Below are 142784 nucleotides of genomic sequence, written 5' to 3'. Positions count from 1 at the left end.
AACATGAAACCTGGGCTTCTGTTGTTCTTTGCTGTCTGGAAGCAATAAATATTTTTCCTGTAACTTGTTGCATATGAGTGTGGTCTGCCTCGCTGGACTCAGACAAGTTAGTAACCTCTGGACAGTGAGCCTGCTTCACAAACCCCTGTTGGTGGAGGGAGGGGATCCTTCAACTTCCCTGGGCATAACCCAGTGCAGAACACTTCTCTGGGTCCTCACCTTGGTCTGGTACAGGGCCTCAGCCTCAGCCTCAGCCTCAACCTTGCACCTTCAAATAATCTCCTCTCACTGCACCTTGACCTCAGAGAGGATGCGGCCAGGTCCAGGTGCTTGTTGCTGTCCATGGAGGGCCCCACGCTAGTGTCACTGATGGTCTGCTGCACCTGGGCCAGTTCCTATGCAGCAGGGCAAGGGTTACTCCTCAGGAAACAGTCTCCCACCTTTTGGGGCTCTCAGAGCCACATCAAGCCTTCTCCTTCTTCAGTTCTCCAAGCATCCCAGGCCCCAGGGAGCTTGGACCCCAGACTTACGGCAGCATAGAAGGCTTGGAAGAATTAAACCTCCTGCTGCAGACATCCGCCTTAGCACTGGGGTCAACCTGGACCAAGCAGGTGCTGTCGACATCCTGAAAGAAAGGAGGCAATGGGCCCCTTCAGGTTGATCTGGGAGACTTCTACCTGCACTGTCAGGATGCCAGAAGGAGAGTAGCATGGACAGGGCAAGCACAGAGGGAAGGTCAGTTCCCCGTCTCAAAACCAGCAGAGTGGGTTTGCAGCCTGAACAGTGATAGCCTTAAGAAAACAGGACTTTAAGCCAGAATAAAAGGAGAGGCCTTCATTCTCATTGTTTCTCACAGGCTTGCACTTAGCCGCTGCTGACTCGGAGGTTAACTGGGCTCAGGGATTATTTACAGCTGAGGAAACCAAGCCCAGTGCAGAGCAGAGTGAATTAAGATGCTAGGATTAAGACCAGGAGTGTGGTAAATCCAGCTGCCTCTCAGCACCACAAAGTCATTTTCAGCATCTGTCCAGTTGTTGATTTCTGCTTCATATCTGGTGGGATTTAGTAGACAAGAAAACTGTTGGCTGGGCACGGTGTCTCATGCCTGTAATCCCAACACTTTGGGAGGCCAAGGTGGCAGATCACCTGAGGTCAGGAGATCGAGACCAACTTGGCCAACATGACGAAACCCTGTCTGTACTAAAAATACAAAAATTAGCCGGGCATAGTGGTGGGTGCCTGTAATCCCAGCTACTCAGGAGGCTGAGGCAGGAGAATCGCTTGAATTGGGGAGGCAGGGGTTGCAGTGAGCCAAAATCATGCCACTGCATTCTAGCCTGGGGGATATAGCGAGACTCTGTCTCAAAAAAAAAAGAAGATTGTTATGTCTGCAGATAGTCCCTTTTCCCTGTATTTCTTACACCCCTGAATGCACATCCACAAGAAATCGATTCACAAAAAGAAAACAAACAGAAAGAGATCCCAAGGATTCCTGGCTGGAGAGGCTAATTCTCTGCCATTGCACTTCTTTCAGACCAAGATCTGGGACCGAATACCAGCTGTCCTACCAACCCCAGGCTCACTCACTTCCTCTTGTATTTCTCCATCGAGTCCTGAGTGTTCTTGAGCTCTGCTTCCTGCCTGGTTTTCTCTGCCATGACCTGGGCCACCTGCTTCCTGAGGTTGCTGATGTAGCCCTCGAAGATGAGCTCCGGGCTAGTGGTGCAGCAGTAGCTGCCATCTAGCTGCCATCCAGCTGCCACAGCAGCTCCCAGTTGGTTTGCACCACCTGGTTCTGCTGCTCCAGGAACTGTACCTGGAAATAGGAACTTGAAAGGCTCAGCCCCAGAGGACAGCCATAGAGGACTTCAGAAGTCCCTGCTGGCCTGGCAAGAGTGACAAGTGATTCCAGTGTGGCATTAATTCCCACAGGCTGTGACAGAAGTAGTTTAACCCTATTATTTGCTGAGGCTCAGACACAGTCTCCTGGGGGAGGCTTGGAGAACATGAAAAACAAAGCGTGCGCCTTTCACCAGGGCCAGTTTCTAGAGGTAGGGACTAAAGTTGTTGGCCTCAGATAATCTGGACCTGCACTGTCCAACACCATAGCCACAGGCTACATTTCCATCACGGCAAACAGGCCTTTTCCGAACGTCCCTCAAGTTATCCAGCTCCGGCTTTCTGACCTCCAAGCACGGGCACTCACTTTGTCAATGAAGGAGGAAAACTTGTTGAGTTTCTTGATCTGCTCCTGCTCCTACTACTTTACCTCCTAGACCTCAGCGTCAATCATCACATCCAGAGACTCCAACAAGCTTTGGTTTATCACAACTTCCTGGATGCCTCCAGGGCAGACCAGAGAACCTACAGACCCATGCTCCCCAAAACCACTGTCAAGACCAAAGCCCTCCCTGCTAGGCTTCCCACCCCAAACTGTCCACCTCCATAGCTCCTTTGTCTGCCTCCATGGTGCCGGCCTCCAGCCATTATGGTGGACATGCTCTTTCTCTCCCCAGGGCTAACGAGACTCCAGCTGCTATAACCGCCTGGCTCAGCATAGCCTTGGCTTCATGCCCCTCTGTGCTAGTCCACAAGAGTGGCAGCCTCTGCCAAGGCTGTGCTGCTCCTCTCTGGCACCCTCCCAACAGCATGGCCCAGCCGCTACCAAAGCCTGTGCTCTGGCACCTCAAGCATACACCTGCCTGCTCACAGTGACTCCAAGGCAGTGAGTGACACAGAGAGGTGGGAAGAAGGTGTCTCCATGTTTCCCTGCCAGAATGCTGAGGTGTCACCTTATACCTCTCCTGGAGCTGGCAGTGGGCCAAAGACAAATTCATGGGTTTGGCTCCCCTGACACTAAAAGTGACAAAAAAAATAAATACAGCCTTCTACTTGGGAACAGTCAATCTAGTAACTATTGCTTAGTTAGCAGGGTTTTCTTATTATGGTCTACCTGTCAACTATCTGCTGACCTAGGCAATATGAGGTGTGTATGATTACGCCCAAAAAGCTCTCAGATCGGGTATTTTCTGAGATTGTTGCTATTTCAGCACTTTCAGTTTCTACCAGAGTGATATTAAAACCAGAGATACATCTTCCTAAAGCTTTAGGACAGAGACACTGATGAATTAGAAACTGATATCTGTAAAGGAAAGTGATTTAGAGACACATACTCAATGGAATTTTCTACAGTTGGTGAGAGTTACTTCCACCTCCCTACCAAAAATATACACAGTATCCTGTATATATTTTCCCAAAACAAGTGTCCAAAAAAGGGATTAGGAGTTAACTGTGTCCACCAATGAAATATTACGTAACTAATACAAATTACTGGGCTTATGCAAACCAAAAAATTCTGTTTTAATGTTAAGTGGGAAAAGGAAAAATCAAAATTGAATAATCAGTATGACCACTAAATCCTAGGCACAGAAAAGAAGGCCTAGGATAAGACTGGAGGTATAGTATGAGCAGAGAAATATTTTTTAACTGACTGAAGCTAAATACTTTAGAAAAGCATGTTCAAAAAGAAAATACATCAAAGTGTTAACAGTAGTTGTTTTGTGTAGTGGTGAATTTTTAAAATTTTCTATATGTCTATTTTTCCAAGATTAAAATAATAAGCAGGTATAATTTTTACAACAGAAGCAATCAAGCCCCATAAGGCTTCAAACTCCTCTATGGGGAGGTGAAGCAGGTCTTCTTTTAGAAACTGTGATATATATATATATGATGGAATACTACTCAGCCACAAAAAGGAATGAATTAACAACATTTGCAGGATGGGACTGGAGACTACTATTCTAAGTGAAGTAACTCAGGAATGGAAAACCAAACATTGTATGTTTTCACTCAGAAGTGGGAGCTAAGCTGTGAGGATGCAAAGGCATAAGAATGACACACAGAATTTGGGGACCCAGGGGGAAAGGGTGTGAAGGGGGTGAGGGATAAAGGACTACAAATCAGGTTCAGTGTATACTGCTTGGGTGATGGGTGCACCAGTGTCTCACAAATAACCACTAAAGAACTTATTTGTGTAAGCAAATACCACCTGTTCCTCAAAAACCTATGGAAATAAAAAAAAATTTTTTTTTAACATTCAAGCAGGCCAAGAACATTGGGTCCTTCTTTCGGTCACTCCATAACTATTTGGCCAACTGCCTGAGAGAATATTCTGGGCTCAGGATTCTCTTTGTATACGTTTTATCCAGGCCAGAGAAGTGCAGACTTACTCTTGTCTTGGGCCTCTACTTCTCTTCTTTCCCCTGAGTCCGCATACCCGTAAAGTCACCTGTGAGATGACACGCGTGCCTGGCAGGGCCCAACAGCCCCTCTCAGCTAGTCTCCTTCTCTGGATCCAGGTGAGAAGCAGAGGTGTCTTCCCCATGCTATGATCCTGTACCCTCCCTGCTTAGCCAGGCCCTACCCTGCGGTCCCACCCACTGTCTGAGTGCCCCTAACCCGGCCACTGGCGAGAGAGTCAGGCAAAGGAAGAACACATGGTAGGGTATGTGGTGGAAATGATGTGAAATGCAAGAGCCATAGCCGTGGTTTCCAAGCCAGCTCTACCACTTCCTAGTTTTGTGACTGTGGACTTTTCAGCCTTAGCTTTGCTATCTGTCAAATGGGGTGATAATGACACCTGTCCTTGCTACATAACCAAGGTGTTATACAAACTGTTCCGGGTTGGCGGGGGTTGGGGGGCAGTGGAAATAAATGTTAGTTTTTACCACTAAAATTTTACAAAGATAAATGTTTAAGTCCACATCTTTTCCCAGCAGCAGCAACAGCAACAGCAACAGCACGGGTATCATGTATTGCCCGATTATTGTGTTTCACAACTGTAAGTGCTTTACAAAGATAATCTCCTTTAATCCCCACAACAGCACTATGAGGCAGCCACTGTTATTATCTTCATTTTTTTAGTAGTGAAAACTGAGGTTTAAAAGATGAAGCACTTTGCCCAAATGATGCAACTAGTTAAGAATTAGAAACAGGATTTGAACCAAGGCCAACTGATTCAAGAGCTCAATACAGAAATATTGAGTTGGGTCCATAAATGCTGAGGAGACATGAATTGGGACCCCTGCTTGGAGGTAGTGCACTTTGAGCAGGTTTCAGGGGAAGAGAGGAAGCAGGGAGAGGGCAGTCTTAACAGAGATGAGGTGGGAGCCTCACTAGCCCCACTAAAGAGAGTTGAGAAAGAGGTCTTAGCAGGGGTCACAGAAAACCAGAAGGGGGAGAGTGAGACCAGGGTGACAGGACAGGCCAAGGCTAACGAGATTAACTATGACAAAAGTGACAGGAGGAGGGTGGGTGCCCAGGCCGAGACAGAATATAATTGTACAATCACCACTATTTCTTTTCTCCTCCTTTTCAGGCAATTCTGGGATTCTAGTGAAAGTCATCACCTTCTTAAAAATTTCTGATAATTTTTCTTGAGTACTCTGCATATTTGACCCCAGATAAACTTCTGTCAAGGTCATGAACTTGAGAAAGTGTTCTTCTATCTCTTAGGAAATTTGCAGTCTAAATAGGCAAAGCAAAAGTCTGCTATAAGGAGTCCCCAAGCCCTCTCTCTGCTCCCAGCCTCCCTGTGCGTCCTGGAACCCTCTCCTGTGCACACTCCGGCCCCAGCTGTTTCAGCAGGCTGCTGGCTTCATTTTCCTTAAGACCCTGAACAGAAACCTGCGGTTGCTTCTAATGCTCTGCCACGATGGCTACTTGAAAAAAATAAATCTTTTTAGTTTTTATAAAAGAAATACATGCTTTGTACAAAAACTCAAACAATAGAATACAGTATAAGAGCACAGTGTAAAAGTTCATTCTCTTCACACCTTGTCACTCTGTCTTGTCTCAGGGCTACTGCTAGCCTATAGAGTGCATTCGTGACTATTAGACAAAGATGTTCCTTCCTCCAGACAGATACAAAAATATTTAATGAAATGGCAAGTTGAATCCAGCAATGTATAAAAAGGTTAATATTTGGGAGGCCGAGGCAGACAGATCACGAGATCAAGAGATCGAGACCATCCTGGCCAATATGATGAAACCTCTTCTCTAATAAAAATACAAAAATTAGCTGGGCATGGTGGCACATGCCTGTAGTCCCAGCTACTCAAGAAGCTGAAGCAAGAGAATCACTTGAACCTGGGAGGCGGAGGCTGCAGTGAGCCTAGATTGTGCCACTGTACTCCAGCCTGACGACAGAGCAAGACTTCATCTCAAAAAATAAAAATAAAATAAAATAATAATAATAATAATAATATAGCATGACCAAATGGAGTTTATTCCAGGAATACAAGATTAATTTAACATTTGAAAATTAATCAATGAAATTCACTATATTAACAGAATGAGGGAGAAAAGTTATATGATCATCTGAATGTTGAAAAGTATTTGAAAAAAATCAATGTTCACTCAAGATAAAAACACCCAGTACACTGGGAGTATAAGGAAACTTCCTGAACTTGTCCATCTAACCAAACAAACAAATTTTAAAAATGCTTACATTTAATATTATAGACAATGGTGAAGAAAAATAAATGTTTCCCTCCAAGATTAGGGAAAAGGGAAGGATGGCAACTCTTGCTGCCCCCATTCAACATTGCTCTGAAGATCCTAGCCAGACCAATGAGGGGAAATAAACAATAGCGAACAGTTTGGAGAGAAGTCAAAATCGTCTTTATTCATAGACAACATAATTAGGTACATACAGAATCCTAAGGAATCTACAAAATAACTAGTAGAAGTGACAAATGAATTTAGCATGCTCACAAGAAACAAGGCCAGTTTTTAAAACGGTGCTTCTATACATGAGCAAGAAGCAAATAACAAATTAAAATTTTTAAATACCACTTATAATAGCATGAAAACATGAAATACTTAGAGATAAATTTAACAAAACATATACAAGACCTGTACGCTGAAAACTGTAACACACTGATGAGAAAAATTAAAGAAGACCTAAAGCAATGGAGAGAGGTACTATGTTCATAGACTGAAAGACTCAAGATACTTAAAATGTCAGTTCTCCCCAAACTGACCTATTGATTCAACATCATTTCAATTAAAACCCAGCAGTATTTCCTGATAGAAACTTACAAGCTGATACTAAAGTTTATACTCAAATTCAAAAATTCAATCCCAAATAATTTTTTAAAAGAAGAAGAAAATCAGAGGTATTATACTAGCTTATTTTAAGACTGATTCAAGCCACCATATCAATACTGTATGTTAGAAGTGTTTCACAGATACGTTAATCAACAGAATAAAGAATCCAAAAACAGACCCACACATGTGTCTCCATTGATATTTGACAAAGTTGCCAAGGTAGTTCAACAAGTAAACAATAGACTTTTGAACAACTGGTGCCCAAACAACTGGATATTTACTTGGGGGGAATAAAATGAACTTGGACCCTTACCTTAGACCATACCCCAATGGCCACTTAAAATGGGGTATAGACAATGTAAACACTAGAATTATAAAACTTCTAAGATAAAAGTTTGTATTGTAGGAGAAAATGTTTGTGACCATTAGGTAAGCAAAGATTGCTTAAGACACCAAAAGTCCAAACTATAAAGAAAATTTGATAAATTAGAATTAATCAATATTAGAAAATTCTGCTGCTTGTAAGATGCCATTAAGAAAATGACAAGAAAATCCACACACTGAGTGAAAATATTGACAACACGTATACCTGACAAATGACTGTTATCCAGAGTATATAAAGAACTCCTGCAACTATGTATGTCAAACTGCCCGATAAAAACTTTCACAAGATTTGGACAGACCTTTCCTAAAACATGTACAAACGCCCAATAAGAACCAAAAAAAGACGCTGCACATCACAAGTCATCAGGAAAATGCCATTAAAACTACAGTGAGACAACATGCACACCCTGTAGAATGAAAAAGACTGGCAATGCCCAGTGTTGGAGAGGAGGTACATCAACCCTAAGAAATCCTAGAATAGGCAAAACCAGTCAGTGGTATCGACAAGGAGATCAAAAGTTGGCTGGGGGCATAGGGTAACTCATTGGAGTAGTGGAAATCTTCTATATAAGTATTGTGGTAGAGGTTATAAGGATGTATACATTTGTTTAAAAATATTGAGGTATATGCTTAAAATGTAATACAATGCATTTTCTTATTCATAAGTGAATCCTTATTAAAGTTGACTTTAAAATAAACAGCATGCACATTCGAATGTGATCTGTAGTAAATTTGAATTTACTGGAGTTCAACAATGCATTAAATTAACTCAGCGTTCTGCACTTTGAACTACAGCTTCCCCTGCCATCTATCTTTCAGCGGAAAGTAATCAGAAATTTCAAGTCTAATTAGTTACAAATATTATTACCATTTACACCCATCTATCTGTATAAATCAAGATTTTTTCAATACAGAAATATGTTGACTAATAAGATACCTTTGGATTTTCTACATATGCAATCACGTCATATATTAATAAATCAATTTTATTTCTTTCTTCCTATCTGTAGGATTTTATTTATTTTTCTTGCATTATTGCACTATTTAGGAATCCCAGTACGACGCTGAATAGGAGTAGTGACAGCAAATACCCTTGCTTGTTCCCAAGAAATGCTTGTGGGAAAAGCGTTGACTTTCATACTTAATGAAGTATGTTAGCCATGGGTTTTTACAGATGCCCTTTATCAGGCTAACGAGGTTCCCTTCTACTCCTAGTTTGCTAAGAATCTGTTGTTGATGTTGTTTGTTTGTTTGTTTTTACCATGGAGGGTGTTGAATTTTGTCAAATGTTTTGTATCTATTGATACAGTCATATGTTTTTTTCTTCTATATCAATATGGTGAATACATTAATTCTTTGAATGTTGAGCAAGCTTTTTATTTCTGGGATACATTTTAAACATATACCTCTCTATTTTTAAACACATGGTCATGATGTATTATCCTTTTTATATCTTTCTAGATTGAATTTGCTCATATCTTGCTGATAATTTTTGAATATATATATATATCCATGAGGGATTTTGGTCTTTAGTTTCTTCCATTAATGCTGGCCTTATAAAACAAGATGGAAGGTGTTTCTTCTTCCATCTTCTGAAAGAGTTCGTGCAGAATTGTTATTACTCTTTAATTAATCCCACCTATCTGCCAGTGTCTGGATATAAAGTTATCTCATCCGTGAGGTCTTCCCCGGTCCCAAAATACTGCCTGTAACTTACAATAATAATAATAATGTAACCTACAGTACTGCATGCTTGTGATGGCACAGGTCCTACAGAATAAACATTTATCATTGATTTCAGTGTGTAACCCTCCAGCAATCCTATGAGGAAGCTGTTGTTGCTACCTGTTTACAAATGAGTAAAGAAAGGCTCAGAGTTGTTAAATAACTTGCCCAGGGTCACACATTCTTTTATCTGATCATCAACTTTTCATTTAGTGCCTACTAAATTCCAAGGTGCCAGCAACTGAGCCCACCCCAGAGCCCACTCCCTTAGCATGTCCATCAGTGCTTTCCAAACCATGGCCCTTGTGTCACCAGCATCAGAATCACCTAGGAGGTTGTTTAAAATGCAGATTTCTAGACTCCTCTGTAGTGGAAACTCAGGGAGAAGGAGGGGATGCTGGAACAAAGAATATGTGTTTTTAGTAAGGGCCGCTTAATGAAATTAATGCACACTACTACATTCTGCCTTATGTTAATAGCTGTTTGCAAATTTCTCATTCTTCCCCTACTAGACCATAAATCCCTGACAGGACGCACTGTCTTATAAGTCTTGATACGCCCACGTAGCCACATGCACAACCTTGCCCACAGTCATTGTCCAACAGGCATTTACTGAACTAGAATGAAAACCACTTTGAGCTTCACATGCTCACACCTATTCACAAAGGGTCTCTTTGGATATCCTGACAGTGTCCCAAATCCCCTGTTAGGCTGAAAGGCTTTAGGAGTAAGCACTGGCTGACCCAGTAGCATAGACAGGGTTCTTTTCATCAGAGCTGGAAGGATCTGTAGAAACAATCTTGGCCACTGAAAGTCCTTAAAGTGAGGCAGAAATTGAGCCGAGAGAGGAGAAAGGACTTGCTCAGTGTCACACAACAGTTCCCACAAAGATGAGGATCAGCATTGAAGTCTCCTCACTCCCAGGGCACTCCTTCCCCACTTCACAGCAAGAAAAGGAGGCAGGAGTGTTCCATTTAGGTGGGCTTCCTGGAGGAGGTGAGCTGTCCTGAAGGAGGTGGAATGTCCAAAGGAATTTCCTTTGGAATGACAGGAAAGAAAGAATTTGGTGAGGGAGAGAAAAAGGGTTTATTTGAATTCATACTAAAACTCACAGGCAGAGAAAGGGAGGGAACCACAAGAGGGAGGAAGTCCCAAATATTCTGCAACATCATCAGAACGGAAATGTTTAACCCAGTTTCCTATGGAAATCGAGCTCGTAAAACCCTTCTGCCTGTGCCTGTCTCCTTTTTGAAGCCCAGGACCTGACAAGTCAATTACCAAATTTGGTGGAGGAGCAGCAGAGGGCCCTGGTGGGAGGGTGTGGCCCAGATTCTGGGCTACTCTACACTTCGGAGGGAAAGGAGGGTCCCTCTCCAGAGGTAGCCCCTCTCTCCAATACCTGCTTAGAGCTTGATTTCTGTCATGCCTCAGGCCTGGGTCCCTCTGAGTTAATGTACAAGGCTAATTTTACTACTGGAGTCCAGCAAGAAAGTAGCATATATATGATCTGGAAACCAGAAGGGCTGTGTCTCAGGTGGGGAAGGGATGGGGAACTGGAAACGATAGGAGGAGCTAGAGGTTCAGACCACTGAAAGTCTCAAGAATTAAGGGCGGGTGCAGTGGCTCACGCCTGTGATCCCAGCACTTTGGGAGGCTGAGGCAGGCAGATCACTTGAGGTCAGGAATTCGAGACCAGCCTGGGCAACATGGTGAAACCCCGTCTCTACCAAAAATACAAAAATTAGATAGGCATGGTGGTGCATGTCTGTAATCCCAGCTACTCGGGAGGCTGAGGCATGAGAATCACTTGAGCTGGGAGGCGGAGGTTGCAGTGAGCTGAGATCATGCCACTGCACTCCAGCCTGGGCAACAGAGTGAGACTCCGTCTCAAAAAAAAAAAAAAAATAGAATTAAGGCTCCCCTGGGAATAAAAGCTGCCACCTTACCTGCCTCACCTCTTTTCCCCTCAGAAAGTTATTAGAATGGATTGCTGTTCCCAAAGCCTTTTAAAAAATGAATGAATTGGGAGTGGGAGACCTGGTCTCTGTGTCCACCCTGGGCCTTACCTTTTTCCTCACCTAAGTGAAAAGTTCAAATACACTGATTGCCAAAGCTCCTGTCCAGCCTCAAATGTCTGGGACCAAGTCCCTGTTAAAGGTTGTGTTCATGTCTACACTATGTACATATCCGAAAACAGCCAGCTCCTCACACCACTTCTTCCCAACCTGCACCCTCTCCCCACAGACCTCTCCCCGCAACTGAGGCCTGGGTGGTTCTCAAGGACCTTCTCTGATCAGTGGATCACTTTAGAATGCTCAGCCTGGAGTCTTGCCACCTTGCCACCTGCAGCCTTCAGAGCTCTTCCTGCAGCGCCCTCATACCTGGGTCCTGGCTGGTCTGGAGGCAAGTGAATGCATCTGTTCTCTATTAGAGCCGTCCCTGCAACCTCTGGGAACAGGAAGATGGTCACAGACTCAACTAAGGACTCTCCAAGGTTTTAAAGCTGGGGTGGAGTGGGAGAAAAAAGGACCCTCCAGGAGTGGTTCTGAGTGGCTTTAAGCCACAGCTACTATAACCAAACGCCACATACAGAAAGCTAAGCTGACCTAGCCTGAGCCACCAATTCCCATTTGGGCAACTCTGGCCTGTCTAACACCAACCCCAAGCATGCCCAATCCCACCTGCCCAACCATTCCTGAACTCCCTGGAAGCCCTGCTCAGCTGACATGGCCTTCCTGAGGAAGGGGCTGAAGGCATCTTCACACCCACAGGAGAAGGCCACCCTGATGGCAACATCCATGCGACAGGCCCCGGGGGCTGCGGTGAGGGAGGAGAGAAGGGCTTGTTTGCTGAGTGTGGTGGGACTCCTCTGACAGGAGGGGTGTCCTGTGAAAATAGAAGTGGCTGTTTCGGAGGCCACTTTAGAGTCCTCCAGACTCTTCCCAGGTATCCTCCTCCAGGCTTGCTCAGAGCCCCCGCAGAGACAGAGGCCAGGACCTACGTCAGGCTGAGGAAGGTCTGCCTTGGAAGCTCGGAGCTTGGAAACTCACCACGACGGTGCCAGGGGCTCGGCGGTTTTGCCCTGAGGAGAAGTGATCCCGGGCCAAAGCCTTTGTGGAAAAGGGAGAGGGCAGTCTGTGGGAAATGCTCAGGAAGAATGGGTTTTTCTAGAAAAGAGACTCTTCCACAAATCTACCTGTCCACCTCCCGGCAATACCATGGCCCTCAAGTCTGGTAAATACTTTCTGAGAACCACACACCCATCCCCGGGCTCCCATTCATCCAGAGGCTGGCGCCTGGGCTTCCCTCAGGGAGGCACGCTCCTCACCCAGGAGCTCCTCCTTAATGCCCAAACCTCCCTTGTCCGTGGCTGCCCACTTCCACCAAGGTTTGACATCACGCAGACAGCACATGATATGAATTGCAAATGAAGTTTATTATGAAGACCCCCAGACCACAGCACTTCCAAAAGCAGAGTGGACAAGAGGAGCTATATACACAGAAACACATTTCCCCCCGGCACTGCCAGGCTTAGAGATGAAATCCCTGGATGGGCCTGGGTCCTCGACAGAATACACATCTGGAAAATGGGCAATGCAAAGAGGCATCGTGGGGGCGGGAATGGGCATGGCTAGAAGCACAAACCTAGACAGCACAGATTCCGCCCCAGAACACAGAGGCGTCACTGGCTCTAACTGGTTTGGAGAGAAGATCTTTCAAAAACTGTATGTGGACATTCTTTTCCCTCAAAATGCCATCAGAGATAAATGACAAAAATTTAACTTGCTGCCAGTTAGAGGTACAGGGACAGGCTTCTACGTTCTGGAGTGGGAGAGTCTGGGGTGGGAGAGTCGGTGATGGTGGGGGCTCATCTTTATCTAAAAGAGAAGGTCACGCTGGAACCAAAAGCTTCACCTGAGCTACCCTTTACAGAGCTAGAACCCCCACCTCCAGAGCCATATCCTCCTCCAGAGCTGGAGCCTCCTCTAGAGCCACCTCCAGAGCTGTGTTTTCCACCTCCAGAGCCATATCCTCCTCCAGAGATGGACCCTCCCTTAGAGCCACCACCAGATCCGTATCTTCCTCCAGAACCACCGCCAGAGCCATATCCTCCTCCAGAGATAGAACCTCCTCCTCCACCACCGCCTCTGGAGCCAGACTGTCGGCCTCCAGAGCCATAACTGCTGCTTCCAGAGCTGTATCCTCCTCCGGAACTGGACCCTCTACCTCCAGAACCTCCAAAGCCAGCCTTGGATGTCACATTTGATGAAATGGTGCTGCTTGTCACAGCTGCAGAGAGAGGTGGTGTTACCACAGAGATTATGACTGCCTCTCCCTGCCTCCACCTGACACAACACCCCATGGAACAGGACCACACCCCATTACTTACACACAGTCACATTGCTGCTGAGGTCTCCAGACATCCTGTAAGAGAGAGAGAAAAAACAAGTTGTGGTGGAACACTTAGGTTCTGTATGCATGTTGTTTTACCACTTCCACCTGCAAATGTGCAGTTTAGCCTCTCTAAGCAGCCACCAGGGCTTACACACCCCACTTTCTTCTATGCTGCCAGGTCACACAATGACGACAGACCCCCTTCCATTTATGCACAACCTTGCATGTCAATCCCTCTCAATTTTTGCTCTGATAAAAAATGAACAGTTGCGTGGTTGATCCAAGGTCACTGAAAAGCAAATTCACTTCCTACTTTGCAAGCCATTTGTGTATTTAAATCCATCTTGGAGAGTCTGTTACTCAGAATCCATGCCACATCAGAAATTATACAATGAGGCTGCCTGTGAACATTCAGTTCAGAAAGAACTGTGACTCTGTAGAGCCTCCCCATTCCTCTCTTCTTCCCACCCTCTTCAGCTTCAACTGAAAACTTTCCCACTTCCTCTTACAAGCTGGGCATAGGAGGCATTGCCTCTAGACAGGGACAGAGCAACCTCCTGAAGAAAGCCACTCCCTCTTTGTCATGCTGGCTTGCTGATGGCCTGGGGTAGCTTTTCCCCTTCCAATTGCTTCAGCCAGATTAAGTCACCCAAGATGCTGATAATACGGACAAAGGTCTCAGACTACAGAGGAAGCAAAGGGTGCCTCTTTGAAGGTTAGCAAATGGTTCCATTTGTCACTCCAGAAACCTGCAAAGAACTGGGGCTGGCACCTGCTCTGGTCAGCACGTCCCCACCAGTCAGCACATTCCGAGACATCATCTCCCCCATTCTGGGTCACCCGGTGGAGGGCACAGAAGCCACTCACCCTATGGACCTAGAGACCAAAGTTTCAGACTGTCTAGGACTAACCTGTTTTCCCATGATTTTGTTTTCACTTTCAGAAAAGACCAGGATGTTTAACTTACTGCTTAGTTTAATTTAATGTGCCTTATGCATCATTTCATGCTGATAAATGTATAACTCTCCAATCGTGCTTTATGTCCTGAGTTTCTGCTTGGGGAACACAGAGAATGTCAGTTCTCAGTTGTCAGGAGGGCCTGCCCCATTCTCTGCTTTCCCTGTCTTTCCCTCCAGCCCTGGCTCTGGGAGAGATGAGAGGACGGGCCAGGGTCCCCTTCTCCCTTCCCAGTGCCCTCACCTGCACTCCTCGCCCTCCAGCAGTTTGCGGTAGGTGGCGATCTCCACATCTAGGGCCAGCTTCACGTTCATCAGCTCCTGGTAGTCACGCAGCAGCCGCGCCAAGTCCTCCTTGGCCTGCTGCAGGGCCTCCTCCAGGTCATTCAACTTGTTCCTGGCATCCTTGAGGGCATGCTCCCCACGCTGCTCGGCATCTGCGATGGCATCTTGCACATTCTTACACTATGACAGAAGGACAGAGAGTGGATTCTGCCTGACGGAGGGGGACAGAGAGCAGAGGTGTTCGAAGTGCAGGAAGCCAGAACCCTGGCCCCGGGAGTATTAGGTCCCCTCTGGAGTTTATGCAAGTCGCAAACAACTGTGCTAAGACTTGCCGCTGTCTCTGGCACATCTTCTTCCCATGTCACTGTTGATGACACCCTTTGGCTTTCCCCATAGTGCCCTTTGATCCTCACATCACAGGGCCTGAATCATGATCCCATTTTACAGATGGAAATGAAAACATTTGAAATGGTCTGCTTGGCAAAGCTTCTGCTGCTGATGGAATCCACTCTCTGCCTCTACCTTTTCTATTCCAAAGCTAACGTCCAGCCCCAGGCCAGTTGCCCTCAATACTCACTGCCCCTCTATGAAGCCAGTCGGCTGGTGCTCAGGGCCTGTGCTGAGCACAAACGGGAAGCTCCATCGGCAATCCGCAGCAAATCAATCAAACTAACGTTTGCTCTATTTGTTATGACTCCCTTTTCCTCATATAAACAAGTGAGCACAATTCTTTCCCTTCGCTAATCCTTACTTTGGAATGTCTCTTAGAGCACTCTAAGAATTGTTATAATAAGCCTTAAATTATGTTAAGCTGGGGAATTTGGGATCGATACATGCTAGAGTGCAATATCTCAGTGTCTCTCATCTCTCACATGCACACTCACACACAACCACACTCTCACGCACACCCAGAGACAACCTCCCGCCCCTCGCTGGACAGGGCTGGGCCTCACCTGCTTCTTCACATGTGCGATCTCCCCCTGCAGCCTCTGGATCACACGGTTCAGCTCACTGATCTCTATCTTGATCTCTTTCAGGCTGTCTCCATGTCTCCCGACAGTCACCTGGAGCTCCTCATACTGATATGGGGAGAAGAGGACAGTTTGCAAGGAAGTTCCAGCCTGGCTCACATTCCAGAGTGACTGGAGTGAAGGAGAGCTGGTTACTGGTCCAGGGAGGGTCAACCCAGCTAAATGTCATGGCTGCATTCATGAGAGGTAGGGACTGTCTCACATGCCCAAAAGGACTTGGTGCCATTCTGAACATCCTTTCTTGGGAATGGTGCCCAACTACCATTAAACAAAAAACCAATAACCTTACTGTACACTTTCCAGCTGGGGGTGCAACCCAGCTCATGGCAGGGAGCTGTGGCTCTTCCTACATTCCCTCTACTTGCCTTGCTGTGGTACAGGGCCTCCGCTTCTTCCTTGCTCCTCTGGGCGATCTCCTCATACTGGGCCTTGACCTCAGCGATGATGCTATCCAGGTCCAGGTTGCGGCTGTTGTCCATGGAGAGGATGACGTTGGTGTCAGTGACACTCTGATGTATCTGGGATATCTCCTACAACACACAGGAAGGTCTGGTCATGACATCCTGCCATAGCTACAGGCAGACAGGAGGCCTCTGTCTCCCAGCATAAGGGAAACGCAGACCCTCAGACTAAGCATACACTAGGTGGGATGAAAATCATGTAACCGTCTACTCCTGGGCCTCTCCCAAGGTTGTCCTGAGAACTGTAGTGAGAGGCACCTGTATTTCTGAGCCTCCTAGTTAACATTCAGCACTTAAGCCAGTTATGGTAAGTGCCCCCAGACAGAAGCTTGTCCATGGCAAATACCTTAAATGGACTTCCTGTTTCAGAAATCATCCATGCACCCTTGGGTTGGGGAGGGGGATAGGAGACAAATGCATTTTGACCTCTGAAGTACAGTAGGCACAGGAATGGGCACAGGGCTTGTCTCTTCCCCAGGGGAAATGGACATTTGGGGACTGGAGGGAGGGGAAGCTGTCCTGGTGTTTCCTGAACCTTATTCCCATAACATCGGAGGAGAAAATTCCTCACCCACAAGACCTATGCTATGAAAGCCCCCCCAGTGGCCTGGAATGATGGCAGATTGAAGTCAGCTGGTCCATAAACCCCATTTCTGCCACTTTTTCACCAAGCAGAAAGGACTTTCATTTGGTGAGAAGGGTGGGAAGTAAGGGTCTGTCCCGGAGCAGCCTCCTTACCGCATCATAGAGAACTTTCAGAAACTCAATTTCCTGGTTCAGCAGGTCCACCTTGGACTGCAACTCCACCTTTATCATGTAGGCATTGTCCACGTCCTGCAAGAAAGGTTGAGGCCTCTGGTGTATGGTTCCCTGTACAGGCCTCTTCCTCTCTCTGCCACTCCCATCTACTCAGTCCCTGCTGGCTCCTCTCTAAAATCCCAGGCTCCCCAACCTGATCCCTGTCCCCATGGGACTTCTTTTGTCGTGCAGTTTACCATACACCTCTGCCAGGGACTTCATGCCCACGTCCATGGCTCACAGCCCTCAGGACCATCAGAGCCTTGAGGTGACCAAGCTTTGCCAACCAGCCCCTCTCTCCTGCTTGAGACACAGTGTGTTTCTACAACAGGATACGATGTTCTTTGTGGGTTTCCACAGTCCTCAGCTCTCTCATCCCGTCTGTCCATCTCACCTGTCCGAAATTTCCCCAGAATATACACCAAAGGCCCTGCAGGACCCAGGAGGAGAACCCTTGCTTTTGGCCTACAACCTCAAACCTTTGTCAGCACAACCAACAGCAACTTTAAGCAGGCATTCTAAGGGAAGTCCCATTCCTTCCTCAGCTCTTTAGAAGGAGAATACAAAGAGATTTTTGTGTTTGCATTTATCATGATTCAATAGAGGTTTTAAGTGGGTTACTACTGGGAAGCGCTCTACCAAAAATGCAGAACAGCTTTGAAAACTGTATCCAGAAGCTTGACCTACAGAGACACTTTTGTTTGCAAGAGAATGGGCCATGGGTCTCACTCCTTTCTCTGGCTGCTGCTTTTGCACTCACAGTTGATTTCCAAACTGGCTGCTTAGACACAATGGGGCTGTGAAGCACTCCTATCCCCACCCCCAGCCAAGACATTCTCTCGCTCACCTTTTTAAGCGTCACAAAATCATTCTCAGCAGCTGTGCGCTTATTGATTTCATCCTCATACCTATTGGGACCCAGATGTTACAGCAGTTAGATTAGTTCCCCTTTATTTTTTTCTTTTCCTTTTATACTGGATTCACCCCAAATGCCCCATTCTCTGGGAATATTACACACTTTTTAAATATCTAAATTGAAACTAAGATTTCCAAACTAAAGATATATTTTTATAAACTAACTCTCAAACATACAAAAGACAAAAATGATCTCTAAAGTCTCACTGTCTTCCTCACAAATAATCAACAAAGATACATATGCCTCTCCCCATTACCACCACAAATGCATCTGGGAGATGAATGGCTTTCCGGGGAATGATCAAGTGGCTCAGTGCAATGTTTATCTCCACTCAGCGTTTCACTCTGCCACCTACTTCTTCTTATAATCCTCCACAAGATCCTGCATGTTGTTCAGCTCTGAATTCTGTGATGTTCTTTCTGCAGTGAGCCCATCCAGATATCTCTTGAGGTTGTCGATATACCCCTGGAAGATGGGCTCCAGGTTGATGGGGCGGGTGCCAACATTCATTTGTTGTAGCAGCTCCCATTTGGTCTGTAACACCTGGTTCTGCTGCTCCAAGAACCGCACCTGCCATGACCAGAAGGAGAGCACATGAGTTCTAGATCATCCTTCACACCAGCAAGACACGCTGGCCAGGGGCAGCTCTGGTGCTGCTTCAGGACCTCGAGAAGTGTCTGAGGCTGGATGCCGAGTCATGACTGGCAGAGCTTCTGAGCTCCCTGCTTTCGCCCCTGGAAAGTCCCACAGACTCCTAATGCTACATCCGGCTCTCTCCACGCAGAGGAGACTCTTTGCTGCTTCACTGCTCACTGGTTTGTTTGCAGCTGCTCCCAATACTCTAGACCATTTCCCTCCCCGCATCCTGGTTGAATTTCCAGCCAAGATCCCATAAATTCTGGGGAAAACCGAAAGCAGCCATCTGCTGGCACTGCTCGCAAGGGTGCTGAGTATGAGAGTCCCAGAGGGCAGGGCTCCTCAGCCTGATTTTTAAGAGCCTTGTAAATCCCTGCCTATTTCAAGGCAGATAAAGCAAGACAGGTTCATCTGCCTTGAAATAGGAGAAAAGCCAGTAACACTCCGAAGTGACACCAATAAAGACTTTATGGATCACAAAACTGAGAACGCTTCTCTTGAAGGCAGGAATTTCCTGCATTCCCAAGCAGATATTTCAGGTTCAGCTTCCCAGAGTTTAATAATCACTGCTAAGGAAGGAAACACTGTCGCAGAAGACGATGGCTTCCAAAACCTGTTGCTCCAGTGGCCTGTCCCAAGGATCAGTTCAATACTTGCCTATATCCATTTTTTATGGTTTTCAGAATTTTCCATAAATATTATTTATATGGACTGTAACAATAAGGTCAAAGGGACAAATGCTTCCTAAGTGCAGGCTGTTATGGGAAATGTAACCCACAAATCTGGCGTCTTTCCCATCTGGAAACCGCGAATGACCCAGGCTACTGCGGTACACCACTGGCTCCTAAGAAATACAAATCTGTGCCATTTTCTTTTTGGTTGGCTCTGGAAGTGAAGTGGCCTGAGCATCAGTGGGAGCCGTCTTCTCCGGACTCACCTTGTCAATGAAGGAGGCAAATTTGTTGTTGAGAGTTTTGATCTGCTCACGCTCTTGGGCCTTCACATTCTGGATCTCTGGGTCAACTTTCACGTTGAGAGGCTGCAGGAGGCTCTGGTTGACAGAGACTTCGTGGATGCCACCAGGGTATCCTCCAGGCCCAAAGCCACCAGGACCCCCAAAACCTCCAACACCACCAGGGCCCCCAAAACCTCCAAAGCGGCCTCCACCAAAGCCGCCTCCACCGAAACCACCACCTCCGAAGCCGCTGCCACCTCCAAAGCCGCTGCCGCCTCCAAAGCCGCTGCCGCCTCCAAAACCACCTCCTCTGCCACCAAATCCACCAGCGGCGCCAAAGCCACCACCTCCTCCAGCCACACTAATGGAGATGCTCTTGGTCCCTCCAAGGCCAACAAGACTCCGACTGCCAAAGCCGCCTCCACCGAAGCCCCCGCCACCACCACCATGGCGGCTCAAGCAGGAGAAGCTGGAAGTTGATCTCCGGCTTCCACCAGACACCACAGCTGAGCCGCTGCTGAAGCCCCGGAATCCTCCTCCACCTCCTCCTCTTCCTCGAGATTTGCAAGAGATCTGACAACTCATGATGCCTTTGTCCAGGGAGGAAAGTCACAGGCTCTTGAGAAGAGTCAAGGCTGGAGACTCAACTGTGCTGCTGGGAGGCTTTCAGGGTCCCCTTATATACCTGCCAACTAGGTGTTGTGTACATGGGTGTGGATCCACTTATACGTGGGTTTGGTCTGCCTGGGAGCTATTCCTGGTGCGTGATTATCAAGCTAATAGCCATTAAAAATCTACTAATCAGCTGCATCCCAGAACTTGCTTTGATTGCAAACTTCTGTTTATCTGGGCATCTGTCATGCAATTTGATTTTTGTAAAATCATCAAAAGAGGAGATCAGGATTTGGGTTTCTCAATCTGGAAAAGGACCTTCTGCAGAATGCTGCTCCCTGTTCTGGACCTGCCCAAGGGAGGTCAGCTACCACCCATGCTTGCGCAGGCTCACCACCCCAGTTCAACAATGAAAGGGATGGTGGGTTTAGAGACTGCAAGAGCCCCTCAATGCCAGCCTTGTAGTTCTCTTTGTAGTTTCCCTCTTTCCCAGAAAGAGCCCCAACTAGTGCAGGGGAGACTGCAAAGGTCTTAAATGACCTTAAATGCTAATTGGAAATCGACCTCCTCTTACAGAAAGTAATTGGCCTTGGATACTGCAAAAGAGGTGTCGATTTTCAAAATATCTTGGCTCTTTTCTTCCCATGCCACACCAAAAATACACAATAACTAGGCACTGAATAGAGATTTTTTATAACCATCAACTGTCCCTTGTCTACATGAACACCCAGAGGATGAGAGGTATGAGAAAAGTTTCGCTGTTTCTGGACCTGTGTGATGCGGGACACCAAGTGAAAGTTTGCAAACCAAGATCCAAGTGTATATTGATTCATTCAGTCAGTAATCACGTATTGCCTGGTGATCCTGGGAAGTGATTAGGAAGTCAGACTCTTCAATGACACCCACAGATGCATGAGTATAAGAAGACCATCCAGCCTGCACAGAGCACTCACACTTAAACTCAACCACTTCCTCTGTCCATGTGGCCAACTATGTGGGAGAGGTTCTTGGAGTAATAAAACTGAATTTAGTCAGAAATTCTGGGTTTGAGTCCCAGTTTTGCTATTTATTGGCTGTGAGGCCTTGAATGAAACCCTGAGGCTCTGTGGTCCCAGCTATAAAATGGGAAATTCGTATGAAGTGTTTTGAAAACCACTGTGCACAATAAAATGTCAGTATCATTATTGTTTGGGGTGAGACAAAGATAATTCCTTTTCCTTTCCCCCTTGCCATGTTACTGTCTTCTGGCTACTACGAACATGCACTCTCCACAGGCATCATAAATTACAGAACCAGGTGGTTCAGATTCTAGTACCAAGTTATCACAAAATAATGTAAAAAACATAAGTTTGAGGTCAAATCCCAATTTTCTTGTATCTTAGTTAAATGACCTCAGATAATCCATAATCCTCTTCAAGCCTCAGTTTCCTCATCTATAAAAAGTGAACAAGAATAATAAGAATATGGCTATTGTGAAAACAGAACAATACACACATGTGCTAAACACAGTTCCTAGTTCATAGCAGAAACTCAATAAATGCTATTCACCCTTCTGCATCTTCCCCGCCAAGTTTCCAATCCTATGTCTTAACTACTATTCAAGGTATTTGATTTGCAGTAAAAGAATGCTGAAGGAAACAAACCTACATGTCTCCTCAATTATTTTTTCCAATCTGGTTTGTATAATTATAATCATGCAAACAAATCATGAAGCTAACAGCTTTGGAGACAGTCTCAATCCAAAGCAAAATGTGTCATTATCTACAGGTGTCTGAGCAATGCCCTAGTCGTCCCTTACTCCACCATGACTGTGCTCACACTATGGCAGCTTCAGGGGGGTCTTAATGCCTCTATGAAGGAAATTGAGCCAGATTTGTGCTAGGCACCCAATCTTCATGTTTTACTGCGTTTTAATTCTGCCCTCACACCCTGGTCTCCCTCCCCACTCTCTCCACTGAACATCTTCTCCCTCTAGACCCATTCACCAATTTTTGAAAGTCAAGTTGAAAGAGTCCTCCTACTCTTTTGAAATGTGGAGAGTAGAATTAATGCAATTTGAATATTATGTAACATTTTATTCCTATATTTTTAAATTTTCAACTTTTACATAATCTCAATGTGCTTTCCTAGATAATATGCTTTGCATTCTTTAAGAGAGTGAAATGGAAGTTAAGAATCTTGGTCTGGTTGTGATTTTGCCTCTACGCAAACTGGTATCCTCAACTTCTTCATCTATAAAATAGGAACATTTATCCTGAATCCCTACTGTCCCACAAGGACATCGACCTATTGCTGCAAAGAGTGTTAAGCTTCACTATCTCTGAGAAGAGAACAGGAATCCTATAGAACAAAATCGTTCTTCCTGTTCCCCACTTTTTCTTTCAACAAACTGCCAGCAAGTCCAAGATCCTAAATGCTTCTCCTCATAGTGTTTCAAAAGCTCGTCTATTGGCCAGTGGGGCAGAAAAAATGAGCCCCCAGTATTAAGCAGAGAAGGGGTTAACTGTCTAGCCAACAGGAAATAAATGCTCAACCTGGTGTGGATGCTAACACCAGAGTCTCCAGATAAGAATTCATTTCCCTCTCTTCTGTTCTCCTTTAGCGGTGGCATATCTACCTGCCTTACAGCCTCATCATCACAGTCCTCCCTGTGTGACAATGAACCATGTCCCAGGACTTCTGTAGGGTAGAGGCAAGGTCATATTTATCTTTAACCCAAACCTTTATCCCCTCAGCACAGAGAATCACTTGAAGAATAAGCCTGTATTCCAAAAAAATCATTTCTCTGGTTTTTGGTTTGGAATTGCAGGTGTTTCCAGATGTGTGCATGTGATGCTGGCAATGCTTGAAGTCTTCGAAGCCTTTCATGGACCTGTTGCCTAAAGGTCCCACTTGGAGTTGTCTCAGGTTTCTGTCTCAGCCCTGATCAGGTTTCTCTCCTCCAGCCAGTGAGCTTAGTCTCTCCTTCCCAAAGACTCAGTGCATCAGCTGGAGACGGCTGCTGAGCCCTCGGGGCATCTGGCTCCTACCACCTTGGAATGGAAACCAAGAGTTTGGGTTTAAGAAAACCAAACCAAAAAAAAAAAAAAACCTCCTCTTCCAGCCCCTGCTGCTGGGCTCAGGCTGCTCAAGAGGACCAAAATCCTTAGAGAGTCCAATAACGTCATGAAAGAAGTTAGGAAGACAGAGAGGCGAGTCAGCAGGAGGCTGGAACAAGCTGAGCAGCAGGTCAGCTGGAAGCAGAAGCCTCCATGGGCAGCGGCTGCCTGGCCTCTGCATGGGCTGCTGGCTCCGGGTGCCTTCCATCAGAGCGCCCAGGTGCTGCTCCAAGGAGCTCTGCAGCTCCCATGGCTCCCAGAAAAGAAGGGACAGGAGGCTGACAGACACCCAGCAGGAGAGACTTGCTCAACACCTCTCTCCAGGGCATTCCTTCATAAATGATCATTTTAAAACTGCCTACTCAGTCTCTCTTCCCAGCCCCTGACCCAGTTCTCCATTACGGCCCAGGCTCCCCTCCTTTCTTACCTAACATCTCCTTTTCAGTTTTTTTTTTTTTCAATCGGCCCCTTTTCTTACAGCGAGACAGGTAGCTGTTTGATTTTCAGGTGCCCTGGCCAAACTGGTTATGACTGAGGAGCCAGGCTGGCAGGCAGCCACGTCCACCCTGAGCATGAAGCACCAAACATTCCCACTGTACAGAGCCCATTCTGGAACGAGGAGATTCCAGGACACACACGGCAGGCTTATCAGGAAAGCAGGATGTGTCCTCTGCTCAGAAACAATGCTGGCCCCAGAAGCAGAGGAGGAGAGAGGGCAGGGACACTGCCCAGTGCACAGCAGGGGCCCTACACATGTTGGTTGAACAAGACAGCTGTCTAGCAAGAGGATATGAGCCATCAGTGGAGGACGGCTCTGGCACAGCGCCTAGCACAGAGCGAGTCACCTCCTTTCCCATAGCCAAGGCCATGTCATGTGTAGGTCTAATTTTCCAAATGGACCCCAGAATATCTGACCCAGAAAATGGCAAGTGAACTGTGGTTCAGCTTTATTCTCAGTGGGATCAGTCTCCAGTTGAATTAGCTCTGCTGTATGCCATAGGCTACTGCAACTCCCGGGGGCCTGGGCCTTGTTTGCTAAACTGTGGTCTAGTTAGTGATACTAGTGTGACATGTGGCTGTGTGTTCCCAACTACAGCAAGTCTTCATTCACACAGAGAAAGCCTCAAAAGGGTCGCCTGTGAAAAGCTCTTGCCCTTCCCAGCTGCAGTCCTCACTCCAGCCGAACTGTTTCCCTGGACCACGTTCTCCTTCTGCTCTTGCACTGATATTCGTATTTTGTCCATGATCTGTGTAGCCACGCAAATGTGGAAGGACAAGACAGCTGTCAAATACTCCATCCCATCCTGGTCATGATTTCAGAAAAATGGAGTCGCCGTAATCATACCACTCACGCCACCCTCACAGTGCAGACTTCTCCAGGTTTCACCAGATTTAATGCTGCCCCCTTCTTACCCAACTTCTCCATCTAGAGGAGCCTTCCAACTAATGCTATATTGTGCTGCTGCCACTGACAGCTGGAATTCACTTTGGATGCCTCCACCTGGGCATTCGCCAGTTCTTCAGCAGCAGCCTGTGCCATGCACCACAGGAAGCTCTAAGAGACATCCCAGCCCTCACCTGCTCTCCCACACCAGCCCCACCTCTCTGCCCCATCACTGAGAGCTGCCGCCACCCCCTTGTGAGCTCTTTCAAGGCTTCCTGCATTTGTTCGGATAGAGATCATTGCAGAAGAAGGCAGGTGGGAAAACATCCCCCCACCAAAAAATCAGAGAGAGAGTAAGCATGAAAATTAATTGAATTTTATAAGACCAAATTTAAGAGACTCCTGCTCCTCTTTCTAGCAACAAAGGTTTTAGACACACTGTCAGACCTGTGGGTGCTGGGATGCCTCATGTTGGAAGCAAAGGCCAAAGGCTTGATTCTGAATGACCTGATTGCTCCAGGGATTTTTATGAAGCAAAGAAAAAAAGGAAGATAAAACTGCTCAAAATTCTCTGGACGGCTTTTTTTTTCCACCACGGACTCTTCTTTAAAAGCCTTTCAATTCTAAAAAAGCAGGTGGAATCATTGCTAATTAAGCAATTAATGTTTAACAGAGCTAGTATAGTCATTCATGTGAGATTATTAAATTTACGACCTGAATTATATTTTTATGAGCCATAGGCACAATTCATAGTCCATTGGGTATTCAAAGAAGTATATTAGTCTCTATTTAGAAGTACATTTATAAGGGAAGCCATGTGATAAACTGGAAGGAATGTGTTTAGGAGTGAAGGTTGGGTTCCTCTGCCAGAAGCCAGCCCTGTCACCTTGGCATGTCACCTCACTTGCTGGGTCCCCCTTTCCTCCCCTGTGGACTGAGGGATTTGAAAACCAACAGGAAGAGGGTGACTCCTAGATAAGGAGGTAGAGGACGTGCATTCCATTTGCAGCCCTGTGGCCAACTGCCTCCAGAACCTAAGGAACCTCAGCTTTTCTGAGTCTTGATTTTCTCATCTGTGAAGTGGAGGCGCCGGGCTACACCGATTCCTTCCATTTCAGACATCAGTTTGTGCTTTAAATGGACACAATAGCTAAAGCCCTGAGAGCAGATGCAAACTCTGGGAAAGCGTAGAGACAAAATGTGCAGACACAGACCCTGCTTTCGGTTATTTTCTCACCAAGAGATAAAGGAAGAAATGGCAGCAGTAAAGTAGACAAAGGGAAGCCAGAGAGGAGAGAGAAGGGCAAACAGGTACGCTGCAGCTGAATAGGAGGGTTTGCCATCAGGCAGGAGCTGCCATCAGTCAGGGCCCAAGAGGCACGAGTTCATTATATCTTGATTCCCCAACTGTAAGCTCCTTAGGGGCTTATATCTCTTGTTTTTCTCAAGGATACCAAGAAGTAGAGTAGATCCATAAATAGTTGTCTCTTTGAAATAACCTCTCACCATTTCCAAAAGCTAAACAAAGTCTCTCAGATCCTGGTCCATTGCTTCTGGTTTAATTCTCTCTCTTCCCTTGGGCTCAGCATACCCAGGGCAGACAGAACTTTACCTCCTCTTCTGGAGTTCCATGTCACTAGGGAAACTTTTGTGGAAAGTTTGCCTGGGTTTGGACGGGGCTCTGGGTGTGTAAAATCTCCAGGCTCTCTCCCCTCCCTTGGGTGGGCATTGCTTTGCTGCTCCTGGCTCATGCCTAGACACCCTGCCTCGTTTGGGTTTGCATGCTTCAGGCTGTGTCTCTCCCACTCAGATCAACACCAAAGATGCCAGTCTCATTGGCTCTCCAATAAGACCCTTTGGAAGTCTGTATGGTTCTGCATGGACCCGCCTTCCCCACGAGGCCTCCACGTGGGCACGCAGCTGGCACTTACACACTACAGCCTATATGCTGGGGGCTTCCCAGGATCCTTCTTTCAGGAGAGGCCCCAGACACCCGCTCCTTCTGGTCAGGAGTCCTCTGGAGGCCCATTAATATATCCATGAACTCAGCTCGCTGTCCACATATTGGAAGACCAGATGTTGCCTGCACTTCTCTCTGTACAGGGATTAACTCCATGCCATTCACACTATTAGGGAGAAATAAGGTTTTTCTGGTAAGGAAAAGAGAGATGATAGTGACAGAATTTTAGAATGGGGACAGGATGGCAGGCTTGTCTGGGCAAATCCGTGAAACCAGATTACTGCCAACATTTTCCACTGCCTGGTCCTGTGCAGACACTAATCATCAAGACACACGCAGAGGCCTTTGCAGTGTCTGATGTTCTGGGTTTCTGCTCAGGCCCAAAGGGGTAGAGACGTGAGTGGGCAAGCACAAAGGAGGGGAGGGCTGCTGTGGGGGTGGCGGTGGGCCAAGGAGGAGTTGGCAGGTGCAGCATAGTAGACTATCATACTGAATGTGAGGAAGAACTCCTCCCATGTCCCAGGGAGTTCATGTCACCCACTAGAAAGGCCAGGGAACGTGAGGATCCTTCCCCACCACTCGGAGTGTGAATACAATGGGCAGCCTCTTCGGTGTGGCATTGCCAAGACAGCAGAGAACTATCTGGGGCCTTGTTAATACCCAGTTTCAGAGGCCCTCATCCTGCTCTCTCTGGGGACAGAGGCATGGACACAGACTGCCATGTGTGGTACTGAGCCCAGATACAGCCGGAGCAGGAAGGTTGGGCAGGGGGCCCTTGCCCTGCCTACACCCAGGATCCCTGCACTCGGGCAGTGGGCAGTGAGGGGTAAATGGAGGAGGTGGGCTGAGGACTTGCCATCCGCATAGTACAGGAGTCTCCAGCCTCCCTGGGGACGAGATCTTGGCAGTGTGGGAAGGCTGGGGGACAGAGAGCTTGGTCTCCTGGGGGCTGTTTAAGGGAAGACACCTGGCGGGAGCCACCAAGAGAGTGAATCTGCCTGGAAGGAAGGAGGGGAGCCAGTAAGGAAGCACAAAATGCGAGCGCCCATCCTGCTGCCAGTCTCTAATGCTGCTGGAAGGCATGGCAGGGCGCCTGCACAGCGTTTTACAGCTCCACACCCTTGGGATTTGATCTCTTATTCACCAGCCACCTTCCTCTAGTTTCCACCTCTGCTTCTCTTCTTCCCTAGACCAGCAGCCAGGAGATCAAGCTCAGCTGGGTCCCAGGAGCCCTCCGCATCTTCCGAACGCTTGCTCTTGCAGGAGCTTTCTAGACTCCCTCATCCACCTAACAGCCTTGTTGCCTGGCATCCTGGCCCTTCTTGGGGACACCTGCTTTCCAAACAGCAAAACAAGGAGCATCATACTAGAGCAGGTTGGCTGTTTACATTATCTTGGGAAAGCAGACTTTGCCTTTGTCCTAAAACCCAAACGATCGTCTGTCATGGGGTGAGCAGGCTCTGCGTGGTTCCTCTGAGAGCTAGAGGAAAGAGCACTGCCAGGCAAGGGAGGGGCAGGACTGGGGTGAGACCTGATGATGAGGTTGGGAGACGCCAGTTTATGTTTCCTCACTGGTGTTTCAGCAGCAGCGCATGGCACTCAGCTCTTTGCCTGGCATTGATGGGGAGCAGCAGGCCCTGCCAGAGAAGACCAGGGTCCCTTCAAAGGACCAGGGGGCACAGCTCCTCATCACTCTCCCCAGGCTGATGGAGGGAAAGAGGACTGAGAAGGAAGCTTCTGAGGCCAGGTTCAAGGCAGACCTGCCCTGCTCTACCCTGGTGGAAAACCCAGGCTTTCCAACACTGGGCTGTTGGGCCCTCTGCCTGTCCCCTGAGTCTTTTCTTTGCCTTCTGTCCTCATATAAAAAGTGACTACAGTATCCCAAGAGAAAACATTGAGAGGGATCTTCTGTTTAGGAAGAAAAGCTAAGTAATGTAATTAAAAAGAATAGCCAAAACCGCAATAATTTTTGCACCAACTTAATATCACAATTAATTATCCTTGCATGGTGCCTTGTAACAAGCAAAGGCTGCCTGTGTACTGGTTAAGGACATGGATTTGTCCAACACACCTGGGTTGAATCCCAGCCCCACCACTTATTGGCCTCTTGGCCTTGGAAATGTTACCTACCCTTTTGTGGCCTCCATTTCCTCATCTGTAAAGTGGGGGTAACAGTAGAGTTGACCTTTTAACAACTGAATGGTTAGGGGGCATGACCCCTCTTGCAGTTGAAAATTCAATATAACTTTTGACTACCTAAAAACTTGACTACTATTAGCCTACTGCTCACCAGAGGCCTTATTGATAACATAAGCAGTCAACACATATTTTGTTTGTTTTATATATATATTATTGCTGTATTCTCACAATAAAGTAAGCTAGAGAAAAGAAAATGTTGTTAAGAAAATCATAAGGAGAGAAAACATGTTTACAGTACTGTACTGTATTTATCAATACCATACACTTACATCATGTGTTTGCAAGGTGAATTATCTATCGTGTCAGAAATGGCAGGCAACTGCAGCTGCAGACCTCAATCTACGGTACATATCAAGCAATTCAGCTTTTTTTTTGTAATGTCATGGTTTTTCTCTGCTTCTTGGGAGCACTTCCAGCATCACTAGTGCCACTCTGCATGGGTCCCATGGTGTTATTCAAGGTTTACTGTAAAGCACTAAACATGATGAAAAATATGCGAGAACCTCCAGAGATCACTTTTTACTGCTATAAGCAATTTACTGGGGGAGCTAATTGCTCTTGTGGAGATGACTAGCATCAGACAGTGTTTTAATGGCAATACTTGAGATCACTGAAGTAGCAACAGGAGGTGGCTACAAAATGATTACAGTAGCACATATGTATCACAGTTAATTTTAAGCAGTTATGATTTAATAATGCGCCTTTACAGTTGCTTACATTTCTCTTGACTTTGGCACTATGTAGAGTCCGTGTGTGCACACATTTTGATAAATTTTAACTTTTCATAATAGATTTGTGTATATTTTATGGGAGTAAGTGATAAAATAGACTAGTATCTACATATATTTTATGCATTTATGACATGCCTAACTTTTTTTAATTTTTTTATGTTTCTAGGATACAAGTTCATCTTCAAGTTTTTTCAAATTGTCACAAATCTCCAAAAATTTTTCCAACATATTTACTGAAAAAGAATTCACATATAAGTGGAGTGGTGCAGTTCAAATCTGTGTTGTTCACAGGTCAACTGTAGTACTTCAGAGTTGCTGTGAAATAAGTGATTTATGTGACACAGCACAATTTCTAGCACAAAGCAAATATTTCTCCTTTCGCATCATCTGTAGAAGTTATAGTAAGTGTCTAGAACTTCCAATATTACGTCAATTTTATGTTATTGCCACAATCTCCTAGCCTGCATCTTGCCACCTGATCATGCACCTCTTTCCTTAGCTTACAAGCCCACCCTAACCCTATGCCCTGGAGCTCCTGCCCTGTCTCCGGTCCTGCTCCCAACTGGTGGTCCGCTGCTCCCTGCTCAGGCACTAAGTGGCCATTCATTACAAGGCCAGCGGTCATGGATTTAGGATACAAGCCCTCCCTTCATGAATGGGTATTTCTTTTAAAAGAATGAAGCATAGGACCCCACTTTGGTCCCCAAGGAAGCAGTCCTTCCTGCGTACCCAGGCTGCACCGCTGCTCGTTGGCCCCATCCCACTCCCACCCTTGGGCGCCTTCTCAAGGAAGAGCAGCAGTGCTGATGATCGCTCCCTTCATGTATTACTTCAGGTCCCTGTTGCATGTGTCATTTCACTTTGACACTCTCCCTCTGAAGTAATTAGGGCAAATGTTATCTCATTTCACACATGACCAAACTGAGCCTCTGAGAGAGTGAAGAGACCTGCCTGAGATCACAAGACGAGTGGTGATAAGGCTTGGCCCAACGTACTCAGAAACCACATCCTTCTGGGAGCCCCACTTCTGCCCTCTCCACCCTCATTCACCTAATTCCCTGTTCCCAATGCAAAGATTGAGTGAGAGTGCTCTGCCCTCCTACAGGTTCTCCACCCTACTCTGGCATCTGTGCTAACAGCTCAAAGACATGGTAGAAACCACTGTGGCTGACATCTTCATTTCTAAGATGAAGACACTGAGTTCAGTGCTTGTCAAGGCCTCATGAATAAAGGGTAACAGAGCAGGAGCCCGGCCCTGCAGCTCCTCCACCTCGCCACACCAGCCTGACAGCACTGAATTTCAGAGCCAGAAAAGGCCTCAGGTAGACCAAAGTCAGGGGCTTAATAAATACTGCAGTCAACGCTCAATTACCCATAATAATGGAAAATAGGAAGCAAATAGGAGTTGTGTCCTTTACAACTTCTAAATCTGTCATTGCCACACTTCCCCCAGGGCTGTTAAGGCTCCTCCTATTCACATCCCTGCAGATGGCCAGGAAAGGAGCTAATAGGGTGGTTACAGGGGCAAGATGGTCCAATCCTTGTTTTATCAGACTCCTAGTAACCACAGCTTGATGACTGTCCTGCTATAGGACAGACTGCATTTGCCCAGGTCCTGCCAGCTGTGCACCCCTCCATAGTGCCACATGGCAGGTCAGAAGTGCCAATGAGGTGGCATGAGGCTCCTGCCACACCACCTTGCCTCAAAGCCTTGTGTCTTCATCATGGAAACCTTGTTTATCCATTACCAAGCCAAGAGAGAGGATTACTGAGAAGAAGGCAGCCAAAAACAGGGCACTCCCTTTGGAACCCAGCGGGATTTCTCCAATCCCAAGCACACCTTAGTAGTTAGCACAGTGTGAATGAAGACACCCAAATGTTCATCTGTGAATGCTAATAATGAATGGTTGCAACTACAGGATCAGCTTGTTCTTCCTTCAGGGACATGGAGGCAGATATCATGTTCTCCATTTGCCTAAAATGCTCTTCCAGCTCCACCAGGTGTAGAACAGAAGGAAATCAACTGTGCTGGCATTAGCAGAAACTTAAGACTGATAACAAGAGGGACTAACCAACTACTCCACTGCATACAGAGTAGGAATGTGGAGGGTAGGAATGTCTGGGTTGTTGGGTCTGGAAAGCTAAGCTAAGAACCTGCCTTGCCACACACTTTCCTACTGTCCATATAATTGAGGTTAATTAAGGACCTAGAGCTAGGGGAGGGGCAAGATGGCCTCACCTCAGACCTTATCTCATGCACACCTCTGCATGCAGACAGGTGACTACAAGCCAAGATGGAGCTTGCCTCACAGGATCTTCTTCCCAAACAAGAGTTCCCTTGCATTGGAACTGGTAACATCCCCAGGGATCCCACCTACTTCACCCAAATTACCATCAACCCACCCTCCAATACCCAACTCAACTCAGATGTTCTCTCCCCTTGACTGATGACCCTGGTGTGATGTGGCCCCCTCCTTCCTGTATTCCTCCAGTGCTTACTCTGTCCAGTTCATTGACCAACAAAAACTCACTAATCACTGCAGTAGAATACACATTCTGCTGCATCCTCAGGATGAAAAGGTAAAGAAGACACAGTCCTTGTCCTCAAGAAACTCATTATTCCATAAGCACTCATTTCTGTGGAGTAAATATACCTACCATGGTTGATCTCAAGCAATCAACACGGTGTTACTGAACACGGAGTTAGGAACAAAAGCAGGCAATTGGCTTTCATGAGCTGGTGCGGGCGGGTTCCAGGACACCGCTGGACATCATATGCCAGAAGCAAGGAAACATAAATGGAAAAGTGAGGCAGGAGTCAAGAAAGGAGGAACTATGAACTGGCTTTTAAAGGATGAATTCGAGTCTACACACAGAAAAGGGAGAAAGGAACTCCAGGAAAATGGAGAGACATTTGCAAAGACCTAACAGCATAAACATGTGTAAAAGTTTGGTGTATTTGGAGAATGACAGTACCCTCTCCCCTAAGCCTGACCCAGATGAGAAACTGGTTGACACTCAACCTCTAACAGATGCCCATGACAGGTGTCCTGTGCACGTTCTCAGCCGGGACTCTGATGGCCCTGCCACCTGCCTCCAGCCTGCCTCCATCCAGCTCACCCCAACAGGGCCCGGCCTCTGTCCCATGCAACCTCAGGAGAATCTTCTCTATGTCTGTAGGTGTCTGGGCAAAGGACAGCTGTCTTGAGGAGAAATCATACCAAACAAGGTTTTAAACTAAGGTCAGATGTCCTTATGCATGTTTAATCATCCTGTTCTGTATTTGGTGACCTTAAGGACAGGTCTTAAAGAAAAGAGATGACACCCAGTCTTCTATCCCAAAGGCCACTCATCCCAAGGGCATAGCTGGTAGCACCTGTCTATGGCTGTGGCTGAACTTCGACGGCCCTTTGCTCACCTTCCTAGTAAAAAGTAAGGCACTTGCTGAAGTCAAGAGTCCCAGGGCATCCCTAGAAAGACCTCAGAGGCGAGGCCATCCTGACTTAGCTTTCCCTGTCCAGTTCTCCTAGAACCTACTGTTGTGACATCCACTTTCGCCCCATCAGAAATTCTCCACTGGTGAAGCATGTGATAGACTATATTCCCACCCCACCCAGGGACCCCACTTAGGAGAATTGTTACCCCCTGAGGTCTTTTCTAAGAGATTGGGCCCTAAATCCTCCCAGTCCCTATCCGCTCACCTTGCTAGTTACTTGTCTCGCTAGGTAGGGATGGTCACCAAGGGCCCTCCCTGGCCCAGGATTGGTCAGACATAGCTACTCCTGATGGCCAGTTGAACTCAGCCTGCCAGAGACAGCTCCATTATAACCCCTTTACCGAAGGAAATATGGTCTAGGCAGGTGAAAAGACACCCAGTAGAGCCAATAAATGCACATTTCAGACCTTTGAATGTGCTTTTCTAGGACAAGATTCCTCACCCAAGGGGCCCAAAATGAAGGACCCCATGTGTTGTTTTGTTGCGGGATTCTTAACCTATTTTGTCGGAAATAATCAGAAATAAATAAGGCATGCCCCCCACCCACTCACCCATTTAGGACAACACAAATCATTGGAACAGACATACTTGCAGCTACCTATATTATGTTATTAATGCCAGGACACAGGCAGGCAAAATGGGATGGGAACACAAAAGAATGTTTTTTTCCCCACGGGAGAGAGAAGGAGTCACAGAAGTTCTGGCATTTAGCTGGACCTTGAAGAAAATGTTAATGATCAATATTAAAATACATGCTAATAATTATACTTACTTTCTGGTTACAGCTGCATTCATTCATCTTTACATAGGAAGAGGGTCTAGAATGGAAAGGAAAACTTAATAGTTCTTAGTTGAGGTGAATTTTCTGTTCATTTTAATTTTCTTTCATATGGTTACTATGCTGTTTGTGCAATTTTTCAGTAAGGATAAAAAATACATCCTAGTAATTTCATTTGGACTATTTCCCACCCCTCCCCTTTAAACATCCTTATGAGGTGGCTGGAAGACGTAGCTCCTTCAAAGCTGGAAAATTTCTAAAGCTATAAGGAACTGCATGGCAACTGGGCATGATGGCACATGCCTGTAGTCCCAGCTACTTGGGAGGCTGAGGTAGGTGGGCTGCATGTGCAGCCTCAGGCTGGCCTCTCCTTCATGACAGACCCCCACCTGTCAACACCCCCACAGGGTGTACACAACAGGAACTTGAGCAGGATTGAACCAAATCCACCATAAACAACCCCTGCTCAAGAATTGAACTCCAATATTTTTTAACTGAACAAACATAAATGTTCACCAAAAGACCTATAAGATCAGCTCAAACCAGAATCAAACCTTTATGCTTTTTAAAATAACTGCTCAAAATATTCTGGGAGTTGAGTCTGGGAATCTTGGGAAGGAAAAAAAAAGAGAAAGAAGAATCTGGAGGACTTGTAAGGAGAATGGGGAAAGAAGGCAGCCTTGGGATCTCCAGGTTGGAAGTGGTCCAATTTCTGAACCAGGGCTGGACTCTCTGCTCAAGTGCCCTTGCCTTGGGAAAGACCCTTCTACGTGTTTCTCCAAGGCAGCTTAACTCCTCTCACAAGACAGCTCCTGCACTGTGGGGCAACTGGGCCAGGGTGAAAGTTCTTCTTTAGAGTGACTCCTGTAACTTCCAAGCAAGAAGAGGCTGACTCTCTTCCCTACAAACTATGGTGTGATTTATCTTCATTGAAAGTGACCACTGGCCAGGTACAGTAGTTCACGCCTGTAATCCTAGCACTTTGGGAGGCCAAAGCTGGTAGATCACTTGAGCTCAGAAGTTCATGATAAGCCTGGACAACATGGAAAACCCCATCTCTAAAAAAAGAACAAAAATTGGCTAGGTGTGGTGGCGTGTGCCTGTAGTCTCAGCTACTTGGAATGCTGAGAGGTGGGAGGATCTCCTGCACCCAGGGAGGTTGAGGCTGCAGTGAGCTGAGATTGTGCCACCGCACTCCAGCCTCAGCAACAGAACAACACCCTGTCTCAAAAAAAAAAAAAAGAGGAAAGAAAGAAAAAAAGAAAGAAAGAAAGAAAGAAAGAAAGAAAGAAAGAAAGAAAGAAAGAAAAAGGAGGGAAGGGGAGGGGAGGGGAGGGAAAGGAAGGGAAGGGAAGGGAAGGGAAGGGAAGGGAAGGGAAGGGAAGGGGGGAGGAAGGAAGGAAGGAAAGAAAGAAGGAAGGAAGGAAGGAAGGAAAGAAAGAAAGAAATCATCACACCCCACCCTCAGCCGTCTTCCTTGATCTTCTTTCCAGTCCTTTCTCTGCTCTAGTTTTTGCCTCTGTGCTCACATTAGCTTTTCAATGGGTCACTTTAACTTCCAAGATGCTCAGGACTGAGCTCAACACCCAGGGAAAAGAGCTTTCTCCCACGATCAAAGATTCTCTGTATCAGGAAGGATTTAGCTGCTTCCTTATGTCTTTGCAACTTGTGAACAGAATCAAGAGAAGTCTTTTTGTTTCTATTTTTCCCAGTAAGCTTTCTGAAATATCCAAATGATGTAATCTTCATCCTCACCCTCCCTGGGAGCCGCTGCGTTGTGGTGACCATCACAGGTACCATCATTGCATGTAGAGAAGCCTTTGTACCAGCAGAGGACACTCCATACTGCCTAGAGAGAATACGCAGGGCCTATTGACAGATTGGAAATCGGGCGTGGGCCCCTGGGAGGGGTGGGGATAAACCCGCATGAACTTGGGAAGGTCGCAAGTTGACTAAGACTGCACCATATTTCTGATAATGGATTGGCAGGGAGTGTCAGGTTCCCTCCAGCAGATATGGGAGGGGCAAACATGGTGACACAGAGCATCCCAGGGCATTCTGAGGATCCAACCTTTCAACAAACAAATAAATTTGCTGGCACCGCCCAGACATCTCGTGGGCATCTTTACTCTCCCTTTCACCCAGCACAAGGCTCCAGCCCACTGCAGCTCCAAGAGGCAACTTTAGAGACCACGTTTCTGGCCTCTAACTGTAGTCAGACTATTATCCATGCCCCCTTCACCAGGGAAGGGGCCTATAGTGCCACTTCCTCCCCGCCACCTACCCAAATCTGGACCCTATTTCTAGACTCGTCTCAACTTGCAGCTCCTCCACGACTCACATTGACTTCTCCTCCTAGCTGCTGATGGAAATGGGCTGGCCTCTTGGTTTCCAAGACAACATGCTCCCTCACTTCTCTCATTCTCAATGATGGCTCCTTTGGACTCAACTGATTGCCCTTTCATTGTCTAATCTTTAGGCGTAATGGTCCCTGGGTTCTGTTATTGATGACCTCCTCTCTTTAAAAAAAAAAAGAGAGAGAATAAGTTACTTTAATGGCAAATAAAACTGAAATTAATGGAGAATTAGTTACACAATTCAGGGGTCCATATAATCTACTCTCAGGTGGAAATATATGCTTTCCACAACACTTCCCCACAACACACACACACACGCACACACACACACAAACACATATACAAACAAGTACAGTTGAAAATAGGTGCCTATTCTCCCTCGATGCTCTAAAAATGTCCCCAGCCACAAAAATGTCCTAAAGCAGCAATATTGTCTAGAAATCTTTTAGGAATCTGTGGATGCATTTTTTTTGCTTGTCACTGTGACATGGGGAGCTGTTACTGGCATGTAATTACCAGAATCCAAATTATGCTAGGCCTCCTGCCCAGCTTTCGAGTGCCCCATAATGTATAATGGTTGAACCCAGAACCCAACTGTGTATCACATACAGATGCAGAGTTTCAGCACAGTTTTCAGATACACTGAGTGGTTGAGAAATACAACTACTGTATAAATAGAGAGAAGATCATATTTCTTTTCATCAGAAGCTTATAAGAGTTTTTGTTTGTTTTTTGTTTTTTTGTTTTGTTTTGTTTTTTACCTCTTTGGGAAATTGTGTCATCATTAGCAAAACTACCAGAGTTTTTAAGTTGCCCATAGACGTCCTACATCCACTTGCATTTGTAACTGGTTTAATGCATGGTGATTTTACCTATAGGCACAAATATCTGACTGCTTCATTATGTCTTCCATTGCAGTTCCACCTAAGATCTTACAGGTTGAAATATAATATGATATTATACCTTTTTTTCCTTTTCTGTCTCCTTTATACTACAGTGGGGATTTTTTAAAATTCTGTGTTATCACAATATAACTATGCCTTTCTTTCTCTTCCTAACAGTAAAGGGTGTTACTTTAATTTTTGCTATAAGACAAGAGACAATGAGACTGATACCTTTAGAACTGCAATTTAAATAAAGAATATTCTTTTCAAAAGAAAGTTTTATCAATATCCATAAAGTCCCTGTTAAAATTTTCACGCCCGTTTTTGATAGAACTGGGCAGTTGTGTGAGACTTCCTCATGGTCCCTCCAAGGGACAAACAGAAGGTCCCCATTCCAATGAAGTCTTTCCTGGACTTCGTAAAATTCCAAGAATACTACAGGCTCCAGCTCAAGACCATCATTTGGAATTCTCTCTCCCAAAGTGCTACAGAACAGAACAGCCCCTGAGGCCAGTGAAGACTTCCCATGGGGAGGAGTTGGGATAGCAGAGTTGAGCTGAGCTAGGATTAGGATCTGAGAGGCAAGGGGTCCAGGGAGAATTGCTGGATTCCGCTGTTCTCCACAGACCTTCAGTGGTTGTCTTAGGCCTGGAGTTGTTGGAGAGAAGGCAGTTAGTGTGTGGGAATGGGAAAAGGTGGGAAGTCTGTTCTTCTCTAGAATTAGATGAATCCCCAAGCTGTGTTAGAGATGTGGCTGTGTAAGAGCCACACAGTTATTGAAAAAAGAAAAAAAAAATTGATCAGTTGTGGAAGGAAGACTGGCCACTGAATTGATGGCTGCAATGTTGTGGCCATTCCACAAAGAAGCATGGTGCAGAGGGAGCCCCATTGACCAACCAGCTGAAGGTGAGATTCTGTCCTTCTAACTGTGCTGCTATGGGGGAGGCACATGGATCTAGACCCAGGGAGAAGAGGTGCCTGCAGGTATCTTAAAGTAAGGACAAAATGCGGGAATTGGTAGGGTGTGGTGGCTCACCCCTGTAATCCTAGCACTTTGAAAGGCCAAGGTGGGTGGATCACCTGAGGTCAGGAGTTCATGACTAGCCTAGCCAACATGGTGAAACCCTGCCTCTACTAAAAATACAAAAATTAGCCGGGCATTGTGGCGGGTGCCTGTAGTCCCAGCTACTTGGAAGGCTCAGGCAGGAGAATCACTTGAACCCAGGAGGCGGAGGTTGCAGTGAGCTGAGATCGCGCCATTGCACTCCAGCCTGGGTGACAAGAGCGAGACTTCGTCTCAAAAAAAAAAAAAAAAAGAAAAATCCAGGAATTGGGTCATAGGTTGTAATGTATGGACAGAAGCCACAGTCAGATTCCAAAAGGCTTATCTGCTGAAGAATATGCAATTCAAATCCCATCTGGGTGAAGATGATCAAGTCGACTGCGGTGGGAAGGCCAGAGTAGCAAGACATCTGGAAAAGAGAATTAACATATATGTATATTTTTGCCTGAACGTTCATACATACCTTTTGAAGGACACCCAAGAAACTGAGGGAAGTGGTTGCCACAGAGAAAGGGAACTCATGGCAGGGGACAGGAGAACTTTAACCCCACGTTCGCCCTTGTAGATTGCCCTCCTGCTGAGTATTGTTACCAGGATAAGCACCAAGCATCAAACACACACTAGACCACCTAGGGATGGAAGAGTACAATCTAAGGTTCGGGGAGGTCACCAGTAGATCTGGGGATCTCGGTAGCTTTGGTGGATGGCCTCTGAGGAATTCTGACCAGCTTCATGTCTGTTAAACTTTGTCCACTTGAGCAAGTTTCTCCCATTTACTTCCGGTTTTCCTTCCAGGGAGTATCAGTAATTCTCCTTCTGCTCCTTCTTCCTGAGTTTTATTCTACCCTCCAAATGCTGATGACTCTTTGGTTTACACCTTTAGCCCCATTCATTACATGGATAAAGCAGATGCACTTGCTACGTAACTCAGCATCTTTCCCCACAAGCCCTCTTGCTAGATTCTTTGTTACTACCCAGACCAGGAATGTGGACTCTCCTCTTTGCCTCACCCCACCGCATCCTCATCCAATCTATCACCAAGTCCTAATGATATAGCAACTAACTATCTCTGTAATGCATATTCTCATTTCTGACCTTCTACTACTTCTAAGGGCTGGAATTAAAGTGCAAGTCCCTATCGTCTTTTGTCTTCACCTTTGCAATAGTCTCTAAAGTCTTCCTGCCTCCAATATGGACCTCTCCAATCTGCCCTGGCTGACTTTTCCAAAACACAAATCTGACCATGACACTCTCCTATTAAGTCCTTTTACCAGTTCCTCCTCACCTATGACAGCTGTTTCAGACATAAAATTCCTGAGGGAAAAAGACATTTCCATAAATAGATCTCCCATCAGCAGACCAGATTTCTTAGGGGATACTTGGAAACAAGACAAGCTGTGGTCCATACCCAATTCCTACTCCACTAGCAGTAAGACAACCCCTTTCCCTTCCACTGGACCAGTACATAGTAGGTCTAATAATAGATATGAAAACCCCATCTGAGAACTTGTGACCCAGAAGCCAAAGTCCAGACTCCATAGAATGCCTACAAGGCCCTTCTTGATTGGATCTGGATATCTTTTCCACATCATTTCTTGTCACTAATTCCATGCTTCTTCAGATGCTTAACTACTTCATGAAATTTCACTCTTCTATGTCCTTATCTATATGATTCCCTCTGCCTTGAAGATCCTCGTCTGCCTGAAAAACTCTGATTCATTCTTTAAAGCCCTGCCAAGCATCACTTTCAATCATCTATGTTCCTGTCTATCTATTTCTGTGTCTTGGATGTATCTCTACCATTGCTACCACCCAGGTCTCTAGGCTCTCTGAAAGCAAGAACCATGTCTCACTCATCATCATCTCCCCAACGCCCAGTTCCTCATACATAGTACTTGTGCAGAAAATGTTTTTTGAACAGAACTGAATCCAGAGTCTTCGTTTATCGTCTTTCTAATATGGATGCATTTTGGCGTTTGGTCTAACTCAATTTACTTCTTCACTGTATACTGACTTACACAGGGTTTTCATTTAATCCTTGTAACCTTACAAGCCTTGGTAAGTTTCCCTGCAAATTGTATTTTTCTCTGTTTCATGACCTTCCCATAAAAACTCGAGTCCAAAGAAGATAAACAGGAGTAGCCCCAGTACTGAAATGTAACTTAGGTTACAACTTTTTGTAACCTAAGAAAGAATCTAGAAAATGTGGGCCAGAGTATAAGAACACATCACCGTTCATTCAGTAGCATCCCTGGGAAAGAGGTGCTATAACTGTTGACCCCAGAGGTCAGCTCTTCTGTGAAGGAGAGTGAATCATCTCCCTCAAGGCCACCTAACTCTCATTGTTCTAAATCCACAGATCAAGCCAGCTCTTGTCAGTACTTTAGTTTCCCAGATCTCTTGATAACAGGATGGTATTTCAGTCACTGAAAGTATGTGTTTCCCCACAAGCTAATGCTGGACATTCTGGTTGACACATCCTTCATCTCTTGTGTGTCTGGGTCCCATAAATCAGTACTCAGGAGCAGATTCAACTTTGGGTGCACTAACAAATCAATTTCCTGTCCCTGCAGAGCTGTCACTGAGCCACAGTGACCATATCAAAGTACCTCCCTCCATGGAGGCCCTGAGCAGCCAGCTGCCTTTTACTTTTTTGTCACTCCCTTTTTAATTCTTTTAGCTACTCTGTATAACACATTCACAATTCACAAAGGTTTTCACATTATATTTCTTTTCCTCTTGATGTCTAGAGGAAAATATTCTCATTCCCATTTCTCCTACAAGACAACTTAGGCTCAGGATGGCCAAGTCACATCCAAAGATCCACACATCCTATAAGCTATAGATGCCTTTTCTTTGCCTGCCCTTTAAATAGTACAGTTCCTTGTTCTTTCTACTCTACCATAGTGCCTTTCAAATTCTGACATGAGTCTGAATGGAAATGGACATGGTGAAGGTGTTTCATCCAGCTAAACCCACTGCTGGACTCACTCTGACAGTGACAGCAGGGGAATTTCCATAGGGAAGTGCCCCAAACCATCCCAAAATGAAGCCAGGTGGGATTCCAAAAAACAAAGCACTAAACACCAGGGTGATCAGTGTGCAGTATTTAAAAGGAGGACTAAAGGTTCAGAGTGAAGTGCAGCATTCTCACGGTGGACAGGGACATGAGGGATGTTCTAGCTGGGTATGTCTGCAGTTAAGGAGTCAGGTTATGGAATTTCATAGACGAGTTTAAGGAATTTGGCTCAGGGCGAAGGCTAGTTTCTGTGTGTTTAACAAAAGGGCTATTTCCCAGTGTTTCCCAGCAACAACTAAACAGCTTTGTCAGTGCCTGAGAATGTCCGAGACCCAGCTTTGCTTCAAGCCTGCAAAGGAAAGCATGCAGCTGGCCAAGTGATGGAGTAGACAAGGCACTCTGTGTTTCCCGGTCAGGACACAGAAAGACAGCAGGGGACACTGGGGTTCCTACAGAAGGGATAACTGAGAAGGAAGAATAGAGCTCACCTGAGTTGTGTTTGCATAATACATGTGTGATCTATACTCTCCTTATTCCATTAGCCCTGTGGGACTCCGGAGCTAAGAAGGCTTTTCCTAATTGGAAACTAAGGAAATTGATCCTCAGAGAAGTTGACTGCTTTTTTCATGTTCATAGAACCATTACAAAATTTTTGGTAACTTGCTTCTTTGAGCAAGCATCTACTGAGCTGTATGGAGTCCCACAAGCAATGTTACATCATCATCATCATCATCACCATTATCATTAAAACTGGCACTTATTTAGTGCTTGCTGTGTGCTCAGCCATGTGTATTCATCTTATTCAATCCTCACACTATTCCCACAAGGAAGGCATTATCATCCCCAATTTAGACACACTAAAACTGAGGTGCAGAGATGTCTGTAACTTGCACTGTATTACAGAACTAGTAAATGGTGATGGTAAGATTCAAACCCAAGCATATCTGAGTTCAACTGTCCATGCTTCTGGCCACTATGCTATCCTGTTGTACAACTTCACAAGTATGAGCTATGTGTCAACAAGGGAACTTCTTAGATTAGGCAGAGCTTTGAGTGGTGGCACAAAAAGAGAAGGGAAATGGAATATCCAACTCTCTATTACCACTCTTAGTTCTTGAACTCCCCAGGCCAAAGTCTGTATTCTAGCTCCAGTAACTGCTGACCCTAAATTACTCATGCCCCTCCTTACTGGCTGTTCCACGTGAAGAATCACTTTTTCATGCAATACTTTCGCTTCTTCTCAATGCCACACCTCTCCCTCTCAACCTGCTTGCTCACTGCCCTTTTCAAGAAAGCCTTCTCAAATGAACAAAACCTGCCACCCGGTCTCTCCATTTCTCCATGACATCCCCACTGTCTGGGAAAGTGCTTGCTCTCTCTGTGATTCGTCTGGTGAAATGTTGCCTGGTTGGCCTCTGCATTTTTCTCATGTTTGTGTGCATGACTTTCCCATATGCCATGTGGCTCTAGTGTCTTCTTTTACCTCACAAAACACCCATCCAGGTTAGACAGTGCCGTAAACAAGGGCGATCGAGACATGGAGAATTTCAAATGCAGTTTATTGCAGCAAAACAAGGAAATGGGGAGTTTAAGACCTCTCCACAAAAGAAAAACAACTTGCTTACACCTTATGTACAAAACCAAAACAGCACAGAGATAAGATGCTAAGGAGCTGTCCACACCCTGGGTCTAACTGGTCCTACTCTGGCTGGCTTAAGGAGGTGCTTTGAAATGTCATGTGGGTGGTGGTCACTGCTGAACTGTTTCTCAGGGAAAGAACAAAGCAGGGTCATAGCCAGGGGACTGAGATTGCCACTGATCTGAAAACTTCATTGGGAAACAGCAGAAAAGAAAGAGCTGGGGGAATAGGATGAGCTAGTGTAACTAACCATAGCTCTTTTCTCCGGTAAGGCTGGGACAAATCGACCTCGGTCTTGCCAAGCATATTTGTTAGTGATGCTGGCGGAGAACTAGAGCTAATGAAACAGAGGGCATCTCTTTATCTGGTTACTCCGGAATAAGTGGTAGAAACAAACTTCACGCTGGAACTGCCACCAGAGGACTTGACACCCCCAGAGCTGGATCCCCGGCCTCCTATGGAGCCTCCAGAGCTCCCGCCGCCAGAGCCCCGGCCGCCGGAGCTGCCGCCGCCGCCGCCTCCAGAGCCACCTCTGTAGCCCCCACTGCTGCTTCCGGAGCCGTAGCTGCCATGGCCGCCGCCGCCACCTCCAGAGCCATAGCTGCCACCTCCGGAGCCGTAGCTGCTACCTCCGGAGCCATAGCTGCCACGGCCGCCGCCGCCGCCACCTCCAGAACCATAGCTACCACCTCCGGAGCCATAGCTGCTACCTCCAGAGCCGTAGCCACCGCCGCCACCTCCTCGGCCGCCACCTCCACTGATGGTGGTGTGGCTTGTGCTCACAGCTGCAAGAGGAAGCTCAGTTATTTTCAACCTCAACTCCATTTCCAACCCAAGAAAGCCTGCACATGCCCCTGAGAAATCGACTTGTACTTACACACACTCACGTTCGGGGCACATTCTCCAGACATCCTGTAGGAGAAAATAAGAAAATTCCTCAGGACACTCCAGCTTCCCAAACCGCTTCCCCATTCCCCGCTCCACCACCTTGAAGACTTTCCCTATCTGGGTCTTCTCCAATGCACTTAATCTGAAACTTAATCCAATCCCCTCTGGCCTCCCAGACCTGCCATTTTTTCTCAGCAAGAGTACAAACACGGAGAAATTCCCATATAAACGAGACAAGAGCCTTGCAGCCAATGAAGGCCCCCTCTAAAGGTGCCGACTTCAGGCCAGCTGCCATCTGAGGCAGCCCAGATAAAGAATAATTTGCTCCACCTCAAAGCTCTTTCTAGATATGTTACAGCCCTAGAAGAAAAAAATAAACAGCTTGGGACTCCAGCTCCCAAAGTAAAACTAGGTCCTTCCTCCTGCTCCGTGTACTTTTCATTTCCCCATACCCAGCACAAGCTGCAATCAGATGGCTGCATCTTCAACAACAATCAGCTTGCAAGGAAGGAAGACCATGAGAAGAGGTTCGACTCCCAGCAACCCTTCCTCACCTGCTTTCTTCTCCCTCCAGGAGGGTCCTGTAGGTGGCAATCTCCAGATCCAGGGCCAGCTTGGTGTTCATCAGCTCCTGGTAGTCACGCAGCAGGCGGGCCAGGTCTTCCTTGGCCTGCTGCAGGGCATCCTCCAGGTCATTCAGCTTGTTCTTGGCATCCTTGAGGGCATTCTCGCCACGCTGCTCTGCATCACTGATGGACTGCTGCAAGTTGGAGATCTGAAAAAGAATATGAAACCCTCTCATAATATGCACTCCGCCCTAGGCCTTCTCATCCCAATTGGTCTCCCCACTCCAGTGAGGCCAATAATGAGTCCAACAGAACCACTTGGCCTTAAGTCATGTCACACCCACCTCCAGATAACACATCACCATGTTGACTTCCCTAAAAGACCTTAGGGATAACTCAACAGCCTCTCTTGGCCCTGAGTCAAGGCTCCTACAACCCTTACAGACTTGACATTCTTCTAAACACCTACTCTAAAACCTCCTGGCTGCCCTTCCTCTCACTCCCCAACTCTTAAGTCCACTTTGGGTCATAGGCTAGATCACTCACATTGACCGTCCCATCTTTCTCTACTAGGCCATTCTCACAGATTTCCCTAAAGAGAACCCAGCATGATGGCTACATTCTGGAAACTAGCATAGTCACAAAAGGAACCAGGGATAATAATGTAGCCTTGGGATGAATTGCAAGATTCAAAACTAGGAAAGCACTCGCCCTTTACCTGAGGGTTACCCCCATTCCATACAGCTGAGTGGTAGAAGGAGGAAGCACATACCTGCTTTTTGACATTGTCAATTTCAGATCTAAGTCTCTGGATCACACGATTCAGCTCAGAAATTTCTATCTTTGAATTTCTCACACTATCCCCATGTCTGCCAGCAGTGATCTGCAGCTCTTCATACTAAAGATGGTAGATAGCATTTGTCAAATGTAGGCAGAACTCAGCATGGCACAGGCACACATACATGAGATAACAGGATAGCAAGACAAGCCATTTCAGGGAAACTGGCTAGGCTTTCAGCCCACTCACCTTGCTCTGGTACAAGGACTCGGCCTCAGCTTTGCTCTTCTGGGCTATATCCTCGTACTGGGCCTTGACCTCAGCAATGATGCTGTCCAGGTCAAGACTGCGGTTGTTGTCCATAGAGAGGATGACATTAGTTTCACTGATTTGAGTCTGCATCTGAGACAACTCCTGCAAGACATAATAGGTTAGTGACTCTTACAGCACTAAAACAAAAAACAACTTAGACAGAGAAAGCAGTCAGGAAATAAAAGATAAATATCTATTCTTCTGAATCGTTGTGGGTTCAGGCTTAAAAACTCTCCATTTAAATAAACTTGGTTGAAACTGGAAGACTTACTGCTTGGTAGAGTGCTGTAAGGAAATCAATTTCCTGCTGCAAGTTGTCAAGTTTGGCCTGAAGGTCCACCTTGGTCATATAAGCACCATCCACATCCTAGAGGAACAACGGACATCATGAAGGCACATTCTTTCCAGGGCAGGTCCCTCTCATTACCTGTGAGGGGATTCTCCAAGCAAAAAAGGAGCTTTGGGTCTACTCCACTCCTTTTTGCCCCAGGTAGATCACAGTTCCCTGACTGCCCCATCCCTGGATAGCACCATCAAGGGAGTGTGCCTGGCTTGCTGAGAACCTGCCACTCCACTTACTATGTAAGGTGCTGGGAAATATGGAGAAGCCAAGTGCCTGGATCAGTCCAGGTCCATGATGATGTGAAAATATAGCCCCACTCCATATACTCCTCAGGTCTACTACCTGGCTCTCCATATCATGGCTGCTTTCTGCTTAGTAATTGGAGACCCTCTTCCCTTATTTATTTCAAATGTGAGTTCCATCCTGCAGAATTTGCTCACCTTCTTGATGGTCACAAATTCATTCTCTGCATTTGTCCGCTTGTTGATTTCATCCTCATACCTGCAGGAAAGCAGAAACAATTAGGAGATTCAGAGGTGGTAAGACCTGAAGTCCAGCATTCTAGACTAAAGTTGGCATTGCCTATCACTGCCTTTCTATTATGAACCTAGGACATATTGGCCACTACTTTCTACTGAGCAATAAAACCACTAGACTATTTCCATCTCCTGAGAAAATGAAGATTTCTGAAAATGTCAAACTGATGTGCCTCTAACCTAAGAAAAGACATAGCTACATGCTGCTTCATGATCTTAGCTTATTATTTTCTGGAACTCTTTTAGAGCAAAAGTTAAGAACTGCCCAGACAGGGTCCCTTACTTGTTCCGGTAATCCTCCACCATGTCCTGCATGTTCTTCAGTTCCGAATCCAACCGAGATTGATCACTCTTCAGTTGGTCCACTCTCCTTCTGAGATTGTTGATGAATGACTCAAAGTAGGGCTCTAAATTATGGGTTCTAGTGGAGGTATCTACCTGCTGCAGCAGCTCCCATTTTGTTTGCAGTACCTGGTTCTGCTGCTCCAGGAACCTCACCTAAAAACACAAGACCCCATTACTCCTGATGCAGAAATGGAGTCTCATAGCCATGGAGACCTGTGCCTCATTTGGAAAAGAACCTCAATTCCTATCTTCTGACCATGACAGAGAAATAGGAAGAAGATGATCAAGTTAATATCATCTGCATAACAAAACCCAACTTGTTAATTCAGAGAGGGCTTGGAAGGGAGTAACTAAACAAATACCAATAGCAAAGCGCATACAGAATTATTGCAATTATGTTTTGAAATAGGTGTATGGTATTTAAGAAATTTGCCTTCCAAAATTTTGTTAGGTATATTACCATAAAAACTGGTTTGCATCCCCAGGGCACACACACATTTCAAAAGTATATCAGGAAAATTCAAAATTGGATTTGAAATTTGTTGTGGATAACCTTGGATTGGCACTATTAATGATTAAGCAAAAAATTTAAAAAAAATGGTTTATCTGAGTTTTTTAGAGCTGATTTTTGGAGATATTAGTATAAAAAAACTCTAGCCTCATCCAGTACCAATGTAAAATTATTAGAAGGCAGAGCTCCCTTCTGACAGCAAAAGATGTTTGGCACTGACTTACTACATGTTTTCTGCTACAATAACACTCTATACTATGTTCACACTCAACTCCCTTTCTGTGGTTAGGAAGACCTTTCCAGGGTTCTCACTTGCACCCTGGAAAGTTCGGTTAGCCCCATTTCTATTATCTTCATTCAACAGATATGAGTCCCAATTCAGCTCAAGAGCTGAATAAAAAGCACTTAAATGTTAATATCACACTGATCCACCTTTAGGTAGACCACGAACCCTTTGTCCAAGAGAGAGTCATTAGCACCATTCACAAGCATACTTCTAACATATCTCCTAGGAGACCATTCCACAAAACATCCTTTTAATCACGTAAACATGGAAACTTGAGGTTCAAACCTACGTGTGTTTTGACTGCACCAATCCCAAGTGGACCAGCAGCAGCCCTACCAGTGCAATGAGAGAGTAACTCACCTTGTCAATGAAGGAGGCAAATTGGTTGTTGAGTGACTTGATTTGCTCCCTTTCTCGAGACTTCACTTTTTGGATCTCAGGGTCAATCTCCACATTGAGGGGCTGAAGAAGGCTCTGGTTGATAGTGACTTCTTGTATGCCACCAGGAGGGCAGACAGGCCCATAACCACCCCCATATCCACCACCCCCAAAGCCACCTCCACCAAAACCACCACCACCACTGCCAAAACCACCAAAGCCACCACCCCCAATGCCACCACCACCAAAGCCACCACCACCAAAGCCACCACCACCAAAGCCACCACCACCATAACCACCACCAAAGCCACTACCACGTCCACCTCCTCTAGCCACACTTATGGAGATGCTTTTACTGCCACCAAGGTTAACAAGACTCCGACTTCCAAATCCACCACCAGCACCAAAGCTACCACCACCACCACCACAGCTTGAAAATCTCCCACCACCTCCTCCACTGCGGCGTGTGGAGCTGCTGGTGGTCCTGCGCTGGTAGTTGATGATCCCAGCAGAGCCAGAGCTGAAGCCCCCTCCACTTCGGTACCCAGACCTGGAACTAAACTGTCGACTCATGTTGACTTAGAGAAAAGTAGGAGCAAGGTAGAGTAAGGGAAGGAGCTAAACACTCCTCTACCCCAAGCATAGAGACTTCCCCTTATATACAGGGAAGAAATTGGGCTTGGTCCTCTAGAGTCAGCGGAGATGCAGTGCCTGTCAAGGGTTTGGCTTGCCTGCAGCCATACAAGATTTTTACGAGCCTCAACAATACGATAAACACTACACACCTAGCTCCCAGGATGGGCTCTCAAAATTGCTGTGCATGCAAGATTGGTTCATGTGGTAATTATTTTATCACACAAGATCTTCCTTCAAGCGTTTGTGGCTTTGGGAAAACAGGACCCCACATCTGATACCTGGTGTTTCTTGGTAGGATTTCATAACCCCCATCACAAAGGCATGAAAGTTTCTATTCTCACCTTGCCCTTGTGAGCTACCAAGCACACTCTCTTACCATGCACAGCAGGTGCAATTCCCTGTGCTTGGATCTCAGAAGGAGCTCTCTGGCCCATTTCTAAGATCTTCCTTCCAAACTCCAGAGCTCACTCAGTTACACCCTGACAAAGAGAAAGGGCTTTAATAACTAAAAAATTAAAAGGTCTTTCATAAATATAAGCTTTATAAATATACCACAGTGATTAATTAAAGGAAGAGAAGCTGTCATTGAACAAGATGGATGAGTGGGTGGTCTGGAAGAACCAGAAGGGAGAGACATTTTTTTTCTCTGTTTCTCAGTTATTCCTTTTCTTGTTTCTTTTCTTCAAAGATAGAGCAGGAGACAGACACCAGCAACAGAAAACAGGTAGCAATGGATAGCATGCAAACGCCCTTGAGTGAAAAAAGCCCACAGAGCAGTGAGACGAGTAAATAGAAGCTCTAGGACATTTTGTAAAGCACAGGGGTGGAGGTGAGGCTTGACAGGTGATTCAAGCCTCACACTGGACTGCAAAGAGAGAGAGATAAATGCAGATTTGGAAGGGAAGACAGTGAGAGGTGTCTGGAGAGCCTGATATGAGAAGTTTAAATTGTTTCTGGAGGTGATAATAATGATAATACCTAACGTATCAAAAACTGACCATGTACCAGGCACTGTTCTATGTAGCACATATGTATTAACTTGCTTAATTTTCACAACTTTGAGACAGATGCTATTTTTCTCCCCATTTGTAAAATGAGGAAGTAGAGACACAGGGTTTGAATAACGTGATCAAGTCTACACAGTTGGTAAGTGGGGTGCCTGCTATTTGAAGCAAGAATACCTAGCTATCGTGTGCAAGATCCTAAACAGCATGTTGTATGACAGCACAGCAGCCGAATTCAAGTCATTCTGCCTGCTGTGCGTAAAGCCAGACAGCACAGGAAGCACCCCACTACTGAGAGCTCTGAGGGCAGAAGGCCTATTTTATCACTCTGAGTCCTTGGCTCCTGGCACATGCAAGCCTTGGAAAATGTTTCTTCAATTCACTCTGAGAAGGGGATTTTGGTGGCACAGAATTTAGTGAGGAGATTTTACTTCCATCCAAGTGCAAGAGCACCCGGCATGCATTGCAATGGACCAGGAAACCTCAGGGGTCTTCCTGGAGAGCAGCACTTGATCAATATCAGTGGATAATAGTGGCACTGAGATCTGGACAGACTAGAAGCCCAAGCAGACTTTCATTCGAAGACTTCTTAGAAGCCTGGCATGGTCCCCGGGCCTGCACATAAACACAGAATTGAAGACTCAAAGGGGAGAAGCCAGCTCTAACTTCAGCTGGCTCCAAGCAACTCTGTAAGTGGCAAACCATAGATGTACATGGGAAGTCTCCACTATGGTGTGCAAGATCTATGGGAGAAAGGGAGTCTGTGAAGATCATCTGGTCCCATTGCTCTGTGGCTCTGAATCGGGCTGGCTGTGCCTGTCCTCTCCATTGCACTCCGCTATTGAGCCTTGTCCCTCTTCTCCTCCCAGTTTTTGCCCTATACCCTCCTCCAGAAAGTGCCCCTCACCGCTCCCCTGCTACCCCTCTCCCTCGCCATCACTGTGGCACTGCTGTCTGGGACTGTGTCCTAGCACTAAAATCCTTCGGCTGCTAAACCAACCATCTCTTTAGGGAATGAGTAATTCAGGTCTTGTTGGGAACAATGGAGACTGGGACAGTCTTGGCATGGTAATGACTGTTGCCTAATCCTTTTCTGACAGGCAATCAAAGTTGTTTTAGTTCAGCATACTCCCTCATGAGACATATTGTTCTGCACAATCGATTCCTTCTAGCATTTTGGAGGGGTGTGAGTATGTGCGTGCACACATGTTTGTGTGCACACATGTTTGTGTGCATGTGTGTGCCAGCCAAAAACAGACCTTGGCAGTGATCCACACTCCCATCTTTGAACTAAGAAAGTGACATACAGAAAAATCAAAGGTTTGAATGAATGGTCAGGGAATTGGTAGACAACTTAGCTGCAAAACATATTCCAGGTGCTCCTGTGAGAAGGGAGAAATGCAGGACTAGCAGGAATAAGCGCCATAAACCTTACCATAGCTTACATTTGCACAGCTCACCCCACCAAACACATATGCAAAGAGCATCCCACAAGAGCCCTGAGAACTGGGCAATCAAGCTGTTCTCAACCCATTTCATGAAACAGAAAACTGATTCTCAGAGAGTAAGTGGCTTCCTCTAGACACTCCGGCTAGGAAAAGACACATCTGGAAGCAGAACCTGGGTTTTCTGATTTCAATTCAAGTGACATTCCTCCCTGAACCGGGAAGAGGCTCAAAGACAGGCAAGTGGAACTGGGCCCTATAAACAAGTACACAGAGAATTACAGAATGTTCTCATCCATGGGGCCTCAAAGGTCACATCATCTAACCTGCCTCACAGAGAAGGGAGAGCACAGGCCCAAAAAAGTAAAAAAAAAAAAAAAAAAAAAAAAAGTGTCCAAGTCATAAGTCAATTCCTGAGACTCTTCCAATTGTTGAATCAAACTCCTTTTCTTTTTCCACTGCCCACTTTCGAGGCAGCCCAACAGAGCTGGAGCTGCAGTGCTGCCAGACCAGGCCCGTCATCTCCTGTGATGTCCCCAGGATCAGTGTGGGTGTGTGGGATATGAAGAACCACATGCAGGAAAGGTGTGAGCCACACACTCTCTCCTGGCTTACTTATGTACTGTGCATTTATGAAATAAAGACAAAATGAGAAAGAAAGAGACACTAACATCTACAGGCAGCAACTATGCTGTTAGGAGCCACATTGCATTTAAATACCACACAAAGTCTGCGTCGTGGGAGCTCTTAGCCCCATTTTAAAGAAAAGGCATCTTAGGTTTATAGAGGTTGAAATATGTGCCCAAAGTCATCCAGCAGGTAACTGACAAGCCACGCTTGCCTCACTCCAGAGTCCAAGCCTGCTGCATCGCATGGGCTCCTTCTGTCATTGGCCTGCTCTCACCACCAGCACCACCTACATCTTACCCTGCTCACCCACTCCCCCGGCCTCACGCCTTGACCCCTTCACTCTCGTGCTTTGCCCAGACTGTTCAACCCTCTTCTTCCCTTTCCATCCCTGTTCCTCTCTGTCTTCCAAGCCCACTTCTACTCTTCTCTTTTCTGAAAGGTCTTCTGGTTGCCTCGGCAACTTGCCACAAATCCCTACCCATAGTTAAGCCCTGGGCCACCAAAGATCTCAATTCCTGAGCATTTGGTCCTGAATCTGTTTTTGGTCCATCAGGGCTTGTGGGCAAATGCCTTCATCTCTTGCTCAAGCAGGCAGCAGACAGGTCCAGATCTCATCTCCTCCAGGGAGTTTTCCTCAGTCCACATCGGGCAAGTGCTCTATTGGTCTCTTTTTCCAAGCTCGGCTGCTGCCAGACTTAGTACATATTGATGCATTTGTTGGCTCATTTTCATGCATGTGCTTGTGTGTTTCCTGGCCCCTCAATCGCTCTGTAAGCCTTTGGAAAGCAAGACTAAGTCCCCTGTGTCTTTTGATGCCCTCCCAGCATCCCACATGGCCCCTTATACTTGAGAGTTACCCCAGCGGTGCTGGATGACAGAGCACCAAAACACCCCCACCCAAGGACTCACACACACAACCCAGAACTGATCATTGAGATGAGGCTGCCAGGGGCTCGCTGTGGGGCATGGGCAGGAGCAGGTGTGGTGATGTTTTGAGAGCATTTTGTGGGATGGGACCAAGAAAAGAGTGAAGAGAGACATGCAGTGACAAGCCACCCAGCCCTGAGGGACTCCACCAGTGACATGGGACAGGGAAATCCCAGGGGAGTGAGGAAAATTGAGGCCTGGGTGGAGTGAAGAGAAATCACAGACAATGGGGAGGCGGGGCGAGATGTTGAAAGCAGCCAGGCAGCAGAGGAGGGGCCAAGGCTTCTTATGCAGGAGGGAGAGCTGCAGACAGAGGGGCAGCCCTATTTAGGATGGACAGCAAAGAAGGAGGTCCTCAGGAGTCACTCACTAGCAAGGCTGGAGCAGAGCAGAGGCCAGGAAGGAGGAAACCAAAGATGAACATGGAGGAGAGAGGCGGTGGGGCCCATCTTGCTCTGTGCCATGGAGGCTGCCAGGCCTGGGCTCCACTCCTGATTCTGCACTGCTCTAGGCAGGTCACTGACCCTCTCTGAGCCTAAGTTTCCTTCCTCTGTAAAAAGGAGGCTCTATGTACCTTCCAGGGAAACTGAGGCATAGTAGAGGATAGATAAAGAAAAAAGGAGCCAGGCGTGGTGGCTCACGCCTGTAATCCCAGCACTTTGGGAGGTAGAGGTGGGCGGATCACGAGACCAGGAGATCGAGACCATCCTGGCTAACACGGTGAAACCCCGTCTCTACTAAAAATACAAAAAAAAATTAGCCCGGTGTGGTGGCAGGCGCCTGTAGTCCCAGCTACTTGGGAGGCTGAGGCAGGAGAATGGCGTGAACCCAGGAGACGGAGCTTGCAGTGAGCCGAGATCTCGCCACTGAACTCCAGCCTGGGCTACTGAGCGAGACTCCATCTCAAAAAAGGAAAAAAGGAAAGATTTTTCCCTCACTCTTGCATTTGAGAGAACCCAGAAGCTGATATAATAACCAGAAAAAAAAGAAAAACAAACTTTAGAACAAGCCCCTGATTTACTGGAAACAGTGAAAAGGCTGGAACAGGACATTTAAGCCCTTGACAGGGGCCCATTTCCTCATCTTGCGAGAGAAAGCCTTAAGAAGTCCACGGACTTGCCCTGGGAAAGCTAGGGGGCATCACATGGAAGAAGGGATCACAGCTGCATCACCGGGTGCACCTGAGGCTGGAGGGAGCTGGGGCCAGATGGGAGGAGCCTTTGCCCTCACTGCAGAGTGCCTGCTCTGCAGGGGGAGCACAAACACTGAGGGCTGAGCACACAGGGGCAGGTGTGGAGGTCAGAATGCACACTTAGAGCCCCCTGGAAGCCCTTCCAGGCTTGGGGTTGGGCCACTCGGAGCCCGTCCTCCATGCTAGAAAACCTCCCAATACCCCAAATTCCCAGCCAGCCCTTCAACAGAGCATTGATCAACCTGAAGATATCCCATTTCCCGGACTGATCGGAACGCTGATAAAACCAGGGCAACCTTGAAGAGGGACCTTCAAGCTCAGTGTAATGCCCAGTAATTTGCTGGACTTTTTTCCCTGGGACCAAATTAACCAGCAAATGGCTCATTAATTTGAAGATGCATTCTGGGCCAAAAGGCTGGGTAATTGAAAAGAGATGACATTCTCAAGAGACTCTTCCTCAGACCAAGATCTTTCCCAGCCCAGAAACGCACACCTTGTCTAAGGTCAGATGCAGTTAGAATTTTACTGAGTCAATGATTGCTCCTCCAGTTAACCATGTCCTCAGATCAAAATCTCTGTGGATGAGAAGCTGGTGGAATTAAATTTATATTTCCAGAGTGCCCCACCCTGCCACCCTGCCTCTCAGAGCAAAGAGCAGCTGGCAGACTTTCCCTGGGACTCTCACCAACCCGGGTGTTTGCTCCCTCCTGCCAGCCTCTTGGTTTGATTGATGAATGAGCCTGCTTGGCTCTCCCTCTGAGTATCTGCCTTGTGGGAATAGCATTGATTAGGGGCATGGATGGAGCACTCCACGGTCCCTAGAAGGACTGCAGACCCCCACACCTGGTCTCCCCACTCCCAGGTACAGTGGGACTCAGGTGAGATAATGCATGCGTGGGCACTTCCTACATGGTTTATAGAATTGCTTGTTGTTTTCACTGGGGTGAGCTGAAAGTGAGAGACATTTTCTCCTGATGGGATTTCTCATTGTCTCTGATGGAAATATTGTCTATTTCAGGAAATCTCTTCAGTGTCTTAGTGCTAGTCCTCCTTGTTTAGGTCCCTAAAGTTACTCTCTCTTTCCCTGAACATCGAATTAAGACTTCTCATTTAGACGTTGAGATGCCTTCTTTGACCAACTCCTCTCCTTTCTGTCCTTTATTTCTCCTGCCCCTGCCTTGTGGAATCTCTATTCCAATATTCTTCAGATTCAGGCACATGATTCCCTCCATCTGTCCCCCAGGCCTCCATGACAGGACAAAATCAAGAATTTGGAAGAGACAAGTCAGGGCCACATTTTCTGGGACAATCTCAACTTGTTCCCAAGAGAGGATGGGAAAGGTGAGCTGTGGTTGGCCTTATCCTTGCGCGTTTTCTCAGAGCCAACGTGGATCCCATTAGAGTATCACACATGCATGATCCCAGGGATAATCAAACTCACACCCTGTAATAGACCCTGTGCTGCCAGAAAACTTAGCCTCATTTAACAGTTCTGGCTAGGGCCTTTGGCTTCTTTGTGACTTTAGCTTTCACTGGCACCTGACCTTATTCTTCCCATATAACACAGAGAGTAGAATTTTTTTTCTCAGGTTTCGCCATGTGAACTCTTAGTACAGCAAAGATGTGAGATGCCTCCATACACATATCCCCACCCATCTCCACTCCCGCCCTCAACGTCCTGCCAAACGGTTAGCCAATCTCTGCTTGAAACTTGATCACTCCCCAGGTAGCCTCTCCCATGTCAGGATCAATAGAAAGGTGCTTCTTATATTGAGCCAAATATGTTGTAGCTTCCTGAAGCGATATTGATGGAATTTGGATATGGGATTCATTGGAATAGGACAGCAACCCATATGAATAAAACATTGTGTTCCCAGGCATGCCCCTCCAGAAGTCTTTGTGGGGGGATGTGGCAGCTAACTGCAAACATCATATCAACCCATAGTGATAAGACACTCTGTTTCCATGCACACCCCTCTATTCTCTCTGAGAAGTTTCTTCCCATCTCACCTATCCTGGCAGCAGGCCTGTCAGAGGACAGGCAGAAAAGGGAAAGGCAGTCAGAGAGCCTGCCCACATGTGGAGGAGAAGCCCACATTTCAGGGGACATGCGGCAGCTAACTGCAAAGACACTGCCTATCTGGGTCATCAGCTTGAGTCAGCCACCCTTCCTGTGGTCCCACGGAAGCCTTTCAAATCTTTGCAGTTAGCTGCCACATCTCCCCCAGAGACTGCTCTCCTGGCCTTTCACCGGCACTCCTGTGACCAGGCTTCTGATTCCCCACCACCACTGTCCTGGTCACCTTCCTCTGAGTAGGCGCCTATTTATTACAGTTCTTGGAGCTCAGAGTCCCCACAGTGATCTGACTCCAGAAGAGCCTAAACAAGCTCTAGACGTGACTCTCTTCCTGATTCCCAAGGCTGCCTCCAGCAGCTGCCACACCTTCTGACTCACATCTCCTCACCTGCCAGCTGGACACTCGAAGTCATGTTTACGCCCACTGCTCTCCATCCATGTCTTCCCTTCCTAGTCCATGTGCTCTTGGCTCTTGGCTGCAAGTGTGGGACACTGCATCTGTCTGCTCCCTCTCTGCTTCCCTTCAGACAGCCTCTCTGCCCATTTCTCCCTTTCCTACCCATCTCCTGACAGGCCTGCTGCCAGGACAGGTGAGATGGGGAGAAACTTCTCAGACAGAATGGAGGGGTGTGCCTGGGAACACAGTGTCTTATCAATATGGATTCCTGTCATATTCGAATGAATCCCATATCCAAATTTCATCAAAGTCCCTCCAGGGAATTAGAAAGTAGATCACATCTTTTATGTGGTTCTTTTACATGGACTCAGAACTACCACATAGGATGAGGTGATGGCTTAACTTGCTCCATTATGGAATTTCTGCATCTCTGCTTCCCTCAAGGCATCAATTGAAGATGTCTCTGCCTATGACCCCACTCAGTTTGTGGGCCTCAGCCCCTTCCCTCCCTAGCTCAGTTTCTCCTGTCCAGCTGCTCCTTCTCACCCCCACACTCTCTCTTATTTTGAGTCTCTGAGCAGACTATTCCCCTGTTTGGAGGGCCCTTCCCTCATCTCCCCACCCACACCTCTCTTCCTTGGCCCTGTTCCATATCCCAGTCCTCCAGGAGTCTGTTGGAACCAAACGTCCCTTCCCCAGCACTGGCACCTGTCGTAAGTCCCACTGTTCCTGTTTTGGGGGGTCTGCCTGTGTCCTCAGGATAGGCCTTGCTTCCACTCTCAGGCTAGGAGGTCCTTAGAAGCACACTTAGATTTCTCTTCTCTCTGAATCTTCCCTCCCCCATAATATGTCATTTAGTTGTGAGCAACTTAAGAGTCAGAAACATGTTCATTCAACATTGCATTCCCAGTGCCTAAGCCACTGCCTGCCACACAGTAGGAGCTTAATAAGTGCTCATTGAACAAATGTATAATTGACTTTTGGATGATCAGACACTTTAAGGATTAATAAGATTATGTCTGTAAGATTCTTCAAGACTGTGTTATTACTTGTACAATAAAAAATAAGAAGAAATTTTAACTTCCCAAATATAAATAATTTCAGAGGTCTGCAGAAATTTTTAAAGAAATGGCCCAGGTACCGTGCCTCACACCTGTAATCCCAGCAATGTGGGAGGCCAAGGTGGGAGGATCACCTGAGCCCAGGAGTTCAAGACCAGCCTTGGAAACATGGTGAGACCCCATCTTTATTTAGAAGAAAGAAGAAAAAGAGGAGAAGATGAAGATGAAGATGGAAGAATGAGAAGGAGAAGGAGAAGAAGAAGAAGGAGGAGGAGAGGAGGAGGAGGAAGAAGGGGAGGAGGGAAGAAGAAGAAGAAGAGGAGGAGGAGGGAGGAGGAGGAGGGAGGAGCAGGAGGAAGGAGGAGGAGGAGGGAGTAGGGGGAGAAGGAGGAGGGAGGAGGAGGAGGAGGAAGGAGAAGAAGAGGAGGGAGAAGAGGAGGAAGGCAAAGGAGAAGAAGGAGAAGAAGAAGAAGAAATAATGCATCTCCTGACCAAACAGCAATTTGAGATCACAGAAAAATTTATTATAGAAATACCAGAAATGCTGCCCCTTGACAGTACAACTTTGAACCAGGAAATGATGAAGTCACAAGAACAGCCTAAGAGACCTACACTGAGCCCATCCAATGCCCCAAGAGAATCATGGACTTGGAAGTTGTGTTAGGACTCAGCTAGCAAGTGAAGGTGACTCCGGATCATAGAAGCAAAGCTACATTCCCTCTCTCAAGGCCTGATACTTTCCTCTTCCTGCCCTCTCCAGCACATCTCAAGCCTCTTATATAAGATTCAAAATTAAGAGTCATATTCTCACAAAGGGCTCACAGCTACAGAGAACAGAAAGCAGGAGGGACTAGAGAGATCTGGGAAAGGGCATTAAAATGCCTTGCAAAAAAAAAAAATGGGCAGCTTCCTGACTGACTTGGGGTTGGAACCCTTCCAAGACCCAAGTCAGATCCTCAGACTCCTCAGGCCAGAGGCACCTGGATGGAACAGAGCTGGGCTTCACATGCCCATCCAATGGGGCAATTCTCAGAGTGGTTATGATGCAGAGCTTAGGAAGGGTCAGGCTTCAAAAGAATGGAGCTGTCAGGAGGAAACAGGACAGAAGCAGAACTTGCTTGTCTGTTCATCGACTCCCGCATCCACTGCTAAAACAGGCTTCCTTTGGGTAAGGATTCATGACCCCATGCCCTCTGAAATACTTCCACCTTGAGTTGTTTACACAGGGGAGAATGCTTCCTGAAACAGAGGTTCAGAATCAGGACAGTGATGCCTTACAGATATCTGATGTGGGCAGCAAATCTATACTCTCCATCAACATGAGTGTATGAGGCTATGGAGCAAGAGGCAGGAATAGGCCGCTGGTGCAGAGGTTTTCCTTACCAAGCTAGCTTGCCCTGCAATCAGCAACTTCCCCCAAAGGGATCATTATGTGGTCCCCAGCAGGGCAGGGGGGCGTGGATTCTTGTTCACAGAGCAGCCCAGGTACAGCAAAGGGAGCTTGGGGTTGAGATACCAACTCTCCATTATGCGCCTTGTCGATGCTCTCTACAGGCTGTTTCCCTCCGTTGCTAAACTAGATGCCTGGTGTCTTTTAGCACTGGGGATCAATACTTAGCTGCAGTGGCTTGAATTGGGGCATAAGGGCATTCTACTTGGAGGCAGAGGAATGATAACAATGACTTATCCCTACCTTGCCAACTCACGCAGCCTCTGCCTCTAACTGGAATGTTTCTGCTCACCCTGGGCTACCGATCTTCCAAAAAGGTGGGAGCAGGAACAGCAGCAGGGCCAGCAGAGCGGGGTCTGAGTGAGAATGTGCCTAGCTGTGACTCTGACTGCAAGCCAGTGCCCTCCAAAGACAGATCTGCTGTTTGGACTTATCCACCCTGCTTCCCCCATTAGAGTCGAATTTATTGGCAAAATTGCTGAGACCCATCAAGAAAAGTGAATGAGAGGGGGGTCAGGAAGGGCGTGGAGGGGAGGAGTTTGAGGAGAGGGCGGCGCGGGGCAGGCGTGAGGTGTGGCAGAAACGAGGCCTCTACTCCAGGATCCGCCTGTGGGAGGTGTTGGTGGAGGTCTGGATGATCTGCACGCGCGAGGATCCGCGGCCGCTTCTGCCGCTCCCTCCGTAGCTCCCACCGCCGCCGCCGCCGCCGCCGCTGCCATAACCGCCTCCACTCCCGCCTCGTGCCCCGCCTCCGCGGTAGCTTCTTCCGCCGCCATAGCCCCCACCGCTGCCGCCGCCGTAGCCTCCTGAGCCGTAGCTGCCGCCGCCTCCCGCGCCGCCGCTGACGCTCACCTGGCTGTTCTGCACGGCTGTGGGGAGGGGACAGTGCACACGGGGTCAGAGGGACCGGGCAAGGCCCCCACCTGCACCCGCCCCTGCACCTGCAGCCTCCTCCATCCTCGATCACCCGTGGCATCGACTTGCAAACCCCATACATTGAAAATTGAAAGTGTTCCCACTTGAAAAGTATTCTTCATACTACAAAGGGATGCCAGGGTTCCTCTCAGCAACACACTTACATTGTTTATTGAATATGTACCCTAAAGAGTTCTAGCCGCTGCTGATTCCTCCTAGGCATCATTTAATAAAAAGGCATCATAACAATTAAGATAAGCAGACCTGAAATCATAACCATTTATTTCAAATGAATTCTTCCAGGCTTTGCCATTACACTTGCTTACTTTGGTGTCTATTGCACAGGACTGGAAGCTAAAATGCCAGACTTTCCGTTCTCTGCTGGCCACCTCCTGGCCCTCCCTCCACCCAGCACCACCAGCCTCTCTCTGCCCCTGGGCTCTGCTACTTACAGATGCTCACATGGCTCTGCAGCTCTCCTGACATCCTGTAAAACCAAAGCACACGGTCAGCCAGACCCACACGGTCAGCCAGGCCTGAGGAGAGAAGGCGGTGGCCCACAGACATCTGGATCAGAGGTGTCCCCAAGCCTTAGGGAAATGTGTGTGCATGAGCAGAGGTCAGGAAGCCAGTGGGGCAGAGAGAAATTTCAGGGTTTTCATGAAGCCGTTTAGCATTGGGGGTGAATACCCAGCTGCAGAGGCTTGGATTGGGGTATAAGGACATTCTACTTGGAGGCGGAGGAATGATAAAAATGACTTCTCCCTATGTGAAGAGGCTTGCCCATTCACACAGCCTCTGCCTCTAATTGGAATGTTTCTGCTCACCCTGGGCTACCAATCTTCCCAAGAAGGTGGGGCTTATCTTTTCTCCAAATAGCCAGTCCCACAGCTTCATGGGTGCATCTCGAGCCTTAGCCCCAGAAACACAGCTGCCAGACCCACCTGCTCTCCTCGCCCTCCAGCAGCTGGCGGTAGGTGGCGATCTCCACATCCAGGGACAGCTTGACCCCCAGCATGGCCTGGTAGTCACGCAGCAGCCGGGCCAGCTCCTCCTTGGACTGCTGCAGGGCCTCCTCCAGTTCCTGCAGCTTCTGCCACGCATCCTGGAGGGCCTGCTCGCCTCTCTCCTCAGCATCCGAAATGAGTGACTGCATCTGTTCAATCTGCTCCAGCGACAGTTGGAGACCATTTAATGGTTAAGTTTCCAGAGCTCGATCTGGCAGGGCATTGTGGGAGGTGTAGGGCTTGGTCGGCCCTCCCTGAGCACCCGTCCCACCTGCTTCTTCACGTTGCTGATCTCTGCCTGCAGCCTCTGGACGGTGCGGTTGAGCTCTGCAATCTCCATCTTGCTGTTCTTCAGGTCGTCTCCATGTCTCCCTGCCGTGATCTGGAGCTCCTGGTACTGGGGCCAAAGGCAGCATCATGGTCAGCATGGGCTGCCCACCACAAGCCCCTCCAGGAGGGAGTAGGTCTGGGCTGCTCTCCCCTGGGAGATTCCCACCCACCTTGCACTGTGGTCACCCCTACATGCATACTCACAGCTATACCAAACCTCCCTCACCCAGGCTGCAAACACATGTATACATGCACACACTCACACTATACCAAGCCTCCTGCATTCCCACCAGTCTCTGGGCAGACTCTCATCCCAGCCAGACAAACCTGCTTTGTGATGCCCTTTCTACCACCTTTTCACACATCTAAGCCTTCACGTTGGTCCTTACCCACACTGAGACCCCCTCACTCTTTTCACCCACCATATAGCTTCCCACCCTTTCCCAGGATGATCTCCCTAGCAGTCAGGCAGGACCTCATGTCCTCAGAGGCCCTCCATCTGCTCCACGTTCAGTCTCATTTCCCCTCCATCTCTGTTCCTGTCTCTGTATTGCCACATCAGTCAGAACTCCACCCCCAGGACAGGGCTCTGAAGTGGGTAGGAGAAGCATCGACTCAAGGGAATCTGCACTCTGCTATTTTTCACTGTTGGCCGTCTGCTTCCTAGTCTAATGTCGAAATCCATTCCACCCCAGAACACTGTGCAGGACCGTGGGACAGAGGTCAGCCAGGATTGGAGTTGGCCACAGATCATCCTCAAAGCCAGTCATCAATGCTAGTTGTTCAGAATTTAGTGACTGGACTGTCAGCCATGCCCTTTCAACCAGAGGCTTCACCATCCAAAAAGATCCAGGTCAGTTTATGGAAAAGAAGTAACCAAAGATGTGCCCAACAACTTAGCCACAAAGGAGTTGATCTAATAAGGGAGGGTGTAGTCTAATAATATAATACTAGGCTGTTAAAAATGCGGCAGGTTATTTAGTGTCACAGAAAAGTATCCATATGTGATAAGTAAAAGAGAAAGTATAGCCTGGCCAACATGGCAAAACCCTGCCACTACTAAAAAAACAAAAATTAGCTTGGTGTGGTGGCGTGTGCCTGTAATCCCAGCTACTCAGGAGGCTGAGGCAGGAGAATCACTTGGACCCAGGAGGCAGAGTTTGTAGTGAACTGATATCAGGCCACTGCACTCCAGCCTGGGAGATAGAGTGAGTTTCCATCTCAAAAAAAAAAAAAAGTAAAAAAAATATTTTAATAGATACCATTATGAAAAAAGAATAAAAGTCATTCTAGTGGTGAGGGGAATGGGTTTGTAGACACAAACCCAATTTTAATTAAGCTCTGGCTCTGCCATTTACTAGCTACAAGGCATTAGGGAAATTAAGTAATCTCACACACTACTATCTATTATAAAATGGTGATAATGAAATTCTTACCTCATTGGTTGTTGTAAGGACTGAATGAAATAATAATAAATATGTAAAGCACTTTGTGCAGTGCCTAACACACATGAGTTCTCAATAAACATTATTGGGTTTGTGCAAAAGTAATTGCGGTTCTCGTCATTACTTTTAATGGCGAGAACCACAATCACTTTTCCACTAGCCTAATAGCGACAAAGAACTGGTAGAAGATATATTAACATATTAATAGCGGTAGTGAGAGATGGGTAATCTTTACATGTAATTTCTAGAATTTGTATAACAAACACATTTTACTTCAGAAATAAGAGAAAGACAATGGCAATAAGAGAAAGGCAATTCTGGGAAGAATCTGTTTTTCTGGGCACCAGATCTGGGGGCCGCGCCCACCTTGGTCTGGTACAGGGCTTCGGCCTCGTCCTTGCTCCTCTGTGCAATCAGTTCATACTGGGTCCGCACTGCATCGATGATGCTGTCCAGGTCCAGGGAGCGGTTATTGTCCATGGACAGGATGACGTTGGTGTCGCTGATGTGAGTCTGCATCTGAGACAGCTCCTGCGAGGCATGGCGCACAGGCTGACTCCTTCCATTCTCCTCTGGGGGCCTCAGTTTTCCTCTGCTGCTCCCTCAAGGCTCTCGGGGGAAGCCAGAAGCCTGGGCCAGGTAGTCTTGGGAAAAGCTCTTGGAATTGTTGTGTGCAATGAGAGATAATAGGGAGAGTCTTAACTGCCTCCAGGGAGAAGGAAGGAGCCTAAACCTGGAGCGTTCAGATACCATCTCCCCATCACACTTCTCCTGCAGCTGCCACTCTGCCTTGCTCTGACTTGGCCACCATAGTGAGCTGGGCTCCTTGGCAGGCATGCCCGTTCCTTGAAACCATGTGAGTTCTCCGAGGCAGTAGAATGGACTCTAGTTAAGGAGCCACTTGGACTCACTTTTGAGTCTTGGCTGTACCACTGACTAGCTAGGTAATGAAGCAAGTAATTTAACCCCTCAGTGCCTCAGTTTTCCCATCTGTAGAATGGAGATACCCATAACATAAACTTCTAACACAGCATCTGGCCCAGAGCACGTACCCCCAAGTTAGACACAGGCAAAAGAGGGCCGGGTGGCAGAGTGTTTGATCCCCCACCACTAAGGTCAGGTTCCACTCCCTTTGAGACTCACACTGTCACCTCCCACAGAGTTTCCTAATAGCTCCATCAACTCCCTAGAATTAATGAAGATTTCTGGTTGGTTTTGCCCCTTATATGTCTGGGTGATTTCCCAAACAGATTGGAAGCCATGAACCAGGGACACGTTCGCCTCCACCTAACTCAGGATTCTCCCAGCCTTCCATCTTCATTACCCCGACCTGGGGATTCTGAGGATTGGGGTGGAGAGGATGGCTGACTCCAGGCCCACAGAGTTGGGGTACCTGGGGAGATGAGTCCCTAGTGGGTAGTGTTGGGTTTCAGGCCTCCCCTCTTACAGCCCATACTCCTTGTGAGATGTGAGAAAAGAAAGGGGGTTCTTATAAAGGCTTAACTCACCGTCAAAAATAAATATTTCAAGAAATTGACCTCCCCAGTCAGAGTGTCCACCCTGGACTCCAGGTCCACTTTGCTCACATAAGCAGCATCCACATCCTGAATAGCAGGCAGAAACAGTTTGACTTTATTGCCCAGGCATTGCCTGCCACCAGCTCACTGGCTGGCTCAGGCGAGTGGCAGAGCCACTCTAGGTTTATTTCCTTACTTAAAAAATTCATCACCTCACTCGAATAAGGGACCCACAAGTCCTGGCTTTCCTGGCCAGAAGGAGATGTGACACCAACCTCCATATCCCAGTAAGTCACAACCAACACCCCAGGTCCTTCCTTAGGTCCCAAGGCTACACATAACTGACACTCAAAAGTTGTCATTTCACTTCATTTCACTTTCAGGACCCCAGAGAGATACGAACTCAAGGCTTCCTGAAGAGTCATTATCAGTGTCAGTTCCAATGTAAGGGCCCCACATTCAGGCATCACACACAGCAAGCCGGCCGTAGAGGCCACCCTGCTGTTGTCACAGAGCATCCCATAGGGATTCCTCACTCCCCTCAGCCTCCTGGGTCCACAGCCACCCTCAGGACTCCCCTTTCCCTCACCTTCTTCAGGACGACAAAGTCATTCTCGCTGCCAGTCCTCTTGTTGATTTCATCCTCATACCTGTCAGGCGAGGCAAAGGAGCACAGAAAGGCTTCAGGCTGACCTTGGCTCCCTGAGGTCCCTCCTTACAGCAGAAAGCTTGGAATTCCCCAAACATTTGCTGTCCTGGGTTCAGAGAACCCTGCTCAAGGTGCTGGCTGTCCATTCCCAGAGGCTGGCGCTCTCATGGATGAGGGCAGAACCAACTCCTAGGTCTGTGGGCCAACAGAGGGGACCCCGGGCCAACATGGAAAACCCAGAGCCACAGAGAAAGTCCCTGGAATGTCTATTTTTATTTTGATGTTTTACCTTTGTAAATGTGTCAAACTCATTCATTCCTTAAAACTGAGAACATGAAATAACAACCACTTTTACTAAATATTTTTGAAGAGAAAAAATTTAACCTACAATTCTGTACCCCACCCCCCACCAGCACCTCCAGTGTGGATTTCACTTTTCCCTTGTTGATTCACACACACTTGGATCTCTACTGGCACGACACAGTAAGCATGCCAAGGTGATGGGAGAGAAGCACCCTGCACCCCACATGGGGAAGAAGAGGGAGGGAGAGGCTCTGCTGCCTGCACGGCTCAGGAGCAGCTGATCTGGAATTCGACAACTCCTGTCACCCCTACTGTTTGTAGTCATAATAGCAAGTGTTTATTGACTGCTAGGGGTGTACAGCCACAATACTAAGAACTAAGCATCATTTCATTCAAACCGGCAGTTCTCAAAGTGTGGTCCCCAATCCACAAGCATCAGCATCACTTGGAAACATGTTAGAAGTACAAACACTCTCGCCGCATCCCATATCTGCTGAATCAAAAACTCGGGGGGCAGAGCTCAGCAATCTGATTCCAGCAAACAGATGCATGCTCAAATCTGAGAACCACAGATCTACCCACAACAATCCAACAAGGAAGGTTCTTGCTATTCCCACATTACTAATGTGAACACTAGAAACTTAAAAAGATGAATTTGTAAGCAGCTAGTAAGTGGCAGAGGCCACACTGGAAATCAGGCTTACTTGGTTTCAACATCCATGAAGCTATCCTGCCCCTCCCCACCCAATGCAATTGACAGCTGGCTGCCAATATCATTCTACCTGGTTTGCCACATACAAAACAGCGCCTCCTGCAGTTGTGCAGTGCAGAGCCTGCATGCCCCGCCCCCCACCCTTAAACATAAACACTGAAGCAGAATGTCTTGCCCCTGTGACCTGTTTTTGGCCATGCTTCTCCCCTGTTTTGCCCTGCCTGGAGTCTCACTTGCTCTTGTAGTCCTCCACGACATCCTGCATGCTCCTGACCTCCGTGTTCTGGCGCATCTGCTCCGCATTGAGCAAATCCACCTGCCTCCGCAGGTCACCGATGTAGTTCTCCAAGAGGGGCTCCAGGTTGTTGGTTCCAGTTGAGGTGTTCACCTGCTGCAGCAACTCCCATTTTGTTTGTAGCACCTGGTTCTGCTGCTCCAGGAATCGCACCTAAGAGCAAGAGACCCCAGTCCACCCCAGGCCATGGATCAGAGCAGCTCCCCCGTAAGTAGGAGTATCCATACCCCCTCAACACATCCAGACCTCAGAGAATCAGGATGGCTCCTCCAAGGGTCAGAGAGCTTCCTTTTCTCGGGATTGAGACACACAGAGGGCAATGTGGTTTCTGACTGCCAATGGCTGTAAGGTCAACTTGCCTAAAATTGACACTAAGCTCACTCTGGTTTTGAAGGTAAATCACCTCCTTCATTTACATCATAGAGCACTCACCCTCCACACTCAATTTATCCATGCCAACGTAAGGAAATGGTGTTTCGGAGCATCTGAGACACTGATGACCCCAAGGTTCCTTTCTCTTTGTGGTCAAAATGCATTATGTGATAGAGGAGAGGAAGAAAGAAAAAGAGAGAAGGATCAATTTGGCTTAGAACATTAAACTGATTCCTGAGCAAATTTGCTTGGGTGCCCCTGCCCTGCAGCCACCACCACCTCTGCTGTCTGCTGGGATGTTTGTCAGGAAAGTAACTCATTTAAATGCTTTTATAATGCAGACAGGATTTTTAAGGCAAATGTTCTCATTTTTTAAAAGTCTAATGCATTCAAGTGCCCCAAAGTGAGGACTTTGGGTTGTCAGGTGTTTGAGAACTACCCACTTGCTATTTCCCGGGAAATGGAGAGTGGACATCACCCAATATTTTCACCACCTCTTCTCCCAAAACTGTGGATATGGAGGTAAGATGCGGGGCCCAGGGAGGTGGCTGGCTGTGCAAAGTGTGCGGCTTGTCCTTGGCATGGTAATGACCAGCCTCCACCTTTCCTCAGCCAAGTACACACTGTGGAGCCTCCGCTCCACTGCCCTGATAGCAGCAATGGTGCTGCCTCCAGACTTTGCTCGGCCGCATGCGGGCGCACATGCCCAAAAACACACACCCTCCAGAATCCTGCTTCCTCCTCCGGGCACTACGTAAAGGGGCAAACCCACTGCTTTGTGTGGTCAGAACAGAACCCTGAAGACACTCCCCTACCACGTGACACTAGTGAGGGTCCTCCAAATCCCCCGGCCCTTGAGACTCCGCCCGTCTGAGGGGCCAACCCTGGTTAGCTCCCTTTGGATTCTGACTCTAGGCTGGAAAATGTTTGCAGACAACATAACCTCCCATGGCTCATTTTTGCTCACCTTATCAAAGCAAGAGATTAGGCAAGCAGCTCTCCCAGGCTTGTCAGCACAGCTCACAACACCGTGAGAAATTCCTGCCACTCTCTATTTTTACTCTGTGGTGGCACTCCCAGGGAGTGAAGAAATCAATTCAGTACTCATTCACTGCACTCAGTGGCAGTGGCATTGTGGGGACCAAAAGAAAGAATCCTGTGGTCCCATGGAGAGTCTCCACATAAAACAATGAGGGAGCAGTGACACAACTCTGGGTGCTCTGGCTTTAGCCCAGGTACCCACCCGCAATATCCAGGAGCTCATAGAAGACACTGTGGTTCTCATCAGGCCACCCAAACTGCAAAGGCAGAGTCTGGCTGCAGGGAGTGCCTTAACCACTAGAACAATCAGTAAAAGCCACTGTGTTTTTCCCCAGGTTCCCCAAAACACTCCTGGTCTGTGTCCCACCAGCAAAACTCAAGGGCAGCTCAGCTAGCACCGATGGAATGAGGCATGCTGCTGAGCGACCTTCTCGCCCACCCTCTGCTTCAGTGCTCCTCCCCTGCACAGGGACCTCCCAGTGCCCTCAGCACCCCAGGTCTCCTCAACTCTTTGCCCAGCAAACTCCTGCTCATCCTTTAGACCTCAGCTGAGGTGGCATCCCACCAGTGTGTCCCCTTTGCAGCCCCTTGTTCCTTGCCTTTCTAGATCTGTTGAGACTTTCAGTCATGTGGCAGTGTGTGAGCATCTCTCTCCCGGGCTGCCCTGGACCCCATGAGGGCAGGCTTATGTCTACTTTGTTCTCCAGGGGACACAGTGGACCCATGGACACACAATGCCCAACACGGAGAAGACAAAAAGTGTCATGCACTCATGAAGTGCAAAAGGTTTTAGAGTTGCCTGCTAGTGTGGGCTATCCAGGCCACTCACCACTCTTAGCATAGAGGTCTAAGGGTCAGCTGATCAAGGCCAGGCCAGTGTCCCAGGGGTAAGAGCTGAACCCCTCCTTTCCTTTCTGAGGCCCTGTCCCCTTGTCATTGGTTCTAGAAAGCCTTTGGCTCCATTTCCACTCTCTGAGTGTCCAGCACTGACCCCTGAGGGGCTGACCCAATTTGTCATCCGGTTTCTATTTATTGAGCAATTCTCATATGTCAGGCACTATTCTGGGTGCTAGGGATTTGGTAATAAACAAAACAGGCAAAATCCCTGCTTTCTAGGAGTTTGCATTCTATTTAGAGAGATTACTATAAAGAAATAATCATGTAAAAAATACAGTGCCTCAGATGGCTGCAGGGACTATGGAGTCACACAGGGCCGGGGCATAGGAACACTGAAGTGGTGGTCAGGGAAGGCCCCACTGAAACTGTGGCATCTGAGCAAAGACCCACAGAAGGTGAGGGAGGAAGGTGGGCCTCTCTTTGGGGGGAAGAGTTCCATGCAGAGGGAATGGTAGGTGCAAAAACCTTGAGACAGAACTGAGCCTTGGATGCTGGTGAGCAAGAAGAGAGCAGGAGAGGAGGCAGAGGGGCACAGGAGGCTGCAGACAACAATGAGTTGGAAGCCTGGAGGCTGTTTTCCAGGCCTCACTCTGCTTACTAGCCATTGTATCCTGAAAGCTGTTCCACCCAGTGAGGGCAACGTGGCCTGATTCCACAAATGCAAGTGTGGGCTTAGCAGCAGCTGCGGGTTGAAGGGCAGGTAATATAGGGCCTTGTAGGACTTGGGCTTTTCTTTCAGTTGAAACAAGAAGCCACTGGAGGATTCAAATGGAGGAGTGTCGTGACATGCTTTTAAAGGATGGCTCTGCTGTGGTGTCAAGAATAGGCTATACAGGGTCAAGGGTGAAAGCAGGAAGACCAGTTTGGAAAGCAGAGTCAGAAGTCACCTGTCATAGAAGCCTTCTTCCTTCCAGCCAGGCCACAGCCCACCTGGCTGAGAAGCCTCTCCTCATAGTCATCATAGGCCGTGCCCTTCGAAGGACAGGAGGCCCAGGTCTCTTGCACCCTAGCCTCTGCCCACTGCCCTATGCCATGCAACTGGACAGAACCTGTTCATGGCAGGGGCCATAATCAGATGAGCCTCAGGAGGTCAGTTGCCAGCGGCCTGTGGTCATTTCCCAGCCCTTTCTCCTCCCTGCTCCTCTCTTGGCCCAGCTGTGACCTCCGAGTAGTGACTCCTTGCTCCAGTGAAACCCTCTAACCCCTGCCTGTGCCTGAAGCGTGGTGATACTCAGCCAAATTTCCCACGCAGCATGATTAGAAGCCACGGGAGCACGCTGCTGTGTTGCGCTCCTCTTCGGCAGCCTCTGGGCCTCAGCACTCTTACCCTCCTCCGCCCGCTCACACACTGTCCCATCCCCAGCATCTGCTCAGATATCAGAGGCCTGCCCTGCCACCCAGCATGGCCTCTAGCCACAGCTACCCTGCAGTCAGGCCACAGGTCAAGCTCTGGCCTCAGCACTGAACTCCTGTGGGGACTGAGGGAAAGTCACTGAGTGTGCAAGCGGCCTTGGTGCTCTGTGGGGCTTCCCACTGCATCCCTGAAGGCAAAGTTCCTCCTGGGGAGGTGCTAGTGGCCGCTGTGCCTCGACCTCCAGACAAAAGGAGATGCTGGAGGGAGGTCTTCACCATGGCGAGTTCTCCAGCCTCTGCTGCTGCTTTGGACCTAATCTGAAGTTTCAACAGGGAACTAGGGACAGGGGCTTCTGTGTCTCCATCTGGCCCATCCTTGGCCCTTGATGAGCCAAAAGGGGAAATTCAGACAGAACTCTACATTGCATGCTATTGACTTTAGCCCCAAGAGATACCCACCACCAGGGCATTCACCATGCCCTGCCTGCTTCTCCTGCCCTGGCTCTGTGACTTCATCTCCACTTCTCTCCTCCACCCCCTGGTATCCCATTTTCTCCAGGAATTGTAACTGTTTGAAATTCCCTAAACGCGTCATGCTTTCACGCCTCCTGGTCCTTCTGCCTGAAAATCCCCTCTGCCCTGAGAACCCATTTAACTCGTGCTCACTTCGGCAGCACATATACTAAAATTAGAACCCATTTAACTTTTCATCCACCTTCCAGACTCAGCAAGTAGAGCTCATGACACCCTCCTTTGAGCTACCATGGCCCAGAGAGTACTACCCCTATTGACACACTTCACATACACTGTCGTAATTCTCTCCCCTTTAGACGTGGGCTCCTTGATGGCAGGACCTGTGTCCTAGTCACCTGTAGCACCTGGCACGATGTCTGGCCTATCATAGATTCTTAGAAAATATTTGTGGGCTAGATGGGTGGATGGATGCGTGAGTGGATAGTTGAATGGATTGATGGATGAGTGAATGAACAGATGAACACGTGTGTGTGTGTGTGTGTGTGTGTGTGTATAAATGGATTGTGTGGATGGGTGGGTGGATAGATGGACGGATGGGTGGATAGTTGGGTGGATTGATGAATAAGTGAATGGATGGATGTGTGTGTGTTTGTGTGTGTGTGTGTGTGTGTGTGTGTGTATAAATGGATTGTGTGGATGGGGATGGATGGATGGGTGCGTGGGTAGATGGGTGGATGGAAAGTGAATAATTATGAATGAGAATGAGGGTACTATACCATGTATCTGTTGAGTATTTTGACACTGCTTATCTCCTTTCCTGCCAAAAGGAAAAGATAGAATTAGATCCCCGCAAGAAGACAAATTGAAGCCCAAATGGGTAAATGATTTTCTAAGGTCCCAGGTCAAGCTGAAACAGCACGATGTGGTGAGAGGTGGTAGGGTGTAATCTCTCTCAGTCATTTGGTCAGTGACCAATGAGGTGCTCACCTTGTCAATGAAGGAGGCAAACTTGTTGTTGAGAACCATAATCTGCTCCCGCTCCTGGGTCTTGATCCTCTGAATTTCAGGGTCCACCTCCAGGTGCAGTGGCTCTAGGAGGCTCTGGTTAATGGTCACCTCTTGGATGCCCCCAGGAGGACAATAAGGACCAAAGCCCCCAAGCCCAAAATTGCTAGTCCCAAATCCAGCACCCCCAAAACCACCACCTCCAAAGCCACCACCTCCAAAGCCACCAGCCCCAGTGCTGCCAACCCCAAAGCCTCTGCCCCCTCCAAATCCCCCTACTCCCCCACCCTGGCAGAAACCACTGGTGCTCCTCCCCATTAGATTAATGGAGATGCTTCTACTGCCACCAAGATTGTAGAGGCTCCTAGAGCCAAACCCCCTTCCATGGATCCCATATCCACCACTACCACGCCTCCCTCGAGCGTAACACACAGAACCCACTGCCCGACTCCCACCACCAGAGCCTGCAGAAGAGCTGGTACTATAAACCCGCCTGCTCATTGAACTAAACGCAGACTGAGAACTAAATTGGTGGCTCATGGTTGCTGGAGCATCCAGAGAAGCAGGCAAGAGAAAGAGCTTGGCAGGAAGGAGGCAGAGACCAGAGAGGAAAGGAGCTCTGACTCCTTTGGAAAGATCTGGCTCCGGCTCTATATATATACACACACACACACATTACTGGGCTGGGCACCTTTACAATCCTGAAAGGGGAGTATTAATGTTTAGTTTGCCTGCCAGCAACATCTGTTTAAAACCTCACACCTATGAGTTGCAGAAATCAGATTGCAGACAAACTTCCCCAACTCGATCATTTATCATTCATCTCTTGCCATTTAGAGATCAGAGTGCAAGAATCTCTCAGGATCTCATTGCTGGAAACTTCTATACAGATTCCCCCCAAATCATCAGTTCATCTCTTCCTAAGAAACTCCACCATCGAGTTGTTTGTTTCTGGGATGTGCCTGGGAGATCTGGGGCAAAGTTAGATGGTGTTTAGAGACCTCAGGACCATAGCTGGGACAGAGGTGGAAACACTTTCTGTCATAGCATTGTCCTGGTGGGGCAAAAGTTTTGTTCCAATCCCCCCACACACTGCTTCTGCTCCCTGCAGTTATCATCACCATGAGCACCCAAAATTTTATCACATGGAAGTGCAATATTGTGGTCACTGAGTACAAGTGGAGGCCCACAGATTCTTCCCAAGGTCATTCACATTGTATGTTGCTTGATAAGCCTCAGACTTCTCAAACACAAAACCACACAAGGTACTTCAGCACCAAAAGTCTGTGGTTATAGATTTGTTGAGCATCTACCAGTACCTAATATTGTCTTCTAGACCAGAAGACAAACCATCCCTATCTCTCTTTCTGTTTTATCATTTCTGGTTCTTTATAGACAATACTTTTGTAAAATAGAATTAAAGGAATTACCTCCTAAAGATAATTTTTTAAAAAAGATATACAAAATGCAAGCCCAAATTTTTTTGATTTTTAGATTCAGCAAACAAAACATTGTTTAACTGCTAAAAATAGCAACAATAATAATAATTTTCTAAATGGTTACTCTCAGATTCTGTGCTTACCACAAGGCAATAACAAAGCACCATAGACCAGCACTAATCTGTGCTCACCCTCTGAGAAGCACGTCCCAGACAGCATCCTGGGGAGAAGCTCATTCAGTGAGCATCAGTGTCCGCCAACAAAAAAATGTGCGTTTTCCCTCTGGACTCAAATAGCTGTGGCTTTCATCCAAAATGTAATAATAATTTTTTTAACTTGGGGAAAAACTCTCCAGCCTTAGAAAAATGGCTAAGCGATGCCTTGCCCAATTGGATACAATTATTTTAAATCATCTTGTTGGAGACTCTGCAGCAGAACCGGAAACCACTTGTGATACTATGTACCATATTAAAGGGAAAGGGCAGACTACATGATGGAGTCTGTGCTGTGAACTCATAAGAATTAAGAATGCAGAAGGCCGGGCACAATAGCTCACTCCTGTAATCCCAGCACTGTGGGAGGCCAAGGCGAGCAGATCACTTGAGCCCAGGAGTTCAAAACCAGCCTGGCCAATATGGCAAAACCCCATCTCTACTAAAAATACAAAAAATTAACCAGGTGTGGTAGCACACTCCTGTAGTCCCAGCTCCCAGGGGTCAGGGGGGCTGAGGTAGGAGGATCACTTGAGCCTGGGAGGTCAAGGCTGCTGTGAGCCCTTATCATGCCACTGCACTCCAGCCTGGGCAAGAGAATGAGACCCTCTCTCAAAAAAAAAAAAAAAAATGCAGATAAGACAGACTTTGTAAGTAACTAGAAAGTGAGTTGATTTATTTAGAGACTGTGGGAGGAGTTTTCCTAGGTTCTTTTGTTTGTTTGCTTATTTTTTTGAGACAGAGTCTTGCACTGTTGCCCTGGCTGGAGTGCAGTGGCACAATCTTGGCTCCCTGCAACCTCTGCCTGCTGGGTTCAAGCGATTCTCCTGTCTCAGCCTCCTGAGTAACTGGGATTACAGGTGTCTACCACCACGCCTGGCTAATTTTTTGTATTTTTAATAAAGATAGGGTTTCACCATATTGGCCAGGCTGGTCTAGAACTCCTGACCTCCATTGATCCACCTGCCTCAGCCTCCCAAAGTGCTGGGATTACAGGCGTGAGCTACTGTGCCCGGCTGAATTTTCCTGGTGTTTTAAATGTCCTTTTTCTTTATGTTCATTGCAATAAATATTTTTGGCTCACGCCTTTAATCCCAGCACTTTTGGAGGCCAAGGCAGGCGGATCACCTGAGGTTAGGAGTTCGAGACCAGCCTGACCAACATGGAGAATGCCATCTCTACTAAAAATACAAAAAATTAGCCGGGCATAGTGGCACATGTCTGTAATCCCAGCTACTTGGGAGGCTGAGGCAGTAGAATCACTTGAACCCAAGAGGCAGAGGTTGCAGTGAGCTGAGATCGCACCATTGCACTCTAGCCTGGGCAACAAGAGTGAAACTCCACCTCAGAAAAAAAAAAAAAAAGAAAGAAAGTTGTGGCAGAAATCCCAATAGAGGTGGGGAAGAACAGGTGGTAGAAACAAGAGCACTGTGGGGGCGCCTCAGTGAAAAGTCATCCTGGTACAGGGAAATGCTCCAAGGGCAATTTCAAGCTTCCACACCCTCTTCTCATGAACCTCTGCATTCCGTACATGGTATCTGTTCAGTGGGTCATCCAGGAGACACTGTGTGATAGAGGAGACAATGAGCCTGAAATTTATAGGCAGAAGCTCTGCTGCTTGCTGGCTGTGTCTAGAGCCTCAGACACTTAAGGAACCTAGAGCCTCTCAGACACTTAAGGAACCAAAGTGTCTATTTCTCAAGGATTCAAAGCTATAAGTCATGTGGGGAGAAAAAAGCAGAACCCTGGAATCACTAAACAAGCAGAAATAGCTGCTCACAGATCCTGGTGGGATGACAGCTGTCCTGCTTTGCCTGGGATTTTCAGTACTTAAACCAAGATACACCTGGGCAAATCAGAACAGTTGGTCACCCTAGTCCTAGGCACCTATGGTCCACACAGCCATACTCCTGACCCTAAGGTAAGAGAGGGAAGCCAGGGCCTAGCCTCCCGCACAGAGTGACAAGGAGAGAACCAGTAGAAGCAGAGGAAGGAAAGAGAGGTGAAGCTAGGGAAAGGGGTGGGTTCGTGTGAGAAAGCTGCCTGAAGACCAGGATTCTGAGTCAGGTATCAGAGGAGAGGCAGAAAGAACAGAGCAGGGGGAAGAAGCAGGGGTCTGGCTAAGAAAATGGGGGCTGATAGGAGAAGGGACAGTAAGTACCAGACAGGAAACAGCAGTGGTGTGGCGAACAGATCCTTGAGTTGGGCATCTTGAAACCCAGCTCTGACTCCCCGCTCCGCCCCCTCCTAGCCCCACGGCTGGGACACTTGACTCCTTGAACCTCAGTTTCCTGACCTCTAAAATAAAGAAAATAGTAACCAGGCGGGCACAGTGGCTCAAACCTGTAATCCCAGCACTTTTGGAGGCAGAGGTGGGTGGCTCACCTGAGGTCAGGAGTTTTGAGACCAGCCTGGCCAACACAGTGAAACCTCATCTCTACTAAAAACACAAAAATATATAATCCCAGCTACTTCGGAGGCTGAGGCAGGAGAATTGCTTGAACCTGGGAGGTAGAGGTTGCAGTGAGCTGAGATGGCGCCACTGTGCTCCAGCCTGGGCAACAGAGGGAGACTCTGTCTCAAAATATATATATATATATAACAGCTTTGTAGAGTGATAGTAATGAATGGCTATGAACAAATATGGAAGAGCACTTTGCAAGCCCCAAGGAGTCACACAAGTGAGGTTCTGTTCCCCAACCCCTCCCTGTGAACCCACCTCTCTCTCCGGCTGCACCACTCACTTTCATCCCCACCTCCCCCTCATGAAGAATGCACATAATTAACCCCTTCGCATCTGTCTCTACTGCCACCTAAACACATAGGAAGCTCCTTGCTGTTGGGACAAAACTTTATGGACCAGGAGCCCCTTTCCTCCTGCAACTGCTGGGCAGAGTGGGCCAATAACAAAGGCCTTCATGACTGAGCTAAAGTAAAGAGACGTGGACAGCTTGGAGAACCAAGAGCTTGGGCCCCACAATTAAGTGCCCCTGGAGTTAAAGCCCAGCTCCCCCCATGTACCAGTTGTATGATTGAACTAATCACTGAGTTCCCTGAACCCTATTCATCTGACCCTTAAATAGAGCACTTGAAGACAACAAATATTTTGAAAGACTTGCTCTTACGAGAGGTGTTATTGTGTGGCTGTGGCTACAGCATTGAGACCTATGAATGCGATGAGAGTTTTTAGAAAGACAGGCAGCTGGAAAAGGCTTCACAGAAGCAAAGGCAAGCTCAAGCTAACCTCGAAGGATGTACTGTAGGCCAGTGGGAGGGTGCTCTGTTGTAGGGACTGGGACTGGGAAGGACCAGAGAAACTGCTCGTGCCAAGGCCTAGAGGAAGGAATGGGCATGTGAGGGGGTGGGATGGGGGAGCCATGAAGAGGCCCCCTTGCCTCGAGGGAGCAACTGGGAAACCCTGAGGCCTGAGTTTGGCTTCGGTCACAGAGGGCTCCAGGAATGTCTTTGAGTGGAATTTGTTCAGCACTCACCCAGGTTTCTATATACTCTCATGCTGAATGTGAAAATATTCCATTGTGATAACATAAAAAAGGAAGTCCCAGACAGCAGAGTTTAGGAAGCTTCTTTGATCTCTGTCTATGATCAGCTTTCAGCATCCAGTGCCAACATTGTCATCTACCTCCCGTCAGCTGATGGCCCCTGCTGGGCTGCTGTCATCCCTTGAAGGGCTTGGGAGGGGAGGAGGGACACACCCACTAACTGAGCTTTTGGTGGAGGATGATAGCTATTCTCTACTTCCTCAGAAGAAAAAAAAATGACTTAAAGTGAAGCACGAGAGATTTTGCTTGTCTCAAAGGAAGTGTTTCAACTCAGATCAATATTAGTGGGTAAATAATGTTCCTAGGACGAATCACTACTACCCCTAAAAGAAACTCCTCAGCTGGTTAGACTGCAGAGAGCAGCGGTTTCTAAACTGGCTCACACTGGAATCACCTAGAAAGCTTCAAAATCGCCGGTGCCTGGGCCCACACCTAAGGAGTAGAGTTTAATTGGTCTGGGGCTATGGTCTGGACTTTAGAATTTTTAAAAGGTGGTTTTAATGTGCAGCAAGTTTGGAGACCACTGACCTGGAGGAAACAAGACAAATGAAACAGCCTCTTGAGATTCCATTCAGTCTAAGGACACAGATAGGAGTAACAATCATTATCATAATAGTGAACTTCACCAGGTGATTTCCATGGACCATGCACTGTGCTGTCTATAATATGGAAGGTCTGGTGAAATCTAAATACCAACATCATAAGGAAGATATTCTTACTATGTTCGTTTTGCAAATGGAGAAAGTGAGACTTGGAAAGAGAATCTTGTCCAAGAATACACTAATGAAAATAGTGGAATGGAGATTTGAACCCGGGCATTCCCACTTCGGAACCTACATGTATTGCAGAAGAGATGGGGTCGTTGGAGAGAGATGTGCCCGCTTCCTCCTCTCCCCACCTGCCACCTTAAAAGGAAAGTGGGAAGTTAGTTGAAGGCTGCAGCTCACCCAGCCCATCTCCCAGTTACTGAAACCCAGGGCTACCAAGAAGGTGAGGCCCAGAGCAACTATCAGCCACCTGGATCACTGTTCCAGACAGCAGCAGGAAGCAGGGTTCAGAAGAGCTGCTGGCATGACCAGCAGGAGCAGCTCCCAAAGCTCTATCCCCCACCTCACCCTACATTTCCCAGGGTCTGGAGGTGGATATGACAGAGGTGTGTCAGGGGCGTGGGGCTGGAAAAAGGAAGGGAGGGAGACTCTCACTCACCAGTCCCCACCAAGGAGAGAGTGGAGAGCTGCAGCCCCGGTCTAGGAATGGGGGCCTTTAACCTCCTTGAAATGAGAGCCTTTTGACCTGTCGTCAGCACAGGGGAGGCAGTGATGTGACACATATCGGAGAGAAACCTCTTGGAACTGAATAGAAGCTGCTAGACTTGGCTTCCCCACCCTTGGCCCACTCTTCTTCCTGCATAACAGCATCACAGCCAAACATATGATGGATGGTATCAGCCCAGTCCTTCATTTTACAAGGAAGAAATGGGTACAAAGATAGGGACTTGGCCAAAGTTACCCAAAAAATTTGGTGGTGCAGATAGAATGAGAACTTGGCTACCCTCCCCCCGAATTCAGAAAGAATAAGGAGGCCTATGTGAAATTCCTAGATGCCTCTGTGCTCCTGCAGCCTGGGAGAGATGACCATATGGGGCGTTCCACCTTCAATCTCTAACAAGCCTGCATGCAGGTGTGAGAAGCTGGTGCCAGGCACACAGGAACATCCCTGGTGAATCCTCTGATTTCTGGGTTGGGGTGTGTGTTTGGGGCAACACCTAGGGCCTTAAGCTCCTCCTGAGGTCCAAAACTAGCCTGGACACCACTTTGACATCCCTTTAACTAGAATCTCAGTGTCTGCCTAGAGCATAAGAATCGGGCAGTCTCCTTCCTTCTCGGCAAACCCAATAGGTGCTTTTGGGCCTGGATATTGTCTAGAGGCCTCACTAAGGGCAGCTTGCAAATTCCCACGGCAAAGGTCCAGAGACAATATTGTGCCAAGCGTGTCAAAGCTCTTCCATCCAACATACTGGAAGTCATGACTATTTATACAATCATTTATTTATTTATTTATACAACCATTTATTTGTTTATAATTCACCCAGGCTGAAATGCTCACTGCAACCTCCACCTCCCGGGTTCAAGTGATTCTTGTGCCTCAGCCTGGCAACTCTTTTGTCTCTGAAGCAAAGGGAGCAGCTAGGCAGGTGTGGCCCCAAAGGAAAATAAGGCTACAGATTAGACTTGGATTGAATTCCAAAAGAAACAGTGAGGTCCCAGCGGAGGAATGGTTCTGTCTGGGCAGAGAATGCTTCTATATGTTGGATCAAAGAGGGCGGGCCAGTCTCAAGGTTACAGGGGTAGTTAGTGGTGGGGTGGGACCAGCATTCCAAGTCCCTGAGGGTAATATGAGACCTGCCATCAATTCCAGGTTCATGTCTCACTTGACCATGATGGGAGAGATTACAGTGCTTTATAACCATAAGGAATTTGCAGTGTATTATTCTCTTCATTTAAAGAATAGGTTCCTGAAACGTTGGCCATAATTAGTAATGGCCCTTTGTTGAGCTCTTACAATGTGCCAAGAATTAAACAGATGACATGATTCCATCCACACAACTGCATTTTACTGATGACTTTTGGGTGAGGGGTCTGGAGGGTGGCTCAAGGTCACACACTCCTGGTAAGGAGTGGGCCCAGATTACACCTAGCAGCTGGGTTCCAAAGCCTGAGAGTTTCTTGCTGTACTATCTTATCTTCTGCTTTATGGGGCAATTTAGGAGGGCTTTGAGGTTAGGCCTGCTGGAGTTTGAATCCTGGTGCCATCCCTTCTAGTTACTCGGATAAGTTCATTCATCTCTCTGCGCTTTCATTTCCTCTTTAGTGAAGCAGAGGCCTTAACACTGCCTACCTCACAGGGCTGTGAAGATTAGATGGGTTAATTCAGAAAAAGCTCAGCACATGTCAGGCAAAGAACAAGAGATCATCTACTTTAGCGATTATTACATTATTACAAAAGTAAATTTCTATTAACCAAACTGCATTTTCCATCCAGCTTCCCTTAAATTAGAAAGTCACCATAAGCAGGAAACTGTGGCCCTGTAATATATTGTAAATCATATAAAAGATGCAGACAAGCTTTTCTTTAATCATCTATTTAAAGGAAGATGGCAATTTATTGATGAGTTTGAAACAAGCCAAAAATACCTCCTCTGTCATTAAGCTAAAGGGCAATCTCTCTAAGTTGCATTCACTGCTTAGGAGGCACATGTGGGCTTGCTTTTTCTTGTTCATTTAGAGAATTTGTTCACCATAGAGAAAATTTCATTATAACTGAAATTTTGTACCCTTTAAGCAACATCTCCCCATTTCTCCCACCCCTACTTCCAACCCCTGGCAACCACCCTTCAACTCCATTTCTATGAGTTTTACTGTCTTAGATTACACATATAGTGAGATTCTAAGTATTTGTCTTCTTTTTTTTTTTTTTTTTTTTTTTTGTTTTGAGACAGGGCAGGGTTTTGCTCTGTCGCCCAGGCTGAAATATTCACTGCAACCTCCACCTCCCGGGTTCAAGAGATTCTCATGCCTCAACCTCCCAAGTAGCTGGGATCACAGGCATGTGCCACCACGCCCAGCTAAAATATTTGTCTTTCAGTGTCTGGCTTATTTCACTTAGCATCATGCCCTCCATTTTTCTATGTTGTTCCAAATGACAAGATTTCCTCCTTTGTATGGCTAAATAATATCCATTGTGTATATATTCTACATTTTCTTTGTCCATTTATCCATCAACAGACACTTAGGTTGATTTCATATCTTGGCTATTGTGGATAAAACTGCAGTAAACATGAAGGTGCAGATATCTCTTCAAGATAGTGATTTAATTTCCCTTGGATATATACTCAGACGTGGAGTTGCTGGGTCATATGGTAGTTCCATTTTTAATGTTTTGAGGAACCTCCATACTGTTTTCCATCATGGCCGTACTGTACCAACTTACCTTCCCACCCACAGTGTACAAGTGTTCAACATCACTAACCATCAGAGAAATGCAGATCAAATCCACGATGAGACATTACTTCACAACTGTTAGGATGGCTATATCAAAAAGATAAAGGATAAGAGTGAGGGCGTGGAGATAATAGCAAAGACTTGGAACCAACCCAAATGTCCATCAAAGATAGACTGGATTAAGAAAATGTGGCACATATACACCATGGAATACTATGCAGCCATAAAAAAGGATGAGTTCATGTCCTTTGTAGGGACATGGATGAAGCTAGAAACCATCATTCTCAGCAAACTATTGCAAGGACAGAAAACCAAACACCGCGTGTTCTCACTCATAGGTGGGAATTGAACAATGAGAACACTTGGACACAGGATGGGGAACGTCACACACCAGGGCCTGTCATGTGGTAGGGGGAGGGAGGAGGGATAGCATTAGGAGATATACCTAATGTAAATGACGAACTAACGGGTGCAGCACACCAACATGGCACATGTATACACATGTAACAAACCTGCACATTGTGCACATGTACCCTAGAATTTAAAGTATAATAATAATAGAAAAAAGAATGAGGGCGTGGAGAAAAGAGAATCCTTGGACAGTGGGCTTGTTTTTGAGAGGTGAAGCCATAGCCCCTCCCAGTGCAAACTGCAGTGGACAGTCCCCAGGCTTCCTGCTCTCTGATTTAGACTATCCCAGATAAGTGCTTCACCCTACAGCTGGAACATTCTCTGTTGAAGCTGTAGTTATGTGTTGTTTTTCTAGTGTGGTGAGCCTTTGGCTATCCCTCTTGGCTTTTTGTGTACTTAGCTAAGAGTTTCTCTGATCTGTTATCAAGGAGTATTGTCTCTTTCTTGCTTTCTCTGACAACCTTTCTCAGTCCCCCACACTAGTGAGCATTTTACAAGGAAGGCCGCCATGCATGTATGCCTTTGCATGTTTGCTTATGTTTTACTTCTCCCACTCACATGCCCTAATTTGCAAGGGGCCCCCAGACCCGGCACCAAACCTCTGTTTTATCCAAGTATTCCTGGATCTGCCTGTATTCCGTGCTCTCATCTGGGGTAGGGGTAGGGGTAGGGATGAGGGTGGAGGTGACCTGTTACCAAACCATTTGAAGTTCTTTGTTCTCATGACTGTCAATATTTGAAGGCTCCGCCCCACATCATATCAAACATGTTAACATACATCCTTGGCATATATAACTTTTGTCATAAAACATTTGAATTTTTATAATTGCTTTTGAAAATGTTTGACTACCAGCAACTCCTTTGATTATAATTAGCTGTGATTCCTGGATAATTTCATACATATTTCGAATTACTAGAAAAACAAGGAAATCTAACCTACGACTTTTTTCAAATAAAATGAAATGTTTATGAATTCAAATCTGAACAATTAGGAAGGTTGATGTATGTCATCCATAGTATGTCTTGGGTGAAAAGGCCCTGCCCCTCCAGCCTGGGAACTCTCAGTGCTTCCTCCCCAGGGTCCCCCTCCCAGCTCAGACCAGAGCTGTGTGTGTGAAAGGGACTGTGAATGACCCACTGGCCACAAAGAAAGTCTCAGTGACCTGGAAACCAGAATAAAAATTCTACCATGATGTCTGAAGCACAACGCACTTTATCGAAGATTGTACAGAACAGAGAATTCCTTTCTTGAAGCCAAGACGGGAAATCAAAGTACCAGCAGGAAGTGGTGACCGGGGAGGCCCTGCCTACAGGGAGGGGAATGGGCCTATTGGAATTGTCCCATAAGGCAGTGGGACATTGGCTGGGGTGAGGGCACCTTCAGGGCACAAGTGGTGACATGGCCCAGCTCCTGGCCACTGCCTTGTGTGGGTGGATGTTTTTTCAGATTTTGTTTGTTTGTTTAGAGATAGGGTCTCGCTCACTTGCCCAGGCTGGAGTGCAGTGGTGCCATGCTAGCTCAATGCAGCCTCGAACTCCTGGGCTCAAGTGACCCTCCCACCTCCGCCTCCCAAAGTGCCGGGATTACAGGCATGAGCCGCCGAGTCCGCCGTTGAGGGTTTACAGCCTACTCATCCTTCGCGGCAACTTTCCGGCTGCTGCGATGCCAGCAGTCTGGGAAGGTGGGGCTCCGGGGCACAAGTCAGAAGCAGCGGAGGGAAGGGGCCCCGCGGGGGTGCGGGGGAGCTCAGAGCCGGGCGTGCCGGAGGGCGAAGGGGACTGGGGTCCGAGGACGCCCCTGGCGCGGGGTTCTGAATTTGTGGCGGGACCGCCAGCCCTAGGAGGAGCTTTGTGAGACTCTGGCCGCGCTGCTGCTGCCGCCGCCGCCACCCCGGCTGACGGCGCAGGAGTCCCGGAGCCACAGAAGCCCCCCGAGCACCGCGGAGCTCCCGCCCAAGACCCAGCCGCTGCGGCCCCGGCTACCGCCGCGGGCCCGGGCTCCGACTCCTCCTCCCAGGGCGCAGCCGCCGCCAGTGCTGCTGTGGCCGGTCTCTGCAAAGAGGGTCGGGGTCAGGGAGCCTGGCAGTGTCCGCCCGGCACGCCAGCCCCTCCCACAGTCCCGAGCCGCAGGTCTTCCCGGGGGTGACGCCCCGCCGAGATCCGGCAAGGAGTGGGGAGGACAGGCTTCAAGGAGGGGAGGGGAGGTTGGTTCCTCCAAAACAGCCACCAACAGCTCTTCCAGCCTGCAGGCCGGATGGCCTCGCACCAGCGCTGGCACATGGCTTGAGAAACTGCATTCCGAGGCCTCCAGTCCCTTCCCGGAGAAAGAACCCAATACTTACCGAGGCTCACGGAACTCTGGCACCTCCCAGACACCCTGTGCGGAAGACCAGACAGTTCTCTCAGTTCCTCCCTCTCCTTAAACGGCCTTCCTTAGGTCAACAGCAAGGAGAGCCTTGGTCACCCCACCCCCATTCCCTCCTGACTGATGTAGAGAGTGAGAAATAAGCTGGACGGGTGCTCAGAAAATCATAAAACACATTCTTCTTTCTATTGGGTAAGGTTAAAGTGTTACTCTTTCCACTGACATCTCCCAAAGGGATACAGACCAGAGGATACAGAACATTTCTGGACCCACCCATCCTCTCCACCTCCTCAGGATACTCTTCATTTAGCAAATGCTATTTGAACCCACATGGGACAGAGCCCTATACCCATGTGCAAGTATACAGGAACACACTCTTCAAAAACTTGCAGTTAAGGCATTAATAAAGAAATGGTCTAGAAATAACATTTATGTCTATGACCCTTCATCTTTGCAGACATACACGGTATAGCTAAAACATAGGACGTTATCCCAGGTAAGGCGCTAACGTGTTCATATGGCATAGGAAGCACAGCTTTCTTGGTGTGACAGCATCTCCCAGCCCTGAACAAGAGGCTGTGCCTGCCAATGGCCACCGCCACCTCCCACAGAACGCACAGCTCCCACACCTGGCAGCACGCTCAGGCAGGAAAGCCCCAGGCCTCTGGCCTCCTGGGAACCAGACGGACTCTCACCTGCATTCCTCGCCCTCCAGGAGGGTCCGGTAGGTGGCGATCTCCACGTCCAGGGCCAGCTTGGCATTCATCGGCGCCTGGTACGCACAAAGCAGCGGGGCCAGGTCCTCTTTGGCCTGCCGCAGTCCAGACTTGATGTCCTGAAGCTTGGCATTGGTGTCCTTGAGGGCCACCTCCTAGCGCTGCTCTGCATCAGCGATGGTCGTCTGCAGCTCGGCGTTCTTAGTGTGGGGAGCCAGGAGTCCAATTTAGATTTGAATGTCATTCACTGACGGCCCGTCCTGTGTGCTTGGTGCTTGCACGTGTGTTACCTGATGTTGGGCAAGTGAGGAAACCCCAGGCACGGGGGTTAAAGGCTATGCAGCTGGTCAGCAGAGAAGCCTGGGCTTGGATCTAGGTCCCAGCACACCAGGGAGTGGGATTAGAAACACCTGGCTTCAAGGGGCTATACCAACTCAGGAGGAGCCAGACCCTTCCTGTGCCTCTCTCCTTTTTTATGGGAAATAACTGAGCATCTTCTGAAAACTTCCCTCCTCCAGGAAGTCTTCATGAATTATCAGAGAAACCTTCTCTCTGCCTTAGCCCATCTAGATGTGGGCTTCCTTGGCTACTCCCCGAATTCAGTCTTCAACAGTCAACTTCTTTCTCCAACCACCTAATCATGTCTTTACTCAGTTTCTATCCCATATCAACCTTCAAGCTCCAGGGAAGCAGAAACTAAATCCACGTAACAACCTTAGTTCAGCGCTAGCCCAGCACATCACCCAGGAAATCTTAGTGTACATGAGTGGGGGCATGATTTTGCTTTGCATAGGTGCTAGGCCTGAGTGTCATGATGGAAGCATAAGCCCACAGCCCTGGTCATGTTCTTTTCCTCCTCATCCCCACCTGCTTCTTGATGCTCTCGATCTCCACCCACAGCCTCTGGGTCATCCTGTTGAGCTCCATGATCTCATTCTTGGTGTTCCTCAGGTCATCCCCATGCCTGCTGGCCGTGGTCTGCTGCTCCCCCAACTGTGTCCAGAAAAGTCACATTTTCAGAAAAGGGGTCTTATAGCTCACCTGCTTCAACACCTTCATACCACAAATGGAAAAACCAGAGCACAGTCGTATACAGACCCAGTGCTCTCTCCCTACACCAGAAGCCCTGTCTTCCAGAACAGTAGCTACTGTCTGTTGAGCTGTCGCTGTGCACCAGACCCTCTGTTTTATCTCATTCATCCTCACAACAACTTGATGAGAAAGGCATTATTATCCCCACCTTATACAAAAGGAAAACTGAGACTCAGATTGCCTGAGTTCCATGACCAAAGTCATCCAGCTATGGAGTGACAGTGTGGGCACTTGAATGCAAACATCCCAGATGCTGGAGCCAGCTTCTTTCTTAATCAGCAGAAAACCCAGGGGAAGAGTCAAATGTAGATGGACCAACTCTGTCTCATTCAGATTTGGGGAATGGGAGGGAAATGTACAGAATTCCCTGGGCCTGTGGAGTTAGACTTTGCCCATCCCCCTCCCTTGGCTGTTCCAGATACCAGCTTCAACACCTCAGTGTGATCAGAAGCGCACGTAGATACAGAGCCTTTATGGAGGAGAAATGGAAGAGTTTCTAACACGAAATAATAATAAAGGGGATGCAGCAAGAAAGATTTAGGTTAAGAATTTTTCAGCCTTGGCGCTATTGACATTTTGGGCATGATAGTTCTTTTTGCAGAGGCTGGCATCCTGTGCATTATAAGATGTTTACAGCATCCCTGGCCTCTACCCACTAGATGCCAGTTAGTACCCCCACCCCACTTTTAGGCATGACAATCAAAAATGCCTGCAGATATTTCCAAATGTCCCATGGGGGAAAATCGTACCTTCCCCACCCTCTGTTGAGAAGCACTGGGTTAGAGCAAAGTCAGAGCTTTCTGACTGGGAAGAAAGCTCTCTGTTAATAAGACCAGACCACTGGGAAGATGAGGTAACTGCCAAATGGAGGTGTGGGAAGAATGGCTTGGAGGCAGGGTCTGCCCTCCTGTGTGGACTGTCTAGGCAGATTGATGGGGGAGCAAGATTCTCCAAAGCTACATGATGCTGTCACCCATCTTGGTCTGGTACAGGGCCTCGGCCTTGGCCTAGCTCCTCTGGGCAATCTCCTCATACTGGGTGCAGACCTTGGCAATGATACAGTCCAGGTACAGGCAGCGGTTGTTGTCCATGGAAAGAACCACAGACGTGTTGCTGGTGTCTGACTGCATCTGGGACAGCTCCCACAGGGCCAAGCAAACATGCCCCCTCCAGAGCAGACCCACACCAGGCTTCCCAACAGAGCACGGGAAGCCACCAGCTCAGGAGAGGGGTGCTCAGGACTGAGGGACCACCACTAGAGGCTTTTCTGGAAGGCAATGGCCACTTCTACAACAGAAGAAAGAAGATGAGGAGGCAGAGGTTCGAATGGTGCAGGTAGAGAACAGAACTACCCACAAAGGTGGGCCAGTGTCTCTCTGGTCAGGACAGACAGACCTACAGTCCTGCTGGACTTCTAAATGCCCTCTCCTCTAGGAGGTAGGGCAGGTAAGTCCCAAGGAATGGCAATGAGGAGAGACTTCAGCATCGTAGAGGGCTTTCAGGAAGTTCATCTCGCCTATCATCCTCTCCACGTTGACCTCCAGCTCCACTTTTGTCATGTGGGCAGCATCGACATCCTGGGAGATAATTCAGTCACTGTCTCCACAACCTGTGGCTCTGTCCAGTCCTGCATACTGTGGAAAGGGGCAGGAAGAAGGGGCCACGGGGCCCCTCCCCTGGGAGCTCCCACTCAGGGAAAAGGAGACCCCATCCAGGCACAGGCAGCTGCACCCTAACATTGCTAAACCAAGTACTCTGCAGGCTGGACTGGTGAATGCACACCAGGGAAGGGCACAAAGAGACTATAAGGTGAGAGGAAGAATGAAGTCTGGAGCTGGGGCCCTTACACTGAGACCAGGGGAGAAGAATATGTGAGGAAGGGGGTCTGAGGGAGAATTTAAATTTGCCACACTCAAAGTCTCTCTCTTCAGATACCTCCTGGGAATGCACTCCTAATAGAAAAAAGAAAGAAATTATTTCTACCTTTGGTCCATTTTGTAATCACAACTTAAGGCCTAATCAGGTTCATAAACTCTGCATGCCCATCAGGAAAGGACTTGGCAGAAGGCTCCTGGGACCTTCACACCCTTCAGCAGGGGTGGGCAGGGAGCTGCTGGGGCCTGAACCCTGTCTGGCCTCCTCCCTCTTCCTGGCCCTCACTTGCAGGGCCTACAAGAAGTCCTCAGATCAACAGCACTAAGCTTCTGCCTCCCCTCCACTCTCAAACCACTCAGGTTAACAGGGCTTTGGGGTGGGAAGCTGGGAAGAGGCCCCTCACCTTCTTCAGGACCACAGAGTCATTCTCTGCAGCTGTGCACTTGCTGACCTCATCTTCATACCTGTGAGAAAAAGGTCACCTGTGGTCTGCCTTCTCTCAGTCATCCCCATGGCCCCAGGGCACATCCCATGAATCACATGGACTCAGGGCTTCTTGTCCCACCAGTTTAGCCCAAGGCCTGCATCTTTCCAATGTATGGCCTTCTGGGTTCAGGTAAGACCCAGTTCATTCTACAGACATTTACTAGCACTTAATATGTGCCAGGCACCACTTAATAATGATGATGATGATAATTGGACAGTGAAGTAGATACCCCCTCCTTATACTATTCTGATTGATCCTAGAAGGCTTTCTGGAGAAATTTTGATTTTTTTCAACTATTTATGGGACCAGAGGGAGATGGCTGAGCTGCCAAGAGCTTTCAGGGGAATTTTCTGGTGCCAACTCTGTGTACAGCAAGTACAGTAGCACCATGGGCTCTCCATAGGTACTTAGTGAGTATTCTACAGCAGATGCAGTCTCCAGAAAGATGTTTACAATCCTGGGTACACTGCACTCAGGTGGGAACTAGAGAAAACCACAGAGAAATGTCTCTCAAGCACACCTTTTCCCAAGAAGGATCCTAGATGCAACTGAGCCCTGCATTTAAACTTAACCACTGGCTAAAGATGTCTCAAACTTTTATTTGCTATGAGACATTTCTGCACAAAATTCAAGGCTAGCCATATAAGCAGGGGAGTAACTATCAATCAACTGGTCATTCAACAAACATTTGCAGAGCACCAAGTATGTGTCAGGCCTTATACTAGACACTCAGGATTCCAAGATCTCAGAAGGCCCCTTTGAGGATGATAAGGGCTACTGCTGAGACCTTGGGCAGCCAAACCCACTTGCTGTGGAGCAGCTGCATTTTCAGCATCACTTTCTGTTTTTCTGTAAACAAATTTTTTTTGAGACAGCCTCTCACTCTGTTGCCCAGGCTGGAGTGCAGTGGCGCGATCTTGGCTCACTGCAACCTCTGCCTCTTGGGCTCAGGCGATTCTCCCTCCTCAGCCCCCCAAGTAGCTAAGACTAAAGGTGTGCACCACCATGCCTGGCTAATTTTTGTATTTTTTGTAGAGACAGGGTCTCACTATGTTGCCCAGGCTGGTCTCAAACTCCTGGACTCAAGTAGTCCACCTGCCTCAGACTTCCAGAGTGCTAGGATTACAGGCATGAACCAACGCACCCGGCCTCTGTAAATAAATTTATCCAGACACCCAGATGTCTGCCAGGAACCAGCTAGGTACCTCTAGAAGGTCACTTAACTTTCAAGAGCTTCACCTCTAAAAAGGTGTGATGTTCCAATGTTAAGACTAACTTCTTCATCTTTGCCCAGGACACATATGAAAATGGGACCCCGCAAAGAATCACTACAAGCCCTTTCTGTGAGGCCTACTATTACCCCAGGGTCACAAAGAGATCTCCACACATTGTACCCCAAGAGTACTGATGACACTCTCAGCAGCTAACCAAGCCCAGACACCACACAGTCACCACTGTCATTGCCATGGTTTCCCTTGCATGGAATGTCCAGAACGCAGACACCCCCATAAACCATTCATTCAGCCAGGCCCTTTCACGTATACATGCAAACAAGCCTCACATGCCGTCAACATTTGCAGTTCCTCACACTAAAATCTTCCTATGAGAAGCACCTAGGAGGAGGTGCCTCTTCACCCTCATCTCACCTCACAAAGCTGATGGCAGGTTGACTCATCCCTCAAATACAAATTCAGCTTGGGCAGAGTCGGCCTCTCTTTCAAAGACGAGCAGCTTGCAAATCCTCTGAGATGGAGGGGGAGTTCTGCGTTTGGGTTTCAGAAGGCAATGGTTAGGAGACATCAACGATGGCAGCCAGCAGTCCCCAGAGCAGCAGCCTCAGCAGCCCCTCTGAGGAGCCGCGGGACGGGGCACACAGAGGGATGGCACCTCCATCCAGGGAGGGGCTACAGCGTTTTCCTCACCTGTTGCTGCTGTAAGCAGGCCCACTACTGCTGAGATACCACAGAGGGCTTAACATATGGGGTGAACCCACAACTCCTTCCTCAGACTCATAAGGAGAAGAGGGGAAAAAAAGACCAACACAATTGAGCCAGATTTCCTCACTGTCTAGCTGGCTTGAGATGGGCTCACCTGTCGATGAAGGAGGCAAAAGTTGTTGAGGGTCTTGATCTGCTCCCGCTTCTGGGCCTTTACTTGCCCAAACTTAAGGTCAGTCTCCTGGAGGGACTGCAGAAGGCTCTGGTTGACAGTCACTTCCTGGATTCCACCCAGGAAGCCACCCAGATCACTGAGGTCACGGAGGCCACCAAAGCCACCAGGACCACCAAAGCTTCCAGAACCACCGAAGCCACCAGCTCCTCTGCAGAAACCCCTGGCTCCTCCTCTGAAGCCTCCAATTCCTCCACCAAAGCCCCCAGCTCTTCCACCAAAGCTTCCACCCATCCCTCTTCCACCACCTCCAAAACCACTGCCTCCAAAACATCCCCCACCAGGCCCCCCGAACCCACCAGCCCCGCTGAACCCACCAGCCCAGGTGCCACCTCCAGCCACACTGATAGAGATCGTCTTCTTCCCCCCAAGGCCATGGAGACTCTGGCTGCAGAAACCTCCCCCCATCATGGCACAGGCAGCAGACCCACCCACCACCAGCCCTTCCTGAGCTGGAGGCAAAGGAGGACATGATGGAGCTGATCCAGCTGTGGCCTGACACCACTGCTAAGTGGCTGCTGAAGGCCTGGCAGTAGGCCCCACCAGAAGACCTGCAGGGCTGCTGGCTGTAGCTTATCTGGCGATTCATGGCAGACAGCAAGGTCTTCCAAAGGAAGGGTGGGCTCAGAAGGCTGGAGGAAACTCAGAAGCCTTCTGGAGTTCTGGGATGGGGATGGCCCTTATGTAGAGCCTGGGAGCTTGGCTGGCTGATGGTGCCAGCCACCTAACTGAGGTATTAGCAGCTTTGGTTTTCCTGGTAGCAAGAGGTCGAGTTCAAAACATGCAACACACCTTGATAATCCCTCCAAATTTCCAAATTACTTTGTTTTCCCAGGGTTACTCCCTTGAAATAACCTTAAATTGGGAGAGGAACCATCCTGTAGGGCTGGACACAACCCTTAATCCCCAAGACATCTATGACCCCATGCTGAGAGTGACAGGTCAGCACTTCTCTGCCCCTCAGCCACTCAGCCAGACAAACCAGCCTCAGGAGGTTCCCAGGATGGGTGCAGAGCCCCAGTGGGGGCAGGACCCCAGGCAAGGACTCCAAGGAAGAAGGGAGAGGAAGGGGGAGGGCTGTGAAGGTGACGTTGTGGCTGACAAGGAGAAGGAAGGTGCAACAGAAGTTAAAGAATGCACAGCAGCTGCCTCTAGGACCTCACCCTTCAGGGAGGAGGTGCACATATGAATGCACAAAGAGCAAGTTCTCAGCCACAGGGACACCTAGAACTGGGGTCTAAGGGGCCTTGGAGGGAGAGCTGCAGGGGAGGGGAGAGGAGTCAGTCTGACAAGGACAGGAATGAGCATGGCGGGAGAAGAAGTCAAGGTCACTGCCAAGTGCCCTAGGAGAGGGTGAGCAGAGAGAGGGGCTGAGGCCAGCCTGGGTAGGGTAGAGGGAATGGACCACTTGGGCCAGGCCAGAAAAACCATCAGCTTTTCCTCTTCCAAACTTGTACAACAAAAATGAATCCAGGATTCCCAAGGCCCTCTTCCCTCAGCTCACATGAGACACCACCCCCACCACCTAGGAAGCTCAGATCCTCACCAGTAAAATTTCAGAATAACAAGGGCTTCTTCTTAAGTCTGTTAGGGGCATAATATTTGGAAGAAGTTCTGTGTGATGTGAAATGTTACTCACTTTTGTAACATTTACCTCTACTTACCTTTGGCAGCAAAGACTACCTTTGATGACACCAATCCTGACAGCACAAACCAAAGCTGGAAATGAGCCTCTGCAAAGGCCAGCCCCTTTTAAAATGACCTTTGCCTTTTCCTCTTCTAATCTGACCTCCAATTCCCTCTGATCCGTGCTCGTCCAAGAACCCTTCTGTCATTGATCTCACCTTCTCCCCTTTGCTCAGACCTGACTTCCTAGCCACTCAGCACCTCCTTCTTCCCTTGCCAGCTCACTGGAGGGAGGGCCAGTTCAAACCAGTGAACCACCAAACCTCAGGGAAGCTCCTGTTCCTCTCCATCAAGTCACAAAAGACCCTCAAGTAAAGTGGAAGAGAATGAACTCAGTGGAGAGAGAGAGAAGCAAAACACACCATAAATCCACACCAACACACACACACACACACACACACACACCACAGAACCACAGGCATGCCCACAAGGATGCACACGCTCATCACAATTCCCTGCCCAGGGCACTCTTCCCCATGCAGCCCTTCGTGCCACAGGTAGGCATCGTCCTCCTCACCACCTTCAAAACCTTGGTGCCTACCCCATCCCCCAGGGCCCTGATTCTTGCTCAAAGCTCCTTGCTGACCTAAGAAACCAAGATACGGCAGCTGGATCCAAATAGGGGCACAGACTGAGAGGAGTCCCAGGTCCCAACTCAACTCAGCCACTGAGTCTTCCCCTTGCCAGGCCTCAGTTTCCTCCTCTGCACAATGAGGGCTTCAGACTTGAGTAGAGGATTCACGTTGGACCTACTGAAGCCCCAGGGTTCAAAGGAGGTATGAGTGGGAGAAAGGAATGCAGTGGGCAGTGCTCTGGTCTCATCACCACTGCCATCCTGACACCTCCACGCTGATCTCTTAAATGAAAGACTCTGCTGTTTAAAAACAATTTGGAAACTCCTGGGCCCATTGCCCTCTGGATCACTTCCCGTGCTGATGGTGGGGCTCAGCAACATAACATAAAACCGCTGTCTTTGCTCACATATGGGGCTGATCCTGACTCCAAAATCCAAGTCATGTTTTGGTTTCCAAGTGTGGCCTATGCTTTTGTCAAGAGAGGCCCCAGGAGCAAATGAGAAAAGGTGTCCCACCATCCTCCTGTCCCCCACTTGCCATTTGTAAATCCTTGCTATTGAAGGGGAACTCTGCAGAACAATTCACTGGTTTCCACCCCTTGACCACTGCCAATGACCTGGCCCAGTCTGAATATGCAAAGAAGTCAGTTTGCATTTTAACATCAAGAACAAATCCCAAAGAGATTAGGGTGGAAGTTGGGGTTCTAATGAGGACCCATCTCAAATCCCTTCATTAGCAGTGGCAAATCCCACCAATCCCCCACGCCTGCAAACTAGAAAAGTCCAGCTATTCTCCTCTGTTGCCTCTTCAAAAAAATTAGAGTGCACTGCTAGCCAGGGAGTCGCCAACCCTAGAATTAAACCATATGGGCCTTTCCTGGGGATGAGGGCACAGAGGCCCCAGGAGAGACACTGAGCCCTGCCCTCCCTCCTCTCCGTGGCCATGGCTATGCCTCCCAGGCTGGCACCTGACCGAGGCCCCTGTGCTCTGGGGCAGCAGTGCCCTCATCAGTGGAGTCCAAGGGCAGGGCAACAACCGCATCTGCCATTGTTCCTGCCATGAGGCAGTCCCAGCTTCTCGGGGAAATGGGGCCCTCAAATGCAGCACCCAGGGCTGAGGCCAGAGCTTGACAGTACATGGCATGGCAGCTGGCAGATGATGCTGGGCCAGGGAGGGCAAGTGGGGAGAGCAGAGTTGGGACAGAGCTGTGTGTGTGGGAGGCTTCAAGGGGAGCACATGGATGGGGCCCTGGGGCAGATTGGGCATGAGCCAGGAGGAGCTCAGCTCTGGTTCCCTGGGCAGACTGTCTCACTCTGTGCCCTGCAGTCAAAGAGGAATCTGTTCCATAAGAAAGTGTTGTTTTTGTTTTGTTTTGTTTTGTTTTGTTTAAATGGAGTCTCACTCTATCACCCCGGCTAGAGTGCAGTGGTGTGATCTCCACTCACTACAACCTCTGCCTCCTGGGTTCAAGTGATTCTCTTGCCTAGGCCTCCCAAGTAGCTGGGACTACAGGCAGCCACCACCATGCCCGGCTAATTTTTGTAATTTTGTAGAGATGGGATTTCGCCATATTGGCCAGGCTAGTCTCAAACTCCTGACCTCGGTGATCCACCTGCCTTGGCCTCCCAAAGCGCTGGGATTAGAGGTGTGAGCCACCGGGCCTGGCCAGAAACTGTTCTTCAATACCAGGTGAGCTCTGAGCTGAGTCTCACTGAAGAGGGCCAGCCTCATGGCATCTGAAACTTAGGAAAAAAGGTCTTGGGGCAGGCAGCTGCAGCTCGAAACTTGGCCCAGCCCAGAAGGAGAGGGCCCAGGGAGTGAAGCATCCTCTTCAATGTGCACAGACCTACCTACCCCAGGAGGCCAGCAGAACAGTGCCATGGAAAGCACCCTGGATAGAGGCAAGAGCCCCAAGTTCCAGTCTCCAGGCTCCTCTGGGCCTCCTTTTAGCCCATTGTAAAGTAGAGCTGATAAACCTCTGCTCTGCCTGTTGAGCCTCTACTCCTGAGCCCATCGAGGGCCAGGCGAGTGAAGTACCACAAGGGCCTTATAAACTAGAAAGCAGGAGCGCCTTGGGAACTGAGGGATCACAACGGCAGCAGGGAGTCAGGCTGTAGAATGCTAGCCAGGTAGCAGGCTCTAAATTGACACTTATAGACTTTTTCAACCTTCATGGCAACCCTCTAGCTCTTTTTTTACAGATGAGGGAAACTGAGGCTAAGGAGTTAAACAACTTTTCCAGGGGCCCACAGCCAATAAGTGGCAGAGCCAAGCCTCCAGTTCAGTTTCTGTCCCAGCCTGGAGCACATGCTACGGACTGAGGCATATACGACTCAGAGCTCTGGAAAGGCTCCTTGTGCAGGCACTGGCAGGATGTTCTGTGTCTGTTCCTTCCTTCTGTGTCTATAAGTTCTCAGCTTACAGAACAAGCCCTGACTCTGAGCAATTGACTTGTATTTGATCATGTTTGCAAAGTGGTGTGGAATTGATAGAAAAGGCACAAACAGGACTCCGTGCTTCTCTAAGCATAGTCCTTAGAAGGGCACTTTGCATGGTTTTCCCAGCAAAGGGGATGGTTTGTGCTGCCCCAGCTTGCTCCTTTCTCAGCAGGATCAAGGGTTTGATTATGCAAGCTGATGGGCCAGGAGAGGGCCACAGTCTAGACCTAAAACCATTTCCCTTCCACCCTAAACCAACTCATTTAGGAACCAGCCAAAGTCCCAGCCCCAACACGATGCCTTATATGACCAGCCTGGCCCCCTGAGCTCTCCTGGTCTCAAGCTCCTGGGACACTCATTGTCCCTATGGTGTCTATAAGTCAAAGAAAAATATCTTACTTCTCAACCAGTGTAGAAGCCATGGGAGGGCAGGCCCCATACCCGGCACATACACCCACCCAGCTCCCAGCCAAACTTATACAATTCAGAAAGTTCTTGGTTCCTAAAAAAGCCAAGCCATAGCCTTATACATGTACATGACACTTAATAGTATCTGGCATTTGTGGAGTGTCTTGAACTTGTTAAAGTACTTTCATTTATCTACTCTGACAGACCAATGGGCAAACATGCCACACACGGACACACACCCTCTGTGACTCACAGACAAAATACTTTCATACAACCTGTAGCCCCAAATGAAAATGACAAAAGCATTAAGCATGAAGTAGGTTTAAAACTGATGCAGTCAGAAAGTAGAAGCCATCTCAACCTAACCACTGGCTCTGGTTTCTGCCAAGAAGCATGAAAATTGGAGCAGGGATCTAGAGTCAGGCATAATGGGTACTCCTGCGCTCTGTTCAGAGAATCCAAGAAGGAGTGTCCAGAAGGGTTTCCCCTAGAACTTCATTCCCTCCAAGAGATGCAACATTGACCAGTATCCATTTAGTCATCTCTCCAAACATTTATTCAATCACTCAGCAATGATTCGTGGAGCACTTGCTTGTGTCAGCAGCAGGCTTCCCAATAGAAGACAATGACACACAAAATACAGTTCATGGTCTGGGGGAGCCTACAGTTTTGTTGAAGGAAGTGCCAGGCATGTAAATAACACCTTAGAGCACATTGGAGTCAGCGTTATTGACAGTAGATCAAAGTACTAAGGTGTGAGAGGAAGAAAGGATATTGAAGGCATCATAGAGGAGGTAGTTTTGAGTAGGGTACTGAGGGAGGGGTCGGAGTGGGCCCAGTGGGTGGACAATTGAAAAAAGACACCACTGGTAGAGACAGGGAAATCTAATGTGGTGGGGGAAGTATTGGTAAGGTATCCCACATGTTCAGGATAGACGTCATAAAGGAGGAAGAGAGATGATGGGGAAGGAGCTGAAGGTGTAGGTTGAAACTGATTGCATTGGTCTCTCTGTGCTATGCTGCAGATTTGGGACTTTGCTCTATGGGCAGCTACACATCAGGACCACTGGGCAGCTTTTAAAAATCCAGATCCTGAAGCCCTACTTCTGCTCTCCTGAATCAGAATCAGGGAGCATGGCCCTGGCACCTGGATTTTTTTAAAGCTCCAGTTTGCTTTAATTCTGATGGACTAATTCCCAGAATGTAAGCAATTTTACTAAAGGAGAAAATGTCCCCATTTTTATAAAAGGCTAGGGGAAGGGTAAGAGAGAGTCACTTGTCTTCACACAGGACATAGAGTTGGATCTAATCCAAGGGCTGAGCCAAGCACTCAGCTCTAGATACAGGTACAAATGCTGCTGATTGGGAAGCGCCACTTGCCAATCGGCAGGGACTCCAAGGGGCAGGGAGCTTTGGAGCACATCATTAAGAACATGAAAAGGCAGGGGGAGGTGGGAGGGAGAGCATTAGGAGATATACCTAATGTTAAATAACAAGTTAATGGGTGCAGCACACCAACATGGCACACGTATATATATGTAACTAACCTGCACGTTGTGCACATGTATCCTAAAACTTAAAGTATAATAAAAATAAAAAAGAAATAAAAAGAAATTCTACATATATACATTTAAAAAAAAAAGGAACATGAAAAGGCAAACCGCAGACTGGGACAAAATTTATATTTGCAACACATATGCCTGAAGGGTCTCAGAAAGATTACAATGAGCCAGGGAAGCCAGACACAAAGGAATACATTCTACATGACGGCATTCCTATGAAGCCCTAAACACAGCAAAACTAACCTATAGTGACATAAAGCAAGCCTCAGCCTGGTGCTGGGAATTGGCAGGGGATTGACTGCAAAGGGGCATGAAGAGCATTTTGGAAGATATTCTATATTTTGGTTGCAGTTGTGGTCACGCAGGGATTTACATTTGTCAAAACTCATGGAACTGTACTCTGAAAATGGGTGCATTGTTACTGTATACAAATTATGTCTCAATGAAGTTTTTTAAAAGGGGACAAGAAAAAGAGACATAAGGACAGGATACTCATGTTCAAGACAACATGAGCTCTGAGCTGTTCTTTGGAATAGCTGTTCCTGGGAATAGGATTTGTATGTCCTGCATTTGTGTGTCCCGATATACACTAGACTGTAAGTTCCTTAAGGGGGCATCCATGTTATAGTCATCTCTGTGGCCACCGCCCCCATGGTACATGGGCCAGATTGGTGCTAGATGAAATTTGAATAAATGTATGAGTGAAACTAGAGTAGGCAAACTCACCCAGGAACAATATGCAACATGAAAAGAACAGAGCTAAAAAGAAAGAACCCAGGGAAACACCTATTTTTTAATATTTTTCAATATTTTTCATTTTATTTTTAACTATAGAATATTTCAATCATACTGAAAACAATAGAGCAAACACCTGTGTGTTCACCACCAAGATTAAGTAGATTTATATGTCTTTTCATGTTTTAAATGAAATGTTATAAAACCCCCAGTGTGAAAGGCCAAAGAGTAGAGATTTTAGAAGAAATCAGAGAATGTCTCCATGGCCTTGAGACCATAGAGCAGGGTTCTTAAACAGGACACAAAAACACCACAAGAAAGAAAAATATGATGAATTAGAAGAAGTAAATTTTGAATAAGTAATTCTGCTTGTCAAGTAGCTTAATTAAGAGAGTGCAAATATCACCCCCAGAGTGGGAGAAGATATTCATAATTTACGTATCTGACAAAGGACTCATATCCAGAACATATAAAGAACCGCTATAAATTAGTAAGAAAAAGACAGACAACCCCACCGATAGAAAAATGTTCAAAAGACGGGACCAAAGAGGTATCCAAATGGCCAATACACATGTGAAAATGAGCTCTACATCATTAGCCACTATGGGACATGCAAATTAAAACCACAAAGATACATAACAGTCCCCATCCAGAAAAGCTAAAATTCAAAAGAAAGAAAATAGCTAGTGTCAGTAAGAACTGCCCTGCCTTCCTGGAGCTACTTTGGGAACTGTCTGGAGTATCTACTAAAGCTGAACATATGCATACCCTATGAACGGCAACGCCACTGCTGGGTACACACAAAGACACGGAGTGCATACGTGATTCCCCAAGGGCCATGTACGAGAATGCTCAGAGCAGCTTTGTTCCTAATAGCCTAAAGCAATCTCCTCGTACTGGGCGTGGACCTCAGCAATGAAGCTCTCCAGGCCCAGGTGCCAATTGTTGTCCAGGGAGAGGATGACGGACATGTCATTTGATTCCGACAGTAGTTGGTTATACTCCTGCAGACACAAAGACAATTCTGCTCACATCTAACGGACAGGCCCCTACCACAAACCCCCAAAGTTAGCTTTTTAGTGATGCCACTAAAAAACACGATGATCAAGATGCAGGCCGAAATCTCAGCCAGCAGGCTAAAGAATGAAAAGGCGTCTGTCTTCTAATCCTACTGCAGGATGCATGCATCTCTTTGTCCAGGTACCTTGGATGGGGGAGGAGACTCTAAGAATGTTATCCATAGGCACTGGCAATCATAGATGTGGGGGACACAGAAAAGGGGGAAGAAAAAAGAAAGGGAGTTAGAATATTTGATAGATAAATAGTTTCAAAGGTCTCAGAATCTGAGTAGATGGTGTGGTAATAAATGTGAAGGAAAAAAAGCAATGAATGAAAAAAAATAGGGCTTAAGAGAATCAATCATATCTTAAACATATATTGGGAAGGAAGGGGGCCTTACAGCCTCGGAGAGGGGCTGCAGGAAGTTGATCTCATCCATCAGGCTCTCCACTTTCACCTCCAGGTCCACTTTGGCCACATGGGGAGGGAGAATACCAGAACAGCAATTGGCATATTTTCATTTGCTTAAAGCCTGTACTGGTCCATAATTACAGCAGACCAGTGATGGGCATATTCTCATTTGCTTAAAGCCTATACTTGTCCATAATGGTTATGAAGGGAAGTGGAAACCACTTTTACCCTGGTCATTAAACTTAGATTAAGAGTGACTTGAGGATGGCGACAGCTCCGCGACGTTGAGGCCGCATTGGGCAGTTCAGACTCCGGGTGATGACAGGAGAGTTGGCTGACAAAAAGGACCATGATGCATCACCTTCCAAGGAGGAAAGGAAGCGATCATGGACTCCTGACAGAGAGCAAGATAGAGACCAGAACTGGAAGTCTTCCCCACCTAAAGATAGGAAGCAGCATTATTCAAGGAACAGACATCGAGGAGGCAGCCATTCTTGCTTTCGTTCTCCTTCCAAATCTGCAGAAAAAGAACGACGGCACAAAGAACGAGAATGAGATAAGGAGAGGGATCGGAATAAGAAGGACCAATATCAAGACAAGGATGGGCACAGATGGGACAAGGACCAGAAATGATCCAGTTTCTCCTGGCCGAGGAAAAGACTTTAAATCTCGGAAGGATGGAGACTCTAAGAAGGATGAAGAGGATGAACATGGTGATAAGAAGCCTAAGGCCCAGCTGTTATCCCTGGAGGAACTTCTGGCCAAGAAAAAGGCTAAGGAAGAAGCTGAGGTTAAGCCCAAGTTCCTCTCCAAAGCAGAACAAGAGACTGAAGCTCTAAAGCAATGGCAGCAGGAGGTGGAAGAGCAGCAGAGGATGCTTGTAGAGGAGAGGAAGAAAAGGAAACAGTTCCAAGACTTGGGCAGGAAGATGTTGGAAGATCCTCAGGAATGGGAACATAGGGAACACAGGGAGAGGATGGAGCCAGAGACCAGTGGAAATGAGGATGAGAAAGGGCAGCAGAAGATACGGGAAGAGAAGGATAAGAGCAAAGAACTGCATGCCATTAAGGAGCATTACCTGGGTGGCATCAAAAAGCGGCACCAAACAAGACATCTCAATGACTGAAAGTTTGTTTTTGAGGGGGATGCATCTGAGGATACATCCATTGACTACAACCCCCTGTACAAAGAACGGCACCAGGTGCGGTTGTTAGGGCAAGGTTTCATTGCAGGCATTGACCTCAAGAGCAGTCACGTTTCTGTGGAGACCTAATGGAAAAGAGGCAAACCCTGGAAGAAAAGGAGCAGGAGGAGGCAAGACTCTGCAAACTTCATAAGAAGGAAGCCAAGTGCGCTGGGATGATCGTCATTGGTCTCAGAAAAAGTTAGATGAGATGACGGACAGGGACTGGTGGCTCTTCCGTGAGGGCTACAGCATCACCACCAAAGGTGGCAAGATCCCCAATCCCATCCGATCCTGGAAAGACTCTTCTCTGCCGCCACACATCTTGGAGGGCATTGATAAGTGTGGCTACAAGGAATCAACACCTATCCAGCGTCAAGCAATTCCCTTTGGGCTACAGAATCATTACATCATTGGTGTGGCTGAGACTGGCAGCAGCAAGGCAGCAGCCTTCCTCATCCCACGGCTAGTCTAGATCACCACACTTCCCAAAATTGACAGGATCGAAGAGTCAGACCAAGGCCCTTATGCCATCATCCTGGCTCCCACCCATGAGTTGGCTCAACAGATTGAGGAAGAGACCATCAAGTTTGGGAAGCTGCTAGATATCCAACTGTGGCTGTCATTGGTGGCATCTCCAGAGAAGACCGGGGCTTCAGGCTGCTCATGTGTTGTGAGATTGTAATCGCCACCCCTGGGCATTTGATTGATGTGCTGGAGAATCGCTACCTGGCGCTGAGCTGCTGTACCTACGTGGTTCTGGATGAGGCAGATAGGATGATTGACGTGGGCTTTGAGCCAGATGTCCAGAAGATCCTGGAGCACATGCCTGTCAGCAATCAGAAGCCAGACACGGATGAGTCTGAGGACCCTGAGAAGATGCTGGCCAACTTTGAGTCAGGAAAACGTAAGTACCATCAAAGTCATGTTCATGGCCACCAAGCCCCCAGCAGTGGAGCATCTGGCCAGGAGCTATCTTCGGCGACCTGCTGTGGTGTACATTGACCCCGCACGCAAGCCCCATGAACATGTGGAACAGGTCTTCCTCATGTCAGAGTCAGAAAAGAGGAAAAAGCTGCTGGCAATCTTGAAGCAAGGCTTTGACCCAGCCATCACTATTTTTGTCAACCAGAAGAAGGGCTGCGACGTGTTGGCCAAATCCCTGGAGAAGATGGGGTACAATGCTTGTACACTGCACGGTGGAAAAGGCCAGGAGCAGCGAGAGTTTGCATTGTCCAACCTCAAGCCTGGGGCCAAGGATGTCTTGGTGGCTACAGATGTGGCTGGTCGTGGTATTGACATCCAAGATGTGTCTATGGTTGTCAACTATGATATGGCCAAAAATATTGACGATTACATCCACCGCATTGGCCGCATGGGACGAGCAGGCAAGAGTGGGGTGGCCATCACCTTCCTCACAAAAGAGGACTCTGCGGTTCTCTACAAGCTGAAGCAAGCCATCCTGGAAAGCCCAGTGTCTTCCTGTCCCCCCAGACTAGCCAATCACCCAGATGCCCAGCATAAGCTAGGCACCATCCTCACCAAGAAGCGCCGGGGAGAGACCATCTTTGCCTGACACAGCATTCTTCCTGTTGACTGAGGGCATTTCCAAAGCTGCCTCATGCCTGTTCTTCAGAACCCTCACATCCCTTTTTCCAGGTCCTCACTCTTGGGTTACGGAGGCTTAGGAAAACAATCCGACTCCCTAGCCCAGACCCTCAGGTCGGGAAGCCTGCATGTGGGGCTGCAAAAGGAGAAGACGATGCTGTAGGAGGCAGGGAGAGCAAATTACCGCAGCTTTTTGGCCCAGCTCTGCCCTTCTTTGCTTTGAGATTGCACTGGGCCATAAGCTCATGCCAGGCTATGGGGGCAGCCAGTTGGCATTGCTCCCCAGACTGAACAGAAACCTGGCTGCCTGATGGGACCTCCTTTGGCACAGACTTGACTGTGTAAGTGTATAAACTGCAGCAGCATCGTTGCCCTAGATGCCCCAGGAGACCTGGCACCATGAGGATTACCGACAGTGGAATCTTACTGTCAACTGGACAGCCATTTTCCTGCTTGGATGGTAAAGGAAGTTGAGAACCTTTAGACCTGTGCACAGCCCTGCACCAAGGAGTGCTGTGTGCTCTAGGCATCCCTTCCCCAGGGGATTTTCTAAGTAGATGGGGGGACAGGGCGAACTGACTGTGTCCTTCTTTGTCACTGAATGAAATCTCTGTTTTCTATTCTCTGAGAAGATAAGTTTGTATGTTCTGAGAATAAATATATGAATATTTTTAAAAAGTGACTTGAAAATGAGACTCAGGAATTAAAGAGAGTTCTTATGTATGACACTAATGCCTCATCGCAGCAGGAAAGTGGCATTATATTCCAAAGAGCTCAAAGCAATTTGGCAACTGATGAGCCCTTATAGGATCTGGAAGCCCTCAGACACAAGAGCCAATAAAAAAGACGGCAGAATTTCTGCCTTTGAAAGAGATAGATGAGACACCAGTGATGGGGGACCTGTAAGTGTTCATGTGACCCTGGGGCATGTTCTCCTGGGAAGTCTCTCAGGCTCAGGGAGAGCCTCCATATCTCTCTGTCTCTTCATCACTTTTTGCCCCCATCACCCAGGACACTCTGGCACTGATCTAATCATGAAGGAAGCAGAGTGTGACATTTGAGAAGTGACCAGGCTGGCAGCATTGAGAAAGTCCTGGAACATTGGGAAGTCTCATAGGCACGATGGGAATTTGGCTGACCCCTGAGGAGCACTGTTCAACCTGGCTTTGGCAGCTGTAGCCCCAATCCCAGTCCCCATCCAGCCCCCATCCTTGCTCACCTACTTGAGAAGCACCAAGTCCTTCTCAGCTGCTGCACGCTTGCTCCGCTCTTCACAGTACCTGCAAGAGGAAGAGCATGGGTCAGCTGCAGCTGTACCAGAGGGCTGTACTAGGAGAGGTCCCTGGCCAGTCCAGCTCAGGGGTGAGCCAAGCAGAAATCTCTCTGAGTCATAGGGATCCATGAAGCCCTGAGTCCTCCCAGCCCTTCTCAGCACCGGCATAAATGTTCAGGATGTTGGTGATGGAGGTAAAAGCGTGAGAGCTTGTCCTCCTCCAAGACCAGCTACACTGCATGGAATGCGGTCTCCATTCTCCCACCTGCTCCTCATGCTCCCATATGGCTCCACATCTCCCACACTGAGGCCTGGGCCCCTCCCACAGCCCTGGAGTCTTTCAGTGTTCCTCAGTCAGCACTGAAGTTAATGTCCCTTCCGGTCCCACAGGGTGGGAACTCCCAGAGAGCACCCCTGAGCTTCTCTTTCCCGGGCCCCTCACTCAGTCCAGGCCCTACACCACAGCTATGATGACTGAGGGCCCCACTTTTCTGCCTCTGCCACACTAATGCAGTCAGCTACCCCAGCCACAGGGCCCTATGGGAACAACCGGCCCCATGAGCTCCACATGTACAGCTATAGCCCCAGCACCAAGCACAGGGCCAGCACAGAGTAGACATTTAATACCTTTCATTATTATGTCCTTCGTAGTTCATGTCATTCAGTAATAATAAAACCAGCATTATTAACAAGCTATTTGGTTGATGAGCCTTTCATTAGTATTAACTAATTAATTAATAAGATGTCACTATTTGCCAGGCACTGTTTGAACAGCATATATTAAATTATTTAGCTCTCAAACAAACTTTTAAGGTAGGTACAGTTATCACCCCCGTGTTACAAATGAAGAAACTGAGGCACAGATTGGTTAAATAAATTACCTATGATTGTGCAGTTAGAAAGAGACATAGTCAAGCTTAAACCCGGGCAGTCTGGCTGCAGAGCTTTTGCTCATACACACAGTGCTGCATGGCAGGTCCACCAATGAGCCCCGTCAAGTGCCTTCCTTATCCATATTGCCCCAGCTCCTTTTTGATGCCCACAGAGGCCAGATGACCTTCACATTCTGGGCACCTGAGCCTCACCACCGGGTGCACTGCCTCTCACCTCCTCTTGTATGCCTCCGCGAGCGCCTGCATGGTGCCCAGCTCCCCCTCCAGCCAACCCCACTCCATCAGTGGCTTGTCAAGGTGAGCCTGGAGGCAGCCAATGTAGGATTCAAAGAAGGGCTGCAGGTCATTGGAGGTGACCATTTGCTCCTACAGGAAGCATCACTTGGTCTCCAGCACCTTGTTCTGCTGCTCCAGCAACCGTACCTGTGATCAACCATGGAGGAGAGGGTTATGCTCTGTCCAGTCCCTGGCTCAGGAGCAGACCTGGTCTCCAAATCCAGGCCTCCCATGCCTGGGATCCCAGGGGGTCTCAGGGCCTCTGACCCTCTCCAACTTCAGACACTCACCTTGTCAATGAAAGAGGAAAATTTGTTGTTGAGGGTCTTGATCTGCTCCTTCTCCTGGGTCTTCACCTCAATCTAGGCATCAATCCCCATGTTCAGGGGCTACCAGAGGCTCTGGTTGATGGTCACCTCCTGGATGCCAAAGGGAAAGGCCCCCAAACCTCCAAAGCCCGAGGCTCCACCAGGCTGTCCTCCAAAGCCACCAGGTCTCCCTCCAATGCTGAAGGAGCTTCCTCCAAAGCCACTTTTCATGCCCCTTCCTTCAGCCCCATACAGACTGCTTCCCAAGGTGCCCCAGCACCCCTGTGCCCTGCCTCCAGCACCCCTGTGCCCTGCCCCCAGCCTGGGCGGCACCTCCAGCAACCCTCAGTGAGATCTTTCTCCCGGCAAAGCTGTACAGACTCCTGCTGCCAAAGGTGCCCCCTGTCATGGCACAGGCTGCAGCAGCACTGCCTCCCCCAGAGCATGAGGCTGACGGATCTGATGGCACCACCATGGCTCTAGCCAGACACCAGGATGGCAGAGTGGCCACTCGAGCTCTGGGTGGCCTGGGAGGTCCTGCTGGACTGCTGGCTCATCATTTTCTCTGGATGCAGGAAGATGTCCTGGTTCAGAAAGCCTGAGGAAAGGGCACTTTCTGATGCAAGGAGAGAGGTGGCCCTTTTTATAAGTCCCAGTGGATTGGCTCACTAATTTGACAATTTCCTGAGCTTGATTTTCTAGCCAAAACAGGTCATTGCCTCAAATCCCAAACACATCTTGGTCCTAACCCTGGAGCCACCAGTTGCTTTGATTTTTCTCTGACATTGGCCTCATTTTTCCTTCACCAGATCCAAGGCAGAAAAACACTTAGGCTCCCTACAATGGATGGGCTGCTTCCTACTGGAACCTAGCCCCAAACATCAGGGCATTTGCTGTAATTAGGTGATTTTCCATGCTCCTCCTGTCTCCGGTGACCTGAGTCATTGACTTCTGCCAGTCAGATCCCAGCTCTTAAAACATAAAATATTCACAGGAGACCTTGTCTCAGTTAATTGTGCAGTGTGGTCCTGAAAGGAAGCCCTTCAGCTCTCCCGGGAACCACATCCACTGCGATGGGGTCCTCGGGATGCAGGGGCCATTAAGAGTCTCTAAGGTAATGTTTTCCCTTTTTGTCCTGAGGAAGTGACTCTCCTTACCTCTGGATGGTGCCTAGCCTGCAAGAACAGGACTCTCTGCCCTGCAGGGGCTTTACCTGCAATCATCTCATGCCTGGGTAGTTCAGAGTGAAGCCTAACTCCCGCCCAGACCATCAAATGAATGCACTGTACGTTCTAGGCTCTCACCAAGGACTTGAAACCTCATGCTGGGCTGAGTGTGCAATGAACTTTTGCAGGGGAAAAAAGGAGAGGAGGAAGCTAAAACGTCCCATGCAAGCTTATGTTTCCACCTCAGCATCCTTTTTCCTTGTTCCAAGCTCAGCACATGGCCCAGAGCATGGGATCTCTGGACAAGGTGTGGGAAGATAGACATACTAATTACAACCTCCAGGTGCATTCTTTTGGGACATGTTTCTCTCTCCTGCCAGGGTCATTTGTCATGCCTGACTCGAGCACATTAGAAAACCAGCTGACTCTTGTTTATTCACGTAATTGGTAGAAGAGGCTTCAATGTCAGGAAACAGCCACTCAGCCAGGCTTTGGAGCTACCCACACATGTTCGCCTGTCCTCAGCCTCTAGGTGCCAGGTTCCCAGCATACTCAACCTCTTGCCACACCCAGAGCCCTTCTGTTGGCAATCCAGCACCCGCTCAAGTGGAATCAAGCAGATAATAAAGAGTGAATGGAGGCACTGACTTGAAACCCACACCACACTGCAGGTAACAGCAGGCAAACCACACAGATAATGAAGACATGGAAGAGCAACTGTGTCCCCCGTCCCAAGACAAGGACAGGGTGTTGCATTTCACTGAGCATGTCTTAGGCTGGACATTAAGAAGAACTTCCTACAGAGGAAGCAGATCTAAGAAGGAATGCAAAGAAAGTCTTTGGAATCTCACTCTCTTCAGATTTAATTAAAAATCAAAGAATGTGGGTGGACAACAACCAGACTCTCTGGCAAGGGGCAAACTTTTAGTGTCCAGATTTAAGAAGCAGTTCAGAATCAGATGCCATCAGAAGGCAGGACTGTCTGTGCATATCTGCAAGTAAGCAGAGTCCTGGGGGCAAGTGAAACTGTGACATGTTCATGAAATCACAAAACAATGTAGGGTGACAATCGCATAGGATTTGAGGAAAGAGATGTGGGAGATCACGATGGAGAGGTCAGTAAGGATGGGGCTATGAGGAACTGGGTGTGCATGCTAGGAGTTTGGAATTCACCTAGAAGCACTAGGAAACCATGGGGGGATTTTGAGCAGAGAAGTGACACCATCTGATCTGTGCTTTAGGAGTAACACCTGGATTCAGGCTGCAAAATGGCTCATAGAAAGGCTCTTTTAGGTTTATTGGAAAATGGGTATTTAAATCAAGGCGAAACCAGTCACAGTGGCTTACACCTGTAATCTCAGCACTTTGTGAGGCCAAGGCAGGAGGCTTGCTTGAGTCTAGGAGTTCAAGACCAGCCTGGGCAAAAAAGCAAAGCCTCATCTCTACAAAAAAAAAATAATAATAACATTTGGGCATGGTGGTTTACCTCCATAATCCCAGCTACTTGGGAGGCTGAGGTGGAGGGATCGCTTTAGCCTAGGAGTTCAAGACCAGCCTGAGCAACATAGTGAGACCCCATCTCTACAAAATAATGCTGTTTAAAAAAATTAGCCAGGTATGGTGGTGCATGCCTGTAGGCCCAGCTACTCTGAAGGTTGGGGTGGGAGGATCACTTGAGCCCAGGAGGTCAAGGCTGCAGTGAGCCATGATCATGCCCCTGCACTTTAGCCTAGGCGACAAAGCAAGACCTTTTCTCAAAAAAAAAAAAAAAAAACTACCAATATCAAACACTCTTGAGAATGCAATGTGACACATTGCTGATGGGAATGTAGAATGGCACAATCACTCTTAAAAAGAGTTTGACAATTTTTTACAAAGTTAAACATACACTTACACCATACAACCAGAAATCCCATGCTGGATATTTACCCTAGAGAAATGAAGACTTATGTTCACATAACAACCTGTTCATGATTGCTTATAGTAGGTCAGTTTACAATCACCAAAATCTGGCACTAACCCAAACATCCTTCAAGAAGTGAGGAGATGAACAACCTGTAGCATAACCCATCGATACCATGGAATAAGCCCAGCAATAAAAAAGGAGCACACTATTGATACAACGACAACTTGGGTGCAGCTCAAAGGCATTATGCTGAGTGAAAGAAGTCAGTCTCAAAAAGCTACATACCGTATGATTTCTTTACATGAAATTCTCAAAAAGACAAGACTGATGGCCAGTGATGGTTGGCATTTTTTTATGTGTCTTTTGGCTGCATAAATGTCTTCTTTTGAGAAGTGTCTGTTCATATCCTTTGCCCACTTTTTGATGGGGTTGTTTGTTTTTTTCTTGTAAATTTGTTTGAGTTCTTTGTAGATTCTGGATATTAGCCCTTTGTCAGATGAGTAGGTTGCAAAAATTTTTTCCCATTCTATAGGTTGCCTGTTCACTCTGATGGTAGTTTATTTTGCTGTGCATAAGCTCTTTAGTTTAATTAGATCCCATTTGTCAATTTTGGCTTTTGTTGCCATTGCTTTTGGTGTTTTAGACATGAAGTCCTTGCCCATGCCTATGTCCTGAATGGTATTTCCTAGGTTTTCTTCTAGGGTTTTTATGGTTTTAGGTCTAACATTTAAGTCTTTAATCCATCTTGAATTAATTTTTGTATAAGGTGTAAGGAAGGGATCCAGTTTCAGCTTTCTACATATGGCTAACCAGTTTTCCCAGCACCATTTATTAAATAGGGAATCCTTTCCCCATTTCTTGTTTTTGTCAGGTTTGTCAAAGGTCAGATAGTTGTAGATGTGTAGCATTATTTCTGAGGGCTCTGTTCTGTTCCATTGGTCTATATCTCTGTTTTGGTACCAGTACCATGCTGTTTTGGTTACTGTAGCCTTGTAGTATAGTTTGAAGTCAGGTAGTGTGATGCCTCCAGCTTTGTTCTTTTGGCTTAGGATTGACTTGGCAATGTGGGCTCTTTTTTGGTTCCATATGAACTTTAAAGTAGTTTTTTCCAATTCTGTGAAGAAAGTCATTGGTAGCTTGATGGGGATGGCATTGAATCTATAAATTACTTTGGGCAGTATGGCCATTTTCTCAATATTGATTCTTCCTATCCATTAGCCTGGAATGTTCTTCCATTTGTTTGTATCCTCTTTTATTTCATTGAGCAGTGGTTTGTAGTTCTCCTTGAAGAGGTCCTTCACATCCCTTGTTAAGTTGGATTCCTAAGTATTTTATTCTCTTTGAAGCAATTGTGAATGAGAGTTCACTCCTGATTTGGCTCTCTGTTTGTCTGTTATTGGTGTGTAAGAATGCTTGTGATTTTTGCACATTGATTTTGTATCCTGAGACTTTGCTGAAGTTGCTTATCAGCTTAAGGATATTTGGGGCTGAGATGATGGGGTTTTCTAGATATACAATCATGTCATCTGCAAACAGGGACAATTTGACTTCCTCTTTTCCTAATTGAATACCCTTTATTTCCTTCTCCTGCCTGATTGCCCTGGCCAGAACTTCCAACACTATGTTGAATAGTAGTGGTGAGAGAGGGCATCCCTGTCTTGTGCCAGTTTTCAAAGGGAATGCTTCCAGTTTTTGCCCATTCAGTATGATATTGGCTGTAAGTTTGTCATAAATAGCTCTTATTATTTTGAGATACATCCCATCAATACCTAATTTATTGAGAGATTTTAGCATGAAGCGTTGTTGAATTTTGTCAAAAGCCTTTTCTGCATCTGTCGAGATAATCAAAACCACAATGAGATACCATCTCACACCAGTTAGAATGGCGATCATTAAAAAGTCAGGAAACAACAGGTGCTGGAGAGGATGTGGAGAAATAGGAACACTTTTACACTGTTGGTGGGACTGTAAACTAGTTCAACCATTGTGGAAGTCAGTGTGGCGATTCCTCAGGGATCTAGAACTAGAAATACCATTTGACCCAGCCATCCCATTACTGGGTATATACTCAAAGGATTATAAATCATGCTGCTATAAAGACACATGCACACGTATGTTTATTGTGGCACTATTCACAATAGCAAAGACTTGGAACCAACCCAAATGTCCAACAATGATAGACTGGATTAAGAAAAGGTGGCACATATACACCATGGAATACTATGCAGCCATAAAAAATGATGAGTTCATGTCCTTTGTAGGGACATGGATGAAGCTGCAAACCATCATTCTCAGCAAACTATCGCAAGGACAAAAAACCAAACACTGCATGTTCTCATTCATTGGTGGGAATTGAACAGTGAGAACACTTGGACACAGGAAGGGGAACATCACACACTGGGGCCTGTCGTGGGGGGGTAGGGAGGGGGGAGGGATAGCATTACGAGGTATACCTAATGTAAATGATGAGTTCATGGGTGCAGCACACCAACATGGCACATGGATACATAAGTAAAAAACCTGCACGTTGTGCACATGTGCCCTAAAACTTAAAGTATAATTTTTAAAAAATTGTCATGACTGGGAAAGGGGTGCTACTGACATAAATAAATAAAAACTTGCTTTAAAAAAAAAAGACAAGACTATAGGGACAGAGAACAGATCTGTGGTTGCCAGAGGTTAGGGGTGGGGGTAGTGAACAACTATAAAAAATAGCACGAGGGGGTTTTGGGGGGTGATGAAATTGTTTACACCCTGATTGTGGGAGTGGGTACATAAATCTATACATGTATAACTGTGTTAAAATTCATGGAACTGGTGGCAGGGCGCATTGCCTCATGCCTGTAATCCCAGCACTTTGGGAGGCTGGGAGAGAATCACTCAAGCCCAGTAGTTCAAGACCAGTCTAAGCAACGTAGCAAAATCCCATCTTTACAGAAAATACAAAACTTAGCCAGGCCTGATGGCGTGCACCTGTAGTTCCAGCTACTCAGGAGGCTGAAGCGGGAGGATCACCTGACCCCAGGAGGTTAAAGTTGCAGTGAGCCATGATTCTGCCTCAACACCCTAGCCTGGGCGATTGAGTGAGACCTTGTCTCAAAAGAAAAAGTATGTATGTAACTATACACCCAAAAAGTCCATTTTAATGTATTAAAACCTTTTTTTTTTTTCTGAGACATAGTCTCACTCTGTAGCCCAGGCTGGAGTGCAGTGGCATGATCTGAGCTCACTGCAAGCTCCTCCTCCTGGGTTCATGCCATTCTCCTGCCTCAGCCTCCTGAGTAGTTGGGACTACAGGCACCTGCCATCATGCCCGGCTAATTTTTTTGTATTTTTAGTAGAGATGGAGTTTCACCATGTTGGCCAGGATGGTCTCGATCTCCTGACCTCGTGATCCACCAGCCTTGGCCTCCCAAAGTGCTGGGATTACAGGCGTGAGCCACCGCGCCTGGCGACAAATTCTTTTAAATATGGACAAAGGATGGAGAAACATGTTAAACAATATCACACTGTGGGGAGGAAAAAATCACTAACTTAGGATGCTAACTCTACACACAGATGACCAGGTTTCTTCAACAAATAAATTACAAGAAACAAGAAGAATGGGAATCCACACATATCCACCAATTACAATGTATGAACATTATTTAGACCCTGATGCAATCCAGCAATTTTAATGAAAACATTCCTGAGACATGAGGGGAAATGTGAAACCTGACTGGATATTTGATCATATTAAATAATTAATGTTTATCTTGTTAAGGGCAATAAGGTTATAATGTGGTTATATTATTCAAAGAGTCCTTATCTTTTACAAAAACTTATAAAATGTTTATGAATGAAATAATATGATGTCTGAGATTTGCTCCACCATCTAGAGGCATGGAATGGGTAGAAATGAAATAAGATGAGTTTATTGTTGAGGTGGGTGATGGGTACACAGGTGTTTATTACACTATTCTACTTTGATGTTTGCTTGACATTTTCCATAAGAAAGTTTTTGTTTATTCCAATTTTTTGTGCACACAAAAAAAGAAAGTTTTTGAAGAGCCACCTTGCCTTAGATAATTATGACACCTTTCTTTCCTAATATGAATAAGCAGTTTTTACCGTAAATAGCAGTTTCTTTTTCCAGTACATGCAAATAAGTACATCTTTGCATGTAGTTCAAATATATAGCTTGCCTGAATCTAGTAAGAGTAACAAGTAAGTTGGATGCCAGGATCAGAATCCAAAAATAATTTGACAGTTTGAAGCTTGAGCCAAAACTAATAAGAAAGATTTAACAGAGATTAATGTAAGACCCCACATGTGCATTCAAGCAAAGCAGCTGCACAGTTCCCCATGGGGAGATAAGGTTTCACAATGGCTTACATAAAGTCTTGCCAGCTTAAGGTGAGTCAGTGGCAGAAAGCAGCTGCCAAAATTACCTGCAAGGTCAGAGGATGCACAAAGACAAGCTCTGTGCCCACCCTTTTCCTGAACTAGTCAGGCTTCACCTGAAGGGTTTGGTTCTAGGCACCTGGAAGATGTCTATGGGAGAGCACCGAGGATGGCTGGGGGCATCCCCCAGCTGAGAAGAGATGAAAGTGTCCCACCTGGAGAAGGACCCTGATAAAGGGGGAACCTTCCTTAAACATTTGTAGACTCTCATGCGCTAAGGGATTTAGGGTTGTTACCTATAGCCACAGGAAAACTTGGACCAATTAGTGGAATTTACATGGTAAGACTCAGCTTAACCTTCTCTGAGAGAGGAAGGGGATTTCCCCACCACAGCAGGGTGGGCTACCACTGTAGACAATGTTTTAGAGAGGACATAGGTATCTAAATGGAGGCTCCTCTTGATGGCTTCTGAAGTCACTTCTAGTCTTGAGAGTCTTATTCCTCAGAAATCAACTAACAGTGGTAACCCTAGAAATAATGATAGCAATATCTCCTATTTATTGTGTACTTATCTTGTTCTAGGAGTTGTGCCAAGCTCTATCATGCCTTATGTCATTTAATCAGTCCATCAGTCAGCAAGTGCTTACTGAGTGCACATTTCCTGCTCAGTATTGTGTAGCACAGAAACACTATATGACACAGTTGCTTTCCTTAAAGAATTTAGAATAGAGTTGTTAATCAAAATTTGCGTATGTATAGTACAATATCAGTATGAACATCTTTTGTCTTATAAAGTGTTTTTTACATATATTACTTCATGTGTTCTTCAACACATCCCAGAGAGGAAGATATTCTTTTTATTACCACATTAATGAATAATAATACTTAATGTTTTAAATCATTCTCCTCCTCGGGAAGTGTCCAGTTTCTAATGTGGCTCAGCATGAACCTAGCCTCAATCAAGAGAAGACTAGCTTCTTAGACTTTTTTATTTTTATATCCCTGTCATCACAATAATGAAGGAGTTAACTTAAAATAACAATCCATGTTAAAATAGGAAGAAAATATAATACTCTAATCACCAATGACAAATACTTTCCAGTAGCAGGAGACAGAAAGGAAAACATGCCAATATTCATAGGTTTTATTATTCATAAAGACTTAGAGGCAAATTTTTTTGGTCTTGGTTTTATGGGGAATATAACAAAATAGACAAAGTCTGAGACTATTTTAAAGTCGGGCTCTGGACCAAATATTTACCTGATCTTAGACAGGAAATTTGTATGCCCAAATGCAAATCGTCAGAGCTGAAGCAGGGGATGGGGAGAGTTGAGTTTGGAGGAAGTGACTTCAGTGTCAGCCTCCTGAAATAGAAAAGGCCACCAGATACCTGGGCCAGATTTCAGCACCAAGGACAGAGCACCGCTTCCTGGACGGCGTCTAAAGACTCAAAGGCCTCTCACTAAAGTAACGCTGTGCCGTTGAAGACCAGAAACACACCCCACACACACACACTGTCTTGAAGAAACAAAACTACACCTATGTTATTAATATAGCATGGGAGTGACAAGCATGGACTCCGGGGCTCAACTGCCTGTGTTCACACACTGGCTCTACCACTTGCTAACTGTAACCTGTGACACAATGTGACCTTCACGTCTCTATACCTCCTTTTCCACATCTGTAAAATAAGGATAATCATACCCACCTCATAGTGATGGCAGCGGCTGCAGCAGGGAGGCACAGCTGGGGCTGCACACTCCATGGAGCCAGTGGGAACCCCACCTCTTCTGAGTTGGGGAGGGACCTCCCCAGGTGATGCTGCAGCCATCCAAATTGAGGCTGCAGACCCAGTCCTCCTGTTCTAAGGAGAAAGCAGAAGCCCCGCCCTCCTCATCAGGGCTACAGCCCCCCAAACTGTGGCTGTGGATCGGAGCCTCCCTGTGCTCTTTAGAGGTCCAGGAGTAGGCAGGGTCTGCCTTCCTGGGTGCAGCGGCAGCTGCCTGATCTACAGCAGCAGACCTGGGTCTCCCACTCTGCAGAGGAGGCAGGAGCCAGGCACAAGCGGGAGCCAGGCACAAGCAGGAGCCCCACCCCTTCCAAGTTGGTGAGGCAGAAGCTCCCCAGGTACAGCTGCCACTGCCCTCCCAGGAGCAGGACCTGGACATCTCTGCAGCGTGCACCCTCAGAGGCCCGGGAAGGGCCCCCCTCCAGTCCCTGCTGCTTCAGGGGGGGTCTGCTTCCGCTGCCTGGCCTCTCTTCTCTCCTGGTGCCTGCTCTGATCTCCAAGCAGGGTTGGGTCTGAGCCCCAGGGCCATGAATGGCAGTGGGAGGCAGGCAGATTACTGGGTGGAAAATAGCAGTCCCCGGTAAGGTCTCGCCTTCAGGTCAGGGAGGGCCTGAAGGCTGGGGAATGGTCGGCCAATCCCGCCAACTGGAGTGGGGACTTGTGGTACCTCCTTGGGGCAGCCCATGGACCAATCAGCACACACTTCCTTCCCTCTGAGGTCCATAAAAGCCCAGGGCACAGCCAGAGCAGGGGAAAGGACACAGAGGATGGAGAGATGAGGGAGGACCAGCTGCAGAGAGGAGCTACCCTGTCTGCTGATAGCTGGAGATGCCAGGACAACGAGCTGCAGAGAGGAGCAGCGCTCTCTGCTGAGAGCTTCAGAGACTTGTGGAGATGACGTCCCGACAGAAAGGAGCCACCCTTTCCAGGGCCTCCTCTCTGCCGAGAGCTGCACACTCTACATGGTACAACTTGCCCACAGAGAGGAGCTACCCACTGTGGGTCACTTCTGAGCTGTTGTAACACTCAATGAACTCCTCTTCATCTTGTTCACCTTCCACTTGTCTGTACACCTAACTCTTCCTGGACACATGACAAGAACTTGGGTAAAGGTGCCACCAGCCACAGAGGTTTCTGGCCAGAAAAGTGACACCCCAAGGATCCCATAACAGTAAGATCATTGTGAAGATTAGGTGAGTTATATTGAAGTTCTCAGAACAATTTCTGGCAGGTAGTAATTATGTATATAACTAGGTAGTATACATTTGCTTCATTTATTGGTTTTCCATAACCTTGAGATCTCAGTATGAGGAGGAAAAGGGCATGTGAAGTGTTGTGGGCAAAGTCTTGCTGGGGAGAGGATTGGCTTCTCTTGAATAATAAGGAAGGAAGATACATGGGCAGTGTTTGACCACATTTTCCCACCACCTCGGCCCAAAAACCTCAAGGGGAGCAGTGAGGAAGGCCCTGAAGAGACCCAGGCTGGGCACTGAAGTTACAGTTGACTGTCACTGAGCCATTTGGAGCTCTTGGCAAGGACCACTGAGGCCTCTGCAAGAAGTGTGCCAGCCTAGGGAGTGGGCTGCCCTAGGGTGGATCCAGAAAGAGGGAAGCATATCACTGCAATTAGGCCAATTATCTGACCCAGGTTGCTTAACCCCAAAGACTCCCTCAGTGCTCTCATTCTCTTCTCATCTCTCGCTCAGTCCACACACAACTGCTACCATAACTTTCTGCAGTCTTTTTATCACCCTCCAATTCAGAAGGCACAATGGGTCTCTATTGTTCTACAAAACTTAGAGCCAAAATGCAGCATAACATATTACAGTTTGATGGAGAAAAAAAAACAGAGCTGAAAGAAGGAAAGGCAGAGTTTCTATATAAGACAACATAAAGGTGAGCCAGGCACAGTAGCTCACATCTGTAATCCCAGCACTTTGGGAGGGCAAGGCAGGCAGATCACAAGTTCAGGAGTTCAAGACCAGCCTGGCCAACCTAGTGAAACTGCGTGTCTACTAAAAATACAAAAAATTAGCCTGGCATGGTGGCGAGTGCCTGCAATCCCAGCTACTTGGAAGGCTGAGGCAGGAGAATTGCTTAAACCCAGGAGGTGGAGGTTGCAGTGAGCCGAGATCACACCACTGCACTGCAGCCTGGGTAACAGAGTGAGACTCTGAGAAAGAGATATAGCAAGAGAGAAAGAAAGAAAGAGAGATAGAAAGAAAGAGAGAAAGAAAGAGAGATAGAAAGAAAGAAAGAAAGAGAGAGAGAGAGAGAGAGAGAAAAAGAAAGAAGAAAAAGAAAGAAAGAAAGATAGATAGATAGAAAGAAAGAAGAAAAAGAAAGAAAGAGAAGGGAAGGGAGGAAGGAAGGAAGGAAGAAGGAAAGAAAGAAAGAAAGAGAGAGAGAGAAAGAAAGAAAGAAAGAAAGAAAGAAAGAAAGAAAGAAAGAAAGGAAAAGAAAGAAAGAAAGAAAGGAAAAGAAAGAAAGAAAGAAGGCAATAGTGGCTTGGCTCAGGTCCAACCTCCTAGCTTGACAGTGTATTTCTGGGTCCCTTCTTGGCTTGGCTTTGAACATCCAAGGGGATGGGATTGTGGTGTCACTAACTCTGAGGAGAAAGGAGTTATTACAGAGGAGTGGCAAAGGTCAGAGGGACTTTCTGTAGTCATGAACTAGGTCTCAGGCTCAGTATGTGGTGCAGGAGCACTGGCCACTGCTGGTGGTGGTCTGCACAATCCTGGCTAAGGAGGATGGGGATGAACTACCAAGTCTGGGATTATGATCCATGGAGAGACTTGTGCTTCTGAACTAGACATCCTTCCCAATAGCAGTGGAGTTGATACCCCCTTGGAGACCCTGGGTACCTCTGTTGCTCCAGTCGCCACTGCTGGAGCTGCTACTATCCCCCATACTAATGTTTTTGCTGCTAGAAGTGTGGTTGACCACAGCTGCATGAGAATGGACTGCTCAGTCACAGTCTGTCTTCCTAAATGCCCATTGCATGCCAATCCCTGTCTGAGAAATGAGTGGTCAAGGAAAGCCACAGAGGAAAGACTTGTGAAAAGACACTACAAAAAAAGACCAAAAAAAAAGAGAGAGAGAGAGAGAGACAATGCTCCTATGGGCCTTCCCTGTCTGAGGGAGGCCCAGGACATACACTGGATGGAACATCAGATAAATCCTACCTAAATATGACTTATGTGCCTCTCCCTTGTGCCCCTGCCTTTGTGTTACTCTAGGGAAAAGGCTGTAGAAGACAATTCTAGGGTTTAAAAGCTAATACAAAGCCATGAGAAATCATCTAAAATGATAGAAAAGAAGTGCACAGCATACTCACAGATACACACCAGATGCTGGCACTCCCCAGACATCCTATTCAGGAACAAAATAAATATCACAGAAAGGTTATGGTGAAATTACCCAGGTGGGACAAGCTCTTTTTGGAATTAGCCCCTGAGATGCCAGGATACAATGGTATGAGCTCCACCATCAGCGATTGAGTTTAGACATGAGAAGGGACTTCCCTGAGATTCTAGGATGGGGAATGCAAAGAATAGAAATGTAATATGTCTCTGGATACATGGCTCTGCCATTACCTTGGCCTCAGTTACTGCATGGGCAAAACTGGGATAACATGGCTCTTCAGCAGTGTGTGTGATGAGTAAATCAAGATGGGTAGAGTGCCCCGCACATTCCCCTTTCCATATCAGAAGTGACACAGCTCCTATTTGCATCATCCTTCTGGGCTCATGGACACCACCCGCATCCAGTAGCAGGTGTCTTTTTTTTTGAGATGGGGCCTTTCTCTGTCACCCAGGCTGGAATGCAGTGGTGCAATCACGCCTCCCTACAGCCTCACACTCCTGAGCTCAAGTGATCCTCCTCCCTCAGCCTCTCGAGTAGCTGGTACTACAGGCACATACCACCATGCCTGGCTAATTTTGTATTATTTTTTGTAAAGATGGGGTCTCATTATGTTGTCCAGGTTGTTCTGGAGTTCCTGGCCTCAAGTGATCCTGCCCCAGCCTTCCAAAGCACTAAGATTACAGGTGTGAGCCACCACACCTAGCTCGCCGGGTATCTTTTCCAGAGCACTGCACAGACTCCAACTGTCCGATGTTAACATTAACAAAGAAGGGAAGGTGGGGAAGAGTGACTGGTTCTGAGGAAAATGGAAACTCCAGTTTAAAGTATAGGGACAGCAGGCTGTTAGGACTACCTGGTACTCATCTTTGTATTCTCCACCACACCAGGATTCACTGACATTTGCCTTTCGGTGCACTATATGCCTATTAGGAGGCAGGCTCTTAGTGTTCTGCTCTAGCAAATATTATAAAAGTTGTATCTCTGAGCCCAAAGAGAGAGTACTGAGCAGTACAGTCCACTTCATCGAGCACTTGTTGAGCCCTTCCTTTGTCCCCTGCCACTGTGTTAGAGCCTCCGTATACCAAGGGGAAGGAAATGCAGAGACAAAAATCACTGTAACACAGTATAGCTAACCAAAGGACCACATAATCCTGTGAAATTGGTTTCTCAAGTTGGGTTCTGTGCCTTGACCAGAGAGGGCCTACGCTGCTGCACTCCTCGCCCTCCAGCATCTTCTGGTAGGTGGCAGTCTCCACATCCAGCCCAGCTTGATGTTCAGCAGCTCTTGGTAGTCACACGGAAGATGAGCCTGGTCCTCCCTGGCCTGCTGCAGGGCCTCTCTGAGCTCTGCCAACTTGGCCTGGGCATCCTTGAGGGTCAGCATCGCCCCCTGCACCATGCTGCTCAGTGTCAGCAATTGCCACCTCCAGGTTAGCATTCCGAAGCAGGAGGAGGAAGTGCACTGTGTCCCTGGATCCAACTGCGTATGTAGCAGGTGAACACAGGTCTCCATCTTTCCCGTTAGTGAAAATCTTTAATCTGTGTGCTATGTGGCTGGTGATGCTAACTTCTGCTCATAGCATTCACATCCATATAAAATAAACCACACTGGGAAACTCCAATGATTGTCGAGCCTTTACCCAGAGATAGTGGTCACCTGCTTCCCACCTCTTGGGAAGGAATAATCCATGTTCTGAGATCCCAGAAACTCAATGCCACATAGTTTATGAAGTTTTGGGGACCATGTCTACCAGATTGAGAGAAGATCATTCTGCCTTTAAGTTGATGGATGTAAGTTAAAGCAGCGTAAAGTCCTTGTTCTATGTGGTACCACTTGGCAAGCCCAGTTGCAAAAGGTCCCAATCAGGAGTCTGAAAACCTGCCCTACCTGCTAGGTCCAGGTGGCCCCTCTGGCATCCCAGGACACCACTTTCATCAGAGCCATAATCCTGGGCTTTGAGGAGCTGCCCCCACCTGCTTGTTGATGTTCTCAATCTCTGCCTGCAGCCTGTGGATCATCCTGCTGAGCTCCGCAATCTCATTTTTGGTGCTCCTCAAGTCATCATCATGTCTTCTGGCTGTGGTCTACAACTCCCCAAGCTACAGCTGGGTGAACAGAGAGGGCAGGTAGGGAAAGATTATCCCTGACCCTGAAACGTGTATGAAAAGGGCAATAGAATCAATCCAGAAAGTCCTAATTCACATAAAGCCCACCAGGCACATAGAGTGGAAAGAATCACTTAACTGAAACTCACAGCTGCCCTTAAAGATATCGGGTAGTCGAATTAAAAGCACTATAAAGACTCTGCAAGTTTATGGGGCTGGGCACAGTGGCTCACACCTGTAATTCCAGATACTTGGGAGACCAGGGCGGGTAGATCACTTGAGGTCAAAAGTTCAAGACCAGCCTAGCCAATATGGTGAAATGCTGTCTCTACTAAAAACACAAAAATTATCTGGGCATACAGGTGCAAGCCTATAATACCAGCTACTCAGGAGGCTGAGGCAGGAGAATCACTTGAAGCTAGGAGGCAGAGAGGTTGCAGTGAGCCGAGATTGTGCCACTGCAGTCCAGCCTGGGCAACAGAGTGAGTGAGACTCCATCTCAAAAAAAAAAAAAAAAAAGATTCTGCAAGTTATGGAAATTTGTGAAAGAAATTTCAATAGGTTTCCTAGTGAATAAAATATGTATTCTCTGGGATGGTGCCAGAAGGGCTGGAGGTAAAGTTCAGAAGCCCTGGAAAAGGCTGGTGGGGTCCAGATTGATCCAATGATCCTTATTTACCTTGGTCTGGTACAGGGTCTGGGCCTTGGCCTTGCTCTTCTAAGCCATCTCCTCATACTAGGCCTTGACCTTGGCAATGATGCTGTTGAGGTCCAGGTGCCAGTTATTGTCCACAGACAGGACCACAGACATATCACTGGATTGCGACAGGCCTGGTTATACTCCTACAAGCACACAGGGGCACACCACTTGGCGGTTGTAACCATCTCTCTAGGATGCCCTGAACCGACCATCCATTGGCTCAGGAATGTTATGAGGTCGAAAAAACTAAATCTGTTTTTATTGCCCAGCCAGCCCATGCAGGTGACTCTGGATGTTTCCCAGGCGGCCAAACTGAAGGAGTTTCAGCTGGCACACGGGTTCCTGCCAACCGAGCATTTAAAAATAAGCAGCAGGGGAAGCTAGGGAACAGAGTGTGTCCCTCAAGACGACCAACTCTCATCAGTTCCAGTTGGTCCACACCGGCAGAAGCGATTTTGGAGTTTGCTTTGATGAGAAAAATGCTTTCCCTGAGTAGTCCCTGCGGTATTTCTCCAACTCTGTGACTGAAACGCTGTCTGCTTTTCTCTAACGGTGACAGGAAGTCAAGGGGAAACCGTGAGATTCAAAGGTTTGAAGTACTTCCTCGCGTACTGCTAAAGGAGTCGACCACACCAAAATGAGTCTACATGATGCTAGTGGGGGACATAAGAGATCAAGAGATAGACGAAGGTCAAGTGACAGATCACGAGATTCATCTCATGAAAGAACAGAGTCTCAACTCACTCCTTGTATTAGAAATGTGACTTCTCCAACACGACAGCACCATGTTGAACAAGAAAAAGATTGCAGTTCCTCTCGTCCAAGCAGTCTGCATCCTCAAAAAGCATCCCCAATTGGTTCCCTTAGCAGTGCTGGGAACAGCAGCAGAAACAGTAGTCAGTCAAGTTCAGGTGGTAGCTGTAAGACATCTGGGGAGATGGAAATGCAAAAGAAGGAGCTCAGAATATAAGAATGTCAGAACGAGTGACACTAATAGTGGATAACACTAGATTTGTTGTAGACCCATCCATTTTTACTGCACAGCCAAATACAATGTTGGGCAAGATGTTTGGATGTGGCCGAGAACATAACTTTACACGACCCAGTAAGAAAGAAGAGTATGAGGTGACAGAGGGGATTGGTTCCACTGTGTTTTGAGCTATTCCGGATTACTATAAAACAGGAATAATCCATTGTCCTGATGGCATATCTATTCCTGAAGTGAGAGAAGCATGTGACTGTCTTTGTATCTCTTTTGAATATAGTACTGTTAAATGTAGAGATCTCAGTGCCCTAATGCATGAGTTATCAAATGATGGTGCTCATAGACAATTTGAATTTTATCTGGAAGAAATGATCCTCCCTCTCATGGTAGCTAGTTCCCAGAGTGGGGAACGGGAATGTCATATAGTGGTGCTTACAGATGATGATGTCGTTGATTGGGATGAAGAATATCCACCACAGATGGATATTCACAAATTATTTATAGCACAAGAATATTCACAAATTATTTATAGCACAAAATTATATGGATTTTTCAAGTACATTGAAAACAGAGATGTGGCCAAGTCAGTTTTGAAGGAGAGGGGTCTTAAGAAGATTAGATTGGGAATAGAAGGTTATCCTACCTACAAAGAAAAAGTAAAGAAAAGGCCTGGAGGCCACCCAGAAGTTATCTACAACTATGTCCAAAGACCCTTTATTTGAATGTCCTGGGAGAAGGAAGAAGGAAAGAGTCGGCATGTAGACTTTCAGTGTGTAAAGAGTAAATCTATCACCAACCTTGCAGCAGCTGTGGCAGACATTCCCCAGGACCAGCTGGTAGTCATGCACCCAACTCCACAAGTGGATGAGCTGGATATTCTCCCTATCCATCTGCCTTCTGGCAACGGTGGCCTCGATCCTGATGCACAGAATCCAATGCTGTAATGCTGATGTTCCTTGAAACCATAACATGCTACTCTTCACAGTGACGTTGTACTCTCCTCATTCTGCAATGCAAAGCCACTCTTCTTCACTGAGATGCACATAACAATGCTTAGAATGTTGCAGTGTAGGCTTTTTCAAGACCAAAGGTAGCTGAATGGTTTTTTTAAATGAGTACAACTCTAGCATTTTGAAGTTCCGGTTATATAAATGTATTTGTTTACCAGTAGGTTTGTGAAATTTGTTCTTTGTATGGCAGACGGTCCTTTTTCACACATCTAGGTCTTTTCAAAAGTGGTGGAAATTGGCAGCTGGGGTACTTTCAGTTTGGATTGATATTCATCACACCCCAGATAAAATGCAGAGTATTATATAGTTGCACTTTATAGATGGTGGTTAAATGGAAATGTTCAAGCCATTTTATAGTTGTGATGCACAATATAATTTAAGTGCTTCTGTCAAGGTATTCCTCCAGTAAAATTTGTATAGTTTGCTGCCCTTGATGAGCAAAAAGTATTTATCTTGGACTTACCCGAATGATCTGGATGAGATTTAATCCCCATATCTTATCAGTTCAGTTATCTCCAGGGCTGTTTCACCCTTTAGAGTGAGTCATATGCAGGGAGTGTGAATGTCAGCGGTGGTTTATTATCCAGTCTGCCTTACCCTTAATCTGTTCACAGATATTTATTTACTTATGCTTTTTTTTCTTAAGAGTTACGGGATAGGAAAATGAAGTGTTTGCTCTTCATTTACTAAATGATTATAAACTTCAATTTTTCTTCAAAATAAAATTCCATTGTTTTAATGTTTCTGACCAAATTTATAACCACCTTGAAAAAAAAAAGAAAAAAGAGAAAACTAAATCTTAGTGAAGAGAAAGGAAAGTAACAAGAGACAGTAACCCAGAGAAGCCAGGCAGCAGAAAATCATCCAGCAGACAATAAAGGGTTACCCATAACTCTTCTCTTGGCCACTCTTCATATATTCCCCTTGGGATGCTGTGGACATAGGGATTCTAAAAGCCTGAACTGCCGATGCTAGGTACCCTGAGCCTTGGGAAGGACAAAAAGGAGGAAGTAAGCAATATGGGGAAGGGGGCTGTAAAATTGAAGAAATGATGGAAGAATATGGATCGTGATGGGAAACACTTTGCAAATGTTTCCTGAAAATAGATTTCACAAAGGAAGCAGAATCCCCAGAATCAAGCAAGACTTGACACCCTACATGTGGCTTCAATCCTAGAAGAAATAATAAAGGTCCTCACAGCTTCACAGGGGCTCTCAGACTGGCCAGACTCTCCGTTTTGATTTCCAAGTCCACTTTGGTCATGTAAGAAAGATCCACCTCCTAAAGATAATCAGCCTTATTTGCTTCAATATTACTCTCATTTGATAACATCAGCAGCATGTTTACATGGTTACAGGAGCAAAAATCACAAAAAAAAAAAAAAAAAAAAAAACAGACAGTACCCTTGCAGTAGAGAAAGAGGTTTGACAATTGAGCTCAATATTACAGAAGGCACGTTATTATTAATTTCTATAACCTGGATGATTATAATTGTAATTATCTACAGTTCAATAGTGAACTGGTGTAATGAAGGGCTCAAAGCAGTTTGGCAACTGGCGAGCAAAACACACTTTGGAGGGATGTTAACTCCGGAAAGAAAACCCTGGGGCAGAGGCTCAGCATTGAGACTGGCACTGTCCTAGGTTTTGGCCATCAGCAACAGCAACACTTGGAATTCCTGTTCTGGAGAAAGTGTTATCCAGCCTCACAGCCCTGAGAAGGCACCACCATTCCTCACTTTCCTGGCTCCATCTCCTCTCTTCATAGCTCCACTGCCCTGCTCACCTTCTTCAGAACCATGAAGTCATTATCAGCCTCTGAGTACTTGTGAAATTCATCCTCACACCTACCAGGAAGAAAAGAAATAAGGCTCAGGTGGCAGCAGAGCCAAGGTTATATGCACAGATGTACAGAGAAAGGTGTGTATCCCAGGAGTTGGAAGCTCAGCTGGGGTAGGGTTGATGGTGAATATTCTCTGGATAACATGCCAGTGGGTGGCATGGGTTATTAGAACGGTAGGATTTTTTTTTCTTTGAGACGGAGTCTTGCTCTGTCACCAGGCTGGAGTGCAGTGGCACGATCTTGGCTCACTGCAACCTCCACCTCCCAGGTTCAAGCGATTCCCCTGCCTCAGCCTCCCAAGTAGCTGGGACTACAGGCGCATACCACCACGCCCAGCTAATTTTTTGTATTTTAGTGGAGATGGGGTTTCACCATGTTGGCCAGGATGGTCTTGATCTCCTGACCTCATGATCCGCCTGCCTCGGCCTCCCAAAGTACTAGGATTACAGGCGTGAGCCATCGCAGCTGGCCGAATGGTAGGATCTTTAAGAGCACAATGGTACCCCATTTCCAACACTCCCAGACACTGAAACTAGAAGGAGATAAAACATGTAATGGAACTGGCACACAGCCCTTGCTGTCCCTGGGTGGCACATTCATATAGGTCTCTGGATTCTCCGCTGCTGGAGATCACCCAAGTCCTCATGAGCCAGGGCCAATGCTCAATCCCAAGGCCATCTTCCCCTTGAATCTGCCCCCAAAGATCCCAGCTCCATCTGTGTCCTGAGTGTGCATCCTGCCCTCAACATCAGATCAGGAACAGGGCTCCTTCCTGTCTTGGCCCCCGCTTGAAGCTCCCTCACCACCCAAGACAAACACATTTTCTAACTGGTCCTCTGCTTGGTTATACATTGGAACCACCTGGAACTCAATAAAAGCTACCAAAGCCTGGCTCCCATGCCCAGAAATCCTGATTTAATGGGTTACAAGTGCAAATTTGTAAAGCTCCCAAAGTGATCTAGTAAACAGCAAAATGTGCAATCCATTTTTGCTGAATGATGGAGTGCCTGAATATCTGTCCCTGTTTACTGGGGAGCAACTAAGATGCCCATCTCTGAGACATACGTCTCATTCTCCTTGGCACCAACACAAAATATCAACAGAGGGCAGACCCCCCTTTCATCAGTGCCCTTTCCAGACACCTCATCTTGTGGCCTACAGACTCAGAGGTCATGAGAACACACAGGAACTCTCCAGTTGGAAAACCCACACACCACCTGACCTGCAACATGGTCACCCCAGTGACTGTCCCCCAGGCACCTCCATCACTTACCTCCTCTTGTACTCCTCCACGAGTGCCTGCATGGTGCCCAGCTCCCCACCCAGCAGGCTCTGTTCCATCAGTATCTTGTCCAGGTAGGCTTGGAGGCAGCCAATGTAGGACTCCAAGAAGGGCTGCAGGTCATTGGCACTAGCCTTGGCCGTCTACTGCAGAAGACACCACTTGGTCTCCAGAGCCTTGTTCTGCTGCTCCAGGAACCGCACCTGTGATCAACCATGTTGGAGAGGGTCATGGTCTGCCCAGTCCCCAGCTCAGAAGCAGATCTGCCCCCCAAACCCAGGCCTCCCATGCCAAGGCCCCAAAGGCTCTCAGGACCATAGGCTCTCCCCCACCTCAGACACTCACCTTGTCGACAAAGGAAGCAAATTTGCTGAGGGTCTTCCTTGGTCTTCATCTTCTCAATCTAGGGGCCAATCCCCACATTCAGGGGCTGCAGGGAGCTCTGGTTGATGGTCACCTCCTAGATGCCAAAGAGAAAGGCCCCCAAACCCCCAAAGCCCCAGGCTCCACCAGGAGCTCCTCCAAAGTTGCCAGGTCTCCTCCAATACTGAAGGAGATTCCTCTAAAGCCACTTCTTGTGCCCTTTCCTTCTGCCCCACACAGGCTTCCCCCAAAGACACCTCAGCACCCCCGTGCCCTGCCCTAGCCTGGATGGCACCTCCAGCCACCCTCAGTGAGATCTTCTTGCTCCCCCCAAGGCTGTACAGACTACTGCGGCCAAAGGAGTCCCCTAACATGACACTGGCCTCAGTGGCACTGCTTTCCCCAGGGTATGAGGCCAACTGGAACCTGGTGGAACTGCCATGGCTCTGGCCAGACACAAGGAAGGCAGAGTGGCTGCTGGAGACCCAGGCAGCCTGGGGGGCCCTGCTGGACTACTGGCTCATCATTTTCTCTGGATGCAGGAAATGTCCTTATTCAGAAGCCTCAGAGGAAAGGCACAGGGAGAAGGGTGGCCCCTTTTATAGGTCCAGTGGATTGATTTATTCGTTTGACAGTTTCCTGGGTTTCATTATCTGGCTGAAACTAATCCCCATAGCAACTTCCTGTACTGTAATCCTGAAATCTCCATTTCAGGTCTTTCCTATAATTAGTCCTGCATAGACTTCCTGCAGGAACAAACCCAGGCCCTCCCTTGCTAAGTGAGCTTTGTTCCTGCCAGACATGGCCCAGCCCCAACCCCAGCACCCTGGGCACTGGCTTCTCAGGAGTCAGCAGGTCCAATTAGGTGAGTTGGTGGCTTTTTCATTCCACCTTAACCCTGGGCATCCACTCCTGTCATTCTGCTGTCTGCCTCTCAGAATGAACAAGGCTCACCCAGGAATCTGGAAAGAGTTGAGAGGATCAAATGAAAGGGTAGATTCCTCCTAATTTTAGCACCTCCAAGTCTCACACCATGTGTGTCCATGGAACTCCCCAGAGAGTTTGTCCCTAGGTCTGCAACACAACCAGCACTCTCACTATTCTAGCCAGGGAGAGGGGGATTCAGCCAGAATATCCCAGGCTAAGCCAGGGGTCTGAATGAATGGACTGGATACTTGAAGGCATTCATTCATCTGAGACTGAGCAATGCTCACCATTCTGGTGACCAAGAGAGTTCCTAACATCCCCTCTGTCTGCCTGTGGCTCCCTGGGTGGTTCTGTTGATCCTGTTTTTCAGCCTGCTGCCCAGGGAGCCTCATGTCACTCGTCTCACATCCCGTGCCCAGTCTCTTCTACTTTCAAACACGCCCCGTTAGTCCCCTTTTCAGGCCCCTATGTATTCTGCTGCCTGCATTCCCTTCCTGCCTCTCCCCTGCAGGGAGGGCTGCCCCCTTGTCCACCTGACAACAGATGCCATGATGACAGGATCCTCTCTGCCTGGTTCTCCAGGGCTCCCCATTGCCTAGCACAGTGCCTGGCCCATGGTAGGCTCCCAGATTTTGTGGGATCAGCAACTATTCGGTTCCTCCTGCTTATAGCATTGTCCTCTGTGTGGGTAGTTGTGTGTCCCGCCTCCACTGTCATGCTGGAGAAGAAAAGTCTTGGCCCTCCAGACACCCTTCTACCCAATCATCTCCTGCCCCAAACCCAGGACAGGAGCCTGTATGCATGAACTTAAGATGGGGTTTTGAGATACAGACTAACTAAATCAGCTGCCACTTGTAGGAATGGCTGCCCTCTCTGCTAAACATGCCCACCTGTGTACCAAGCCCATGTTAAGCACATGGGAAATGCAGCCAAATCATCCAACTGGAGGGAAAAGAGACCCAGCTGATTGGAAGGTCTTGAATCTCACCTCACACCCTCACATTTTCTCAGCCCCTAGAAGCCCCTAACATCCCAGCTTGGATGTTTGTCTTGGCAGCCTGACACCCTCAGGGGCCTGGGTAGAGGCTGAAGATTATCCTCAAAATAAACAAAAGAGAGGCAATTTTATTAAGAATTCTAACTGGGGGTAACAGCAACAGTCATCCTGGCTATAAGGAGAGAGGATCTGAATCCAGTGGTTTCTGGTGAGCACAGGCCAAGAAAAAAGTTACGCTACAGTAGCGGGGGTGCTAGAAGGCCTTCCCTGCAGAGAGGCCAGAGAGCTGGGCACTCCAAGCTGCCGTGCCATTGCCTCTGGAAGGAAGAGAAGTTTTGACTGGGTGTCAGGGGTAGGTTCACTGCCAACTGACCCTGTGCACGAGGATAAACAACTTGATGACCGAGAACCTTCTAGTTACTGTTTATTAAAATTAAAATTAAAATAAAGATCATGCTCAGGTTGCCCTGGAGGCTGCAGTTCTTTCCACCTCTGATAGGTGCTTATACCAGGCTTAGAACAGACACATTCTTTGGCACCACCACATCAACAGGAATCTAATGTTGTCCTTGCCTCTGTAGGCAGCACCACAGGAGTAGGTCATGGGATGGCAAGTCAGCTCTCAAAGATTTTGGGAAGGGCACTCATTGCAAGACACACAAGACAACATGGGAGCTAAAGTTTAAGCAAACCCAGTTCTGTTCCATTTATTGAATAGCTTCTTGATCATATAACAAGAAGTTTACAGGAAGGAGGAAATGTGTTCTGTTAATACCCAGAAAGCAAACAGCCTGACACTCTCACCCAGAGCATGAGGCAGACACGGATGGGACCAGAAACAGCCACGTGACTATTGCAGTTGCAGGAGGGGATTGAAATGGGAACTGTGGAGGGCGGTTAGTCAAGGAAGACTTCCCAGAGAAGGTATCTTGAGGTGAGCTGATGGAGAGGATAAAGAGTATCCCATGTTGCAGGCGTAAAGAGACTTGCAGAAACCCGTCTGTGCAGCAAATATTACAGCTTCATTTGAAGCAAGATCATCAAAGGCTGCTGAAGGCTACAAAGCAGAGCATGGTATATCCACGAATGCAGGGATATGTACCAGCCTGACCCATTGAGTGGGAAGAATTTATGCTGTTTCTGACAGCCTGGCAAACTGCAGTGGGTCACAAGTTTGGATGTGGCTCACTGCTCCCCAAAGATCACCCAGAGTCTCTAGTCTCTCTTTGCTCCCATCCACCCCTGCCAACATGATCTTATGCAAGTACCATTTTCAAAATGTCACTCTCCTACCCAAAAGTTGACTAGCCTGCCTCTTCTAGCAGAACGATCTCCTCTTTTGACCTTAAATGCCCTCCCCTTTCCCTTTTTCTTTCCTCCATCCTGATTACACCACTTTAATGTTAAAACTCTGTCATTCCATCCAAGCCAATCTTCTTGCTATCATTTGGTAAGAAGTTGAACAAATTACCTCCACGGTTTCTTCCCCCTGTTGGGTTCTGGAATACCATGCATCTCCTCCCCCCCACCACCATCGTCCTTGCTAAGTTCCACCTCTGAGAGGGTGACCCACTCAGCAGCCTGGCCATGGAATCCCTGGGTCTTCTCAATTCCAGTCACCTTCTCCTTCACTCCACCTCAACCACACACTCCATGCCTGCAGCCTGGACCATCACCAAGAACTGCTGCCTCCTAGAAGCTTAATTCCCAAGCCCCACTTTCTGGCCATAACTTTCCATCTCCCAGGGCTCTCCCACCTAACTCTCATTACATCTGCTCTTCACTCATGTAAATAATCTCATTGTCTTAACCCCTTCATTTTTTCCAAGGCTGTTAGCTCTCTCCTAGTTTCCTTTCCTGCTCTTCTCACATTAAGCATTATTCATTCATTCAACAAATACTTTCTGAGCATCTACTATATGCTAGGCATTGACCAGGTGGTGGAAAGTGGTGAACAAAATTGATGCTATCTCATTCCTCATAGAAGGAACAGACTGGACTTCACCACCTGGACGACCTTCTCACCAGCCTCATCAATTCCCCTATTCCCCTATCTTTCAACCATCAGCCTAACAAAGTCCCTTCTCAAGGCCATGACTACAACTTCCTTCCCCCACCTGCTGCAGGCACTGAGCTCTGCTAAGGGAGACCACCCAAGCCTAACTTCCTACTTTACCAAGAACACTGAAGCCATCAGGAGTGATCCCCTCAGCATCCCTTCCGTGCCTTGACTCCTGCCTGCCTCCACACCCACCTGATTTTCCTTTTTCCTGTACAAGACTTCAAGTGTATCCCCACCCATCTCCTCTAATTCTTTGCTCCATCAGTTACCCTCCTCCCTCTCCTGCCCCTCCTCTCAACCTCTCCTCTCATACCCAAGTCTTTCCCATCCTTACAGTACCTCTTGTCACCCCATGGCACCTTCTTGCTATCATTCTGTCTCTCTTCCCCTTCTCAACTAAATGTCTCAAGAGGATAACCCCATTTTGTCCACTTACCTGTCTCTGATCAGCTCCTAAACCCATGAAATCTAGTTCTGTATACAACCCTGACATCATGGACACCACATTCCTAAGAATGCCTTTCTCCATGACTTCCTAAAAGCCAAACCCGATAGACAACCTTCAGTCTTCATGCCACCAGATCTCTCTACTGCAGCTGAAATGTGGTATATGCATAAGCCATTCTTTGCAGTATCATCACATCAGTAACTTGCACGTTTTTTAAATCCCTACATTCCTTAAAAGTGTGTATTAATAGGTTTCCAGCTTCATTCTGGCACAACTTGGCAACTTCCTTGTGGATGTGGTGGATAACCCATGGGCAGGTCCAGTTTGTCAAGAACGTGAACACAGTGCTCCTTGATGAAATGAATCTAAAACCAGGAGATTCTAAAGCTCCTAGAGTGGCAATGAGCCACTGGAGAGCAGGTATAGAGAAGTTGTGGTGTCATTACTATCTTGTTCTAGAAAGGCAGTGCTGACCTTACATTGAGTGGTGTGGAGGCAGGCCAGCTGCAGAAACTGAGGACTGAGGAGATTCAACATTAGATTGAGGAAAGTCCCCTCTTCTCCAGATCTCAGGGCTCAGGATAGTGACAGTCTAACACAAAACCACCAGACCACCATGTCAGTTGTGTGTATTGTGTCATATATAAGAGTTCCAGGCCAAGGATATGAAAGGGAGTGAAAATCTAGCCCATACTCTAGTCACCGAGCTGTGTGCTCTGCCATGGACTATGTCCACCCAGAAGAACACAAACATATGTTACTTTACACAAGTGCTATCCTTTGCTAAGACATGCAACCATGAAGCTGTCTGCACAGAATGAACATCTATTTCTAATTCACAAAAAGACCTGAGAGGTCCAGAAGACTTCTGAACACCAGTTTAACATCATGAGTTTCAGCATGAGAAGAATCTAGTGCTAGAAAACCTTCACTTGTGCCTCACTGGTCTTCAGGTCAGTTAAGTCATGTTGTGGTGAAACCCCATGAGTCAAATCCTGGCTCCCCACCTCCTAGTTACATTACTTCGGGTAAGTTGTTTAACCCACTATGCCTTGAATTCCACCTATCAGATGAAAATTTGCTGTGAGGATTAAATTATTTTAGAAAATGTCCTGGTACATAACAAGCACTCAGTGCACATTAGCTTTTAACTAATAGTGTCATCCTTATGTACAATGACAGAAAATCTTCTCTGGACCATCAACCACACAACACACCCTCTCATCAGCGGGGTCTTTGTTCTCCAAAGTTTGAATGTGGGTGCTGTTGCCACATTTGTTCAGTGCTTTCCTGTTTCAAAAAGGCAAGTGAGTACAAGGGTGTGTGTGTCTATGTGTGTGGGAGGTAAGGCAAGGGTTACAGTCAGAAGGCTCAGGGCATCAGCCATGTGTGCAGAGGGAAACTGAGCAGATTGATTCAGCCCTATATTAAAAACCATGCCAATTCTAACTAAACCATTTCAGCTTTGATTTTACAAAGCTGAAAATAAACTAAAAATGCCTCAAGTCCTAGGTTTTCTCTGTACTTCTATTACAAAGCATTATTGTTGGCCAGCTAAGACCCTGCATCTTAATTGCCAGTTTTGCAGGACAAAACATGCATGAAATAAATTTATGGGAATTCAAATGTGGACTATTTGGCCTTGACTGTGAGTAACCCCAGCTTTAATAAGGCAGAACGCCTGGCTTGAAACAACCAAATAATTAGTCTAAACAGTGGGAGTGAGAAAGGAGCTCTAATACATACATTTTGTTAATTGCTCTCCCCTGTTGCCAGCAAAGGTGAATTGGAAGAGGTCAGCCAGAGCCCCCTGGAGGCAAGGAGGACAGTTAGGAGTTTGTCTCTGTCAGCCAGGGATGAGTTAGCAAGAGCCATTACTTCAGTGAACTGGGACACCAGAGTTGGACCTCAGAAATTCAGCCAGTGGGAGAAAGAACATCTGGAATAGACAGAGAAGGCAGGAGGGGGCCTGGGAAGCCTGGCCTAAGTAGCAGCAATCCCTACCCCAGCCCTAGCTTGGCTTTCCTGAATGTCCCAAGCAAGCATTTACCACTGATCAAATGGCAGCATGCCAGAGAAGCCCACCCCCTCCAGAATCTCTGCAGAATGTTCTCATGAGTTCTATATGTGTGGTGGGCTGCCCACCATCCCTGGGCCTTCACCTCCAGCGTCTTCAAGGATCCCAGGGTCTTCTCCATGCTCCCAGGGCACCAGCTTTTACCAAAAAACAAGGCAACCTCCCCATCCAAATCGCAGTCAACCAGCCAACTGACCAGCTCCCTCTGGCCCTGTCTCAGTTCAAATTCCCAAAAACAGACTCAGATGAAGATTTGTGTACAGGGAGTTTATTGGAGAGTACTCTTAGGATCAATATGTAAGGAAGTGAATGAAGCAGGATTGGGGATTGGGGAAAAGTTAAACTGCTATGTAGTTGGGTTGGCTGCAACAAAGGTCTCAGCAAATCCCACCAAGCACTAGACCTGCCAATGGGGAGAGATCATAGCCTAGGGCAAGGCTTTCCTGGGAAGGCACTCTGCTAAGAGCAATCAGGAGCCACAGCAGCTGGGGAAGTGAGTGCTAGGTTCTCAAAAGGGTGAGAGCCCACCACCCATCCACTACAGACCCCACATCCCTAGGGGGCTGATCCTGCTTCTGTTTCTCTCCCAGCCTTGCCTCACTCTGTCTTCTCATCTACTACCACAGACATAATTTTGGAGGTGGCCTCTCCCCACAACTTGGCCCCACTTCCCTGCAATCCTGTAAGACCCTCTGCTGTCCCTCCTGCTAAGCTAGGTTATCAGGGGAACCACCCCACATAATTCAATGTAGGTTCTTTTCTATTTTCCCTAAGTGTAGCCTGGTCTGAGAAATAAAGGGAAAGAGTACAAAAGAGAGAAATTTTAAAGCTGGGTGTCCGGGGGAGACATCACATGTTGGCAGGTTCCATGATGCCCCCCAGGCCACAAAACCAGCAAGTTTTTATTAGTGATTTTCAAAGGGGAGGGAGTATACGAATAGGGTGTAGGTTACAGAGATCACATGCTTCACAAGGCAATAAAATATCACAAGGCAAATGGGGGCAGAGCAAGATCACAGGACCAGGGCAAAATTAAAATTGCTAATGAAGTTTTGGGCACATATTGTCATTGATAACATCTTATCAGGAGACAAGGTTTGAGAGCAGACAACTGGCCTGACTAAAATTTACTAGGCAGGAATTTCCTCGTCCTAATAGGCCTGGGAGCGCTACGGGAGACCGGGGCTTATTTCATCCCTTATCTACAACTGTATAAGACAGACATTCCCAGAGCGGCCATTTTAGAGACCTCCCCCTAGGAACACATTCTCTTTCTCAGGGCTGCTCCTTGCTGAGAAAAAGAATTCAGCAATATTTCTCCTACTCACTTTTGTAAGAAGAGAAATATGGCTCTGTTCCGCCCAGCTCTCAGGCAGTCAGACCTAATGGTTATCTCCCTTGTTCCCTGAACATCTCTGTTATCCTGTTCTTTTTGCAAGGTGCCCAGATTTCATATTGTTTAAACACACATGCTTTACGAACAATTTGTTCAGTTAACACAATTATCACAGGGTCCTGAGACAACATACATCCTCAGTTTACAAAGATGACGGTATTAGGAGATTAAAGACAGGCATAGGAAATCACAAGAGTATTGATTAGGGAAGTGATAAATGTCCATGAAATCTTCACAATTTTATGCTCAGAGATTGCAGTAAAGACAGGCGTAAGAAATTATAAAAGTATTAATTTGGGGAACTAATAAATGTCCATGAAATAGTCACAATTTATGTTCTTCTGCCATGGCTTCAGTCAGTCCCTCCATTTGGGGTCCCTGACTTCCCACAACACTAGGTTCTGTCTTTGTCACCCCACCCCAGCTATTCTCAGCATCCCCAACAGGGCACTGATTCTGGCACAATTGTGAATGGTTGCTGGATTCTTGAGTGACTAAGGTGCTGTTGGAGTCCTTGCCTCAGGCAAGCAAGAAGACAGGAGCAGCAGCTTCTTCCCAATGTGGAACCACAGAATGGGACTAGGATATATGTAGAACTGGCTTCTAGGTGAGTTGCCAGGAGCTATGGTGGTACAAGGATCAGGCTCGCCTGAAGAAGGTGGACTAGACAACACCAGGGCCCCTGGCAAAGAAAAGCAAGACAGGGTGGAGACTGAAAGCTCAGATTGTAGAGGACAGTCAGTGGGCCCCCTTTAGGGAATTTTCTCCAGTCCTGTCAACACTCAGCATATGATATTAGCATAAAATCCTCTCCATTCATGTCATCCTTCCCCAGTAGGTTCTGCTTTGGCTTTGTCTCTTTAGGGGGATCCAGATCTAAATAGACCATCCAGACATAGTGTAAACAATGCAATGTGCCCTGGACAGCTTCTGCTAAAATTGGGATTAAAAGAAATCATTATCTTTTTCTGCTCAAAATGTTGATAGGTCCTTTGATTTCAGACCTACCACTAGGCTGATCATACAGTAGGTAGCCAATAAAATGTGTCTTTCTTTCATCCAGTCATGATAGCATGGCAACAGTTAGATGAAATATTTATCTGCATTTATAAGACACTGTTTATAATATCTTTTACAAACAAATGGCTAGTTTTGTTAATCTACAAAGAGTATGTACAGATTATTTAGAAAAACAAAATGATCACCCAAAGAGAAAATGGACTGAATAAGTGAAGAGACAATTCACAGAAAATGAAAGCTAAATAGCGAATAAACATATTTGTAATGCTCAACCTCATTAGCAATCAAATAATGAAAATAAAACAGAAAACTGTCAAAAAAAAAAAACTAAAAAAATACCACACAGTGTTCGGAAGACTGTGGAGAAATAGGAAGTCTTATACGTTACTTACAAAAACATGAATTGGTACAGTCTTTCTGGAGAGCGGCCTGACCATATAAATCAAAAATTTTAAGTGGCCTTGCAATTCCAATAACTTCTAAAAAGTTACCTTAAAGAATGAATAGGACCAGTGTCCAGAGAAGTGTGTGTTCATTGCAGCAACATTTATTACAGTGGAAAAAGTAGAAATAAACATATATGTAAAAAGGTGCTACATCTATACAATGGAATATTATGCAGTTATTAAGAAAGACAACTTGGCCATGAGGGTAACAGGTGGCAGGGCATGGCACCTACAGCTCAGTAACCGGGGGGGCAGGGTGCAGGGAAGGGGAGGGATGCACAGGCACAGACTCTGTGGGTCTCAGGCTGATGGGAGGCTGCTTGCAGCAGCAGAAGTGACGGAAGACCTGGAGGAAGAGAGCTTTGCATTACCCGTCTCTTCCATGTCTGAAGCCAAATTCGATACTGTGGTTGGTTCTATTGAGGCCATCATCATGGATCCCGAGTTCCAGTACTGCAGAGAAATTTCATGGACAAATACTACCAGGACAAATTTTCCTGAAACACCTTCTTGTATTCAGTAACCCTACTGCCCCTGCCAAAGTAGACACACCTCTCTCAGGAACTTCTGAGGGTCAGACTACTCTGTGACAAGAGATTGTGTCAAGCAATCCACCTGGAAGACCCCTTTTCTCATCACACATGTTCCTGTGTCAACAACGTGGAAAATAACACCATCATAAACCCTCCCTGTCCCAGATACCACAGGCAGGCTTTGCACTAAACTTTCGTGTGCTCACAGCTCTTTCACTTGGGTAAGATTTGTAGTCCATCAACCCTAGGGATCCACCTGGGCAGGTATTTTACTTTTTGGGAGTATTTATCTAGGATGTCATTCAAACCAACTGCCCCTGACTTGAGATTTCTGAAGCTCCTATTTTCTGCCCACTATTATGAGAAAACTAGAGCCAGTCTTGGCCAAAAGAAGCAACTGAAAAACAGGTCGTTGACTAAAAGCTACATGGGAAAAATCAATTCCTAGGTGTGGGTTTGCAGTTCTTTTATCACTGTCTTCTGCTAGTCCTGATATAGTCCCACAGTTTCTAGAGAAGCCTTTATTTTTTTAAGCATCATTGTTGAAAAAATATTTTTGTAGATGAATACTCAAGCAGTAGATCTAATACAGTAGATCTGATTTTAGAATTTCTGATTAGCCCCTTAATTGTAGTGCTATGATGGCAAAAAATGTTTTCTTTATTGAAATTCCTATTTTACTGGACATCAATGGATATGTGCTATGTGCTGGAAATCAACTAAAAGGTATCTTTTACTTATACCATGTTAAGTGTGTTTGTACAGACTTACTTAAAATACTTTCCATATAAATCAGTCTGTTAGGTTTTTGGCTGGGGTGGGGGTGAGTTTGCTAAAATGTGATTCTTCAAGCTCTGTAATTCCAACTCTATCCTTCTTCCTTTCAAAATATTTCTTGCAAAAAAATAATGTTCCACTTGTCTAGTTCAGCCTGAGTAAGAGGAAGTAGCAAAAGGCTTCAGAGGTACCAAAGGTCATCTGTCTGGCTTCCTGTTAGTAAAATGTTTGGTAGGACATTACTGACTAGAAAACATGTATGTCACACCTCTAGAAAGAAGAAAAACACATAATTGTTTATAGTTCCTAATGTGTACCTTTGATTTTGTTTTTTAAGTAAAAATAAGAATCTGCACTGAAAAAGAAAATTATGATCTCCATCTACATTTGCTGTTGTGGAAAGATGCTATTTGGTAAATTTCTTATCTGCTAGATTATAAATTCTGTGAGGGCAGAAACTATATGTGTTCTCCCCTGTATCCTTGGGCCTGGCACAGTAGCTAGAAAATGGTAGGCATTCAGTCTATTAATAATTGTTGAATAACTAAATGGATAAATTCCACAGTACATTAGGTGAAAAATCAAGTTAAAAAGCAGAATGTATTGTTAAGACCCATTGTAAAATATTCTATATATTTCTATGAATATGTGTGTAAGCATGCACATGCATGAATGTAGGAAAATGTCAGGATGGTAGAATCATAGATGATCTTCTTCTAATTTGCTAAAACTTTATGCATTTTTTGCTATAAATGTGTGTTGCTTTTATAATTTGGTAAAAGATATCTAGAAGGAGAGGGAGAAGAGTAAAGGATAAAGAATAAAAGATGGAAAACAACAAAGTAGTTGCCACTAGGAGACAGACTGTTTAACTCTAAAGACAACTGGTAGGATTTCAAGTATCAATTCCAAAGGGCTCCTGTCACCCTTTTGACCATTCCACACAGGTAAATATCTACTCTACTTACCCTGGCTGCCTTCAGATGCAAAGAGCTGCCCCAGTTCTGCCTTCAGATGGGCGATGGGTTGAGGGATTCTGCAAGGCTGAGGCAGCCCAAGATTGCCAGTCTCCCACAGTCTTAAAAATGTTCTATTCTCCCCAGCCCCTATCCTGGCCTCAGACATGATGCCTTCACCCTGGAGCTTCACCATGTGCTCCATTGGCACATGATTTAGTGCCACTGTGTCAAGAACATGGAAGATGATACTAGTCCTGAAGTTCTCCTGGGATTTGGTCTGGATAGCTGAGCCCTGACCCCTTGCCCTTCCTCCATATTGCCCAGAGTCTCTTTCCTTCCCAGGCCTGCTCCAGGCTTCTTCTACAATGTGCCTTTCTAAATAGGCCCCTTCCTTTAATTCTAGGTATCCTTAAGTCTTTCACTACCTTCCTTGGTAGCCCCCTCCACCATTCCTCCTCACAAGAGTTCAAAAGAGGGTCCTAGGCCCTCACTGTAAACTTTTCACTCTGTCCTACCTTGGAGTGTGACCTATCTCATCTTCCATTCAGGCTAAGGGGATGCGGGGCCCACTCTCCTTATTCATCTCTATTCATCCTTTCAATTGACCACCAAACTTTCACTCAGTTCCCCACCTGCTATGCAGGGCCCTGAGATTGGTACCCAGGACCCAGCTATCAATACACATGGAGCAGATGGATAAAGAGACTGAAGCAGATGTCTCTAAACCCTGCTGCTTCTGTCTTATGAGAAGTTGTGTTGACTCAAGACAGTCAGCCTCTTCCCATTAAGTTAAGCAACACATGGAGCAGAGCTCCCAGGGTGTTTTCCTGTGGGGAGTTAGGGAGACAACCGATTATGTTTCTTGCAGCGTCTCTAAAAGGCCAGTAAGAGCAGCAATTCAGAACTGCCTGCCCCTGCTCAAAGTACCCAGAGCTAGGCCAACGGAAAGCGGAAAGGGCACTACCTCCGGCTTGTAAGCCGTGAAAAGATGGGCAAGGATTTATTGATCACTCAGGTATAGGAACTTTAAAATGCCCTCTTCTCCAATTCTTGAGGCCAGGGCTACTGTCCTTTAGAGATTAGATGGGCTGAGCTAAGGCTCAGAAATATGGAGACCAGGCCCTGGCACTCCCCTTGGACATCAGACAAACGTACAGATGCCCTCTTGTTATTCCATCCCTGACCTGACTTATGGGCAGTAACACATGGTCTACAGTGACTTACAAACTAGAATTTTGCCACGATTAATGGCATGCAGAGGGCATTGGTTGAGGGGCAGGGTGGGGAAAAATCACAGATCCTAAATGTCATCTCCCTGAGGCCCCCAATTTTCCTGGTTTCTCTCAGTGCCTGTCTCATTACCCCTGTGCCCCCTGGGTTTGGGTTTCAGCTTTCTGAGAATGGCTGGTAAATGCTGGTGTGAGGGCAGGCACACATTCATCCCTGTTCCTAATTTTACATCCATCTGGAGTGAGTTTTACTAGTTTAACACTCCCACCCACTCTCTTACCTGATCAATGAGTTTGGAAGGAAGAGTTGAGTTTGCAGAGCAATGCCCCTCCATCTCTTAGGATCTGGCTGTCCACAGTAAGATTATATTCTGCTCTCTTGTTCTCTCCCTCGACTATGAGGGATCTGATCCCATAGGGAAGGCCACAGTGGCCCTAGGCTGCCCCTGCCCAGGTGGAAAATCTGACCTAATCCTGAGGTCCTTTGATAAGAGAAACCCTTTCCATCCGAGGTAAAAAGACACATGCTCCAGTATCTGCTTTGTTGGTAATAAAGGCAATATTGACCCTCCATCTGCTCATTCATTTGTCTTATTTTTTAATTGGCTCAGAACCTATGCAAGGAAAAGAAGATGTTATGTATTGACCCCTTCAGATTCCAAGAGCTGTGTTTGCAGAAAGAGGATTGCTTCTGTGTCTGGCTGGGATGGGGGTGGAACAAAGGAACTGAAGTCCCAGTGGAATCTGTTTCCTTGATGAACTGCAGAACCCACTTCTTCCAAGACTGAATTGCAGAGGCCTGCTCAGAGGCTGGAGGAAGGATGGGATGACTTTCTTGGGAGTGGGGAAGGTCTCCCCTAAACAACATACTCCTGGGCAGACCTATCACGGGAACCTAACCAAATAGGTGGAGAAGCCAAGACTATTCAGTGGCCTTTATACCCACTTTTAAATTCCTGGAAGACCATCACCCCCACCTAATTTCTCATCACTTTTGGGTCATGATCTATTCTGTGACTCCTGGAATAAAAGACCAACACCAGAATGTGAAATTCAGTGCAATTTATTGAGAAAAGAAAGTGCAACATACTCATCACCAGAGGATCTACAGCTCAGGGAATTAGGGGACAGAAGGGAGTCAGGATCTGAAGCCCAGATGTAGGGAGGGTTCCCTGGGAACTAGCAGTCTGGAGATCTTGACCGTGTACCGTCCAGCACTGAACCCATGGCTCTGCCCTCCTCAGACAGTGCTGAGATGACTGGCTTCAAATCACCAACTCCCAGTAAGAAAGGGAGATGGGCCAGAGTGGGAACAGGCCAGGCTGTGAAGGCCAAGACTGGCTTGGGCTCAGGGGTTGCTGTCCAAAGTAAGGGGCCGTTGCAGGAAGGTTTCCAGGGGCATCATCATCCCAGACAAGCAGCAGGACCTCCATGGCCCTGGGAAGGTCATGGGGATGGAGAAACCAGGAGTTCAGCTTCTTCTCCAGGGAACTTGAGGAAAAATGTGGTTGACCCATATGCATCCATTGATGCCAAGCAGAGAGTGGGAAACACTGTTGCAGGCTGAGTGGGAAGCAGGTGGTTATAGAGATTTGGAACCAAGTAGATCACTTGGTGGAGCTATGCTGGCTTGAGCTCGTGGTCTGGGAGAAGCGGATACTGGGGCTACCTCCACCACCAGACTTGTAGCCACTGCCTCCAGAAGTCTGGATGCTGCCAGAGCTGGAGCCCATTCCACTGTGGCTCACGGAGATGCCACCTGCACCGCCGAGCCTGCTCCCACTACTGCTGCTCTGGTAGCTCCCGCTGCTACCCCTGCCCCCAGTGCTGCCACTGCTGACCCCTCCATAGCCACTGCCGCTGCCGCCACTGACTCCATAGCCGCTGCTGCTGCTGCTGCTGCCGCCTTTGTAGCCACCACTGCCACTGCCACTGACCCCTCCAAAAACTCCACGGCTACTGCCAGAGCTGCCACTTGTGCTGGTGACATTGCTGACCACTGCTACAAGACAACAGGCACACAATTCAGGCAAAGGGCCTGGGAAACTGGAAGCCAAGGACTGTATTACATCCCCACCCTGCTTGGCCATGTGACTTCAAGAAAGATGCTAACTTATATAATGCCTCAGTTTGCAAACCATGAGAGTGAGCCTGGCCTCTAGTGCCTTCTCCCAAGAACAGGAACCAGAAATCTACAGAAATTTCTGGTTTTCCAACCTAGCCCACTCCCCAAACCAGAGGGGTTTTAGCTTTGGCCTGAGAGGTTGTCAGCTTACACTAGGGGCAGAGCATGTGGCCATGGCCTGAGATCCTAGACGCTGTCAGGTGGCCTGACTTCCTTGGATGGAACAGGCCTTCTTGCCTGAAGGTCAGTCAGTGAGATTGTTTCTAGCCGCCCTTTTACAACCCAGGGAGAGGGTTTTTTGAATGGGCTACTTACAAATGCACACGGCACTCTGACACTCTCCAGACATCCTGAAAAGGAAGAGGAGAGGTGAATTCTTTCTGTAATGAGTCAATAACCAAAGAGATGAGAGTTCACAACTTTGGGAGCCACGCCCTCCCATTTGCCCCACTAGGGGTCAAGCTCCTGCAAGAAGAAAGCCTATTCCAAGTCTGTTTCCATGACCATATCTCCCCAGAAAAGGGGGCTGCTTCAAGAGTTGAGAATTCCCACACTTTTCCCCTTAGCCCTTAGAGATTATCTTCTCTAGGCAAACTACTTGATGCCCAGCTCTGCCTTGATTGGCCTGTCCCCACTTCTCATCCCCTGCTAAGACCATCTTCCCACCTTAGCTTGCCCTTTCATTCTTCTCTACCCAGCCCTGGATTTTTTATTTCCAATTCTGCCTTTCCAAGAAGGCTTCCACAATGGGCCCTCCTGGGGTGGTGGTGACATGAGGGGTTGTTCAGGGTGGAGAAAATATGGGAGGGGCTGACACTCAATGCAGGATGGATTTGAAATGTACCACCTACACTGCCCATCTTCCTGTGTCTTATTCTTGTTAATGGAGCAGGCACGTCCACATATCTGAGAAGATATGGAATGGGTCTGCATACCTTGCCAATGTGTGCCCACTGGTGTTGACCATTCCCTCCTCATCCCATGACTCCTAGTACACTTGACATCACCTTCACTCTCACTTTCCTTCTCATACTTGGGTTCTGCTTCCTCCATCAGATTGGGAGCTACCCAAGGACAGAGGGTTAGCTACCCCCTGAACACATGATGCATTAGACAGAAACTCAGCAGAAAGATTTCTCAATTCTTGACACTCCTTTAGCATTTGATAACCACTTGCTAAGACTTTATCTGCTGCTTAATGCTGTATTATTTTCCAAGAGCATGGATGTATCAACCATCTCCCCATATGAACTCAGCTTCAGGGGTGGAGCTTGTAGGACTGTCTATATTGAGCTTTCCAGTATGGTAGCCAGTAGCCACATGATGCTACTTAAGTTAATTAAAATTAAATTAAATGTAAAACTGTGTTTCTCGGTTGCACTAGCCATATTTCCAGGGCTCAAGTGGCCAATGGCTACTGTATTGGACAGCACAAGAATAGAAAATTTTCATCATCTCAAAAAGTTCCAGTGGACAGCACTGGTCTATCACTTGTCATAATGCCAAAGAACTTTCCTAATACATTGCACATAGTGAAGATCAATAGAGATATGTAACATGATATTGATGTTCATTAAACATTTGAGAGTTGGATGATCTCGATGGACATAAAATAGTGGGGCTTGAACCCTTGACTCTGTCATTCAAGACACTCCTTGCCCTTTGTCTTAGTGTTCCTCTCCTTATCATCTTGCCCCCTTTCCACATTATCAAAGGTCACTCTAAAACCATATCTAGAGAATGGAGATCCCATGGCCCCTCACCTGCACTCCTCTCCCTCCAGCAGCTTGCGGTAGGTGGCAATCTCCACATCCAGGGCCAGCTTGACGTTCATCAGCTCCTGGTAGTCACGCAGGAGCCGAGCCAGGTCATCCTTAGCCTTCTGTAGGGCAGCCTGCAAGTCTTGGAGCTTGGCATTGGCGTCCTTGAGGGCCATCTCTCCACGCTGCTCAGCCTCTGCAATTGCCGTCTGCAGGTTGGCATTCTGAGGTAGAAGATCAATTAGCATAGTGACCCGGAAACAAACACTTGATCTTTACTAGGAGTAGATCTCTTCCCCAACATCCTGCATCCCTTCCTCCCTTTCCTTAGAAATCCCAATGGAGCATGCTCAGAGAAAAGAAGTCAGTTTTGCAGTTGGTTAATTCATCTTTGTCCCATTGAAACCAACTTGTGGCTCATCAAGAAAGGGAGCACTAATTTGCTTTCCTATGCTGTTACAGGTAGTAGTGGTCTGGTTAGTCTCTAATCTTTTTTGCAAGACTGTTAAAAACTCTCTTGCCTAATCACTTCATTCCAATGATACAGAGCAGCCATCAAGGTTATGTGAAATGTGTGAGAAACAGCTTTACTAAGGGCAGATCCTACTGACAGCTGAGTGTTTAAGTCCAGAACTGCAGTTGCAAGATTTATTAGGCAAACTAGAATAAACAAACATCTTTCTTGAGTGAGCATTCCAAGAAGTTCAACCTCCAACAGAAACATCTGGGAGAACAGAGTTTCCCAGACACTGTGCTATCCCACATGTGACACCATGAAAGGATGGAGAGAGCATGTAGCAGAGGAGCAGAGCTTATGCTGCTTCTCTCCGGGGCCCAGAAGACATCTGGGATCTCTCCATTAAACCCAGCCCCACCTGCTTCTTGACATTTTCAATCTCAGCCCGTAGCCTCTGGATCATCCTGTTGAGCTCCATGATCTCACTCTTGGTGTTCCTCAGGTCATCCCCATGCCTGCCAGCTGTGGTCTGCAGCTCCCCAAGCTGACAGAGGAAAAACCAATCAACGTGGCTTTTGCAAAGTGTTGGCACATTCTCAATGAAGGTCATCAGGATCCAAGGACACAGGGAGGGTTCCCACCTTGGTCTGGTACAGGGCCTCAGCTTCAGCCTTGCTCCTCTGGGCAATCTCCTCATACTGGGCGCGGACCTCGGCAATGATGCTGTCCAGGTCCAGGCAGCGGTTGTTGTCCATGGACAGAACCACAGACGTGTCGCTGACATGGCTCTGCATCTGGGACAGCTCCTGCAGGAAACATGGATAGTTACTCTTACCATCCCCTGGACCAGGGGATGCTGGGAATCCTCTACTAGCGGAGATATCCCAAGGATGGGGCTAGAAGTGGATCAGTTGGAAAAATAAGCTCACATTTTAGGCCTGGCTACAGCCTAAAGGATGTTAGATAACAAGGCTAAAGGAAA

The 142784-nt window shown here is 47.3% G+C and overlaps 5 protein-coding genes and 2 pseudogenes across 5 annotated transcripts in view; 2 read left to right on the top strand and 5 right to left on the bottom strand.

The window, feature by feature from the left end:
- Positions 1 to 12636: 12636 nt before the first annotated feature.
- On the bottom strand, positions 12637 to 20321 carry KRT2 (keratin 2). The gene is made up of 9 exons (XM_031000840.3): positions 19635 to 20321; positions 18417 to 18631; positions 17993 to 18053; positions 17086 to 17181; positions 16252 to 16416; positions 15809 to 15934; positions 14815 to 15035; positions 13610 to 13644; positions 12637 to 13509 (listed from the first exon to the last, which is right to left on the bottom strand). The coding sequence occupies exons 1-9, from the start codon at positions 20235 to 20237 to the stop codon at positions 13094 to 13096; spliced, it is 1938 nt and encodes a 645-aa protein (XP_030856700.2). The 5' UTR covers positions 20238 to 20321; the 3' UTR covers positions 12637 to 13093.
- Positions 20322 to 42775: 22454 nt separating this feature from the next.
- KRT1 (keratin 1) lies at positions 42776 to 48461 on the bottom strand. The gene is made up of 9 exons (XM_004053172.5): positions 47798 to 48461; positions 46579 to 46793; positions 46200 to 46260; positions 45688 to 45783; positions 45354 to 45518; positions 45099 to 45224; positions 44315 to 44535; positions 43750 to 43784; positions 42776 to 43657 (listed from the first exon to the last, which is right to left on the bottom strand). The coding sequence occupies exons 1-9, from the start codon at positions 48386 to 48388 to the stop codon at positions 43233 to 43235; spliced, it is 1935 nt and encodes a 644-aa protein (XP_004053220.4). The 5' UTR covers positions 48389 to 48461; the 3' UTR covers positions 42776 to 43232.
- A 9225-nt stretch (positions 48462 to 57686) lies between these two features.
- Positions 57687 to 71579, bottom strand: KRT77 (keratin 77). The gene is made up of 9 exons (XM_004053178.4): positions 70932 to 71579; positions 65746 to 65960; positions 64438 to 64498; positions 63840 to 63935; positions 62698 to 62862; positions 60828 to 60953; positions 60494 to 60714; positions 60002 to 60036; positions 57687 to 59503 (listed from the first exon to the last, which is right to left on the bottom strand). The coding sequence occupies exons 1-9, from the start codon at positions 71487 to 71489 to the stop codon at positions 59226 to 59228; spliced, it is 1755 nt and encodes a 584-aa protein (XP_004053226.1). The 5' UTR covers positions 71490 to 71579; the 3' UTR covers positions 57687 to 59225.
- Positions 71580 to 82409: 10830 nt separating this feature from the next.
- On the bottom strand, positions 82410 to 89684 carry LOC101137664 (keratin, type II cytoskeletal 2 epidermal). Its single transcript, XM_031000988.1, is given in 9 exon segments — positions 82410 to 82756; positions 82915 to 82949; positions 83633 to 83853; positions 84521 to 84648; positions 85725 to 85884; positions 86224 to 86322; positions 87024 to 87084; positions 89199 to 89219; positions 89221 to 89684. Coding segments are annotated over 9 exon segments (1536 nt in total).
- Positions 89685 to 98468: 8784 nt separating this feature from the next.
- On the top strand, positions 98469 to 100909 carry LOC101127454 (probable ATP-dependent RNA helicase DDX23; annotated as a pseudogene).
- An 18801-nt stretch (positions 100910 to 119710) lies between these two features.
- On the top strand, positions 119711 to 121107 carry LOC101138035 (BTB/POZ domain-containing protein 10-like; annotated as a pseudogene).
- A 17400-nt stretch (positions 121108 to 138507) lies between these two features.
- The window catches only part of KRT76 (keratin 76), a 9189-nt gene continuing 4912 nt past the window's right edge, over positions 138508 to 142784 (bottom strand). The window contains exons 5-9 of the mRNA XM_019037981.3: positions 142444 to 142608; positions 142221 to 142346; positions 141349 to 141569; positions 139901 to 139935; positions 138508 to 139462 (exon numbers count right to left, since the gene is read on the bottom strand). Of these exons, the coding sequence (XP_018893526.3) occupies positions 139068 to 139462; positions 139901 to 139935; positions 141349 to 141569; positions 142221 to 142346; positions 142444 to 142608 (942 nt within the window). The 3' untranslated portion in view covers positions 138508 to 139067. The remainder of the gene's footprint in view (positions 139463 to 139900; positions 139936 to 141348; positions 141570 to 142220; positions 142347 to 142443; positions 142609 to 142784) is intronic.

This window comes from Gorilla gorilla, chromosome 10, assembly GCF_029281585.2.
Source record: "Gorilla gorilla gorilla isolate KB3781 chromosome 10, NHGRI_mGorGor1-v2.1_pri, whole genome shotgun sequence".
NCBI classification, from domain to species: domain Eukaryota; kingdom Metazoa; phylum Chordata; class Mammalia; order Primates; family Hominidae; genus Gorilla; species Gorilla gorilla.
Note: the sequence above shows the minus strand (reverse complement) of the source record. Positions and strands in the feature narration are given on the sequence as shown.

Excerpts from the sequence above, each read along its gene's own strand:
- KRT1 (XM_004053172.5), bottom strand. The coding sequence starts at position 48,388 with ATGAGTCGACAGTTTAGTTCCAGGTCTGGGTACCGAAGTGGAGGGGGC. Across the intron at positions 45,225-45,353 it reads AGTCCTTGTACCAGAGCAAG|TATGAAGAGCTGCAGATCAC; the intron begins GTGAGTGGGCTG and ends TACCATCTTTAG. Across the intron at positions 43,785-44,314 it reads CTGGAGGGAGAAGAAAGCAG|GATGTCTGGAGAATGTGCCC; the intron begins GTGAGGAAGGGT and ends TTTCTCCTACAG.
- KRT77 (XM_004053178.4), bottom strand. The coding sequence starts at position 71,489 with ATGAGCCACCAATTTAGTTCTCAGTCTGCGTTTAGTTCAATGAGCAGG. Across the intron at positions 60,954-62,697 it reads AAGCCCTGTACCAGACCAAG|TACCAGGAGCTCCAGATCAC; the intron begins GTGGGCGCGGCC and ends CTTTGGCCCCAG. Across the intron at positions 60,037-60,493 it reads CTGGAGGGCGAGGAGAGCAG|GATGTCAGGAGAGCTGCAGA; the intron begins GTGGGTCTGGCA and ends TTGGTTTTACAG.
- KRT2 (XM_031000840.3), bottom strand. The coding sequence starts at position 20,237 with ATGAGTTGTCAGATCTCTTGCAAATCTCGAGGAAGAGGAGGAGGTGGA. Across the intron at positions 15,935-16,251 it reads AGGCCCTGTACCACAGCAAG|TATGAGGAGCTCCAGGTGAC; the intron begins GCAAGTAGAGGG and ends TCCCCATATCAG. Across the intron at positions 13,645-14,814 it reads CTGGAGGGCGAGGAGTGCAG|GATGTCTGGAGACCTCAGCA; the intron begins GTGAGGGCACTG and ends TCTCTCTTACAG.